Consider the following 144,179-nt stretch of genomic DNA (forward strand, 5'->3'; position numbering starts at 1 on the left):
TACGGACTCTGCCACCACCTTAGTCTTGGAGTTCTCAGCCTCCAGAACTGTGAGAAATATGTGTTTGTTTTTTAAGTCATCTTGTCTATGATATTTTGTTACAGCAGCCCAAGCAGACTAAGAGACGCACACAATATAAATGCAAGGAATTTTAATTTCAGAGCTGTCTGGAATTTTGATAGGCTAATTAAATACTCAGCCTATAACTCAATTTTTGGTCAGCAGTATTAGGACAGCAATATTGGTCTAACTTAGAGAGATGTTACACAGAGTAATCTATAAAACACTTGCATAAAGCAAGCATAAGCAAGAATGTTTTAAAATTGGGTTACTGATATTTTCCAAAAGATTTGGCACAAAACCTCAATTCCAGACCCAGGACTTCATACACAATTCTTAGTAATGCTGCATTTCTCTTTATTCCTCCACAAGAATGAGGAGAACATTCTATTTACAGAGAGGCCATGTTGCCATGTTGACTAAGTGCCAGGTAATCTATTATATTCGTGTCAGTGTCTAAGTTGAACAAAAATACCACAATTCTTATTCTCCCCCTCAGGAATTTTGGCCAAGTGATTGAGGTGGAAATCCTTAGCAAAAACACTTCATTTTTGTTTTCAGAAATGAAAGAAAGCATAGTATCTAGAAGGGAACATTCTACCTAGTTGTTATGAGAGATTCACAGGCCTACAGTTGGAAATGATAGCACCTGGATTTTGAAGCAGCTGTCTTTTTCACAGCCTCTTTCATTTTGCATTTGAGGTTTGAAATGTCCACTGGCCATGCCAAGTAGAGATTTGAGGCAACTGTCAAAATGATTTGGGGGGAAATGCATGCAACAACAATATATCACAGAAATGCAGCCAAACATTGCATTAAAAACAGTGAGCTATGGCTTTGCTTTTGCCTGAATTAGTTAGATAATTTCTTCATTTTTTCCTCTCTGATTTTCTAGTAGAGGCACGGCAAGAGAATATTCATTTCAACAATGACTCTTGTGTCACAAAGAAATATAACTGGTGTGAAAACAATTATCTCCAGTAAGGAGATAAAATCATTCATTTGGAAGAATTTCTTTTGACCGAGAGCATTGGTCAACTTATTTTATGTCACCTTAAAATTGTATTCCTAGTTATTTCAGAATTTAAATTCTAAAATTATGTAAAGGTAACCTGACTTCACCTATTTTCATGCTGACACAGTTGTCTTAACTGTCATTGTAACTAGAAATAATTGTCAGTAGTGGTGATCAGGATCTCTGTCTAGGCATACCCAAACATGTGCAATAACTGGTGGCTGTCAGAGATTAAATTTGCTTACATAACCTTAAAATTATTGACTAGAGAACCATATAGTTTAGAAATATATAAGTTTTCTTTGGATCATGAAAATTGAAACAATAGAATAAATGCAAAGAGCACAAGAAATGAAATAATAAACCTATGAATAACAATTAGCAAAATGGAAAAACTAAACAGAATCATCAAACTAAGCTATTTTTGGAAAGATTAAAGAAATAGATATATGTCTGCCTAGGTTGATGTGGGGGATAAAACAGAAAAAAAAAAAACAACCCAGTATCACAAAATGGGTCACTATGAAAGATATAAATACAAACTTGAACATTGAAAGAAAAGCGCAGATTTCCTAAATATAATAAAGTAATACAAAGCAGAAAAATCAACAAAAAGACTATAAGAAATATAACAAAATAAAGCAAAAGTCACAACATATATTAATAGAGTTGAAAGATGTTGGTCATATCAATATACAGACTAAAGTTACCTGTTAAAAGAAAATATTTTCAAGTTGACACATTAAAGCAAATCTAACTCTATTTTGTATATAAATATAAAAAATGCAGGAATTTTGTGGGCACCTGTGTTGGCTCAGTTGGTTAAGCAACTGATTCTTGATTTTGGCTCAGGTCATGATTTCAGAGTTGTGAGATGGAGCCCCATATCAGGCTCCATGCTCAGTGTGGAGCCTACTTAAGATTCTCTCTCTCCCTCCCCTTCTGCCCCTCCACCCCTGCTGGTCCTCTCTCTAAAATAAAGAGATGATAGATGATGGATAGATAGATAGATAGATAGATAGATAGATATCTGTTTCAAAAAATGCAAGAACTCCAAAAGTCTAAATATAAAAAGATGGAGAAAAATTGACCATAGAGATAAAAAAAAAATAAGAAAACCGAAAGTTAACAATCCTTTTACCAAATTAGAATTCAGGTGCCAAAGCAATAAATGAAACAAAGAAAGATTCACTATAATGCTAAAAGCCATAATGTAAGCTGAAAATACAAGTTATAGATATGTATCAAATAATATAATAATTACTCATATAACTATAGGAAGTGCAAGAAGAATAGAAATGCATAATTAGGAGGAGACTAAAACACCATTCTCAGTACAAAACAGGTAAAGTAGACCATGAATGAATGAATGATCTAGGAGATAAACAGAAAAAGCAATTAGATATACTGAGCATCATACCCCAATAATAGAAAATATAATTTCTTCTTAAGCAGACATGGCACTTTTTAAAAAATTGATGATATATTAGGACATCCTTTCAGAAGATCAGTTTGTTTCATAAAGAAAAAATATTATAAATAACACTGTATGATCATGGTATAATAAAACTAGAAATTAAAACACAAGCCACAAACAAGGCAAAACAAAAATGACCCTTTTGCCTGGAAACATATAGGATTTCTATGAAATCTTGGTAAAAAGTAAATACATACAAAACAACTACAGAATCTTTGAAAAACAATGGTAATTAATGCAGTACCTATTGGTATCTATGAGATACACTTAAAGCAATAATCAGAAGAAAATGTAGAATACTAACCATTCGCATCAACAAAAATTTAAAAATGAAAAATGCACGAATTATATTCTTGACTCAAAAAGGTAAGAGAAACAAAGTAAACCAAAAGAAAGCCGAATAAGGAAATACTAAAGATTAAACTAGAAATTAGTGAGGTGGATAATAGGAAGATAGTAGGTTAAATTACTAAATCAAGATCCCGTGTTTTTGAAAAAAATCCAAAAATTAGATAAATCACTAGCTAATTTAATCAAAAAGGGCGAAAAGCATATAAATACGAAGTAAGAGGGAAGTAGCTATTGATGCAGAGGAAATATAGTGTAAGAATCTATTTCATACTTATCTTTGCAAATAAATTTGAGAAACAGAGATTAAATGGATACTCTCGTAGGAAAATATAGTTTACAAAAATTGACCCAGTGGAGACAGAGAGCTTAAACAATCCAATTTCCATAATTGAAATAGAAAAAGTTATCAGGAAACTGCTTCTCATAAAAGCAACCTAGCTCAGATGATTTCATAGAGCAATTTTCCTGAACTTTCAGAGGCCAGATAGTCCTAATGAGACAGGCATTTAAAGTGAAGGAAAATTTCCAAATCATTTTTATGAAGCAAGTATAGCACTGGTCCCATAAAAAATTATGGGGCCAATATCACTTATGAATATTGATGCAAAAACTCTAAATAAAACATTAGCAAATAGACCGTAAAACCACAGTATATTAAAAAAAATGATATGCCATGGCCAACTAGTGTTTATACCACGAAAGCATTGTACTTTCATATTATTTATTCTGCATCCTGCAATGTGTTTGACAAGTGCTGTATCGTGGAAGAGGACTAGGGAGCTCAGCTTGCTCTCAGATGATTTGCCTGTAGTTATTCTTTTCTTGAATTTTAGTTACTGGGGCCTACTCAGAGGTCCAAATTTTCTTCCAAATCTCAGCATGACTCACAATTAAAATTAAATCATTTCCTGACTACTGCCCTGAGATGCAAATCTTTAAAATTTGGCAACAGTAGTATTTCTCAAAAGGCATCACTTTTAGTAACTATCAGAAAATTGAGTCCATCCATTTCAGGGCAATTTTCTAAAGATACCCAGGCGGAAGAAAGATTGGGAATAACTGGGTGGCTACGTGGTTTTGAGTTTTACCTTCTATCATAAATATTGGACTATTATGGAAAATCTTAGAAGAAAAATATACCTGTATTCAGTATAGTCCTTGGATTGCTTATTTGAAAAATCATCTAAGTCTTTGGAGCTAAAAGAATCAGTAAATGAAACTAACAAGATTCTGAATAAACATCAGCTTACTTACATACCTTAGTAATTGATGGTAACTTTGAGCCTTTAATTGTCCTTCCTTTAGGGGGTAGAATACAAATCTGTCCATTGGTTTTTGAGAGCTGTATGTATGATATGGCAAATCAGAGCAAATGTGCCCAAATCCCAGTTTGGGGCCATTCCTATTGCTGTTGGTTGAGCAATAACTTAGGAAATGGAGCTAGTAGGAGAGAAGACGATTCCTCCTGGTGACATTCAATAAGATAGAAGATTTGTACACGCAGTTAGTTACCCTACCTGTCAGCGAGCTTTCTACAAATCAAAGCACACTTCAGAGGACTTTTTCCATTTCTACATGAACCCATTAGGATGCTTGTTGGTGACCTAACTTCCCTTCGAGGTTGTTCTTGATCTTGATGTACTTTTATCTGTACAGTACAATCTCCCACTGGGGACGGAGGGAAATGGAATGACCACTGTAATTAGCCCAAAGGCCATCACCCCTGAAGAATGGTTCTGGAACCACCACTCACATAAAATTAGGTCTAAATGCTAACTTCTGCTGCAAGTTTCAACGGCCAACTTGGAAACAAGGATAACATGTGGATTAATCTGAATCACCCTTATTAGTGATCCATCAAATTGTGTATAAAATAATGCAAACTGATAGAAAGTGATGCCACACAATATTCATTTGTCTCGGTGAATAAATTTTTGGTTGCTACTTTAAAATAAAAACAACATATGGTTTTTGAGCAACCACAAACTGACAGCTATAATCCCTGATGGGATGCGGGGGCGGGGGGCAAGCTTTATTCCTTGGGTTGCAAAACGTTCACTTATGTTACGATGTCTCCTGCAGTAGGCATGTTGCTCCTCCCACATTCCCTCAATCCTTTTGATCATTCTGGGCAGCCCTCCCTCAGCTCTGAGATCCTTTTGCTTCCAATATTTGACACCTGAGACACCTTGGAGTACTGCCCTTGGGTTACGGAAATCGCTCCATTTCCACATTGTTCTATTACCTGGGAATTTACTTCCCTATCCATCTCCCCAGGGGTGGGTCCTTGGCCAATAACTGGCTTGTGAAAAAGTATGAAAGCCCAGACCCCTTATTCCTGTAGGGACAACCTCTGAGGTGTAGCACACTCCTCAGAGTCCCCCTTTGTGATATGGCTGCTCAGCTGCTCTTGATGGGACTTTGCCTGAAATCTGAAATTCTGCCCTTAAGAGCCCTCTTCACGCTCCCTGCCCTGCTTCCTCCAGTTCCTCACAGGGTTCTTCTGGCAGCACATCCTTAATTAATCACTTGCGCATAAATCCTTATCTCATAACCTGCTCCTGCTTATCTCATAACCTGTTTCAGGAGAAACTCAACCTGAAATACTACCCCCTGCCAAATTTAAGAACTTAAAAATGTACAAAGCCCCACTCATTTCCTAGAAACAGGCAACATTTCCTTAAAAACCCATTCGCAAAGCAGGCAATTACACTTTCCTTGAATAGCTAATTGTGGGAGATGAAATGAGGCTTTGGGTTGTGATGTCCATCAAGGAAGGATTTTCTCAATATGATATCATTCTTTCTGCACATAAGTATGTGTGGGCGTCAGACAATGGAAAAATATACCAGGTTTTATCAAGGGCAGAAGCAGGAGTGGAAAGAAGGTGAAAATGTACAGAAAGGCCTCTTTAATAGCTTTTTAAAAAAATCTAACAAGAAAAATATGAGAAGGAAGCTGAGAATAATAAAATCATTTTCATTCCCTCCAGACTTGCCATTATCTTTTTTCCCCCACTCCATTTTAGGAGAGGCATCTTTTTTATAGTGTTTATATGGTATAAATCTGGAGAGTGAAAAAGAGAAGTACATTGGCACTTTATAAGAACTTGCAAATATTGAAGAGAAGTCAAAAGAAGTAGATCCAATGATATACTTTAATTAATCTACTAAGTGGGGAGGTCAGCTTTCACCCCTGGAGATACTGGAAAGAGGTAACAAAGCCTAAGTGTATAAAAAGGAAGGAGCCACGGAAATACAAAAGTCAAACATGGACAGTCACTATTTAGAAGCATAGACGTCACTGGGATGCATGGGGTCTACAGCCCTGCTTGAATGAAAGCTTTATTAGGGCAAGGAATGGGTCTGTTTTGCTTACCACTGGAACACTGGAAACTAGCTATACCTAGTGTTCAGTGGATTATCTTATGAATTAAATATATTTAAAATATTCTGGTTTGTTGATTTACAAAGGTTATATATCCTGTGATATGGCACAGAGCAGGTACTCAAAAATATGTGTTGAATAAGTCTAAATACCAGAAACAGAACACATGGTCTGCCAAGTATTATTTCACTCCTTAGAATGATGGGAACAAATGTTTTGAGTCATGACTTTCCTGGAAAATTTGAGATGTATGGATCCAATTGGCCAAACTTGGCCAAAATGGAATACCTCATTTCTCTCAAAGCCTGCAGAAAGGAAGTACTCTGGGGGCGCCTGGCTGGCTCAGTCAGTAGAGTATGTGACTCTTGATCTCAGGGTGGTGAGTTCAAGCACCACTTTGGGGGTGGAGCTTGCTTTTAAAACTAAAAAGTACTATGGATTTAATCTTAGGCCTGAAAGAGGCCTAAGGTTGATTTTCCAGCTTCCCATTTAGCCTAGATGGCAGGGTGGTTACTATAGCCCAAGTTACATAGATACTGGGAAATTTTAAAGGATTTTTAAAAGATGATAAAGCTGATATAATTTCATAGATATCTTTGAGACTAAGTGGAATGGGGCTTATTAGAATATGGCAAAGGAATAGAACAATGCAAAAAAGAGCTTTTTTATGTATGATATCTAAGATTGTCTGTACATAACATCTAGCATGATGAAAAGGTGTATTAGGCATTAAATAACATTATAGAACAGCATTAAGAGTGAAGGTACATGCTTAAAACTTTTAAAGGAATCATATGCACTAAATTGGTCTATGAGATTTAAAATGTATTTCTTTCATTTCCTTCCATGTCCCTATATGCTGCCACCTACTTCCTAATTTCCCCTGGCAGGTTCCAGATCTAAGCTTTGGTTCATAATTTTGATGCTTTTTACTGGCTAGGTGAGCTCGCAATAACAGCGCACATGTCATCCCAATCAGAAGACAGTTTGACAGTCAATTAACTGACTCACTAACAGAACAGTAACATTTTATTTGTGTGATGTAGTATAAGTCTATTGAATAAAATTAAATCTCAGTGGATATCCATTCAAGCCCAGTAAGAAATATTATAAAGATTGAGTACTCTATCATCTATCTATCTATCTATCTATCTATCTATCTATCTATCTATCATCTATCTATCCATTATCTATTATCTATCTATCATCTATCATCTATCTATTCACTCATCCATCCATCCCCATTTTTAATAAGGAAATTGGACTATAATTATATTAAGTAATTTGGTCACACAGATTGTTTCAAATCAATCCTGGAAGAAAGCTCCCGTCTTCATAGTAAAGATGGGAAACCTGACTCTCAAAGAGGATGTGACTTTTTTTGTATTTTCCTAGGGTTTATGATTTTGTGCTTCAGCTTGAATACGTTGGCCATGTCAGATGGTATTTAAAAAAAAAAAGGCTGTAGTGTAAAAGCTTTATTGAAAAAAATATCTTATTAAATTTTTCTTCTCCATAAATAAGCAAATCGTCCCTTCTTGTTTAATGAAAATTGTTACTAGAACTAATGAATTCCTTCTTGGAGAGTTCAGTTAATATGCTTGACTTCTTTTAGAGAATTATCATTCTCAATGCTGGCTTTCTGCCAGCAAGTAGAAAACAGAAAAGAAAAAGAACTGGGTAAAAGGAAAGAAAACAAAAAGAAACAAATAATATATCCAGGGCACACCTAAAGGCGAGGTATACCATTAAACTCAATTGCCTGTAGGATCAGGTTGGACTTTTTCTCCACAGAGGCAGAAGCCATTTAGAAATCCTCTCTTGAGAGGTGTTTGCAAGGACCAAGGAAACAAGTTAGCTGTATCTCAGCATTTAGGTATTTTATTTCTTCTCTAATAGGACAAAAACACCCTTGCCCTTAAGAAATGCTTTATTATACATGCCAATTGGATGAACATTAGGTCTCAGACTAAAATAAGCGCAGTACTACTGAAATCTTGACTGTATTTCCCAAATCTAATTAATACTAAACACGTATGTCACTTACGGCAAAACATGGAAATCAATCATGCCAAATTTAATTTTTAAATGTATTTAGGAAAACCATTTAAAATTAAAATTAAAAATAAATAAAAATGTATTTAGAAAAAAAAATTCTAGCTTGTGAGGTCAGCCTTCTTCAGCTCAACCTAAATTACTACCTCTTGACTCTCAGATGTATTAATCTTGTGAGTGAGAAAGGAAGGGTGTGTGTTACTGCCTTGTTACTGTTGCAAAAGAAAAGTTTTCTTTAAAGAGGAAGAATGAGGGACGCTTGAGTGGCTCAGTGGTTGAGTGTCTGTCTTCAGCTCAGGTGGTGATCCCAGGGTTCTGGGATTGAGTCCTACATCGGGCTCCTGGTGGGGAGCCTGCTTCTCCCTCTGCCTCTCTCTGTGTCTCGCATGAATAAATAAATAAAAATCTTTTAAAAAATAAATAAAAGAGAAAGAATAGAAAGGAGGATCTTCCCTCTCCCTGCAAACAAACAAAACAAAAACCATACCAAACCAAACACCTATCAGCATAACCATAAAATACTCAAGTGGTTCACAAAGGTGATCCTTTAACAAGTATGTATATTGAGTCCTGGCACAGCAGCCTGTGACTGAGTCCTTTTATAGATTTCTCAGTAGAGGAAGGAGAGATTTAGTGTCATCTGAGAAGATTTACATGTGGTGCAATCATGTCGAGGAACACCAGACAAATCTCAAACTAGCAGATAAATGAATTTCTAACCGTGACATCACACTAGCCATTACAGAGAAGACTGCTCCTACTCCTGAACTGCGATTATACATTTGGTCCTTGGGATTCAAATGCCCACCTCTCATATTGCTTTACTCATCAATAAGATTCTAGAGAAAGCAGATGAAATAGTCATTAAAAGCATAAAGCCACTGGAAAATAGTTGATTCCATTGACATTTAACTTGTGGGTTTTTTTTTTTCCTGCCACTCCCCATACATAGGATTGATTTGGGTAATTCACTTTTGAAAATGTGGTTAATAACCCAAAGCCAGTACACTTGTGGCAATGACAGAACACTAACCGATGACCAGAAGGACAATTCAGTCTTGATAAACCAGAAGCCAATGCTATGATTTTTTTTTACGTTTAATGTGACTCTTAGATCCCTTAAAAGTTACCAGTACATTAGTTTCTGTCAGAGAACATGAAAGTCCAGCATATATCATTTACCTAATGAGCCAGTGATTTTTCATAACATTTTTATGTTCTTTCCCTCTTTTAACTGAAAGGCATTTGGGAGAAAAGTAAAGTCGATGATTTCACTGTGTTCATTAAAAGGAAAACTAAGGGTTTTTTTAGAGGATTTATCGTTGTTTTTCATATTCCCTTTGCTGCTTATTTTGGATTTGTAACAAAAGAGATACTGAGATTTGTTATTGATAATGCGAAGCGCCCACCCCTCAAAATGCTGATCTTTTACTTTCTAAATGATAAATTGCCCCAATTTTTTAAAGTCCATTATCTCCTTCACTTCATCCTATGCTCTTTTTCTTCCTCCTGCTCGTACCATTTCCTTACAAAAAAAGAAAAAAAATCAAAAGACCTCATTAGATAGATCCAGAGCTCAACCGTTTATTTGAGCGCTTTCATACACATAACCCTTGTTCACGGTCATAAGAGATTAGTTCGTTAATTATCATAAGAGATCTAGGTAGCAAGGCGAACCTCTTCTTCAACAGCTCCTTTGTATTCTTCGGGCTCCTGCTTTCTCCAGCTGTACAGAGCCCGCCATCAGTTTTTGCACACCTCGTTTTGTATTCCAGCCTAGTCTGCACTTGGAGGGCAGCAGAGAGTGGCTAGGTGCATGACCAAGCACTGCCGTGTGGAAATATTTCTATTTATGTGGGCCCCTTCTTTGAGTTGAGCTCATTATCATGCAATCTGAAGGACAAGAACCTGGCAGGACTGTGGCTCGACGGCTGTGGAAATTCTGTCATCCTTAACAGGCCACTTTCTGCTTCATTCTCCCCATCGACTCCAACATGTCATGGAAGTTGACCCCTTACTGAGTGACTTGAGGCAAGTGCCTACACTACTCCAAGACTTCTTTTTCTCATAGATACACAAGCACGGCAACAGAGCTCACTCCTCAGATTTATTTTTTTAATTTATTTTTAGTTTCGGGGTTTTAAAAAAATGTTGTATTTTCAAAAATTTTTAGAGATTTCAGTATAGTTGACACAAAATGTTAACACTCGTTTCAGGTGTACAACACAGCAATTGGACAGGTCTCTATGTTATGCTGTGCTCCCCACAAGGGTGGTTATCATCTGGCACCATACAGCACTATTATAATCACTGACTATATACCTTATGTTGTACCTTTCATTCCCATGATTTATTCATTCCATGACTGGAAGCCTGTATCTCCCACTCTTCTTTATACTTATTTTTTATTAATTAAAATTTTAGGGGTGCCTGGGTGGCTCAGTCGGTTAAGTGACTGCCTTCGGCTCAGGTCATGATCCTAGGGTCCTGGGATTCAGGCCCAAGTCGGGCTCCCCACTCAGTGGGGAGGCTGCTTATCCCTCCCCCAAATCGTGCTCTCTTGCTCTCTCTCAAATAAAATAAATAAAATCTTAAAAAAAAATTTAAATTTTTATTTAAATTTCACATACACTATAATATTAGTTCCAGGTGTACAATAGAGTGATTCAGCACTTCCATACAACACCTGGTGCTCATCACAAGTGCCCTCCTTAATGCCCATCATCTATTTAACCCAACCCCCTGCCCACCTGCCTTCTGATAATCATAAGTTTGTTATTTATAGTTAAGTCTGTTTCTTTTTTCCCTTCCCTTCCCTTCCCTTCCCTTCCCTTTTCTTTTCTTTTTTCTTTTCTTTTCTTTTTTTCTTTTCTTTTGTTTTCTTTTTTCTTTTCTTTTTTTTCTTTCCCTTCTTCTTCTTCTTCTTTCTTCTTTCTTCTTTCTTCTTTCTTCTTCCTGTAATCTGTACACCCAATGTGGGGTTTGAACTCACAGCCCTGAGATCAAGACTTACATGCTCTTCTGACTGAGCCAGCCAGGTGTCCCAAGAGTTTCTGTTTCTTGGTTTGTCTCTCTCTTTTTTCCCCTCCTTTGCTGGTTTTGTTTCTTAAATTCTACATGTGAGTGAAATCATATGGTATTTGTCTTTCTGTGCCTGACTTATTTCATTAAGCATAATACTCTCTAGTTCCATCCACATTGTTGGTAATGGCAAGATTTTATTATTTTGATGGCTGAGTAATATTCTACTCTGTGTGTATATATGTGCATGTATACCACTCTTCTTTATCCATTCATCAGTTGATGGACATGGGCTGTTTCCATAATTTGGCTATTGTACATAATGCTGCAATAACCATCAAGACACAGGTACCTCTCTGAATTATTTTTTAAATTTTGTCTTGAAATTAATTCAAAATTACAAAAAAGTCATCAGAACAGTGCAAAGAACTCCTGTATCCCCTTTACCTAGGTTTCTAATGGTTAACGTGTTACTCCATTTGCTTGCATGCTCTCTCTCTCTCTCTCTCTCTCTCATTATCATTAGTCTTTTCTAAACTCTTGGACAACCACCTGCCAATGCAATGCTTCATCACATTGTTCAATGTGTTCAATTGTATTTCCCCAAAACAATGACATTCTCCTACATTACCAGTCTAAATCCCTCAATATGGGGACTCAACATTGATATAACACTAACATCCAACCCAGGGACTCCAATTCAAATTAAAATTTGGGAGTAAATCACTAGTGACTCGATTCCCTGCCCATCCTACTTCTCCCCATTCCATATTCCCTGGGGGTAACAGAGTTAATTGATAAATTATTCAAGGCTAATCCCACACCTGAACAGGTAGATTATGAGAAGTTTGAGTACAGTAACTTGAGAATTTGTCTTGAGTCCAGCTTTCAGCTCAATGCCATTTAAAGTTCTCACGCTGTGACCAAGCCCTGCCATTCCCCGCCCCTACTTTTAGAACTTAGAGCTTTATGTCTTTTTCTTTTTGCTTAAGGACCTGTCCTTAGGGTTGAAGTCAGGGAGAGTTTTCAATAATTGTGTTTAGTAGTAAAACCTTTCAAATGAAATTCCATTGAACCAGTATGTACATAGAGACAGCTGGATTAGAAATCTGATTCTTCCATTTTTAGCCTTCTGGAATGATTTCACCTAGTTGGGTTGCCATTTCTTCATCTGTGAAATGGAATATTAGGTGAGGCTGAGCACTGAGGTCACATGGGAGGATATATGAAAGTAACTTTTTGTTAGTGCCCTGATAAACTATTTCAAGAAAACCAATTCTCAATATGCAGTAGAATAAAATCTGATATATAAATAAGAATGCAAATTTATTGCATATGACACAATAGCCAAGGAGACCACATCCAACTTTGTCAAGATATCCTATTCTTTATAAGAAACATACTCAGGAAGCCAAATTATAATAGCAGATTGCTTAGTTGGCAGGGGGCCAGTATTATCACACTAGCCATCTTGATCTCCTTACCATAACGATTAATATAATTTATCTTCTCTGTAAGACTAGCTTCCAAGTTGCCAGATACCTGTTGAGGTTGTTAAAAAAAATCCCTTCTCCTGGCTTGACAAATTTTTTAACTTATGGGCCTCAGTTTCAAGAATTTATTGTTTATTTTTTCCTTGACAGATTATCATACTGATTTCCTCAACATAAATTATATTATGATGTACTTCCCCCAGCAACCTTGTTGGTGTCCTGTTAGGTAGTTCAATATATTCAGGAAATCTTATTGGCAATAGAGAAATCAAGACATTTGGAAGGATCATCAGAAATTTGTTGTCATAGTCAAGGTCATGCAACATAAAGCAATATAATCAATTTCTCAGAGCTGAATAAAACCATGTATACCCAATTGTGGTAAACAGAGTCAAGAGTAATCCCCATGATCCCTGCCTATTGTATGCATGTCTTTGTGTCAACCCATTCTCTTAAGTGTGACCAGGACCTGTGATCTTTTTGTAACCAAGAAACACAGCAACTGTGATGAAATGTGTGATTATGTGCACATGATTTTGTTACATAGATTGTAACTCCCATTTGCTGAGACACTCTCCTGTGCTGACTTTGATGCTGCCAGCTGACTTGGTAGGAGCTGGCATAGGGAGAAGGCCATATGGTAAGCAATTGAGGGTACCCTATGGCCAAGAGCATCAAGAAATGCAAGCCCCTAGTCCAACAGCCTAACAAGAAACTGAGCGCTACCATCAGCCCTCAGAGCTTGGAATTTGAACCTTCCCCAGGTGAGCCTCAGATGAGACTACAACCCTACATTACATCTTTATTGTAGCCTTATGAGACTTTGGAGCAGAAAATCTAGCTAAATCATTCCTGGACTTCTCAGCAATAGAAAATGTGAGAAAATCAATGTGTGTTGTTTCAAGCCACTGAGTTTATGGTTATTTGTTTCACAGGCATAGAAAACTAATACCCCAATAGACCTTTTCCTTTTTAATGTTGCATGAGTCAAGTATTTCCTCAAGTCATGACACTCTCACTAGATCTTATAGTAGATATTTCCACAGGAAAACCCTCTTCTATGCACGATCAACTGTCCCATATTTCAATTTATATGGAGGTCCCAAGGAGTGCAAGAGAGTGTATTCATGTATTTAAAATTCTAAGAACTAATTCCATGACATACTTCTCTCCTGCCCCAATATGAGCCCTATCATTATATTAACAATATCATCTCTTGTCATCTTTACTTCTTCCTTTGGTTGGCCATCTTCTCATCATGCCAGGAATTTACAACTTTGCCTCAACCAGAAGACAAAAGAAAAGAAAAGGAGAATTATACCCATAGCTGATTAACTGTCCCTTCTGAGATGAGTCTTGATCATTTCTCTTCCAGATAGCAATCATTTTCAAAGGTCTGCCCTCAAAGTGAATGCATAAGAATTCAACCAAGTGAAGAAAGGGAAGGAGAATGTTCAAAGAACAGGTTCAGAGTGCACAAATCCCCATGGTGGGAGAGCACACAATGTGAAAGAAGGCAGAAGATGTACACGAAAAGCCTGGGTAGCTGAGATGGAGTCAGATCATGCAAAATCTTCATAAAGTATGTTAAAGATTTAGCTTTTTAACCTAAGAACAAAGCGAAGCTGCCAAAAGGTTTCAGGAGTGTGGGAGAGGTCGCATGATCAAAGTATCTTTTGGAAAGGGTGCTTGGTGCTGGGGATTTACGCCAAAGATACAGATGCAGTGAAATGCCAGGACACCTGCACCCCAATGTTTATAGCAGCAATGTCTACAATAGCCAAACTGTGGAAGGAGCCTCGGTGTCTGTCAAAAGATGAATGGATAAAGAAGATGTGGTCTATGTATAAAATGGAATATTACTCAGCCATTAGAAATGACAAATATCCACTATTCGCTTCGACATGGAGGGACCTGGAGGGTATTATGCTGAGTGAAATAGGTCAATTGGAAAAGGACAAAAATTATATGGTCTCATTCATTTGGGGAATATAAAAACTAGTGAAAGGGAATAAAGGGAAAGGAGAGAAAATGAGTGAAAATATCAGAGAGGATGACAAAACATGAGAGACACCTAACTCTGGGAAATGAACAAGGGGTAGTGGAAGGGGAAGTGCGCGGGGGGTTGGAGTGACTGGGTGATGGGCACTGAGGGGGGCACTTGGCGGGATGAGCACTGGGGTTACGCTATATGTTGGCAAATTGAACTCCAATAAAAAAATTTTTTTTAAAAAAAGGGGGAAAGAGTGCTTAGTCAGCTTAGTTGGTAGAAAATGAAGACTCTTGATCTTGGGGTCATGGAGCCCATGGTAGGCATAGAGTTTACATTAAAAAACAATTAAGTAATACCAAAGTACTCTCTGGAAAAGATTTAGTCTGGCCAAAATGAAGGCGAATATAGTGAAAACATGGAGAATGGAAGGTGACTGAAGAAGCAACCTAGTGAAAGATTATAATAGCCTAGATTAGTGAGATAGCAATGAAAATGGAGATGAACTGGAGATAATTGGACAGAGGGACCTAAAGTTTTTACTCACTATTGTTTCTTAGACATTTCATTTCTCTAATCTTGAAAAGTTTTCTGGCTTAATTTTAATTTGCCCAGAGAATTTCCTGTCTTTCTAGAAAGGATGCATAGTTAACATACATTTGGGCCCTTGCATGTGTGAAGCTGTGCCAACATTGCCTTCATAAGTAAATGAGGGCATCAGCTGCTATCTTTTTCTCTCAAAATTTTATAAATGAGCTACTGTATCCTCTAGTTTTATATAGCAGAAAAGAAATCTGTTTCCCTTTGATTATCTTCTTTTTTGTTCATACTTTTTTTCTGTCTGAAAGTTTCTGAGATACTTTATCCTAGAATTTCACCAGATGTGTCTAGGACTGTATCTTTAATCCTGTTGGGTGCCCAATGAACACTTTGGATCTGAAAACTTGATTATGTTTGAAGCTCAGATAGGATAAGCTCAGATAAGCTCTAAAATTTCTTCAATCATGATTTTTTTTCCTTCATTTATCTTCTTTCCTGGAAATTCTATTCTTGGCATAAATCTCGAGGCTTGTTCTATTACATGTTTTCTTCTTTTACTCATGATTTTTATTTCCTCTTGTTTTGTTTTGTTTTTTTTTTAGAACGTTTCTGTATTTGAACTTTCAAGTCACTTATTCAGTTTTCAGCAGCATTGATTCCATTGTAAAACTTCTTTGGAATCTTTAAATTCATAAATTCCACTTTTTAATTTTTAATTTTTTTAAGATTTTAAAATTATTTTTAATTTCTACGCCCGGCATGGGGCTCAAACTCACAGCTTCAAGATCAAGGTTTCATGCTCCACCAACTGAACCAGCCGGGCACCCCCACAAATTCCCCTCTTCAAAATTTCCAAAATCTTTTTGCTATCTCATAATTTCTGTTTTGCATTTCCCTTTATTTTTGATAGGAATTGTCATCATAGATTTTTTGTTTTCCTCTAATACTGTAACTCTTCTCCTTGGAACTAAGTCGTCAACTGATCTGTCCACTTACTGCAGAAAGAGTAGAAATCTCTCCAAAATCCTTTGCAGATAAGGTTGGGGAAGCCTGTTAGGCCATGCTGGCTTTGCAGAAGGATGAGGTCAGAAGTTTTTCATGTTAAACCACTGGTGAAATAACGGCACTCTTGGTGTTGAGGATTCCATTATTTTAGTCTTCTCCGTGTGTGAGCTTTGAGTGGCTGTTGTTTTCGGCCCATTGGAAGGGAAACTGTTCAAAGCAGCAGTCCCACTCAGCAATGGCAATGTCCATAGAATCAGCAGAGTCTCAGGCATTCAGTGGTGAGCAGGAAGGAAGGGTTGATCTCCATAGGTTCAGGCAATTTCTACACTCTGCTGTCTGCCCTCTCAGAAAGCCTTGGAATCAGAGCTCCCAACTCCATGCTAGATCACAAAGAATAGTTTCCTCCTTCCTGGTAATTGAAATCATGCTGCAGAGAGGGCAATTTCTCCCAGTCTGGTTTCTGCAAGGTCATCTGGGAAGCCCAAAGATCCTAGATGTGTGCGATCCCCTCCAGGTTCCTACAGTGAAACGTGGTCATCTCTATACCACCTCCCCCACCCCTCCTACCCAAAGACACACATATACAGAAGCTTTAACTTACACATTGATTCACCCCAGCAGAAAATTGAGGGAAATCAGGAGCAAAAGTCATGTGCTCAGGTTGCCATCTTCCCAGAATCCTTCCTCTGGGTGGGTATATATATAATTTTTATATATTTATATATTATTGATGTATTTTTATTTCCTTTCATCTATACTAAACTCTCATTGAAGGCAGGAATGTCAGGTAGCTTATGGTTTGTTTGTTTTAAGACAAATTGTGTAATGAAGATAGTGTGACCCAATTTCAATAGATATTCCTTAATAATACCAATGGCATTCTAGGCATGCTTCATAATTGGTAAGAGGGTGAGCCAAGCAAAAACACATGCCTTGGACTAACAACTAAGAAATAGGGTCACGGCAGCCCAGGTGGGTCAACAGTTTAGCGCCACCTTCAGTCCAAGGCATGATCCTGGAGGCCCCGTATTGAGTCCTGCGTGGGGCTCCCTGCAGGGAGCCTGCTTCTCCCTCTGCCTGTGTCTCTGCCTCTCTCTCTATGTCTCAAATAAATAAATAAATAGATAGATAGATGATAGATAGATAGATAGATAACCTTTAAAAAAAAAAGAAATATGGTCGCATTAGCCATCAGAAATTGATCTTTTTCTCATGCTGGTTGCCAATTTTTTATCGATTAGTTGTTGCCCTTGAAAATCAAGATGCTATTGATCTGCATCAAGTACTTAAAGGGTTCTCAAGAAATATTTGTGGATATTGATGCATTACAAAAGAAAATAAGACTATGGTAGACTAGTCCATGCAACTTTCATTGTTTGTATTTCTTTTTTTTAAGATTTAATTTATTTATTCATGAGAGACACACACACAGAGAGAGAGAGAGAGAGAGAGAGGCAGAGACCCAGGCAGAGGGAGAAGCAGGCTCCATGCAGGAAGCCCAACGTGGGATTTGATCCTGGGTCTCCAGAATCAGACCCTGGGCTGAAGGCAGCCCTAAACCGCTGATCCACCTGGGCTGCCCCTCACTGTTTACGTTTCTTAAATAACTCTGTGTATCTTTCTTTACTTAGTAATTAATACAACTAGTTAGAGAAACTTTTCTGGTTCCCCGGTCACTTCGAAGGCTTTGTGAAGTGGTTTTGTAATAGTTTCATGATAAGGCACCTTAGGAGATGCTTGACCTGCCTTAAACTCTTGAATGTCCTAATTCTCAGTTGATCAATAGAAATACTCTCAAAGATGTATTGTTGAAAATATAAAGTATGTAAGCCCATAATTTTCTTCTGCTGTGAATGTAATTGGTTCCCATTTTAAGCAAAAGCACTTTGAGAATGTCAGAAAACTGAACCCTGCCTCTATCTGGCTATAGAAATAAGGAGTGAGGATACTCTAAATGAAGTCAGAATGACAGGGTGGTTGAAATAATGATGAAATTAGGACAAGAGGTATTTTCAAGATAAACTGGTTCACTACTCCTGTTGCTAAAAGCATATAGAATATCATGAAATGTTAAGCAAAGAAGATTACCAAACCACCCTTCAAAGAAGCAGCCTGTGGAAGAGTCAAAGGTCTATGAAAATGAACAGAAAGAATCTACTTTCCCCTCTTCTAGTTCAAATAAAATGGAGGTTTTCTTTTTCTAAGTTTGAATGAGACCAAAGAGGCTCAGGTGGCCCTGAGAGCCTTGGAATAGAGATTATTATGTAGAGATGACAACTAGAGAAGTCTCAACCTGGGGTTCAATTTAATTGGTTTCTGTCTACAGGACCCCATATTATTTATCCCAATATGGTTCCAAAATTCTCTGCTTCCCTGCAAAGTAGATGTTCCCGAAGATTACCTCCTGCCTACCAGACTGAACTTCTATTAGTTGAAGTGTTTTGTAATAGTTGTTGCTTCCATTTTAGCTCAGCTGGACTCAGGAAATGAAAGGGGGGTAGCTAGGGTGTATTTAGGGAACACAGGGCTGCAGCTCATTGGCGTGAGGTTTAGGAAATGTTATTTCATGGCTTCCACTTCTGATTATAGATTTCTGCCACCACACTGGACACTAGTGCCCTACTCGCAACACGGCAGGAGAGACCCCGACCTGGAACTCTAATCTTAGAGTCCCATTCTGGCCCTCCTCAAATGGCACCCTCCTCCAAAAGATGAGGAGTCCATAGGGCCAAGGGGTCTGAGAATTCTGATTTGAACCAGGATTTCCATATTTTTATGGAAGTCTATTTGTCAAGCTAGGAGGATAAAACATATTTTATTTGATTTATAACAAATGGCTAGCTTGATTTCTAACATATTTTTAAATAAATAATGTGTGGGCCTTCATTTGTACTCTCAAGCTGGTCTCCACAAATGGTAGAAATGGGCCTTGGCACTACTCCCTCTGGGCCGCAGAAGACACTACCTAATCAATTCGTGGGCCACCTCCAGTGCTGACTCTTTCTCCTCTCACAACAAGACTGTAACTAGTGTGGGGTCCTGGCCGTCCTGTTAATTAACATGTTATTTCCTCTGAATTTTCCTGTCTGTAGAACAACCAGGTTAGACAAGATGAGCTGAAGATTCCTTCCAGTTCTTTGACCTGTAAGTGTGGCAAAGAGCCGATAGCTGTTTTTGGCTTCTCAGCATTTATTGGGGTCTTTAAGTCACTTTGAGCCAAGGTTTCTGTGGGTAAAGCAGAGTGGGACCTCAGCCATATTTCTGTCCTACGTACGCAGTGGAGTTTCACTGGGTCTTACCAGCTTGTGCATATGAAAATGACCTTGATAACAGTGATAACTTCAGTTCCACGAGTTTCTACCCACATGTTCTGGGTGAGAGCCTCTGTCCTCCTCAAAATTTCACTCAACTATTGATGGGCATCTCCAGGATTTTTTAACAGTTCTTAGGTTTCTCCAGCTTAAAGCACCATGTTAGTGTCTCCTGAAGAAAGCCTTGCTTCTTAACCCTCCACACTGCACATGTGGCCCATGTTGGGTGACAGAGAGCATTACCAGAGGTCCTAGGGCACCAGTTCCTCATGCCTCCAAGGCTACAGTCCCACAAAACAAGCTGCAGCCATGGTCTGTGCCACAGATGGAGAAGCAAGGCCCCTCTGCCCTTCTCTCCATTTTATTCCCTACTTTGTCCATGGCATGGATACAAAGCAGAAGTGAGCCTGCTCCCCTCTCTCACACTGTCATGTGAAAGCAGAGTTTCTCTTGAAAGGATGCAGACACAGATCCAAGGCCCCCAGGACAAACCCTGACACTGGTTTTGACATCTCTGAATCTCCCCGGGGTCGAATGCTCTCTGGTCCCTTCCCCATGTGAATATTAATCAGGCAGGTGTCCATGGATTACTGGCCCACTAACCTTTTGGATATACCAGATATGTGAACACAACTGGAACACAATAAATCAGTGAACGGATGACTCACTGAGATAACTAAAGCCAAAGAAAACGATGGAGTACAGTGATACGAGCCTCACTCTCTAAACATTTCAGAAATTTATTCAGATTCACAGTGTTTATGATTATTAACTGAATATTTTAGGCCTTGGTGAATGATTCTTGCATTTTTGGCAATAGAGAAAGCTAATCATTAATATTCGCTGGGTAACAAAGTGAGGGTTGCTGGAGATGAGGCGGGTGAGGGGACAGGGTTACTGGGTGATGGGCATTAAGGAGGGCATGTGATGTGATGGGCACTGGGTGTTATATGCAACTGATGAATTATTGAACACTACATCTGAAACTAATGAGGTACTATATGTTGGCTAATTGAATTTAAATTTTAAAAAAATTCACTGGATACCTATGATATGCTGGGAACCAGGTTATACATTTATATGCATTATCTTATGGACTCTTTTAAGTCAGGTGATGGGAAACTTTTTCTGTGAATAGCCTGATAGTAAATTATTTTCAATGTCGTGAGCCATAATCATAACATCTCTGTTGTACTATTAGCTCTGAAAGCCAAAGTGTCAACCAATGAATGTGGCTGTGTTCCAATAAAGCTTAATATAAAAAATAAAAATAAAATAGGTTGCAGGCCGCATTTGGCCCACAAGCAAATTAGATTGGCTGACCCCTGCTTTATAGAATTCATGGATATGGTATTGTTTGCATCCTCATCAAAGTAACAAGGAGACTGAAGCATCAAGAGTCTACACAACTGGCCCAAGATCTCAGATATGAAGGAATAGAACTGGGATTTGAACCTAAGCAGCCTAACTCCAGAGCACACACTTCAGCACAGGGCCATTTAGGACACATGATAGTAAGTTACAGATTACCGTTGGTGGGAAACTTAGGGGCTGGGACCTGCCTTTGAACCTGCATTGTATGTGTGCTTCATGTTTTCTTCCTCAGTCATCATCGCCAACAGAGAGCTTGATATACAGGTTTCCCCTACAAACACTTTCATAAGTCGAAATGGCTTAAAGTAAAGAAGCAATTACTATTCATTTATGTGAAAAAAAATGAGTATTTCCAAACCCCCCAAATCACCTCTCTTCGGCTTTTCTGATACCTTAGGACACATCTTGTGAACACATGCACAAAATAAATCAAGATAAAGCACAGATGCTCACAGACACGGTTCAGAGCTCTGGCAGCTTGATGCTGAGATGTTGAGTGTAGTTTCTGGGGAAGGAGCTTGGCAGGGCCACTCTCACTGTTTGGGGGGCCCGCTGCCTCTATAATGACTGGCTGCAAAACAAACACTGAATGCTCTTTTTGCTTTTTGCAAAATCCTCTTTGGATTTCTTTTGGTTAGCGGAAACAGGTGCTAACGTAGGTCCTTCCTAAAAGCAAAGTGGCCCAATGCGAACTTTTGAAACACAGAGTATACCTGCATACTCATGATCCATTAAAGGGAAAAAAGCCAGTAATAAATGAAAGGTCACTTTCTTGCTTTGAAGTATCAGGAAAGGGTGGTGTATGCCCCATCTAACAACCCTTAATTAGAGAATTGCAGTATTCATGACTTCTTAATTGCTCTAATGATATGATCTCACTTACTACTCATTAATTTCCTCTCCAACATGGCCCCTCAAGCCAGCTCCACCTTTCATAAAAAGGAAGCATGAGTCAGTAATAATGATAATAATAGTGATAATGATGATAATTCCATTAACAACAATGCATTTGTATAGTACTACTCGAAGCCACTCTTTCTTTTTTTTTTAGGGCCCCTCAATGCAATGCCCCCAGACGACTTCCAAACATGTGGCCTCAACCCTCCCCAACACTCAGGCCTCGACCCTAGATTCTGTCCCAGCCCAGAATCATCTGGGTCTTCTGCTCTTTCTCTGTACTGGGGACCCCTGCCTCCAGTCTCTTGATCACACAGCACTGGGGTAAGTGGATGGCCTAGATTCAGATCCCAGCCCTGCCCCTTTGCCCATGGTCACACTACCTGAGCTTGCCTTGGCACCTTCCTCATCTACAATGTGGGCATGAAAATAACTGTAAAGGGCTTTGGGGAGGATTTCAATGAGCTTATATTTAAAGTGCTGAGAACAGTCCTGGGCGCACACTAAACTGTCTGTGTGGCAGCTGGTATCATTTGCCGCATACCAATTACTGTAAAATGTTGTGTGTCATTTACTTGGTGCCATTGTTCTCACTCCTGCTAGAGTATAAGGTTTGTGAAGCCACAGGCTTTGTTTAGGTCACTGCTATATCCTCTGTACCTAGAACAGTGCTTGATGAAGTGGGGGTGGAGGGGAATGGTAGGCTGCCTAAAGAGGAAAAACAGGGGCATTTATAATTTAAGTTTTTATTTTAATTCCAGTTAGTAAATGTACAGTGTTACATTGCCACTCATTCTTCTAAGCACTTTGTATATATCAATTCATTTAATCTTCACAGCGAAAACCATTTTACAGATGAGGAAACTAAGACCTAGGTGTTAAGTGGCTTGGCCAAGGGTGAAATTCCAGGTAAGTGGCTCAGCCGGACTTTGAATTCAGGCACACTGGATCCAGATCCCATCACTTTAAGTATTAAGCCTGACAACCTCTCAAGGAGGATTTGTAAATATAGCAAAAACTAAAATTTGTCATTTTGGTAAGTCACCTCAGTGTAGGTAGAATATGGATTGTGTTTTGTGGTTTATTATGGAATAGTATACTATATTCTTCTTTTTTGTATATTTTTTATTGGAGTTCAATTTGCCAACATATAGCATAACACCCAGTGCTCATCCCATCAAGTGCCACCCTCAGTGCCTGACACCCAGTCACCCCATCACTATATTCTTCCTTATTAAGGAGGTTGTAACTTCCTTTGCATGTGAAGGCATGGGGAAGCCCCCATCAATGGTCTCTTCCTACTCTTGACATTGATAATCTCTGCCGATGCCAATGCCCATCCCCCTGAGACAATTTCAAGACGCTATCATTTGAGTGTGTGGGGGGCACCTCAGGAATGCCCAGGAAAATGGATAGAGGCAGATGGACACTTTGAAATAGATGCATTTCCTTTCCCATCTTTCTACTTTTCTATCTGGGATTTTCTCTCTTGAAACTTGTACTTCCTTCGGAGATGCAGCAGATAGTGTTACTGGGCCACCCACATCTCCTTGGAATTGACCATTATTTTCCCTACATGTAGTTCATTTCCTTACTGCCAGCACCTGAGCCTCTTTGCCTGCAAGCTCTACTTGGCCTCTAAATCCTGCTGCATGATCATTTGAGTGTGGGGGCACCCACACACTCAAATGTGTGACACGGTGAAAGTGCCAGAGAACTAATCAATGATTGACAAGAATTGGTGTATAAATACCCCAGCACCATCACTCCTCAGCACGTGTGCTGCACTGGCCCTTAGTGTTCCCCAGATGGTTAAGCTCAGTTGTCTACAGTGGAAATTGGCTTGGAATTGTATCAGTCAGGATTCCACTGGGGTGAGGGGGGAGACAGTATGAGATATGTATGATAAATAGATTGATCGATTGCAAGGAATTGGCCTGTGCAATTGTGGGGTCCTGCAAGTCCAAAATTCATAGGGTGGGCCTTCAGGAAAGGCAAGCTGGAACTCTAGGGCAGAGGCTCATGCTATTTGTACTTTAAGAATCCAGGTGTTGCAGGACGCCTGGGTGGCTCAGTGGTTGAGCATCTGCCTTTGGCTCAAGTTGTGATCCTGGGGTCCTGGGATCGAGTCCTGCATTAGGCTCCCCAGAGGGAGCCTGATTCCAACTCTGCCTCTCTCTCTCTGTGTCTCTCATGAATAAATAAATAAAACTTAAATTAAAAAAAAAGAATCCAGGTGTCACGCCATTTGGGAAGGAAGCCTTTCCTCACCATCTTTCAATATCTGTCTCATAGATGTGTGACAGCACCTGTATTACCATTGTCTGTCTCCTGCTTAAAGATAACCACTATTATTTATTGGTGCCTACTTCCCTCCTGGTTCAGTTCCTAATACAAGGTGGTCAACAAATGTTTGAAATGAATTAAATGAAACCTCTCAGTCCCTGGAATCACAATATGTGCTTACTTTGAACTAAAGGGACCTAGAATATATTTGTATTTTAAGTGCCATAATTTTCATGGTGTGTCTATTATTCCCCTATTCTAGGTCAACTTTTTCTTCTGGGTATCTACATTGTTTGGAGCAATTTGATAAGTGGAAGGCATTTTTTTCTACATGTTGCCATCTTCCGTATCACCCTCCTGGCTGCACTCCCAAGAATACCCAACAAGTTAATTATATTTGTAGACTTGCAAAGTAGCTTTCATGAGTAAGAGTGTCATTCATCTATGAGAGAACCCAGCAGAGTTTGCCGGCGGCAACTTGCCAGAGATGCTAAGTGCTTGCTAGCTCATTGAACCATCCACTGGAGCTCTCCATTTTGAATAGTAATAATTGCTTTAAAAAATTGTTTTTTAATTTATCGACTTTCAAATGAAACCAGAAACCTTTCAAGGCACTGCCTGTGCACATGTGACCCACCTGTCTTTTTCTGGCTCCCACAGGTATCCCCTTCCTAGGAGAGAGATTCACTTTCGCCCTCCCTTGTAAGCTCACCTTATCCCAGGCTTCCAGCCCTACCCCTGTGTGTGCTGTGTCAATGTAAGGAAGAGAGGCAGGATGAAGCTCCACCTGCCACAAAGTCCACAACCTTCATATTCAACTAATGAGAGGGGGAAATGTGGCCTGGTCTTCACATAAATGATAGTTCAGTGTTGACTGCTCCAGCAGAGCTAGTAACAGTAATAGTGGCCGTTACTCTGCGTCAAGCACAATTTGCCAGACCAAATTGGCTACATTTGCCCAACGGAGATGTTTACATACATGACAGCATCAGATCTTCACAATAAGCTTATGTGGTTGATTTGATGAACCCCATTTTACAGCTGAAGAAACTGTGGTCACATAGGTCAATTTTTACTGTAGAAAAGTGAAAATTTGAGTTAGTTCTTAGAAACTACAATTTAAATCAGACTTACTGTGAGTCCAGTTCTGGTCTTTTACTTTACCTCTGACCCTGAGTCTCTGTCTTGATAAACATGTCAGTAAAAAACAAAAACAAAAACAAAACACATCAATGAAGATGATGTCTCCAATTGGAGTTTATGGAAGCCCTACTACATGCTTAGTGCTGTGTGTTTAACCAAGTGATGGGGCCAGGTTTCAACCCCAAGGCAATCTGCATCAGAGCCTGGGGTCTTCCCACTGTCCCTTCAAGGATGAGGCTTGGTCTTGCTTTCCTCAGTTGTGCTGGTAATCTCGGTCTTGCCTTGGGACTCCATCCACGTGACTGAGGGCTGTCTCTTATTCCAATCCACTACATGGTAAGCCAGAGAGATGGGATCAGGACTTGCTGGTGCTTCCCATCTAGAAGTGGTTAACTAACTAACTAACAGGAAACCAATGAAAACATAATCACAAACTTGGAGAAACACAATGGAAGATACAGCTTATGAGCTGTGTGCATACTAGGGAGCCTGACCCAGTTTGAGGAAAGTGATCAGAAAAGGGTTTTTTTTATTTTTTTTATTTTTTATTTATTTTTTATTTATTTTATTTTATTTTTTTTTAAGAAAAGGGTTTTCTGAGGAACTGATTTTTTAAAAAATCAACCTTGAGGTATAATTTGCATACACTAACATCAATCCATATTAAGTATACATGTGATGACTTTTGGCAGATGTATATGCCCATGAAACCACTACCACAATCAAAGTGGAACATTCACATCACCCCAAAAGCTCCCTTGCGCCCCTCTGTAACCAGTAAGACACCTCACTTGCAGCCCCAGGCAACAACTGGCCAGCCATCTGTCATGATAGGTCACATCTGTTTTTTTGTTTTGTTTTGTTTTGTTTTTTGAGTTTGATATAATTCCATACTATATGTGTACATTTCTGTCTGGTTTTGCTCCAAATAAAGTTTTTGAGATGCATTAAAAATGAATCTCAGGCCACCTTTTGTCCCAGATCTGCTGTCACAGATCTTCTGACACCCTTGACTGCCTGTCTACTGAGTATCCCATTGCCATCTCCCTGCCCCAACCAACCAGCTTCACTACCTCCTACCATCCAACCTCAGGCTCCCCTGACTGCTTGGCCTCCACTCTCATATATGTCTGGACTTACCAATAAGCACCTGACCCACTTTCCGTGGGGGACGTCTCATCTCTCAAGGCAAAGCCTTAGCTTTCCTGGCCCGGCCCTAGCTTTTGAAGCCTGAGAATCCATGGTAAAGAACTAGGAGCAGCCTTAATCTCTAAGACCCATACATTAATGAATGACAAATCAAGAAATGAAGACTTTCTTCAAGATCTGACTCAAATATCACTTTGGAAATGATTGGACTCTCAAGGTACTTTATGTTTACCTCTCTTGAGCACACAACAATTTCTGCCATATTTAAGCGTGTGTGTGTGTGTGTGTGTGTGTATACATGTTTATCTCTCCATTTAGACCATATGCTCCATTAGAGCAAGAATGAGGTTAATTCACATTTGTGATGCTCAAGGAAATAGCAAAGTGGGGGAAAATTAGGTGCCTCGAAATGTAGTCTCCTCAATGACTCAAATAATTTTCCTTCCAGTTACTGAATTCACAAATTTAGAATTTGTCAAGGCAAAGCACTTTTCTCATACATAAAATATTGTTAATAATGAAAATTTTAAGTACACTAAAATTTTAAATACACTAAAATTAACTCATAGAGAGGAACAGAGCATATGCTAAAGAGTGACATGAAGGAGTAGATATGTTTTTCTAAGATTTATAAAACCTTTGACATTATAAACTGAAACACAGTCAAACTGTGAGGTCTAGTCTATTAAAAGCATGTACTCTATATTGAAAATGCTCACAATTCAGTACCAACAGTGAATGAATATTAAAACTCAGGGTGAAATCTGAGTCAACTCTAGTCAGTTTAACGGAGTACACAATGGTCAAGGAGACATTTCACTGTTATGTATTGATCTGTTTTACCTGAGTCATTTATTTGGGATAAAAAGAAATTCTGCCCTTTTATCCATAAGGTTAATCAAACACAGTCACCCACCACACTGTCCATCTCCATTTGATTATTTAAAAAAAAATGGCCCTCCCTTCTACCATCCCCATAAGTGGGCTTATGCTCTAAGCATAACCACCTGAAGTCTTTATAATTTAAAGGCATAATTTTCTGCCCTCATTTCCATAAAGACTTTTATAGCAGGCACAATCCACTCCAGTGGGTAAGCAATGTATCAAACTCTTGGTACATGCAAAGATTACTTCATTAATTACAAAGAAAAACTATAAAAGAGGCCATCTATTTTCACAGAAAATGCCATAGGTGGGCATTTCAAAGTATTTGGGTGTACATAAAATTATCTTAAGGATTTGTATCCAGTTTTACATGTACAATGTTTTAAAAGACAAACATTACTATAAGGCTTATAAGGAAGAGAACAGGTCCTTTTCTCACAAGCTGACTGGTACTCTGAGGAAACCACTTCTACTTTGGTGCTTTCGATTTCAATATATAACCCCCTACTGCTATTTCTTGATTTTTTTCTTTTGTTTTCAATATTATCTATTGGCTTCCTACTGTGGAAGTGTTCAGCCCTCGCAGGTACTCCTCGGCTACATCTTTCAAACACGCGTCTCCCAATGAAAACTTTCCCCTTCCCCTTATTTACTGGAAAGATCAACATTCTGTTTTGCCTTATTATTACAAGCTCAGCATAATCCCAGATTCAGCTACATAGTCTCCATGCTTGTATTTAATTTCTTTTAAAACTTTAAAAAAATATTTCCTGCAAAGTATATTCTCTCCTCTCTCCTCAATTAGTTTTTCTGTGCCTGTGTTCTCAAAGTTTAGTTGGAAAAGAAAATGAAAGGGGAGTTTCTCATGGTTCAGAGGTTCAGATTTTTCCTTTGCCCTCTCTCTGAGCTTGTGACCAATCCTCCACAATGGCTGGGGTACCTGAGGTCAGACTCTCTCCGGTTTGAATTCTCTGCAGGGTAAAATCTCTGCTCTTCCACACACACCAGGGAGCAGATGCAATTCATTTAAGTGCTGCTTATACACAGCCTATCAACCAAATATCTTTCCATCAGAGGCAATTCTTGCTTTCTGCACCTTTCTGGGGTTCTCTTGTGAACTCATCCGCCTCTCTGCTTCTTCCCCTAGGACATCAGCTTTCTCTGGCCTGTTAGAGCAGCTTCCACTTGCCCAATTTGCTCTCCAGCTTGCTTTTTTTTTTTTAACTTCAATTTCCTCTCTTAGTGTCTTAGTCTTTTTACAAAATAACTCATGTTCCCTCTGTGGTCAGCTTAGTGGCTTTGGAGAAAAAAAAATGGCAGTAATGGCATTTGTTGGATTTACCAGGTATCACCAGAATTCCTCATACAAATAAGGTTTAATTTTCCCAAACTTACATATATAAATCTGAAATCTGTCACAGAGCTCAGTAGGCTGAGCATCTAACTCTTGGTTTCAGCTCAGGTCATGATCTCAGGGTCCTGGGATGGAGCCCTCCATTCAGTGGGAAGTCTGCTTGAGATTCTCTCTCTGCCTTTTTCTCTGCCACTCCCCACTCCTGTGCACATGCGTTCTCTCTCTCTCTCTCTCTCTCTCTCTCTCTCTCTCTCTCTCTTTCTCAAATAAATAAGGAGTGCCTGGTTGGCTCAGTAGGTTAAGTGTCCGCCTTCAGCTCAGGTCATGAGCCCAGGGTCCTGCAATCAAGCCCCACCATGGGCTTCCTGCTCAGTGGAGAGTCCACTTGTCCCTCACCTTCTGTCCTTCTCCCACCCCGCCACTCATGTCCCCTCGCATGCTATCGCTCTCTCTCTCTCAAATAAATAAATAAATAAATATTAAAAAAATAAAAATCTGTCACCTAAGTTCTCTCAGATTCAGATTCAGGAGTTTTAAAGAAAAAGGATAATGGTCCTTCATTTTCGCCTACGTAGTTTTGGGGTCTCAACTCTAAAAAGCAAAAATAGTAATTATAATAACAGGCAAGCAAACCAACCCACTCATATTACAGTGAGAAATAAACTAGGTGAATGGTTCAATAACACAACTAAATGGAGAGACAAAATGATTCATCAAGACATGGTATTTAAAGTGGCTTATTATACCCTATTGCTAAGAGGTTTATAGCCAAAATAATACATATTCTTGTCATGTAAGAAAACAGAAAAGCAAAAGTCTCTGCAGAGTGGCTTCTCCTCTACATCGAAGAGCCATCTTTAATTTGTTGATTTCATGTCTTCTATGCAACTGCCATTATCCTGCTGGCAATGCCCTCCAAGGGCCCAAGGTGACTTCCTACCTGCTAATAGCAATAGCCTGTTTTGGGGGGCTCTCCAAAGCATCTGACTCTGAGAACCCTCCTACTTTTCTGGAGCCCTACTCATTTTGGTTCTCTGCTCTCCACTCCCTCATAATTGATTTCTAAAATCCCCCTGCTCACTTTTCTTCCCTTGCTGCTGAGCTTGGATTCCTCATTTCTTTCTTTCTTTCTTTCTTTCTTTCTTTCTTTCTTTCTTTCTTTCTTTCTTTCTTTCTTTCTTCTTTCTTTCTCTTTCTTTCTTTCTTTCTTTCTTTCTTTCTTTCTTTCTTTCTTTTCTTCTTTCCTTCTTTCCATTAAAGATTTATTTATTTGTCTTAAGGGAGAGAGAAAGAGTGTGTGTGTGTGAGCCTGGGGTGGGGAGTGGTGAGAAGCAGAGGGAGACGGAGAGAGAAACTTAAGCAGACTCCATGCTGAGCTTGGAGCCTGTCTCAGGGCTTGATCTCATGACCCTGAGATCATGACCAGAGCCTAAACCGAGAGTCACATGCTTGACTGAGTGAACCACCCAGGTGCTCCTTGGGTTCCTAATTTCTGAAAATACTGCAGAAAGGCTGGTTAAGGCCAATTTCAATTCTCCCTGACCTCTCAAAATGCTTTGATCACATTAAGCAGTTATATCAGGTGCTTCATAAAAAGGTTGGGGAGGGGGGCAATGCTATGGTGGATATTACGGGGCACTATCTGAATTCACCAACATTCCCCCTCTCAGAGCTGAGGTACTCATTCTCCCAGCTGTTGGGGGCATTGGCAGCTGAAGGCTCTCTGGTAAGACGACCCTGCCCAGGGTCAGGCCCCATCTCCTGGACCCATCAATGACTTCCTTCATACCCCACAAGTACAGATCCCAAAGACCCTCCCCTGTGAACGCTCTACAGGCTAATCTCCATCTTAGAGTTTATTTTCAGGAATTGAACCAAACAGATGCACACTAATTTGAGTAGCTGGGGCAAAAGTAAAGTAGTGCCATCACAAATCTCATTGTCTCAGGGTAGAGCATTTTAAGGACTGGGTATTATGGAGTCAGTTTAAAACACTGCTAAAACAATGCTCTCTGGGATCAGACTGTGCAGGTTTGCAACTTGGATTTATGGCTTACCAGCTCTGGGGACCTGCCCAATTTCTGTTCAGTGTAACCATGTCTTCTTTCCTCACCTATGCAAGGGCAATGACAGTATTGCCCATGCCAACATAGCGCAGGGCTTCTCAAACCTTAGCCTGTAACAAAATCATAGAGGGCTTATTAAAACACAGATAAGAGGTGGCTCAGCAGTTGAGCATCTGCCTTCAGCTCAGGTCATGATCCAGGGGTCCTGGGACCAAGGCCCACATAGGCAGATTCTCCCTCTGCCTATGTCTCTGCCTCTCTCTCTCTCTCTCTTTCTCTCTCTCTCTCTAGTGAATAAATAAATAAAGTCTTAAAAAAAAACACAGATGGCTGGTCCCCAATTCCAAAGTGTCTGAGTCAGTAGGTCTGGGGTGGGACCTGAGAATTAACATTTCTTTTTTTAAAAGATATATTTATTATTTGAGAGAGAGAGAATGAGTGCAGTGAGGAAGGGAAAAGGGAGAGAGAGAATCCCAAGTAGACTCCCCACTGAGTGTGGAGCCCAACACGAGGTTCAACACGGGGCTTGATCGTACGACCCTGAGATCATGATGTGAGCCAAAATCAAGAATCAGATGCTGAACCAACTGAGCAACTCCAGCACTCCAAGAATTAGCATTTCTAGCAGGTTCCCAGGTAATGCTGCTGCTGCTGCTGCTGGTCTAAGGACCATACTTTGAGATCCACTGCCACAGGGTCTTGTGAAGATTAAATGAGAGAATACAGTAGTCCTTACTTTATCTGTGGGAGATATTTTCCAAGACCCCCAGTGAATGCCTGAAACTGCAGATAGTACTGAACCCTATTTTACTGTTTTTTTGTATACATATATACCTATGATAAAGTTTAATTTATAAATTAGGCAGAGATTAACAATACCTAATAATAAAATAGAACAATTGTAACAAGATACTAAAAGTTATGTGAATGTGATCTATCTCTCAGAATACCTTAATGTACTATATTCACCCTCCTTCTTGTGATAATGTGAAATGATAGATGAAGTGAAGTGAAAGATGTAGGCATTTTAACATAGTGGTAGGCGCCTAAGGACCTGATAATAGGTAAGGTTAAGGATCATCTGCTCTTAGACCACAGCTGACCCTGGGTAACTGAAACTGTGGAAAGCAGAACCACAGATAAGGGGGGACTACTATATTTGCAATGTACTGAGCTTGGGACATGCTCAAAAATCTTAGTTGTCTGACTAGGTGCCTGGGCTTGTGCAGTGTACCATCAACATTTCTACCTAATTCATACTTTTTGCTTCTTTAATTTTGAACCTATCAAAGCAGAGCTTTGGAGAGCAGGTGGAGCATAGTCTAAATATGAATAGCTCAAGTGCTTTAGCCCATTGAGAAAAACCAACTTAATAAATAACAGTATTCTATCAGGTAAACTTTTTTCCAGTCATTACAAATACTACTTCCTATTCATGACAAGTGGGATAATTCCATTCAGGCAATTAACTACATGCCAATTTAGAGATTCTGTTTCCTCAACTCTACCTAAAAGGTGATTCCATGAAGCCTACGACCAAGATCATAGATAATGTCTGTGCATTGAGACCACATCAGGAAAGAGTAACTTGGAAAAGCAGGAATTCGTTAGCAAGGATTTTAGATTCTTTTCTACATGTCTCTGTAACTCAGATCAAACAAGACTTAGATTCAAATCTAACCAACATTTTTGAAAAGGTTTAATTTATTTATTTTAGAGAGAGAGAGAGTGTGCATGAATGGGGGGCAGGGCAGAGGGAAAGGGAGAGAATCTCAGGAAGGCTCCATGCTGAGCGCTGAGCCTGATGTAGGGCTTGATCTCATCACCCTGACACCATGACCTAAGCCGAAATCAAGCATCAGACATATAACTGACTGAGCCATGTAGGTGTCCCTAGCCAACATTTTCTGAGCACCTACAAATGTGTCAGGCCTTGTATTGGATGCTTATCCAAATGTATTTTGTTTAATCCCCACAACAATGAGCAAATCTAATCTGTATTAAGGTGATAGAGGCTTAGTATTATTGTATAATGGAGTAAAGTCTGCAGGAACTGTGAAAGTACCAGAAATATCCACCCACCTCTTATTCATAGTGAGCGATTTGATGTTTATTTTAAAGAAAGGTTGGTTTGAATGTCAGAATGTGCACACTGACTTTCATTTTGCTCCTTTAGTATAGCTCAGCAGCTTGCAAACTCTTGTGTGCCTAACAATTAATATGAAAGATTGTACATTCAAAACCAGATGTACCATACCTTCTAGTTGATTTAAGGGTCTTTCAAGGATATTTTAGACTGTAGGGGATTTTTATCTTAAAGGCTGACTTTCAAAACTCATTCTTACATAAAATAAGACTTTTATGAACATTTTAAGCCAAAATTTTTTGGCTATCTAAATCCTCAACATATCAATATAATGTTTAATTCTCTTTCATCTAGTATAAGAATGAACCTCAATGAGGAATAAAGCCTAGGGGGATGGTTCTGAACCTCAGGGGATGGTCCTAAAGAAGTGGCACATGCTTTACTCAGACTTAAAGATAACCTTCAGGATTATATTGGAGTTACTTTCATCAATATTTTTCAACAAATATTTATTTGGCTTTGAATGCATGGCAGGTACTATTCTACGTACAACAGTAATAATGCACAAATTGCTGCTCTCAGAGAGTTTACATTTTAGAATCAGAAGAGACAGATGAGTAACATAAATATGGATGTAATATGTACATTATTATGTCAATATTTCATGATGTGAAGTAGTTTAAAGGGATAGAAAGCTACAGTGGGTGGTGGTGGTGGTGGTGTTAGTTTATCTAACACCATCAGAGAAGGACAAGAACCCAGAGAATGGTGTCCCAGCAATAAAGTGAAGTACAGTATTTTTGGAAGAAGAGGGTAATCAGCTGTGTTGCATGCAGAAGTAAATCCAATAAGATGAAAACTGAGAAATGATCATTGGTTTTGGCAACATAGAAGTCACTGACCTGGACAAGGAAACTGTGGTAGACTAATGGGCATGGAAGCCTGATCAGAGTGGGCTCAAGACAAAATAAGAGAGGGGAAGATAGTAAGCAAGAAACAGCTACTGGGGAGCTTTGTTCAAATAGCAACAGAGAAATGGTAGAGTTGTCAGAGAGGAGTGTGCAATGATGAGAGAGAAACATTATTGTATGTTTGCACACTAAGAGGACTGATCCAGTACAGAGGGGGAAAGTTAATGATATAAAGGAGAGAGGTGGACAGGTCCTTGAAGGATGTCCTTGAGTGAGAATTCAAGAATGGGATCACATGTCCAAGGAGAGGATTTGACCTTCTATAAGTAGTCCAAAAGCTCACTTGTCAAGATTCAAGGGAAGATGTACAATAAAGGAAAGATACAGAAGATGGAAGATGACTTTGGTGGGAAGCTATTAGTGTTCCTTTTTTAATGCTTCAATCTTCTCAGTGAAATCAGAAACAAGACCACCCATTGAGAATGAGCAAGGGCAAGAGGTATTGGTGGTTTGCAGAAAGAGGAAAAAAGCATGAAAAGAATCCTCTAAAAGAATGGGAGAATGGATAGGCCTGGAATAAACAGTGGGATTTCCCAGCAGCTCTAAGGGCTCACATGTAGGCAGTGTACATGTGGATTGCATCTGGTGAGCTGGCTGGCCCGGAGGCCATCTCTAGAGTGGCAGGCAGGATGGAAGGCCTAGGATGTCATATCTTTATCTGAGGACATGCTGCATTATTTCCTGCCTCATGTAACCATCCTCATAAATTTCTATGACCTTTGCCATTAAAGAAAGTTGACATCCTCTAGCAGGGACCGTTTGCATCTTTGCATCAATCACGATGCTGTCCATTGTGACAAGCAAGCAAGGAGAGAACAGCATAGCATTATTCTTCAGGCACCTTGCCAATACAATGAAGTCAAAGACCCTCCTTATTCATTCTTCAGGAATACAACAAACAGCTCTGCCTGCTAGAAACAGAAAGCATTTTTACTAGGGCCTCAAAGCCAGTATCTCTAAACCCATACTGGTTTTTCCCCTACCCCAGTCAGGTTTCCCCCCTAATTCATGGCCTGATTATCCACTTAATACCCTGAATACTATTAGACTCATCTACATATGAAAAAATATAATTACTTTGCTTCTAAACCTTTGATGACTCCTCATTTCCTAAATTAAGTTTAAAACTCATGAGCCCAACGTGGGATGCCCTTCTAGTACGTCCTTCTCACAAGATCTTCACCCATCCATCTTTGGCCCAGACCTACCTTACCATGTTCCATACCTACCTCAGGAGGTAATTTAGGCTCCCAAGAGAAAAAAAAAATAACTGAGATACTTTTGATAGGGAAAGCTTTAGTCAATTTCTATTAAGATCGTGACCTTGGATTAACTAAGAGAAGAACTTTCCATCATATGTCCCAGGAGAGCCTCTCAAACTCATTTCCCACATAGTAATATGGCTTTTAAGGTCTCTTTATTTTAGAATATAGCCTAAATTAAGAGAATGCCTAAAGTTGAATCTCCATTGCCAACATCTCAACTGTGGATCTGGGGAATTATGGTTCAGTTTATTTCAACTATGATAACATTTTCTTTAAAAAAATTTTTTTTATTAGAGTTCAATTTGCCAACATACCACATAACACCCAGTGTTCATCCTGCTAAGTGCCCCCCTCAGTGCCCATCACCCAGTCACCCCAAACCCCTGCCCACCTCCCCTTCTACTACCCCTTGTTCGTTTCCCAGAGTTAGTTGTCTCTCATGTTTTGTCACCCTCTCTGATATTTTCACTCATTTCCCTTTATTCCCTTTCACTAATTTTTATATTCCCCAAATGAATGAGAACATATACTGTTTGTCCTTTTCCGATTGACTTATTTCACTCAGCATAATACCCTCCAGGTCCATCCACGTGGAAGCAAATGGTGGGGATTTGTCATTTCTAACGGCTGAGTAATATTCCATTAAATATAAACCACATCTTCTTTATCCATTCATCTTTTGATGGACACTGAGGCTCCTTCCACAGTTTGGTTATTGTGGCCATTGCTGCTATAAACATTGGGGTGCAGGTGTCCCGGCGTTTCGCTGCATCTGTATCTTTGGGGTAAATCCCCAACAGTGCAATTGCTGGGTCGTAGGGCAGGTCTATTTTTAACTCTTTGAGGAACCTCCACACAGTTTTCCAGAGTGGCTATACCAGTTCACATTCCCTTCAACAGTGCAAGAGGGTTCCCCTTTCTCCTCCACATTTTCTCCAACATTTGTGATTTCCTGTCTTGTTAATTTTCCCCATTCTCACTGGTGTGAGGTGGTATCTCATTGTGGTTTTGATTTGTATTTCCCTGATGGCAAGTGATGCGGAGCATTTTCTCATGTGCTTGTTGGCCATGTCTATGTCTTCCTCTGTGAGATTTCTGTTCATGTCTTTTGCCCATTTCATAATTGTATTGTTTGTTTCTTGGGTGTTGAGTTTAATAAGTTCTTTATAGATCTTGGAAACTAGCCCTTTCTCTGATACGTCATTTGCAAATATCTTCTCCCATTCTGTAGGTTGTCTTTTAGCTTTGTTGACTGTTTCTTTTGCTGTGCAGAAGCTTCTTATCTTGATGAAGTCCCAATAATTAATTTTTGCTTTTGTTTCTCTTGCCTTCATAGATATTTTCTTTAATTTAGTTTCAGCATTGTATTAGTTCAGCATTAGATCCTCCAGAAAACAAGCATCAAGATGGATGTAGAAGCACAAGAGCTTTACTGGGGGAAAATGCCTGCAGTAGATAATGGGGGAGGTAGCAGGAGAAGGGAGAGGCAAGGAGAGTCTTCAGACTGCAGTGTAGGTCTGACAACTGTGAAAGAAAGGACAAAGGAAGGAAGATCAGGCAGGAAGAATCTCAGGCTGTGGCTGAGGTCTGTGGCCCCAGAGCAAAGACTGCCCACCAGAGAAATCCATACCAGGCCCAAATCTCAGCTCTGTTATTATGAGTCACTGGATAGGAACAGCCTAAAGGGAGTGTGGCTTAGGAGGAATGATGCGGCCAATCCCAAAGGCACAGCAGCTTGGGACTGTCAGCTAATGGTACTCTTTCTAGAACATTCTCTCTTATGGGGCAATCTGTGCATTCACCTCCATGGCTGCCATCATCTTCATTATCTTTATTCCCAATCCTAATTCTCTGTTTTTACAATCATTACCAACAGGTAAAGTTACCATCTTCTGAATTTCTACAAACATTTATACATCAGGATATTTACTGACACTGTTCCCTCCCTCTGCCTTTCCTTTTCTTCTCTGCCTGGTTACCTGCTACTCAATCTTGAAGAACCAGTCAAATTAATTCTTCCTTTATGATGTTGTCCATACCTCAACTCCTTTTATGTCCCCCAAAGATGTTGGCAATACTTCAGTAAAGCATTTATAATACTTTAGTAAGTTATTTGTTTGCATTTATAATGCTAAACTTGAAAACTCCTTTAGTGAACAAACCATCTTTTATTTATTTTTGATCCACTAACTCCATAATTCCCAAAGTGCATCCCCTAGTGCCCCAGAGGGGTGCAGGGAAGTCACAAGGGCTGTCATGGGAGTAATTAAAATTTGTGAAGAAAGCAGAATGACACAGCATGAACTATAACCAGTTAGCTGCTTGGCTCCAACTCTTCATAAGTGGAACTGTTAGGGTATTTTTTTCTTTTGGCCTAGGACTGCTGTGAAAAATTGACCAAGGCACTAAAGGCTCTGTGAACTGAGAAAGTTTCAGAAACTCAGCTCTAACTCCCAATAAGCACAGTATTTGGCATATAACATCTGTTTGGTAAATAACTCAACTATTGATTTTAGAGAATTTATCTTACTTGGAAACATTTCCTCAGCACATCCTTTCTCTGTGCCAACCATGTACTATATACTTTAAATGGGTTATGCCATTTATCCTCCCAACAGCCCTGTGAAGTCATTATCATTGTGATCTCCATTCTAAAGATTGGGAAACTCTGACATGGAGTCACAGAGTCACTTTCAGGAGGCCACACAACTAAAAAGTCATGGAGCTGAGATGCCCAAGCCCATTCTATTAACCACTATAATCTACATACCAATTCCCAAAAGATTTTCAAAATAACAAGCAGTGAACTTGATGGAAAATAAAAGAATCACGTTAATTCCTTGCGTTATATATAGAAAGTGACCTTTTGAGAGTTAAGGAGATGTGTTCTTAATAAATAGGAAACACTTCTTCAACAACTATTATTGAGTGTCAGGTGCCTGGGTGGCTCAGTCCGTTAAGGGCCTGCCTTCATCTCAGGTCACAATAATCTCAGGGTCCTGGGATCAAGCCCTGCTTTGGGCTCTCTGCTCAGCAGGGAGTTGGTTCTCCCTCTGCCCCCCCCCCCCCACTGTGCTTGCTCATTCTCTCTCTCTCTGCTGTGTCAAATAAATAAATAAAGTCTTAACAGAAACTATTATTGAGTGTCTGCTGTGTGCAAACTGCTACAAGGATACAAAGACAAATAAGAAATTGCTCTGAAACTGACAATTTTGAAACAGACAAAGTCGTTTTCACAACAGTTTCCTATCTTCAAGATACTTTGCTATTCTGATAGTCTGCCAGTGAACTTTTTCTCTTCTATCTATATTTTGCAGAGACACTCCTAGAGATTTCATTTTGTTCATTCAATTAACTTCTTCCTACTAGAGTTGAAATCTTTACTGTCTACACAAGCCACTGCACTTGCCCTACCTAAGTTTCAGCGGCTTCCGGAAACTGAAAGAATCTCCCATTCCCTCTTTCCTCTCCTTTCCAATTTAAGAGGGGTTCCTAGTTGATAAATGAACGGCAGCAAAGGACCGATGCACTTTAGAAGTTGGCAGAGCACACCAGGTAGCTTACAAAAGTGCTGAATCACTATACTGTACACCTGAAACTAATATGACACCGTATGCTAACTAACTGGAATTTAAACAACAACAAAAAAAAACTGGTTGGGCAGCCCGAGTGGCTCAGTGGTTTAGCGCCGCCTTCAGCCCAGGGTGTGATCCTGGAGACTGGGGTCGAGTCCCACATCGGGCTCCCTGCATGGAGCCTGCGTCTCCTTCTGCCTGTGTCTCTGCCTCTGTGTGTGTGTGTGTGTGTGTGTGTGTGTGTGTGTGTGTCTCATGAATAAATAAATAAAATCTTTAAAAAACATAACTGATAAAGCAGCAGGTAGGGGCAAGGGTTCTGCTGCCCTCGGTTGGCCAGGGAGTACCAGAAGGACAAGAGTCACCATACACAGGTGATTCCTCAGGTCACCAGCGTTGGAATCACCAGAGGTTTTTTTTGTTTTTTGTTTTTTTTTTTTCACCAGAGGTTTTTTGAAATGAAGTCTGAGACTCCACTATTGACTCCTGAAATCTGCTTCTTATGGAAATGTCCCTCCCGCCCCCGCACACCCTCTGTGAGTTGCACACTCCCTAAAATTAAACTAGGCCAGATTCAGTATATTTGTAGAAAACATTCAGATTGAGCTATGTTTATAGTCAGCAATTCGTTAAGGTACAACTGTGGGCTACAAGTCTTACATTGTTCTGACAGATGGGAGATCTGGTATCTAGTTAGGATTCTGATGCTGACTCTATAGAACCTTTAGTAAGTCACTTAAACAGTCTGAGTCAGAGATTTTATTTGATCTCTGGTTTTACAATCTTGAAGCTCTATGATTGTATTCTACTGAGCACAGTCACAAAATAATTTAAGAGGCTATTACTGGACTCTTAAAAAGCAGAAAAAAGCGTTACAGATAATGAATATAAAATAAGATAAACATAAAACCCTAAAAATATAAAAGAAAACTTTAGAAGGCACTATTTCAGCCATGCACAAGCACATATCCACAGCTTTCCAGAAATCTGTATGAATAAATGTAAAATAAGGGATTTGGTTTTACCTGGATGATTATAATACCAGCAACAGTGGACTAGACTGAGTTAGTATCTGGAGAAATTGATGAGTTTTACATTGTCCAATGTGACAGATGTAAGGTTATTAATGTCAGTGAAGACATAAGTTAAATTGAGGAATACAGAAAATAATTTTATCATTGTGTTATCATATTATATTGTTTGATTAAATTGCAAATATACTTAATTTTTTAGATGTAACCATGCAAGTTTAACTTGTTACCACAAACAGCAATGCAGTATTGGTAATGAGTTGAGAAGTTCCAAAACTCTGGCTTTTCATATCTGACATTCCTTTCCTTAGAATATTCAAACCACCAGGAAACAAAGAACTAGCTTAGAATGGTAATATATATCCCTGGTTGAGATTTCCAAGTGGAAACTAAGTTGTATAATTTTCTTTCTACATTTATGTGTTAAAAGAGGTTGAGATAGAAGCCAAGAGGTTGATCAAAGTAAGCTTTTTCAGAATCTACATTCTTAAAACAGAAGGTTTTTTTTTTTTTTAGATATGGTTGTGGAAACACATCTCTGAGAGTTTTTTTTTTATATTCTGAAAGTAGAAAAATACAGACAAAAATCTCTCATGAATTTAGAAGCACAAAGTCACAAATTTCTAACAAATTTAGAGGCAAAAATACTTAACAATATACTAACAAACTGAACCCACCAATATATATAAAAAGAATTATACTTCACAGACAAGTGAGACTTATTCCAGGAATGCAATGCTATTTGAAACTTAATAAATAGAATCTACCAAATCAACAGAGTAAGAAAAAAATCACATGATCTTATCAATCAAAACACAGAAAAATATCTGATTCAAAACCCATTCATAATTAAAAACTCTTAGTAAATTAAAAATAGAGGCAGACTTCCTCAGGTTGATAAAGAAAATCTATCAAAAAAGAAATCTATAGCTAACATTATACTTAAAGGTAAAAGATAATGTTTTCCCCCAAGATAGGTAACAAAGCAAAGATGTCCACTCTCATCGCTTATATTCAATCCAGTGCAGAAAGGCAATGGCTAGCCATTGCAATAGGGCAAAAAAAGGAAACAAAGGAATGCAGATTGGAAAAAAAGAAATAGAACTCTTCTATTTTCAGATGACACTACTGTCTATGTAGAAAACACCAAGGAGCCTATCAATAAGCTGCTAGAAGTAACAAATTTAGCCATTAGGGAGATGGACACTAAAACCACAATGAAATATCACTACATACCTTTTAAAAAGCTAAAATAAAAATCAGTGATAATGCCAAATGTTGGCAAAGATATGATGAAACCAGCTCTCATACACTACTGGTGGGAATGTCAAATGGTACAACCACTCTAAAAAACAGTTTAGCAGTTTCCTACAAAACTAAACATGCACTTACATGATCCAGCAATCACATTATGGGGCATGATCTCAGAGGAATGAAAATATATGTTCACCAAGACACTTGTAAATGAATATTCATACTGGCTTTGGTCACAATAGAAAAATACCAGAACAACCCAAATGCCCTTCAACAGGTGAATGGTTGAAAAAACTCTGGTACATATATACAATGCAATATTGCTCAGTAATAAAAATGAACTAATGATATATTCAACAACCTGGTTGGACCTCAAGGGCAGTGTACTTAATAAAAAATGTCTCAGAGCACCTGGGGGGCTCAGTCAGTTAAGCAACAGACTCTTGATTTTGGCTCAGGTCATGATTTAAGAGTTCCAGTATCAAGCCCCACATGAGGTTCCTCACTCAGTGGGAAGTCTGCTGGAGATTCTTTTCCTCTCCTTCTCCCTCTGCCCCTCCGTCCCTGCTCATGTATTATAAATAAATACATAAATAAAGAAAATCTTTGAAAAATGTATCAAAGGTTACAAATATATGATTCCACTTATATAGCATCCTTGAAATGACAAAGCTATAGAAATTACAAATAGATTAGTGGTTTCCAGAGGACAAGAGTAGGGTAGTGAGTGGGTATGAATTTAGAAGTAATATGAGAGAGTTCTTTTGTGGTAATTGAATAGTTCTGTATCTTGATTGTAGTGATGGTTATTACAATCTATCCGTAGGATAAAATTATATGGAAATATACATGTACACACATATATATAAATTTAGGTTAAAAATGATGAAAAATGAAAAAGGTCTGTATTCTCATTAATAGTAATATACCGATGTCAATTTCTGAGTTTGCTATTGCATAATCTAGAAGCTCTACAAGGTGCCAATATTGGGGAAAGCCAGCTGAAGAATACATGAGAACTTTTATAACTATTTTGCAATTTCCTAGGAGCCTATAATTATTTCAAAAGAAAAAATTTTTATATAGATGTAATGAAATGGACTGTATTCACACAAATATGCATAACTGGTATGTTTCTGAGGCCCCAGGGTTATTCACTCCCTAGAAAAATTGAAGAACAGGCTCAGATCCCAGCTGGTATTGGATGATCAAAAGATTCTCCATTATAATAAGCACTTCTGGCTTCTGTGCAAAATCAGCAAGTCCATGTGGCAAAATAAGATGATGATTTAATATCAGGGCCTTCATAACCATTTCTTAGTCTACCTTTCCAACCTCATCTCCATCCATCCACACAAAGAACATGACATGCATGACATGTAGATGTAGTGGACTACTTTTTTTTATTTCCCTTGGGCAGAATGCATCACAGATCTGAGTCTTTTTCCTGCTTCCTATTTCCACTTCCTATTTCCTTCCCTCATTCTCCACTGATGAAACTCATCTATACCCCTCTCAAATACCTTTCCTTGTTATAAGATTCCACCCTACCCAGGCAAAATTATTTGCTTCCTCTTTACTGAAGAACTTATCACATTGTAATACAGAGTTTTTGATCAGTTTAAACCTGCCCCTGAGATAATAAGTTACTAGTGGAAAGAAACCATGTCTTACTTATCCCTTGGAGAGTGTCTGGCATTCATGCTCAACAGATTTTTTGATGACATTAATTTAATGTAATTAAAATGAATATTGAGAAATTGTTGACTTTACCAGCCAGAACATGAGTATTCTATGTGAATAAAAAGATTTAGAGATAATAAGGTTGGAAAAATGGATCCTTTCCCTCCGTACAGATAAGCCAAAAGTTAATAGAAATCAGAGACCCATTAATGGCCTGGATTAGACAAGACTCGGCACAAAAACAAGAAAAGAAGAAGACCTTTGTAAAGAGAAAAATGGAGGTTAGTCTCATTCAATTTAAAGGGTTCATAATGTGTAGGTAGAAGGAAAATGGCATCTCCAAGACAATAGGACACATGGTATTATTTTCTCACTTGAAAAAATTGTCAATTCACCATTGATTATTGTTCTGTGATAAAAAGACCAGTTATGTGCTACACTTAGATTCTGAAACTACCAATCGGACCAGCTGATTACCAAAATCCTCAGGAGTGAGTTGTATTGTAAAGAATTAGAATACTTGTTAAGGAAGAATAACAGAAGAGAAGATGGCTATAATGTTTTCAACTTATGCATCCCTAACTTTGACATATACCCAGAATAAAGCCAGTTCTCATTACAACCAGTTACTTTCCTGATTCAACCTGTCATTATACCTCACCTGGACCATGGAAGCAGTTTTATGTTTACTCTGTTTTCAGCTCAGGGGCCTGAGCTACTAAAATATAGTCAATTCCTATCACTACTGCACTCAAACCTTTCAAATGCTTCTCATGTCCCTTAGAGAAAAAGTAAAGAATCTTCTATGATTCACAAGACTTGGAAGACCTGTTTCATTCTGTTATTACCTGCTAACCTTATCTCCTAGGGCTCCCCCTCTTACTCTGCTCCAGCCACACTCCTCCCTTGCTACGCCTCAAACAGTCTAAGTGCACTCCTTTTTGGGGGCCTTTGTCCTTTCTTTCCCCCTTCCTGAAAAGTTATTTCCCCACACAGCTCTTCCACTAACCTCTAGTTTCTTGTGTTAACTCAACAATCATCTGCACTCTAAAATTCCAACTCACTACCCTGCCACTTGACACTAATTTATGTTTTCCCCTAGCATATATCCCTGTCTAATATATCACATATATTATTCACTTGTTTTCTACTCTCACTGAGATACACATCATTATGTTCATCAAAATAAGAACTGCTACTTCACTTGGTGCCAGACACTGGGATGAGGCCTTTGCATGTGTTACCTCAATGCATTTCCACAATTTCCCTGTGAGTAGAGCAATACTACTCCTATTTTTCAAATCAGGAAATAGGCTTACATCAGTGGCCTTCCTAGCATATTTGAAATCTGCAGTGGATCCTTTTTTTTTCTTTTTACTCCCTTCTTCCATATGGCCAAATTGATCTCAGTGAAAGTCATAGAATAATCAATAATCATTTTCTCGATTCATTCTCTAGTTGTAAAACAAAAAACAATTTAAAAAGAAGAAATTTCAATTCAAAAAAACCAAGTGAAATAACTCAAACTCTGATGTGTGTGTGTGTGTGTGTGTGTGTGCTTTTACAATCACTTTACCATCATTGTTTATTTCAAATCTACTGATTAAATACAGGAATGTGGAGTATCTCAGGGACTGGAGATGTGAACAGCACATAAAGTGGGCTCGAGTAATTCTGACCCTCTACTTAGTCTCTCTATAGTCTGTACAAATGCATATAGCTGAGTCTGTGTGTGTTAGAACAACTAAGGGTTTTCAAATTTATCATGTTGATGTTTCACGCTCAATGTTTCTTAAAGGATCAATAAGAAAAATGTGCTTACGTAACACAAATATAGACATAAAGAGTCATGGAAGCTGGAAACAAAAAGCTCTCAGACTTCAAAGAGAGGGAAAAAAATGTCCTCATGAATGAAAGTCATCACAGATAAGGAGTTTGAGATCAGTCTTCAAATATAAATAAGTCTGAGAGTTGGTGAAGCAGGGAGGGCTTTTCCAGCATAAGGTACCATAGCGACAGAGGCAAAGAGGCAGAGAAGCTCAGCAAACTTTAAGCCTAATGGGGAGGACTCTGGTTTTACTGATACCTTGGGTGGGGAGTAGAGTTGTGGAATAAGAGAAGTCATGCAATACATGAGTTAGAAGAACCTTTGCAGATTAAACCCAACCCTCTCATCTTATACCTGGGACAAGCTATTCTGCAAGCTGTTCACAAGTCTTCAACCTACTCCCTTCCTCATACAGGACAATCTCTGTTATCCCTCAACAGAGCCAATCAAAGGCTTTTAATATAGGACTAGGAGAGGCTCTGAGAGAGGTACCAGCAAATGACTATCCTAACTCAATTTACAACACTGCCCAAGGACTGTGCCTTCCCCACCACTTTCTGGTGGAGCAGAAATAGCAGGAGCAAGGCAATAATTAGCTAGCCATACTGATTTGTGTATGTGATCAGGGACTGGGTCAAAAGAGAAGAAAAATAGGCTTCCATTTTTATTATCCCAGAATTTTCCAAACGCTCAGTTTTACATATTTACAGAATAGCACCCCTTCTTATTTCTTTGCTTCCCCCTTTGGATTCCATCCATTTTTCCATTCATTATCTACTAGTCCCACTAGGGATATATCTTGAGCCACCTCCTGGAAAGTCCCACAGTGCTTCCACCTCCAGGGCTCAAACCAGGCTTGACCACACTGGCTACCTGCTTTATTACCTGTACTCTCCTTCCTTATGCTTCATAACACAGGTCTGTTTTTTTCCACATATGCCCAAGCTTTATCATGCTTCTGTGATGCATATTGTGTAAAAAAAGTAGACATCTGCTTTCCATACCACCCTGTAGCTGGTGTGAAACTGACCTAATATCTTCTCTGTCATTATACTTTGCCATTTGAGGGACGACTACTCTGTAACAAACCCAAAGCAAACACAACTTGTGTCTGAAATACTATTTGATTTTGAAGACATGAATATATTTTGTGGTCAGTTTTCTCCCCTGTCATTTACTCCCCCACACGGTAACAAATAATTTTGTCATTCAGATACAGGCTTACGATATATATCATAAGATATAACATTTTTAAAGTAGAGACCGTTGCTATTTGGGTTCTGAAATAGGCTGCACAATGTGGCATTATCTTCAATTCTACAAGAAATCAAAAACAATGCTCCTTCTCAGGGCAGCTCTGCCATATTAGTACATCCCAGCAGCCAGAGGAGGATGAGAGCTCAACAAATGAGAAGGAAAAAAAAAAAAAAAAGCTTGGATTTTTTATGATTCGAGTGGAAATAATGTCCCTTACAAATGTATGCTTGACTCAAATACTTTATGTCAAAATGTGAACAAATTAAGGGCATGAAAACATCAGGGTATTTTGAGACTTCAATATTAAGTGATTTGAAAAAATAGAAAATGTTAATTATGGAATTTAGATACCTGGTCTCATATCCACGGGACCAATCACCAGTAAACGTTAACATTGTTTCTGCTGTTTTCCTGGATGTTTGGGGGGCTATTTCATTATGTATTATAAAATTTTTTTTTTGGCAATTTTTATTTTATTTTTTATTTTTTTTTAACTTTTTTTTTAATTTATTTTTTTTATTGGTGTTCAATTTACTAACATACAGAATAACCCCCAGTGCCCGTCACCCATTCACTCCCACCCCCCGCCCTCCTCCCCTTCTACCACCCCTAGTTCGTTTCCCAGAGTTAGCAGTCTTTACGTTCTGTCTCCCTTTCTGATATTTATATTAGTTTGAAATGCTACAACACATTTCACGGCAAATATGACTAATAATTAGATTATTTAAAATGGCGAAAGACTGGCAAAAAATAAATATCTAACTGGATAAGGTCAGCAAATTATGACATATCTACCTAATAATTCAGCTAAACTCTACTCAGGTAATAAAAATAAATAAGTTAGGTGAACTTGCCCTAACCATGTTCTACTCTTCATTTATTCAAGAAAGACTTACTAACAATCCATTTTGCACCAAAAATCTGTGCTAGGAATCACTAGTAAGCAAAACATACCTAGTTCCTGTTCTTTTTTTTTTAAGATTTTATTTATTCATGAGACACAGAGAGAGAGGCAGAGACACAGGCAGAGGGAGAAGCAGGCTCCATGCAGGGAGCCTGGTGTGGGACTCGATCCCGGGGCTCCAGGATCACACCCTGGGCTGAAGGCAGCGCTAAACCGCTGAATCACCCAGGCCGCCCACCCAGTTCCTGTTCTTATGCAAATTTTCTCTTAATTGACCAATAAATCATATAATCCAAATATATGACAAATCAGTACCATGAAAGGACAATATAGAATGATCTAAGAAAAGATACCAGGAGTACCTGATATCAACAGAGATAGAAAAGGGTTTTCAAAACTAAACTGTAGGTTATAATAATATTTTTACATTTGTACATTTCAAAGTATTTTTATATTTTATGTTTTAGTCATTTTTGCTTTGTTTTGTTTTCACTGTGTTATCTAAAAGGCTCTATGGAAACAAATAACAATACAGAAACCAGAAAACTAGAGAAGATGTGTTGTTATCGTCTATGTGTTATCTGTGTGTTTAGCTTAAATATTGCAAAACTGAGCCTTAAACTTTATGAAATTGATTTTAGGATCTATCTGAAATATAGCTAAATAATTACAGAACTTCCTGTGAACATTACAGCCCAATAAAAGTTAGAAGGTTTGAAGTATACCTTTAATGTTCAAAACGAGCACTTTAATATGAGACATCAAATCTCACAGCCAAGAGTGCTCGATCGAGATTAATCTGGACAATTTCTTCAGGAGATCATGTTATTTATCAGTAGTATGTATAATTCAGTGTATTACACAATCTGCACAACAGTAGCAATTTCATATAGAAGGGCATCAACACCAGCTGAGAGCATTTAGAAGACATACTAATTTGCAACCATTGCACTTAACAGCAACTTGCTAAACATGAAAACTACAAAACAACCTTTCTTTTTAATTAAAAGGAAACCTAGAGAAGTTAATTGACCATTCATTCACTCAGTGAGTATTTATGGAGTGGGTATAGAAGACACTGTACTAAATCATCAATCATCAACCCACATTGCAGCTTTTTTGAAGAACACCACTGTCTACATTAGGAGGATATTACTGGGAAGCTGCTATGACATAGCCTGCCCTTCATATGCAGTGGCCCATTATAAAGTTCTGTACTGTTATAGACGCCAGTAAATACAAGCATCTGGGATTTTCAGGGGCGGGGATGGGGACTCTCAGGTGAAGTGCAAAGTCATTACTCTGAAATATTGTGAATTTAGAAGGAGCCATTGACAAACTATTTTGCTACTGTGTGTGCTCGTAAGACGAGGTATCATTAGGAAAAGCCACATAAAGCCATTGCAGCTGTGTTATATAAAAAGTGGGGACAATTTAATAGAAAATGTCATCCTTTGCAGAATGCTGATTGCCTATTTTTTTCCATAAAGCCTTCTCATCAGAGGGACTCCAGCAGCTGCGAGAAGGCATCCTGTCACTGATGTTCCCAGACGTCCCAGCGTACAAAACTCTCCTGTGCTGTTTGGCATCTAAAACATTCTGCTTTCTTTTTCTCGCCACCCCCCCTCCTTCGTACTCCATTATGGAATTTGGAATATTGTCTTCTGGGGAGGATGAAGCAAGGATTGGCTTTTTGACACTGGAATTCCAGTGTAAACAAACAAACAAACAAACAAACAAACAGAAAAACCATCTGCTGAAGCCATGAGGTGCTATTTTTCTGTGTTCTGGATTAAGAAACCCTAAAGCTATAACATTTGATAATTCTATAATGTTAAGGATTTCTTCTTAACAGATGGCAGTCATTACAAGTTACTGTAGAGCATAACTCTTCAGAGGCTAAAATAAAAATTTGTGCCCACACAAAAGAGAAAAGAGATTTGATGGAGAAGAGGCAGGGTCAAGTGCTTTTTTAATCACGTTACAATCCTCTGACTTGAAAGTTCTATTTTCTCACAATTAGTTTTAGAAAGGTGACTTGGTCGTAAAATTTACATCATAAAAATCACTGGGCTTCAGAAATTTAATAGCTACATGTCTTCACTGAGTTCAAAATAATCCCATAATTCTTGTCAACTGCTTTACATTCAATAATTCAGCATTTATTGTCACTAAGAGGATAAAGGTTTATGCTATTTGAGAATACGAAATGATGCAAAGTAAATATGTCATGCACTACCACAGCTGAAAACAATCATCAGTGCCATGCACACAGTGGGGATTCACTTGCTCATCAACTCATTCTTCCCACAAATAGGTAATGAGCATCTCCTTTCTGGGATATTGGTCTAGGTGCCAGAGCTGCAACTGTGAACAAGAGAGACAAAAATCTCTTTTCTTATGGAGCTTATCACTACTGGACACACACACACACACACACACACACACACAAACACACACATCTATGTTAAGTTAAAGAGTGACATACCTTAGTTACCAATTGTATAATTTGGTAGTCAAACTTTACTATGCCTTCTAGGATTCCTGCCTCCTGGTATTGACACCAGAGAATGGTGGAATGTGACATCCTAAAATAGCCTTCTTTGCCATAAGGATTATTTTGAGTGGATTATTTTGAGAAACAGGAAACACAGGAGAAGCTCTGAAGAGTAGAAGTATTCTTTTGTATGGGACAGTTACATGTATAAAGAAATCTCCATTTCTTTTTTTAAAAATATTTTATTTCTTTATTTGAAAGAGAGGGAGAGAGCCTGAGCGAGGGGAGGGGCAGAGGGAGAAGGAGAGGGAAACCCAACTGGACTCTGTGCTGAGCACCATGCCCAACTTGGGGCTTTATCCTATGACCCTGAGATCATGACCTGAGCTGAAATCAAGAGTCAGATACCCATCATTTGCTTCAACGTGGATGGAACTGGAGGGTATTATGCTGAGTGAAGTAAGCCAGTCGGAGAAGGACAAACATTATATGTTCTCATTCATTTGGGGAACATAAATAATAGTGAAAGGGAATATAAGGGAAGGGAGAAGAAATGTGGGGGAAATATCAGAAAGGGAGACAGAACGTAAAGACTGCTAACTCTGGGAAACGAACTAGGGGTGGTAGAAGGGGAGGAGGGTGGGGGGTGGGAGTGAATGGGTGACGGGCACTGGGGGTTATTCTGTATGTTAGTAAATTGAACACCAATAAAAAATAAATTAAAAAAAAAAAGAGTCAGACACTTAACGAACTGAGCCACCCAGGCACCCCTGGAAATCTCCATTTCTAAAGGTGTTTTCTTCACTCTATCAGGAAGGGAAGGATGACTATAAATCACAAGAGATTCTTATCAATGGAGAAGGCACTGAATTAAATCTGTATAACAAACCTTATTTGGTTGACCTTACTTTTCCAGGTCACCCGCTCATAAATGGACTCCTCCTTCCCGCCCCCCTTTTTTTGTTGTTGTTGTTTTTACCTAAAGATAGTATTTAAGCTGAAATTCTAAACCACCTCTGAGAGTTACTCATTTTCCCCTGGTTATTGAGACAGGGAAACTTGAAGGGACCCCATAAAAAAAAACAGTTTTTCACTTTATTCCTTTTCCTGCTTCTGTTCTTGCTAGGACCTGTACCTCTGTCTTACACATGTCTTAATGTATGTCTTCCTTGTAAAGGTCAAGGATTTAATGATTTCTTTGGAGCCTTCCAACACCATAGATAACATCTAAGGAGTGACCAGACAGGGTCATCATGTGTGTTTTCTAAGACCATGGAGTCCAGGCACCTTGTTGCCGAGACCCTTGGGCATAAGTGACTTATGGAGGACACCTGAGCACTCACTCATTTGACCAGTTTCAGAATGCCTGAGAGTACATATACACCAGATCACCATCCTAAATAAAAACTCCAGAATCCAAGCAAAGATAAGACTCATTCCACTTTTCCATTCTGAGTCTCCCAGACACTCCATCTGTATCTGCGCTCTCTGTATCTTCAATAAATTCTGCTCTCACTTCCTGCTGACTTGCATTTGATGTCCATCCTGTGCAAAACCAAGCACCCTCTTGGCTGGTCTTGCAGGACTCCTCTGGATCCTCAGACCCAGCCTGCCTACATTAGTATCTTCCATGTATATAAAAGATATACATGTTAAGTTATTTTTGTTTGTTTTTCTCTTGTTAAGCTGTCTTCCTGCTACAGGAACTTCAGCCAAGACAAGTGTTATACACTTATGTGATCATGTGTGCAGGATGACCTACATCCCATCATGTCTGCCACCCTGGATTGGTTAAAAGCAAGCCACAGACCCTTTGTGTAATCCTTTCCCATTGAGTATATGGGCAGGATCCATGGTTTACTTTTAACCAATCCAATGTGGCAGGTGTGATGGAATGTAGGTCATGTTGTGTATATGATTACATAAGTGTATAACACCTGTCTTGTTAGAGTTCTGTGCCCTCTCTCTTTCCCTCTCTCTGACTACTACTGGTTTTGAAGAATCAAGCTGTTAATGGGGTTCAAGACAAGCTATGCCAAAATATGGCACCTTGGCATACTGAGTAGTTTAAACTGAAGGAGTTTGGAAAAACAGCAGGTATAGGAAAGTTACTCTGACCTTCCTCCTGTCCTTCTCCCCTAAAGCAGGTCCCACATCCCTTGTGTGAGAGGCATCCTGCCTATACTCAGAGGAAAGAAGCATCCTTATTTCCAAAGATTAGGGAACCCTAAGAAGAATGTGAACCAACAGGCCTTGTTGAGCTTCCCCCAGCTCACAACACTTACCTCATATTCCTTGATCTATCATATTCCTCCATGCTCACCTACTCTTCATCAAACCTAGAGTAAAAATACTCAGGCCTAACTGTTTTCCTTGGGTCTTCATTTCGTTATGAAGGCTCCTTATCATGTAAAACTTATATCAAATAAATGTATATGCTTTTCTCCTGTTCATCTGCTTTTGTCAGTTTAATTTTCAGATTCAGCCAGGGATCCTAAAAGTCAAGAAAACTTTTCCTCCCCTACACTGCCTTGAATCCCATAGCTTCAAGGAAAATAATTGTTTCAAAAACCTGAGGGAGTTTGGAAGGAAATCCCTCCCCAGCTAAACCTCTGATGGGAATCCAGTCCTGATCAGCACCTCCACTGCAGTTTTGTGAGACACAAAGCAGAGGACCCATCTAAACTCTGCCTGGACTTGCAACTCACAGAAACTTTGGTATAAGAAACATTGTAATTTTTTTTAACAAGGCAGAGAAGATTAACACAAAAATGGAATTGTGATCTTGCTTTTAGATCACAGAGATATCTTGATTAAGTCCCAATAGTTCATTTTTGCTTTTGTTTCCCTTGCCTTCATAGATGTATCTTGCAAGAAGTTGCTATGGCCAGGTTCAAAAGGGGTGTTGCCTGTGTTCTCCTCTAGGATTTTGATGGATTCTTGTCTCACATTTAGATCTTTCATCCATTTTTAGTTTATCTTTGTGTATGGTGTAAGAGAATGGTCTAGTTTCACTCTTCTGCATGTGGCTGTCCAATTTTCCCAGCACCATTTATTGAAAGACTGTCCTTTTTCCGGTGGATAGTCTCTCCTGCTTTGTCGAATATTAGTTGACCTTAGAGTTGAGAGCCCATTTCTGGGTTCTCTATTCTTTTCCATTGATCTATGTGTCTGTTTTTGTGTCAGTACCATACTGTCTTGATGGTTGCCAGCTTTATAGTACAACCTGAAATCTGGCATTGTGATGCTCCCAGCTCTGGTTTTCTTTTTCAATATTCCCCCTGGTTATTTGGGGTCTTTTCTGATTCCACACAAATCTTAAGATTATTTGTTCCAACTCTCTGAAGAAAGTCTATGGTATTTTGATAGGGATTGCATTGAACATGTATATTGCCCTGGGTAGCACTGACATTTTCACAATATTAATTCTTCCAATCCATGAGCATGGAGTATTTTTTCATCCCTTTGTGTCTTCCTCAATTTCTTTCAGAAGTTTTCTGTAGGTTTTAGGATATAGATCCTTTACCTCTTTGGTTAGGTTTATTACTAGGTATCTTATGCTTTTAGGTGCAACTGTAAATGGGTTTGACTCCTTAATTTCTCTTTCTTCAGTTTCATTGTTAGTGTATAGAAATGCCACTGACTTCTGGGCATTGATTTTATATCCGACCACATTGTCGAATTGCTGTATGAGTTCTAGTAATCTTGGGGTGGAGTCTTCTGCACAGCAAAAGAAACAGTCAACAAACCTAAAGGATGGGATGCCTGGCTGGCTCAGTGGTTGAGCTTCTGCCTTCAGCTGAGGGCATGATCCTGGGGTCTGGGATCAAGTCCCACATCGGGCTTCCTGCATGGAGCCTGCTTCTCCCTCTGCCTATGTCTCTGCTCAGTCTCTCTCTCTCTCTCTCTCGAATAAATAAAATCTTTAAAAAAAAACACTAAAAGACAACCTACAGAATGCGAGAGGATATTTGCAAATGACATATCAGATAAAGGGCTAGTATCCAAGATCTATAAAGAACTTATTAAACTCAACACCCAAGAAACAAACAATACAATTATGAAATGGGCAAAAGACATGAACAGAAATCTCACAGAGGAAGACATAGACATGGCCAACAAGCACATGAGAAAATGCTCTGCATCACTTGCCATCAGGAAAATACAAATCAAAACCCACAATGAGATACCACCTCACACCAGTGAGAATGGTGAAAAATTAACAAGACAGGAAACCACAAATGTTGGAGAGATGTGGAGAAAGGGGAACCCTCTTGCACTGTTGGTGGAAATGTGAACTGGTATAGCCACTCTGGAAAACTGTGTGGAGGTTCCTCAAAGAATTAAAAATAGATCTACCCTATGACCCAGCAATTGTACTACTGGGTATTTACTCCAAAGATACAGATGCAGATGCAGTGAAATGCCGGGACACCTGCACCCCAATGTTTATAGCAGCAATGTCTACAATAGCCAACCTGTGGTAGGAGCCTTGGTATCCATCGAAAGATGAATGAATAAAGAGGTGTCTATATATACAATGGAATATTATTCAGCCTTTAGAAAGGAAAAATACCCACCATTTACTTCAACATGGGTAGAACTGAAGGCTAGTATGCTGAGTGAATTAAGTCAATTGGAGAAGGACAAACATTATAATGTTTATATATATGGTTCCACTCATATAGGGAATATAAGAAACAGTGAAAGGAATCATAGGGAAAGGAGAGAAAATGAGTGGGAAAAATTAGCGTGACAAAACATGAGAGACTCCTAACTCTGGGAAATGAACAAGGGGTAGTGGGAAGGGAGGTGGGCATGGGGGGATGGGATACTGGGTGACAGGCACTGAGGAGGGCACTTGACGGGATGAGCACTGGGTGTTCTATATGTTAGCAAATCAAACTCCAATAAAAAAATAGATCACAGAGATAACCATCACTCATCACAATAAAATACTTCAAAGTCATTTTTGGATAATTCGGTTATATCTTCTGTGAAGGAACATTTTCAAAAGTATGGCATCGTTGGGTCAAATAATTGTTTTGTGTCAATGTTTGTCAGACAAGTCCTAATGGCCTATGCTAATCTGATGGAACGAGTCAACCACATAGGATCGGCTTTGTCTTTACTGAATGAACTAATTTATAAACAAACTCATGAAGGTCCCATTTCTCAATGAGCCAAGACAGTGGGTCCATCTAAATAGCTTATGTATAACTGTGCTTAATGATATAGACCAATTTATCAAGAGCTTTTACTAACTGCATCTCTCCTAGTCCTAAGTCTGCAAGAGAAGAATGTCCCCCAGGTTTACAACAAGGGACCTGAGGCTGAGGGAAATGACAAACTAAAATCATATCATTAGTAAGTGGCAGAGGGGGGACTCAAGCCACCCAATGTCATTAGAAAGATAATGCCTTTGCTTATTTCCCTCTCCCACAGCAAACTGCATAGGAAATTGACTGCTCTGTCCCTGTAGTCTGCCCTGAGACAACAGAACCTTTCAAAACAGACTCTGAGCTGAGGCAGCTCCCCACCTCACCACCCTCCTTCACAGGAAGCTTAAGCCAGAATCAATGCTCTCCTTTCAATTAGAGATAGCTACAAGCTACATATGAACCAGTGGGAAAGAACAAAAGGGAATATCTCTTCCTTTGAGTAACTGATTTAGTCACAACCAGTCACTCACTACTACTACCACCACCGGGAGCTTTTAGTCTGGGAGATACTTACATTATTTCAATTTGATGTGTTGAGTCTTAAGAGTGGGCACTAATTGCAAGGGTACTATGAGACCACAGTGGACCAATGAATTTACCCATGGCTTTTAGGGAAGTCTTCTGACAGAAGAAGGAACCTTAGTCAAGTTCTACAAAGGCAGGTAAAATTCCAATGAGATGTTCCAGGCAAAGAAAGTCATAGGCAAATTACAGAAGCAGAAAGCAACTTGAAGTGTACAGAAACACTCAGAAGTTGAGTGTTAATAATAAATGAAGCATAAGACATGAAGTTGTCAGAGAGTTGGCTATAAAAATCATAGCCTAAATTGCTTATGTGCCTACCATATGTGAGGCTCTGTGGCAAGAAGCATACTTACAGACAGCAACTGAATTCTAACAACAGCTGAGGTAAGCACCACTACTATGTCCATTTTTCAGATGAAAAAACTGAGGCCCAGCTAGGTCGAATAACTCACCCAAGTTCCCACAGCTAATAACTGGCAGAGTAAACATTACATTTCAGAGTAAACCTACCTGATTCCAAAATCTTAGCCAAATCCCACACTGCTTTTCTAAGTAGGAGACAGGTCTAAAGAACACTAGACTTCATCTTAGCCCATAGCAAAGGTCATAAAACTGTTTTTATTTTTTTAAGATTTATTTATTTTAAAGAAAGAGCTGGGAGAGGGGCAGAGGGAGGGAGAGAATCCTGAAGCAGACTCCCCACTGAGCACAGAGCCTGATGTAGGGCTCAATCCCAGGACCCATGAGATCATGACCTGTACTGAAATCAAGAGTCGACCACTTAACTGACTGAGCCACCCTGGCACCCCATAAAACTTTTTTTAATAGAGGATTGTATTATAAATATTTTAGGCCTTGTGGGCCATATGCCTCTGTGTTAACTTCTCAACTCTGCTGTTGGAGCAGGAAAGCAGCCATAGACAATAAATGAATGAGCATGGCTCTGTTCCAATAAAAATTTATTTACAAAAACAAGCATTGCAATGGATTTGGCCCATGGGCTGTAGTTTGCCAACTCCTGATGAGTAGGAAACCATTTAAGGGTTATAAGCAAGAAATGGACATGATCAGTTTTGGACAGCATGACTCTAATTGTCTGATTCGTGCCAGAAACATCCTCAAGCCATTCCAGTCTAGATGAAATGGCTGTTCATAAAAGTATCAGTAACTGAGACTCAGTCCTCTTATACTTTCACTTCTCATTCATTTTATCCCTTTATTTCAAAAATATTTATTGAGGAACCACTATGATCCAGGTACTGTTTAGGCATTAGGGATATAAGAACACATAAAAATACAGTTGCTTCTCTCATGATGCTTACTTTCTAGCAGGAGAATGACATACATGCACACACACACACAAATAAGTATAATATGTTAGGTTATGATAAAGCACTCTGGAGGAAAGTAAACCAGGGCCAGCCAGCACTGGGCAGGTGAATTTTGTATGAAGTAGTTAGGAAAATCACTCTGATAATGGAACTTTTGAACAAAGTCTTGAAGGACTGTGTCAGATGGGTGTATGTAGGAGAGAACAAATTTAAAACCCAATAGTGGGAATATACCTTGAGAAACAGCAAGGGTGTTGATGGTGGATGGCACTGAGTGAAGATGAGTGGGATAGAATATATGAAGAGGTCAGAGAGGGATCAAGGGTCAGATCAGAATAAGGAGGGAAAAAGAGGGATATTTCAGGAGTTTGGGGTGTAGTTTGTTTTTTAGAAAGTATGAGTTGAGGGAGGAGCAGAGGGAGAGGAGAGAAAGAATCTCAAGCAGACTCCTCATTCAACACAGATCCTGATGTGGGGCTCAATCTCACAACCCCAATATCACTATGTGAGCCAAAATCAAGAGTTGGATGCTTAGCCAGCTAAGCCAACCAGGCACCCCAGGGTCTAGTTTAAAGTGTGACTTTCGTGGGCAGCCCAGGTGGCTCAGAGGTTTAGCGCTGCCTTCAGTCCAGGGCCTGATCCTGGAGACCCGGGATCGAGTCCCACATCGGGCTCCCTGCATGGAGACTGCTTCTCCCTCTGCCTGTGTCTCTGCCTCTCTCTCTCTCTGTGTGTGTGTCTCTCATGAATAAATAAGTAAAATCTTTTTAAAAAGTGTGACTTTCGTAGTGGCCTAATTGGGCAAAGTTTTTAACATAATATCTTAGTATTTATTAGTAGACATATGGTCTCGGAACAAGCCTTGGCAAGTACCCTGTTGTTTGGTAAGTGAATGGTTTCCCAGGAGAGTAAAATAAACCATTATCTCAGGTAAACTAACTTATAGGAATTCCCTGAAGCAAATAGGGAAGCTATATATTGTTTTATAGTCTTATCTTTATTGGGTGAGATTTTTCTGGAACAAATAACTAAGTCATGTTGAAACAGGTAATCTCAATTCTTAGTCCCATTTGCTCTGTGATTTTTTTTTAAAGATTTTATTTATTCAGGAGAGATACAAAGAGAGGCAGAGACACAGGCTGAGGGACAAGCGGTTCCTCACAGGGAGCCTGATGCAGGACTCAATCTTCAGATGGGGATCATGCTCTGAGCAAAAGGCAGACGCTCAACCACTGAGCCACCCAGGCATCCCTGATGTGTGATGTTGATGTAAATGGACATATGTCTCACATGCTTAAAAAAATTATACCAGGCCACCTGGGTGGCTTAGTCAGTTAAGTGTCCGACTTGTGATTTCAGCTCAGGTCATGATCTCATGGCCCATGAGATCAATTCCCAGGTCAAGCTCTTCCCTCAGTGTGGAGTCTGCTTCAGATTCTCTCCCTCCCTCTCCCTCTGCCCCTCCTCCCCACTTGTGTGCACTCTCTCTCATTCTTTATCCTTCTAAAATAAATAAATCTTTAAAAATATATCTCATGTAACCCTCACTTTCACCCAGTGAGGGGGAAAATTATTGTTGTCCCCACTTCCCAGGTGAAGAAGTGGAGGCATTGAGCTTTTAGGTACCTCATCTTGGTCACCTAGCTACCAAAAACCTCAAAAGGAGGTCTGCCCAGGCTCTGTGCTGTGCCTCTCAACCATTAGGCCGGGTATGCCTTGACTCTAGACATGAGATCTGGAAAAAAAAATCACCAGAAATGGAGGCTTTTCTCATAGACAGTCAACAAGTTCAAATACACAGCTGCACTGCTGCATTTTAGCCTCCAAAAGCATGTTACCACAGGAGCCACACCAGCAGTCTGCACCCTACATTTCAAGTACAGTTGGAAGGTTCTTCCACCAAGAGATTTTTTTAAGGTTTTATTTATTTATTTGAGAGAGAGAGGGTGTGTGAGAGAGCACAAGTGGGAGGCAGAGGCAGAGGGAGACGGAAAAGCAGACTCCCCACTGAGCAGGGAGCCCAACATGTGGCTCAATCCCAGGATCCCAGGATCAGGACCGAAGCCAAAGGCAGATGCTTAACCAACTGAGCCACCCAGGCACCCCTCACCAGGTTTTTAAATATAAATCAAGGAAGAAAAAGAAGCTGGGATGAGCCACAAAATTTAATTTAGTAAAAGGGCCCCAAAAGGAGGCCTTTGCAACCTTGTGGAGTTTCCTTGCAGGTATCTGCAAATAAGGAAGGAGATCTGGAAAAGATGTGTGCAATGGAAATGACCCCAGCTCAAGGCTTAGGAAGACATTCTAATGGGATACATTTCCTCCTACAGTGCCAGAGGGACTAAGAAAAATAGCAAACATTCACTGAGCATTTATGGCATGTCAGGCACCTTTGGGGTTCTCATTGCTTTACATACATTATCTGATTTGGTCCACAGAACACCTCACTGAGGCACAGTGGAGAAATCAGGCCTACTTTACACAGTCAATGGAGAAACATAATATAATTTAAAGGGAAGTTCATGGAGAGCACTACTGCTCTATTTACATAAAATAAAATTAAGAAAATAAAGATAAATATCTATTGCCTATAGATTTCTGTAACTTTGTGTAATTGCTGGAGAAAGGGATTTTGACATTTACCCAAATTGAATTGTACCTGTTATTTTCCAGCTATTTATTTAAAGGCAATCGTATTACATCCTCCACCCATCAAATTGGATAGCATGTCTATCAGATAAAATGGTTAAGGATTTTTAAGGTAACAAAACACAAGTGTAAACAACAACAATTCATCTTTCAATGGACACTGAGGCTCCTTCCACAGTTTGGCTATTGTGGACATTGCTGCTATAAACATTGGGGTGCAGGTGTCCCGGCGTTTCACTGCATCTGTACCTTTGGGGTAAATCCCCAACAGTGCAATTGCTGGGTCGTAGGGCAGATCTATTTTTAACTCTTTGAGGAACCTCCACACAGTTTTCCAGAGTGGCTGCACCAGTTCACATTCCCACCAACAGTGCAAGAGGGTTCCCCTTTCTCCACATCCTCTCCAACATTTGTGGTTTCCTGCCTTGTTAATTTTCCCCATTCTCACTGGTGTGAGGTGGTATCTCATTGTGGGTTTTGATTTGTATTTCCCTGATGGCAAGTGATGCAGAGCATTTTCTCATGTGCTTGTTGGCCATGTCTATGTCTTCCTCTGTGAGATTTCTCTTCATGTCTTTTGCCCATTTCATGATTGGATTGTTTGTTTCTTTGGTGTTGAGTTTAATAAGTTCTTTATAGATCTTGGAAACTAGCCCTTTCTCTGATACGTCATTTGCAAATATCTTCTCCCATCCTGTAGGTTGTCTTTGAGTTTTGTTGACTGTATCCTTTGCTGTGCAAAAGCTTCTTATCTTGATCAAGTCCCAATAGTTCATTTTTGCTTTTGTTTCTTTTGCCTTCGTGGATGTATCTTGCAAGAAGTTACTGTGGCTGAGTTCAAAAAGGGTGTTGCCTGTGTTCTCCTCTAGGATTTTGATGGAATCTTGTCTTACATTTAGATATGGTTTATGTATACAATGGAATATTACTCAGCCATTAGAAATGACAAATACCCACCATTTGCTTCAACGTGGATGGAACTGGAGGGTATTATGCTGAGTGAAGTAAGTCAATCGGAGAAGGACAAACATTATATGTTCTCATTCATTTGGGGAATATAAATAATAGTGAAGGGGAATATAAGAGAAAGGAGAAGAAATGTGTGGGAGGTGTCAGAAGGGGAGACAGGACATGAAGACTCCTAACTCTGGGAAGCGAACTAGGGGTGGCGGACTCCTAACTCTGGGAAGCGAACTAGGGGTAGTGGAAGGGGAGGAGGGTGGGCGGTGGGGGTGAATGGGTGACTGGCACTGAGGGGGGTACTTGACGGGATGAGCACTGGATGTTGTTCTGTATGTTGGCAAACTGACCACCAATAAAAAATAAATTTATTATAAAAAAAAACAAAAAAAACCAACAACGACAAAACAAATGTATCGGAATTTTTTCTGGGTAGATAAATGTTCTTTACAATATCTAAATGAATATCAAATACAATTGAAACCCGAGAAAGAATATTTTAACTATAGAAATGATCAAGGATACATTACATATGTATAGAATAACCTCCTTATTTTATATTTAAAAACCACAAAGTGGTATTTCTTCCCATATGAAAGAAACCCCCAGGGCACCTGGGTGGCTCAGTGGTTGAGCATCTGCCTTTGGCTGAGTCATGATCCCAGGGTCCTAGAATCAAGTCTCACATCAGGCTCCTCACAGGGAGCTTGCTTCTCCCTCTGCCTGTGTCTCTGCTTCTCTCTCTGTGTCTCATGAATAAATAAAAAATAAAAATCTAAAAAAAAGAAAGAAAGCAATCCTCACCATCACCCAAAGAAAACATAAAATGTAAGGAAATTCCATTTCAAACAAAATCAAGAAAAGCCATGGCAAATTATAACCTAAAAAACCATCTACCAAATGCAGTGTAATTCGAACCTAAACAGAGGTAAAGGCCAAGACAAATCTAAAATTTTGCAGTAGCTGGGGAGTAATTGGTCATAACCACTGAGGACATGCTACATTCCAAGAAGTGTTCGAAGCATTAATTAATTTAATCTTACCAGCCCTGTCAAGTACTTTTATTATCCCCATTTACAAACAATGAAATAGAGAGGCACAGATAAAGTAACTCACTCAAGATCACTGTTGGCAAGCAAGAATTCCTGTCCCCTTCAAGGTCCTTCTAGCTAGACTAAGAATCAAATTGATATGAGACACATTAACAGGAAGAAATCCAATTTAACAGTGTACACATGGGAATCCACACAGACATGGAAACTCCAAAGACAGGCAAAATGCAGTGTATAAGTCATCCTGAAGTAAGAAGAGGATGGGAGACTGGGACTTCAAAAGGAAAAAGCACATTTCTGAAGAAAAATGAAAAAGAGTCTATATTTAGTAAACAAATATTTACTGGATCACTCAAAGAGTGGGACACAGAGAGAACTTCGGTCAAACAGGCCTTGCCAGATTCCTTCCAGTCCACCCTGAATAGCTTATATCATAAAGTAGTGATCTATAGTGATAGCTCTTTTCCCAGGGCAGATCCTCTACTTAAATTCTTTTTTTTAATATTTTATTTATTTATTTACGAGAGACACAGAGACAGAGGCAGAGACATAGAGAAGGATAAGCAGACACCCCACAGGGAGCCCAATGCAGGGCCTGATCCTAGAACCCCAGGATCATGCCCTGAGCAGAAGGCAGATGCTCAACCACTGAGCCACCCAGGTATCCCATCTCTACCTAAAATTTTTTACACAGTTGTGGGGGAAATAAAGAGGTGAAGGGGAGAAGAAAAATTCTTGTCTACCTTCAAGGTCTCCCAGCTGGTCTAAGAAGTCAATTTACATAAAACAGATTAACAGAGGGAACAGTTTTATTACATGTGCATGGATGCCCAATTATAGAATGGATACCTAAAAAATTACCCAGGTAAGCAGTTTTTATATTTTTTAGATAAAGAGATAACCAATCTATGGAAAATTGGCAGGACAAAAATACCTGAAGTTTGGGAGCTTCAATTAGTGATGAATTCTAAACAGAATTTAGACTAGGGTAATAAATTAGTAAAGTTACAAGGGTTGTTCACATAGCCTTCTGGGCTCTACATTTCCTATCTCTGGTGATAAGGATTTTTCTTTACATTTTGATACAAGGAAGGTACCTTTCACATGGGAGATTTATTTCTTGCTTTCAAAGGGACAGAGGAGGGTCTGAGTGCCCTTGCTACATATGCTGTCTCTTAAGTGACTTTTATTTAAAATAATCAATATGCCAAAGTAGCACATTTTGAGGTAGCTTGCCCTTGGCCCCTACAGAGCTCTTCCTGGATCTGCTGGGTTGTGATTGCTTTTTGACCCTAAATAATATTTGTGCCAAAGTGGTGCATCTTGGGGCAGCCTGCTCTTGGCCCCTAATTATCACACAGCTACTAATTATCAGAATTAGAGTGTGAACTCTGGAGTTTGAGTAGAGCACAAAGCTTTTCAAAAATAAGTAGCACACGAATCTCTTGCTTAACAGAGCAAGTTCTAGTGCAGGGCTGGGATGAGGTAGGGGATAATGAAGGATAATCAAAAGAAAGATAGGCAAGGGCAAGGCACCCCCATCCTAAGAGAAAACTACACTTAAAAGGGAAAAGACCAGGCACCTGGGTGGCTTAATCCGTTAAGTGTCTGTCTTTGGCTTGAGTCATGATCCGAGTCCAGAGATTGAGTGCCACATCTGGCTTCCTGCTCAGCGGGGAGTCTGCTTCTCCCTCTGCCTCTCCTCCACTCGTACTCTCTAGCTTGCTCACTCTCTTGCACTCTCTCTCTCTCTCAAATAAATAAATAAAATCTTAAAAAAAAACAATGGAAAAAAGACCCCATCCTCTTATTCTACACCACTCCAGAAGAACCCCTCCACCCAATCCTTCCCCATGCAAACAACTACCTGATAGGTAGATGAACATGTGGATGAAAAGCTGATTGGGTAACGCACAGGGAGGGCTAATCAGATTAAAACAGCCTGCCAACAATCTCATAAAAACCTCTGGATTTAAACCCCAAAATAGCAACCTTCTTCGGTCCCCTTCTTCTTCGGGAGCTTTGTACTATCACTCAATAAATGTTGCTTTGCTGCCTACCACTCTTCATCTGGTCTACCTCTTCATTCTTCAACATGGTGTGACCAAGAACTGAGGGCACCAAAGGAAAAGAAATCCTGAAACAGAAAGACTCCTTAAACTACTCTCTGACACAGTCACAGAATGGCAGCGTAGGTCACAAAGTGGCAGCGTAGGCAACCCCAATTAAACCATCTTTTAGAAACACATGGTCAGTGTGGCAGCGAGGCAAGGCGAAGGGAGAAGAGGAAATGTAGCAGTGGAAAAGTTTTTCCTTCTTCCCTTCAAGGTTCTTTGGCTGGTCTAATAATTAAATTGACATAAGACAGACATATAGGAGAAAAATAAACAGACATTTAAGAAACCTGTATGCCTCCTGTATGCATGGAAGAAACCCAGGAAACTGGAGTAACTCCCTGACATGGCCCTAAATACCATTTTCAGCAAAAGACAAAGAAGAAGCTGGGGGTGGGGTATCCCTTATGAGAGATTACCAGGCAAAGCACAGTAAATAAGAGTACGGTTGTCATACAGATTTAGGTCTTTGCCTTCTCCATTGGTAAGAGTTCCTAAAGACCTAGTACAGCAAGAGAGATGGACTTACAAAGGGAGATTTCTCTTATACATTACAAATGTTTCTTACAAAAGGGTAATTTCTCGCTTTTCAGAATTTCACCTATGTCTGCGGTTTCTTAAAAATAATGAGCTTCAAAAATCAATATGCCAAAGAGGCATATTTCAGGATGGTATATTTTAACTCTCCTTCAGGAGGCAACCAACTTGTAGCTAATCTTTAGCAGGACAAGACCAAATGCCAAGTTGTCACTCTCAAGAAGCCTGTGGTACAGGGGGTTTTACTCTAAGACTGCCAGGTCAATCTTATCAGCCTGAGCTTCACAATCCACTTAAACCCATTCTGACATTCTGGATTTGAACCCAAGCAGGCTGTGTGTCACACACAGTTCTTCAGCCAACAGTCTATAACACATGTCCCGCAGCATATTTTGAAGATAGTTTTATATCACTGGGCTCAAGATGGATTATTCACAGCACAGGTTGGTCACTGGAAAATAAACTGGGGGAGGAAATGGAGGGAGCCCTCCTTTACTCCATTAGCCCAAATAAACTCTAAAGACTTGAAATGTTTAAACATAACAAAATGAAACATTTAAAACCCAAGAAGAGGGAATCCTGGTTGGCTCAGTCAGAAGAGCATGTGACTCTTGATCTCATGGTAGTGAGTTTGAGCCCCATGCCTACTATCAGAGACAGTGGTTCATCATACCACAAAATGTATTTCTAGGGGTACCTGGGTGGCTCAGTCAGTTGTGCATCTGACTCTTGATTTCAGCTCAGATAGTAATCTCGGAGTCTTGAGATCAAGCCCTGAGATGGGCTCTGGGCTTCTGGCTCAGTGAGGAGTCTGCTTGAGATTCCCTCTCTCCCTCTCCCTCTGTTCACCCCCTCCCGGTTTGTGCTCTCTAAAATAAATAAATCTTTAAAAAAATAAAATGTATTTCTATATACATCTATATAGAACATAAATTTAATCCTTACAACAACCTCATGAGGCACATGTTCAGAAATCAGCCCTACCTTTAGAAAGTCAATGTGTAATAATAATGATAAACTATAAACAATGGTTCAAGTCATATTATATGTTATGTACATGAACTCTGTTAATGTTTAAGAGATTCTGGCAAAGAGTCTGTTCTTGACCAAACTCTAATAGAGCTCCTCTAAATTGTCTTTTCAACTAGGGCTTGACTTTTGGGCTTCTTAGCAAGAATCCCGCTAAGCCAGTTTAGCCAGAATCACCAGTCCTTGATATCTAATCAGTTTCAAGCTTTAATTGCATTCTTTGTCCTCCACCATCCCCTCAGTGATGTCCAATCGACCTCGCCTGTCTTCAGGAAGAATTCTGTTAGGTCACTGTAGCCAAAATCCCTCATACCTCTGATGTTTCCTTTCACTAATTTTTCCATCAACTGACTCCCACTCTGCTCCTTGGCTAAAAATTCCCATTTTTCATTTATGTATTTGGAGTTGAGTCCTCTGTCCCTCACTGCAAAACCCTATCATGGTGGTTCTGAATAAAGTCTACCTTCCTTTTCTTTCACAAGTGTTGTGAATAACTTTTTCTTTAACAAATCCTAGGTTGAGGTAAACCTCTCTTTACAATTCTAGGCATAAATCCATGTTTTAAGCCAGTGGCTGCCATTGATGATAGACACCTGCCATTATGGTCTCAGTAATGGAGAGGATACCCTAACTTTCTCTGTGTTGCTGAGTTACTTTCTCTGGTCTTAAAGTCTTGAGTGTGGGTGCACAACCTCATGATGGAATCTGGTTATGGTTCTCTGCCTGGCTCCCCTGGGGCAGAGACAAAAAGAATAATTTCATGTTCCCGGATGGAAGGCAGGGCTCTGTGTGAAATGTGGGATTCCCAACGTTCTCTGCTTTCACAAGGAGAAGCAGAATATAACATCCCCAAATACGCCTCTTTGGCATTAGGATTATCTTGAACTGGTTATTTTTTTTTAAGAAACAACAAATACAAGAGAGGCTCTAAAAACTGGCTAGAAGGTACCCTTTTGTAAAAGGAACTCCCTTTGTGAGGGTGTCTTCTTCTCGTAGTCTAAATCCCTAAAACTCGAATCAATGGAAAAGGCAATAATTTAAATCTGCATAACTATCTTACCCTTGTTTAGGGTGCCTTGCTTTATAACCTTTCATAACTGACTCCCAACACACACACACACACACACACACACACACACACACACATCCTCTTTCTCTTTAGCTGGAGATAGTATAGAAGGTGGTGGTTTGAGCCATTTTAGAGAGCTAAGCAGCTCCTGGGTGTCTCCCATGTATACAGGAGGCATACATATTAGTAAATTTTTGTTTTTCTCCTTTTAATCTTTTATTATTGGGGGGGTCTCAGCCAAGAACTCAGAAGGACAGAAGAAAAATTAGTTCTCTTCTTATACCAGCAATAGGAAGAGGCTTAATACTTGACAGCTGTGACAAGGAAAATTGTCCATGAGAGGGTAACTTAGCAATCCATAGTGGCTGAAAATATGGGCACTACAGTCATCAGACTGGGATCCAATACTGGATCCAACATTTGCCAACCCTGTGACCTGACTTCTCTCTCATTTTCTTTTTGGTTGAGGTATAATTGATTTACAACATTATATTAGTTCCAGGTGTGCAACATAATGATGGATATTCGTGTATATTGCAACATGATTATCACAATAGGACTTCTCTTTTTAATGGTTTCCTACCAGAGAATTAAGCTCTAATGCCCCAAAGCAATCACCGGATGCAACACACAAATTTCTCTCCTATGGACCTAGAATGGTGCTAGCTATTTGCTCTCTTCATAAGAAACGAGAAAACACTCACTCAAATCTTTTTTTCTAGGGCTTAATTCTCACACTGAACCCCTAATGAGAGTAGTTGCAGGCTAAATAAATCACTTCTCTTTTCCATGCCTATTTTTTTCATTCTAACTTCTAAAGTGTGGGTACAAATTGTACCTTGTTCATATTTTTTAATGAGAATTTAATGAGCTAAGACATGTAAAGCACTTAAAACAGTGCCAAGAACAAAAATATATGTCACTGTTATCAATATCACATTCATATTTGTATTTTCCGCTTCTTCTTGAAATATGGGTGCTCAGTAAATAGTTGAGAAATGAACAGGTGTGTGCGTGCATAAAGATAAACAGTAGTACTGTGCAGAATAAATTAGGACAGATGGGAGGCAGAAAGACTCCTTGAAACCCGCTGGAATAATAACAACTATATATATATATATATATATATATATATATATATATATATATATATTTGAAGAGGTTTTGAAACAGGGGAACAGTAGTGAAAATGGTGAGGATGCAGGTTTCTGAAATGTTGCAGAGATGACTCCACAGAACTTAGGATCTGACAGGATATGGGCAGTGGAGATAACTCATAGCTGTTAGCTTGGGTAACTGAATGAATGAATGTCATCCAGAGAAAGGAAAAAAAATTCCAAGGAGGAATTGATGAGCTGAGTTTGAGACATTTGGGTAATTAATCTTATAAGAAATCTTTTTCAAAGATTTAATTATTTATGAGAGAGAGAGAGAGAGATTGAGAGAGAGAGAGAGAGAGAGAGAGAGAAAGCATGAGCGGGAAGGGCAGAGACAGAGAGAGAATCCCAAGCAGACTCCATGCTGAGTGGGAGTCCGACATGGGACTGGATCCCAGGACGCTGAGATCATGACCTGAGTCCAAACCAAGAGTCAGAAGCTCAACCGACTGCACTACCCACATACCCCTAATCTTACATCTTTTTTTTCTGTAAAGATTTATTTATTTATTTATTTATTTATTTATTTATTTATTTATTTATGAGAGACAGAGAGAGAGAGAGAGAGAGTGAGGCAGAGACACAGGCAGAGGGAGAAGCAGGCTCCATGTGGGGAGCCCGACGTGGGACTTGATCCTGGGTCTCCAGGATCACACCCGGGGCTGAAGACCACGCTAAACCGCTGAGCCACCCGGGCTGCCCTGATCAATCTTATAAGACTGGGTATATATTCCAAAAGTTCTCCTGTTAAACCCAAAGAATCCTCCAATCATGATTGCATTCAAAACATTTCTAGAAGAGAACCATATTTGGTGGCTTGGTTGTATGCTTACAAGTCACAAAAACAACTATAACGATCTTAGGAAGAAGCAGCAGAAGGGTGCAGGAATTTATTGCTGTAATACAGGAGAATATGGTGGAATTAATTGGGAAGAATATAGCAAAGCCTCAGAAAGAGTTATAGTTGGGAAGGAGAGCCAGCACGTATCAGGAAGGGCTCTGTCTCAGAGTCTTCTTTCTTGGGTTGGCTTCCTTATTCTCTCCCTGAAGACCAGCCTTTTACTCAGGTCATCTGCTTGGAAGTGGCCATGCCACCTGTAGCCAATGTCAGTATTCCCCCCAGACCTCCACCAATCCTTTTTTGTGGATCCCTTAGCTTTGGTATACTTTCCCTTCTGACGGTTAGCATCTGCGACCTGTTTAGAGGAGAGAACTGAGGGGGATCCTGGAGTCATTTGCTGGATGTGGCAGAAATGGAAGTACCTGAGAATTTACATTCCTCTACCTCTAGGGTAGGCCCTAGACAATGATAATGTCTGAAGGCTTCTGAATGCCTGTTTCCTTGCCTCTTGGGGAAAACCTATATTCACAGGTTTTACCATGGAATAAGACTGAGTTGGGGATCCCTGGGTGGCTCAGCGGTTCAGCACCTGCCTTTGGCCCAGGGCGTGATCCTAGAATCCCCGGATCGAGTCCCGTGTCAGGCTCCCAGCATTGAGCCTGCTTCTCCCTCTGCCTGTGTCTCTGACTCTCTTTCTCTCTCTCTCTCTCTCTCTCTATCATGAATAAATAAAATCTTAAAAAAAAAGGACTGAGTTCCCCCACCCTCTGTGGGACTTTTGCTTTTCCCTTTTCCTACCCTGTTTCCATCAGTCCCTGACTGATTTTTCCTGTGAACATTTACTTAATGATTTATTTGCAGATATATCGTCATCTCAGGGTCTGCTTTGGGGGAACCCAACTAGATGCATTAAAAGGTGTCTCCCCACAAAGATATTGGACATAAGATCACTATAGATGTAATTAGTTAAGATGAGGTCATTAGAGTGATCAGTATCCACAGAAAAGGGGGACATGTGGACACAGATGGACATGCATAGAGGGAAGACCCAGGGAGAAGATGGCCACATGGCTTGATTGAGGTAGCTACCAGCCAAAAAACGCTAAAAGTTTCATCGAACGCAAGAAACTAGAAGAGGCAAAGAAGAATTGTTCCCTAGAGCTGCCAAGGAGAACATGATTTCAGACTTCTGGCTCCAGAATATGAAAGACTACATTTATGTTGTTTAAACTACTCAATTTGGGATATTTTATGATGGCAGCCCTAGGAAACCAATACACTCATCAAGAGTAAATCTGCTCCCAAGTTTTACATCTCTTCTGGCTAAGAGATCATCAGAGATGGACACCAGATTGTCTACGCTCCTATTCTAAGCACAGATCTTGATTGGAGAACACAGGTCCTTCAGTGCTATGTAGGGGGTAGACTAACAGAGTATAAACATCAATATTGTGATTAAGAGGAAACAGTTCCCATAGCAAAGGGGAGCGCTCTTGAGCCCATGGATGGAGAAACACTCCCAAAATAGCCACTGGCAAGAGATTTTCTCAGGATGGAACTTCCCTGTCCTTTGTACAGTCCTAAGTATCCAACAAAAACTGATGGAGGAGTTTGGTTACTTTTTCAAATTCAGAAGATGTTCCAAATTTATAGGGATCCCAAAACATGAGATTTGAAAAATCCTCCAAGTTGATTAGTGTTGCCATTTTGATTCCTTGATTTGGCTTCTCAATGGCAACAATGCACGCTCCAGAATAACATTAATTCGGAATGAACAACAAATCCTGCTGTGCATTGAAACATGAAGTCAATTTATGTCAAATGTTGTTTCACAGAGCTTGAAACATAATAAACAGAAATGATACCAGTAAAATCTACGAATTTATTTAGCAGCAGCATAGTACTTTGGATTTTAAGCCAACTCTAAAAGAGAGGAGAAAAGAAATAAAGTTAAGAAAAGGGTTTTTGTTTTTGTTTTTTTCCTTATGAATCAAACTAGAAGCAGAACATTTTGCACACTGGCTCAGACATTGAATCTCATTCCCACCATTTCAGCAGTAGCCAATTCGAATCTGATTCAAAGCTGATGGTTTTCAAGCAGTTACTAGTATACATGTGTCTATTAATGGACAGGCACTGAGTCCCATTTCTCTTCTACTTCCTCTACTAATCAAGTTATGAAATGTGATTTTCAGTAACTCTGAACATATGTGCGATGAAATGAAATATAATTTGTTTATTTCAACATCCATCCAACTTTTCTTTTTGAATAACATTTATTTTCTCTTTTAGAGCAGAGGAATTTCAAAAAAAGGAACCTGGCTCCTTGAAGTTTCTTCTTGAGTGGAAGTAGTAGCTTTCTAATAAACTGGCTATTTTTTAATAAATTTATTTTTTATTGGTGTTCAATTTACGAACATACAGAATAACACCCAGTGCTCATCCCGTCAAGTGCCCCCCTCAGTGCCTGACACCCATTCACCCCCTCCCTCCTCCCCTTCCACCACCCCTAGTTCGTTTCCCAGAGTTAGGAGTCTTTATGTTCTGTCTCCCTTTCTGATATTTCCCACACATTTCTTCTCCCTTCCCTTACATTCCCTTTCACTATTATTTATATTCCCCAAATGAATGAGAACATACAATGTTTGTCCTTCTCTGATTGACTTACTTCACTCAGCATAATACCCTCCATCCACGTTGAAGCAAATGGTGGGTATTTGTTTTTTCTAATGGCTGAGGAATATTCCATTAAATACATAAACCACATCTTCTTTATCCATTCATCTTTCGATGGACACCGAGGCTCCTTCCACAGGTTGGCTATTGTGGACATTGCTGCTATAAACATCGGGGTGCAGGTGTCCCAGCGTTTCATTGCATCCGTATCTTTGGGGTAAATCCCCAGCAGTGCAATTGCTGGGTCATAGGGCAGGTCTACATTTAACTCTGAGGAACTCCACACAGTTTTCCAGAGTGGCTGTACCAGTTCACATTCCCACCAACAGTGCAAGAGGGTTCCCCTTTCTCCGCATCCTCTCCAACACTTGTGGTTTCCTGACTTGTTAATGTTCCCCATTCTCACTGGTGTGAGGTGGTATCTCATTGTGGTTTTGATTTGTATTTCCCTGAAGGCAAGTGATGCAGAGCATTTTCTAATAAACTGGCTAACTGTTGGCTATCACCATGGATTACCCAAAACCACACCCTGCAGTAAAGATTCTGATACAAGTGTTTTAATGATGGATGGGTTTCTAGGGAAGCCTGGCCAAAGGGGAGGAAAAAGAAAGCAAGCAAACATGTCTTAGGCCAGATCTTCACCTCTACGCGATCCTGAGGAAGTTACACCTCAGATGTTGTGCTGTTTCTAGTGTAATAGCTGGGAGTTCTTACTTCTGCACCCATCGGTCATTGGATAATGGTCACCCAGTGCTCTGGTCTCAATGTTTGTGTCCCTCAGACTTTTACATGTCGAAAACCTAATCTCCAAGGTGGTGGTTTCAGGACGTTGTGTGTGTGTGTAGGGGGGAGTCTTTGAATGGTGACTAGATTATAAAGGTAGAGCCCTCATGAATGGGATTAGTGCCCCAACAAAAGCGACCCCACAGAGCTCCTTCGCCCCTTCTACCGTGTAAAAACACAAGAAGTCTACAAGGCCATCATTTGATCATGCTGGTCTCAGACTTCCAGCCTCCAGAACTGTGATAAATAAATTCCTGTTGTTTATTAGCCACCCAGTCTGTGGTGTTTTGGTATTTTGTTACAGCAGTCCAAACAGACAAAAATGGGTTGTGGGCTAGGAGAAGGCATGTGAACTCCCTGGCAATTCCAACTTTATGATGTTGTGACAGAGCAGACCCAGTAGCCCCAAAGGCAAGCCTCCAAAGACAGCACCAGGTGTGCGCTGCTGAAAGTAAAACACACAGGACTTGAAGAATAGTGCTTAGAAATTGCAAAAGGAAAACACATATAAAAAAAAGGAAAACACACACATACACACACGACAACAAAAAAAAAATTGAAGGTGATGGGTATGTTTAGAATCTTGATTGTGGTGATGGTCTCACAGGTGTATGCTTATATCCAAACTCACCAAAATGTATACATTAAATATATGTGCATGTATTATATATCAGTTATGCCTCAATAAAGCTAAAAAAGCAAAAGTTAAAAGAAAGAGATCATTAGTATACTTGATAATCTCATTTATAATGATCTCATTAGGATAGAAAGTACAATTTTTGGTTCAGCTTCTCCCCAAAATTAGAAGGCCCACTTTGGCCTTCTGTATTATAACCTCCATGCTAAACCTAGATTCCAGGGTCACAGTATGTCAGCTTGGATGTCAATGTCTTCAGTCCCCACTAATGTCACAATATCGATCTAACATAGACTCATACTTTTGCCTTCTCTTTTTTTTCCTTTCTCCAAATTTTTATTTAAATTCCAGTTGGGTCCATTCATGGACTAGCCTGACTTGTTTGAGTAATGCCACTGTCTTTCAATGACTATATGACATTAATGAATTTAGAATAAGATGGGGACACCTAGGTGGCTCAGTGGTTGAGCATCTGCCTTTGGTGCTCCATGAGTCCCCCATTGGGCTCCTGGCAGGGAGCCTGCTTCTCCCTCTGCCTATGTCTCTGTGTCTCTCATGAATAAATAAATAAAATCTTTAAAAAATAAAAATAAAAAGTAAAAAAAAAAATAAATTCCAGTTGGTTGGGACGCCTGAGTGGCTCAGTGGTTGAGCATCTGCCTTCGGCCCAAGGCGTGATCCCGGGGTCCAGGGATCGAGTCCTACATCGGACTCCCTGCATTGAGCCTGCTTCTCCCTCTGCCTGTGTCTTTGCCTCTCTCTCTGTGTCTCTTGTGAATAAATAAAAAAACCTTTAAAAAATAAAAATAAATTCCAGTTGGTTAACATACAGAGTAATATTAGTTTCAAGTGTAGAATTTAGTGGCTTGTCAATTACAAACAACAGCCAGTGCTCATCTCAAGTGCTCTCCTTGATCTCCATCACTTATCTAACTGAACCCCACTTCCTACTCATCTCCTGTCCAGTTTGTTCACCCTCAGTTTGTTCTCTATAGTTAAGAGCCTCTTTCCTCATTTGCCTCTCTTTTTTCCTCCATGTTCATCTGTTTTGTTTCTTAAGTTCACATATGACTGAAATCATATGGTATTTATCTTTCTCTGACTGACTTATTTTACTTAGCATAATATTCTCTGGGTCCATTTATGTTGCTGCAAATGGGAAGATTTCATTCTTTTTGATGGGGACCCATTGGGACATCTGGGTTCTTTCCATATTTTGGCTATTGTTAATAATGCTGCTATAAACATCAGGGTACATATATCCCTTCAGATCAGTATTTTTTTATCCTTTGGTTAAATATCTAAATAGTGTGATTCCTGGATCATAGGGCAGTCCTATTTTTAACTTTTGGGGGAACCTCCATACTGTTTTCCTAGAGTGATTGCACCAGTTTACATTCCCACCAACAGTATAAGAGAGTTCCCCTTTCTCTGCTCCTTGCCAACACTTCTTGTTGCCTTCTTCAATTTGAAATCTGATTGGCTTGTGACATAGGCTTCATTGAAGGCAAAACCATATCTTTCACAAGACTATAAAACTGCAGTTGCTGAAATCATTATTTTAGACAATATAATATTTTAAACATCAGGAGAAATTTTAAGTCTATTTATTAAGCTTTCACTATGTATTCAGGAAAGCCAATTAAAAATACCATAATTATACATGTCTTCCTGCCATGATCACTATATATTGACTCATTCCTGACAAAATCTGAAGAAGAAATAAGATTCCTTTTCCACAGCAATCTTCCCATGGCCTGCTATATTGGGAAGAATAAGCCAGAAGGGCTACAAATACTGTAACTAATCATTGCAGTGTCCAGGTAAAACTGCTATAACTTGGCAACGTGAGCCCAGACTTTGTCCTCAACTTCTTTCTTTGGAGAATTTCTACATGTTTGGGTCTCTCTGAAATCCTGAGGAGGCAGTTAGAGATATCTACTTATGTGAGAGGTTGATTTGCCTTTGGGAAGGACATTCCATACGCAAGAAGAATCATAAGGGCAGTTTGGTCAAAGACAGTAGCCAGTATCTGAGGGAGAAGAGAAATTTTGGAAAACAAAACAAAAAAAGAATGAGTCCCTTTAGTTGTCACTCATTTCTCCAGTCCATATCCAACAACTTCATGCCTAAGCCCCAACAGGAGGAGGCTCTAATAAATGAATGAATGAAAAGTTAATGTCTAAGGCCATTTGTATGATAAGACATCAGCCATGTCAGTTTCGGTACCTTTGCTGGTAATGGCAAATGGCATGGCATTACTGGCTCATTTCTTCCATGTATCCTAGATGCTCTTTTCTTCTGTTTTAATGTAGAATCTGATTATCTAAAGCTATCTCATTCATCTTGGGAGGTCAAATACATCATGTTCAGAAAATTTTCTCCAAATCTCAATCCAAGGCAGTGTGACCTCAGAAGGCACCATTAGAGCAGGGCTCAGTGATACTGGAAATGAGGGCTGGACATGGCCACCTCTGCACAAACTCTGTGGGCACAGCAGTAGCAGGAGAAACAGCAGGCCCATTGGTAGGCATTACCCCAAGATACCACCTTGGGAATAAGCAGTAAAGGAAGAAGTGATCACTTAATTTAACTCTTTGGAAGAAAAGTGATGGGAGATGGAATTAAGGGTATATAAAAGCCATGCACAGAGACTAGCCTTTCACTATGCGAGGATGCAAAATGAAAACAGTGAACCAGGAAGATGACCTCACTGGACACTGAATCAGCTGGTGCCTTGATCTTGGAATCGCTAACCTCTAGAATTGGAGGAAAATGAAAAGAAAAAGGAACAGATAAAATCTCTTCAAAAACAGCTACTCAATGTCAAAAAGGGGTGGGGGAGGGCAGGCACCTGGGTGGCTCAGTGGTTGAACATCTGTCTTTAGCTCAAGTCATGGTTCTGGGATCTTGGGATCAAGTCCCGCATCAGGTACCCAACAGGGAGCCTGCTTCTCCCTCTGCCTATGTCTCTGCCTCTTTCTGGGACTCTCATGATTAAATAAATAAGATCTTTAAAAAAAAAAGAGGCAAGTTGAAGTACAGAGTCAGAATGAATGTATTGCTCACCTGAAGGACCAGGTGCAAGAGATAAAGGCCAAAACCAGCACGGAAAAGTGCTACATGAAAAGAAATACTGAGTTGTAAATTTCCCAGACCCAGAAAAAAGGTAAGAACACAGAGGAACTCTTGCAGGAATGAGACTGAGAAAGTAAGGTTGAAAACCATGACAAGGGATGCCTGGGTGGCTCAGTCGGTTAAGCCATCTGCCTTCAGCTCAGGTCATGATCTCAGGGTCCTGGGATCAAGCCCCACATCAGGCTCCCTGCTCAGTGGGACGCCTGCTTCCTCCTCTTCCTCTGCCTGCCCTTCCCCCTCGCTTGTGCTGTCAAATAAATAAATAAAACCTAAAAAAAAGAGAAAAGAAAACCAGAGACGAGAACCGGATTCATATGGAGACCGAAATGTTCCTTAGACAGGAGCTGCAGAAACTGGCAGAGAAGCGAGGGTTTTGGAAGGAGAAATTCGATCCGGACACAGATATGAAACAGAATGAACCAGATGCTCTCAAAGCTGCAAAGGCCTTTGACTTAACATACCTTCAAGAGCTTGCAATGATGCTAGGAGAATATGAGTAGACCACGATTAAAGATCATATAGAATATGAGAAGACCAGAAAGAAGTCAAACGGGATAACTTGGAGTTACACAGCATTATAAAGTTCCAGGCCTGGCAGCGAAGTGCTGTGGTATGGGATGAAATTGATGGTTTCAAAATGCCTGAAAGGGGGGCACCTGGCTCAGGGATTGAGCATCTGCTTTTAGCTCAGGTCATGATCCTGGGATCCTGGGATCCTGGGATCAAGTCCCACATCAGGCTCCCTGCAGGGAGCCAGCTTCTCCCTCTGCCCATGTCTCTGCCTCTCTCTCTGTGTGTTTCTCATGAATAAATAAATAAAATCTAGAAAAAAAAAACCCCAAAACCAAAAAGCCTAAGAAGGATAAAGATGATATCAAGGATTCAAAAGGAAAAGGCAAAGACAAGTGGCAAGGCAAGAAAAAGTAATGGAGTCATCTGTGTTTTCCTCTGGTATTCTGGAGAGGAAAAGGAAAACTTGAAAGCATAAGAAATATCTTTTGCCATCACAGATAACTCATCTATGGTTGATTCTTATTTGGACATTCTCCCCCTCTTTTCAAATATTTATTTATTTATTTATTTATTTATTTATTTATTTATTTGAGAGAGAGAGAGTATGTGTGGTGGGGAGGGGCAGAAGGAGAGGAAAAATCTTAAGCAAACTCCGCACTGAGTGCAGAGCCCCATTTAGGGCTCAATCTCACAACCTGAGCCAAAATCGAGAATGGGACATTTAACTGACTGCACCACCCAGGCATCCCCTACTTCTTTTCAAGTAAGCTCTACACCCAGAGTGAGGCTTGAACTCACGACTCCAAGATCAAGAGTCACATGCTCTCCCAGGCGGAGCTTGGTTATTTCACTTTGCCCATTATAGTAGTTTACAAAACCTGAATCAGGATTATATCATTGATAGGGCTTCTCGATATTTTGAAACAATTTGGCTGAGTAGAAATATTTCTAGGAACCTTGTGAAGATCCTTCTTTGCTCTTTATCACATGAAAACAAAACACAGTTCATGGGTTTAGTTACAGTATTGCATTAAAGCTTTAAGGATTCCTATAATGTCTCTGATTCTGATTTCATTCAACTCATTTACAGTGAAAAAACTCTTAGGAGCAAAATGAAGTATTCAGAAGAATTATAAGATGATGTTTATAAAATATCTAGCATAATTTATACACAGTAAAATTTAAGTAAAGGATGATTCCTAAAAAACAAATCCAGAGATTAAAAAATTATTTATTAAGCACCTGTGTATAAATAACAGGACCCCTGAGATCTATCATTTTACCACTCTATCATTTTTTTAAAGATTTTATTTATTTATTCATAACACAGAGAGAGGCAGAGACACAGGCAGAGGAAGAAGCAGGCTCCATGCAGGAAGCCCAACGTGGGACTCGATCCCGTGACTCCAGGATCACGCTCTGGGCTGAAGACGTCTCTCAACCGCTGAGCCACCCGGGCTGCCCAACCACTCTCATTATACTGTTAAAAGTAATACAACTATGCCAGCACCTACCAAACCCACTGTGGCCCCTCTTCATATTCTTTTCCCTTTCCTCTAGCAGTAACTATAGTCCTGACATTTGTGATGATGATTTCCTTATTTTTCTTTATAGTTTTTTAACTTAAGTATAGATTCAGATGTAATATAGTTTCTTTTGTCTTGGTTTTGAAAGTGTTTCTGAATAAACCCATGTCATTAGAATTTTTGTGACTGTCTTTTTTTTTTTAAAGATTTTATTTATTTATTCATGAGAGACACAGAGAGAGAGGCAGAGACACAGGCAGAGGGAGGAGCAGGCTCCATGCAGAGAGCCCGACTCAGCACCTGATCCCCGGTCGCCAGGATCACACCCCGGGCTTAAGGTGGCGCTAAACCGCTGAGCCACCCAGACTGCCCCTTGTGACTGTCTTCTTTAGCTGAACATTATGTTTATGATAGTTGGATACAGCTGTTTTTCCTTCATTTTCATTTCTGAGTGTATTTTCTGGATACAACAGAATTTATGTAAATATATTTAAATGAGTGTGACTCTTTTAATCTATCTGTTCATGTGGTAGATTATATAAATTGATTTTCTTTTTTTTTAATGTTTTTTTTAATTATTTATGATAGTCACACACACAGAGAAAGAGAGAGAGAGAGAGAGGCAGAGACACAGGCAGAGGGAGAAGCAGGCTCCATGCACCGGGAGCCCGACGTGGGATTCGATCCCGGGTCTCCAGGATCGCGCCCTGGGCCAAAGACAGGCCCTAAACCGCTGCGCCACCCAGGGATCCCGATTTTCTTTTTTTTTTTTAGATTTTATTTATTTATTTGAGAGAGGGGTGAAAGCGAGAGAGACAGAGAGAGAGAAAGAGAACATACACCAGTGCGAGAGGGACAGAGGGAGAGAGAGAGAAGCAGGCTGTCCGCTAAGCAGGAAGCCCAATGTGGGGCTTGATCTTAGGGCCAAAGGCAGATGCTTAGCCAATTGAATCACCCAGGTGCCCCATAAATTGATTTTCTAATATTTTACCATCCTTGCACTACTGGGATACTGCTAATCATCCTTTTAAAACATTGCTGCATTGGGTCTAGTATCTTGTCTAGCAAATTTGCATCTATAATCATGAATGAGATTTACCTTTAATTATCTTTTCTCATACTGTTTTTGAATGGCTTTGAATATTGTAGGGGATGAAAAAATAATTTTCCCTCTACCATTCTAACTTCTCAACTGGAAACCTTGTAATGAAAGATAAGCAAGACAAAAACAAACAGAAGTTTATTAACATGTCTGCCTCACGTATACAAGGAAGAGACCCAGGAAAAAATGAGTAACTTTCAGAGATGCCTTAGAACTCAGACTTAAATATCATCTTCACTTAAGGACAAAAGAAATATCTGCTTCTTGTGATTTAGTCATCTTTCTCTTCCTGGTACAGAGGAAGATACCCTTACATGTGGAGATTTCCTTTGTACATTTAAGTGTCCTTTACAAAAGAGTAAATTCTACTCTGTTTTCAGAACTCCTGAGTCTGCTGTTTCCCAAAATAATCAGCTCAAAGTAATCCTTATGCCAAGAGGAATATTTTGGGGTGGCCTATTTTACCATCCCTCAATATCAAGGTTATATTAAGGTATGTTCCCTCATTTGATTGGGAAGAATTTGTCTAAGATGAAAATTATTGCTTTGTTAACTATTTGTTACAACTCCCCATTAAAGGCAGCTGGACCTGTATTTTTTTCAAGTTTTTAGTCATTTTGGTATTTTACAGATACACAATGTATTTCTTTTTATGTATTTTATTTGGAATTTGCTGGTCTTTTTTATTCTGTGGATTATTGAACTTAAATTATTCTGGAAATTAAGAGTAATATCTCTTCGAATATAAACTCTGCCTAACTCATTATCTCTCTACTCTTTGAATCCTTAATCCTTTAATGTCACTAATCTCTAATCACTAAAAGAGGGAGCTCTTTTAGTCTGTTTCTTTTGTCCTTGCACTTCGTTCTGAAATGTGTCCTTTGACTTCTCTACCATTTCACTAATTCTATGTTCACCTGTGTTAAATTAGTTAATGAATCATCCACTTAGATTTAACATTCAATTATTATATTTTCATTAAATACACTTGTCCATTTTGTATAGGTTTCCATACCTTGCAAATCATTTCAAGGTTGTCTTTTATTAAACATCTTCTATATAGTGTTTTTTAAATTTGTTTTTTGATGATTTCAATATCTGAAGTCATGCTTCACAGGAAGCATAAATTTCTGTGGTCTATTTTTTTTTTACTGATACTTAGTCATTATAATTTGTTTCTTTGTGTGCTTGGCTATTATCTATCTCTGTACTTACTACAAGCTGCCTACTTTTTGAAAAATTGTTTACATGAACTCTTTGATGTCTAACATGAATATGATTCATAAAAAAAGGATTTGCATCTACTTTGGCTTAATAGTTGATGACATTATCCATCCTCAATCATGTTTATCTAAATTCTTAGCTTGAAGCTTTTTTGACCAACCAGATGATGTAGGTTGTACACCATCAAAGGTCTGACTTGTGCTTACAACTTTTGAGAAATGTTTTATGTACTTCTTTACTTAGTGCCAGTACTCCAAAGTCAAGGGGCTGGGACAAATATACTTCTCATTTAGCCTTTATTACATGTGATGGTATAGCTTGTGAGGTTACTAATTTAAGGAACAGAGGTCTCTTACCATGCTTTTACACTTGGGCAGATCCTGGGATTTTCTTTCCTCAAGCCCTACAAAAATATATAATGACCTCAAAGCATCAGGAACTTCAGTGCTCTCCTATCCCTCTGATTTTTTTTTCACTTAGATTTGGCTTCACAATTTCCTACATGCCAGTTCTTTCTTACTTTTAAAGACTTTTGGGGGGATCCCTGGGTGGCGCAGCGGTTTGGCGCCTGCCTTTGGCCCAGGGCGCGATCCTGGAGACCCGGGATCGAGTCCCACGTCGGGCTCCCGGTGCATGGAGCCTGCTTCTCCCTCTGCCTGTGTCTCTGCCTCTCTCTCTCTCTCTGTGACTATCATAAATAAATAAATAAAATCTTAAAAAAAAAAAATAAAGACTTTTGGGGATCTCTGGGTGGCTCACCGGTTTAGCGCCTGCTTTTGGCCCAAGGCGTGGTCCTGGAGTCCCGGGATCGAGTCCCGCGTCAGACTCCCTGCATGGAGCCTGCTTCTCCCTCTGCCTGTGTCTCTGCCTCTCTCTCATTCCCTCTCTCTCTCTCTATCATGAATAAATAAAATCTTTAAAAAAGATTCCTTAAAGACTTTTAACTTTATTTAGATTTTTGTTTTTAATGACAGAGTGAATCTGAATTCCTGACCTGCTCTATTATTTGATCACCTATTTATACTAAGGATGGTTTGGCTTGGGAATGCTGAGTTTTATTACAATGATTACTTTTGACAACATTTCTAGATAAAGTATAATTTTGAGGCTTTTTCACCTCTTTCTAATATTTGGGAGGATGGAAAAGTGGTGAGGTATTTGGCTTAATGATGTGTTTATTAATGACAGTAATATATTTATACATTTGGCCCAAAGAAAGAGAATTCTCTTGACTATATTCATGCTGATAAAATGTGTTGAAATGAAATATTTCATATTAGTATTATATGTACTTTTCAATTTAAGATTGTGGAATTGGATGATGAGGTTCACAATATGCTACTTCAGAATACAGCACCTGGGCAGACTGAATATTTTAAGCTGAGTTCGAGAAAGCAGCAGAAGCAGGAAGCTCAATATGAACCTCCAGCATATTTCTTCCCTGAAACAGGTCAGAAAATCTTCACATGAGAGATGCCCTCCCCATACCCAGAGGAAAGAAACATCTTTATTACTGAAGACAAAGGGATGCCAAGAAAAATCCTAATAAACCAACCTTGCTAAATATCCTGCTAATTCTTGATATGATTACTGCATATGCTTTAATCTCTCACAGTACTCCATGACTGTCTACTTTTCATCAAACCAGCAAAAAAATACACAGGTCTGTTTCTTTGAGTCTTCATTACCTTATGGAAGGTTTGCCTGTCACGTAAAAGTTCTATTAAGTAAACATGTATGATATTCTCCTTTTAATCTTTGTCAGTTTAATTTTCAGACACAGCCAGGGACCCTAAGAGGCTTGAGGAAAACTTATTCCTCCCTACAGGTCATAAATCTTTCAAGGGCAGAGACTAGGTCTATTTTGTTACTTGATTCCACATAGCAGCTACCACAGAGTAGAAATCAACAGATATTTATTCAATGAGTAAATTAATAAAATTGGTAAAGAAATCCGTTGTGCATTTGCTGTTACCTCTACTGGATACCATTAAGATTTTTCTTTTTCTCTTTTTCTGTAGAAGTAACCCCCCCAAACAAAATAATCTGTGTAAAAAAAAACTCTACTGACTTCTGATATAATCTAAGTATTGGTGAGGGGATGGGTAGAGGAAGACTATAAGCAGTTAAAACACCTCAGGAGAACAGAGAAAAGAGTAGAAACTTTGTAGGTGTTCTTTGAAATTCTGATTAGCCAAGGAACTCCTGCAAGGAGATCTGGCCTCTGAAAGCAGAGTTCCAGGTCCCTACCTCCCACTGAATAGGTAAACATACGTGAAAAGCATATATTAAAAAGGAGAGCATAATCATAGGAAATGTTTTAATGTTCCTTCTGTGATGAGCCACACAGATATATACTATCTCCACTATTTATGCAAAATGCATTCATTCAGCAAATGAACAGCATTTTCCTTCCCTGCAGATATGTCCAAGAATTAATTTGTCTTCCAGGGGGCTCACATACGCATGGGAGGGATTTCTGTACATGAAAAAAATCAAAGTAGAGAGGTTTAGAGAAGAGAAAAAAATTTCTGCTTGGGAGTGAGTTCATGGGAGAAGTGGAGAGATGACAGATATATGGTCATGTTGATATATTAGGTTTTTCATTCTATTGCACATATTTTCTCTTCCTTGACTATCTTTTTCCCATATCTCCATTGTTTGGAAAAATATGTAGTTTATAAGCATGCATAAAAGTTCCACATGTTTCTTTCTGAAAGATTCTAAGAAAACAAATTCAAAGATTTATCTCTACTTAAGGATATTTGTAGGGGAGTAAGGAGGAACTAGGTAATCTCTAGAATTAAAGATCAATAGGATACAACAAAAGAATAAGCACATAAATAATACAGAACCTCCCTCTGGTTAATATCTTTACCATATTGACCAATGGACTGATTTGGAAGGGTAAGGAATGTTGAAGCAGGTATGAATTTCATTTAGGTCTATTGGAAAATTGCCCAAGCACTTTATTAGAGGTAGTAATGATGTTCCAGATTTTTGAAATATATTATGTAAAAATATTCATTCTTAGAGTAGGCTTAGTTCAATTTTTCTTTTTCAGATTCTGCTTTTCCCATGAACAATCTTTAAAGATCTGCTTTTGAGGGGTACCTGGATGGCTAAGTTGGTTAAGCTCTTGAATTTCAGCTCAAGTCATGATCTCAGGATGGTGAGGTCCAGCCTCGGCGGGCTCTGCACTCTGTGGATTCTCTCTCTCCCTCTTCCTTTATTTCTGCCCCTCCTCCTGCTCATGCCCAAGCTCTCTCTCTCAAATAAATAAACAAATCATTAAAAAAAGATCTGCTTTTAAAAAAAGTCTAAAAGTATTTTTGAGCTTAGTTTGATAATTGAATTGTTTAGCTTAGTCTAATGTATTTTACATTTAGTATAAATAGTAGGAATGAGAGCTAGGATCACTTAAAACAATGGGCAGAGAGCTAGGAAAATATATGTAGATGTACTAACCCATGCATACACACATATCTACCATTCTATTTATATGTTTATTAGAGTAAACAGAGTTCATAGCAATGACTCTTGACTCTAATCTAGCACCACAAGGTTTATTCTAGTCTTCCCCCTTTACTGATTTATATAACTTCTTTTTCCAACACTGAGAAACCTGGACCTCATTATCTACTACAAGGGTCAATAAATGTTTACTATAAGGGGCCAGATAGTAAATATGTTAGGATTTGTGGGCCACACTTCCTCTGTCATATCTCTTCAGCTTTGAATTTCTTTTTTTAAAAAAGATTTTATTTATTTATTCATGAGAGACACAGAGAGAGAGAGGCAGAGACACAGGCAGAGGGAGAAGCTGTCTCCATACAGGGAGCCCGATGTGGGACTCAATCCCAGGACTCCAGGTAGGATCACACCCTGGGCCTAAGGCAGGTGCTTAAACCACTGAGTCACCCAGGGATCCCCCAGCTTTGAATTTCATATAATTTTTAAAAGTAATCTCTAGGCCCAGCATGGGGCTAGAACTCACGACCCAAGATTAAGAGTTACATATTCTGGGACACCTGGGTGGCTCAGTGGTTGAATGTCTGCCTTCGACTCAGGTCGTGATCCCGGGGTCCTGGGATTGAGTCCCACATTGGGCTCCCCACGGAGAGACTGCTTCTCCCTCTGGCTATGTCTTTGCCTCTCTCTCTGTGTCTCTCATGAATAAATAAATAAAATATATTTTTAAAAAGAGTTACATATTCTATTGGCTGAGCCAGCCAGGTGCCCCCTCATGTATCATGAAGTACTATTTTTCCTTTGATTTTTTTTTAGCCCTTTCAAACTGAAAAAGAAGTACTTTGTGGGCCATTCAAAAATGAGCTAGATTTGGCCCATGGGCCCTAGTAAGCTGATCCCTATTCTATAACACAATTATGTGTTCAATCGTGGTATTCACAAAGTTTCAGAATTGCTAACCTATACCTCTGAGATAAAAAAAATTATCAGTTAGAGCAGGGTTTGTATAGAGTTCTTTTAGTCTTTGTCCTTACAGTCAACATGTTATTTCCAAAGCTTTTACATCACCTCCTTTCTTCTCCACTCCCATCAGTGTGATAATGTCATTCTTGGAAGTACGGTTATTTTCCTTTGTCATGGTCTGCATTTCAAACTGGGATTCCACGGCATCTTGTGTGTGTGTGTGTGTGTGTGTGTGTGTGTGTTTTAATTGCATACATGAAAAATCACACCTTGTGGTGTGGACTTCTACATGTTTTGGCAAATGCACAGAGATCTATCTGCCAGTATGGTACCATGGAGAACAGTGACATTACCTGAAAATATTTCTCTACCTTTCTGTTAATGATGAGCCCTTTCCTCAACAGCTATTCTATGGAAATTATTAATCAGTAACTTTATGGTCAACCCCCTCCTCTAAAACTCTCAAACCCTGGCAAATACTGATCTGTTTTGTTTTCCTATAGTTTTGTCTTTTCCAGAAGGTCATAAATGGAATCATGCATGTAGCCTTTGGCGTTAAATTCTTTTATTTAGCCTAATTATTTAGGATCATTATGCCTTTATGAAGAATTGACCTTTAGCGGTGCCTGGATAGCTCAGTTGGTTAAGTGTCTGCCTTTGGCTCAGGTCATGATCTCAGGGTCCTGAGATCAAATCCAGCATCGGGCTCTCTGCTCAGCAAGGAGTCTGCTTCTCTCTCTCTTCCTGTGCCCCTCCCTCACACTTGTGTGCTCTCTGTCACTCTCAATAAATAAAATCTTAAAAAAAATCAACTCCTTTGTCATTATAAAATGACATCTCTATTACTGCTAATATTATTTGCTGTGAAATCTGCTTTATCTGATATTAATAAAGGCTCATTGGCTTTCTTTTGATTGGTATTGCCATTAATTTTCTTTCTATCCTTTTACTTTAAACTTACTAATAGACAGCATATACTTGGGTCTTGTATTTTTATCCAATCTGGCAATCTCTTCCTTTTAATCAGGATATTTAAACTATTTACATTTAATGTCATTAATGATGTGTAGGTTTAAATCTATGATCTTGTTACTTCATTTCTATTTGCCCCAACTGGTGTCTTTCCCCTTTCCAACTATCTTTTGATTTAATTCATTCTGGGAGGAGTCATATTTTGTCATTCAATCTGCCAATGTCTTTTAATTGGTGTATTTAGACCTTAACATTTAATGTAATTATGGATATATTAAGGCTTAAATTTGACATTTAATTTTTTTTTAAATTTTTATTTATTTATGATAGTCAGAGAGAGAGAGAGAGAGAGAGAGAGAGAGAGGCAGAGACATAGGCAGAGGGAGGAGCAAGCTCCATGCACCGGGAGCCTGACGTGGGATTCGATCCCGGGCCAAAGGCAGGCGCCAAACCACTGCGCCACCCAGGGATCCCCAAATTTGACATTTAATTTTAATTTTTGTTTGTTCTCTCTCTCTCTTCTCTCTCTCTTTCTCTCTCTCTTTCCTTTTTCTGGGCTTTGTGTGGGTTACTTGACTATTTTTTTAATTTCATTTTGATTTATCTACAATACTTTTTAGTGTATCTCTTTGTATACCTTACTTAGTGGTTGCTGTAGATATCACAATATATGTATTCAAGTGGTGTGTTATTTACTCATATTTTTGCTCTTTCTGACTTCTTTTTTCCTTGATAATGTTCCAAGATTCTTTCTCTTATCATTTCCTTTCTGTTTAGAAAAATTTCTTTATCCATTCTTTTGGGGTAGGTCTGCTGACAACAAATTTTCTTAGTTTTACTTCATCTGAGAATGTCTTGATTTCCTTTTCATTTGGAAGGATATTTTCAATAGACTCAGGATTCTGGGTTAACAATTCTTTTCTTTCAACACTGGAAAAGCATCATGCCACTTCCTCCTGGCCTCCATGATATCATGAAAACCCTGCTTTCCTTTGAATTGGGAAGGTATTGTTTCTCTCTTACAGATTCCAAGATGTTTTTCTTTGTCTCCGTTTTCATAAGTTTGACTATTATGTGTCTTTATGCAGATTTCTCGGGGTTTCATTCAGCTTCTTGAATCCATATGTTTACATCTTTTGCATTAGGGAATCATCAGCCATTATTTCTTTGAATACCTTTGCAAACTCACTCTATTTCTCCTTTCATTTTAGGATTCCAGAGACATGAATGTTAGATCATTTACTATATATCTAGATGTTAGATCATATTCTATATCTTTCTGTCCCTTATGATCTCTTTATATTTTTTATTCAACTTTCTCTCTGTTCTTCAGATTCTATAATTTCTCTTGTTTTATCTTGAAGTTTGCTGATTCTTTCCTATGTCCTCTTCATTCTGCTGGTGAATGCATCCATTGAGTTTTCTATTTTGGTTACTGTATAGTTTAGTTCCAAAATTTCTCTTGGGTTCCTATTTATATCTTCTATTTCTTTGTGAAGACTTCTTGGGTTTTTTTGCTAAGGTCTTCTATTTTTTTCATTTAAGTCTGTGATTGCTCATTAAAATACTTTTATGATGGCCACTTAAATATTCTTGTCAGATAATTCTAACATCTATGTTATCTCAATGTCAGTATATGTTGATTATCTTTCTTGCTCAGTTTGGTATCTTGGTTCTTGGTATGGCAAGTGATTTTCAGTTGAAGCCTGGATATTTGCAGATTATAAGATCCTGGATCTTTTTAAAAATCTTGTGTGATTGTTTTAAAAGATTTATTTATTTATTTTAGAGAGTGAGAGAGCATGAGCAGGGGAAAGGGCAGAGGGAGAGAAAAAGAGAAAATCCTCAAGGAGATTTCCCACTAGGCATGGAGCCCGACATGGGAGCTCAATCCCAGGACCCTGAGACCATTACCTGAGGCAAAATCAAGAGTTGGCTGCTTAACCAACTGGACCACCCAGTGCCCCTAAAATCTTGTGTTTTATCATGCGTCTTGTTACACTACTGATGAGAGTGAGAAAAGTGCCATCTTGTTACTGCCAGGTTCTCTTCTCAACCTCTGGTCATACCTGGGGAGGAGGCTCTTTATACTGTTAGGCAGGAGTAGGAATTCAGGCTTCCCATTTTGCCTTCTCTGATATCACTATGGCTACTAACGGGACGTTCACAACATGGTCTTCACTGACACCACAAGAGGTGGTGGACTCATTACCAGTGAGTTGTTGTGAAAGTTCTGGTTCTCCACTAGGTCTCTTTTTTTTTTTTTTTTTTACAAGGCCCAGAGAAGTAAAAGATGAAGCCACCTGTTCAGCCGAGGTTAGAGTTGTTCATTGGGGCAAATTTACACAATAGCCAACCACCCAAGGAGGAGCTCCCGTTACAGGCCACGTTGAGCGCCCAGTCGGGCCCACTTAGCGTGCACTGTTCGGCATTTTATGGGTGGGGACAATAGGCTCGCTCAAGAAAAGGCTCAATCTGTAGGCTTCAAAGTTCGGGCTCCTAATTTCTGCACGATTGCTTCCCCGAATTAACTTTACCCAGGAAAGCCAGACTTTTAGTTTTACTTTGTCCCGAATCCCCCCAAGAGCTTTTACGAGAGATCCTAACGGGTCCAATACAGTAGCTGGCACAGGAAGGCCTGCCCGGGGCCGGGAGCACTAAGTGGTGGTAAAAGTCATGACTCTCCACTAGGCCTCCTCTGGCACCATGCCCTTGGGAGGGGTAGGAGATGTCTAGTTACTTCCAGGTGGAGATAGAGACACAGGCTTTTCACATGGCCTCCAATGACACCACAACATGTGGTGGACTCATTACCAGTGAATTGTTGTGAAAGTTCTGGTTCTCCACTAGGTCTCCTCTAACATTATCCCAAGAGCAAGGGGTTGGGATGCTTTGTTACCACTAGGTGGATGTAGAAATCTAGGTTTACTATGCAGTTTCCACTCATGTCATGTGTAGAGGAAGGAAGGACTGGGGAACCTCATTAGTACCCTGTGGAAATGAGAGTACTGGCTCCCAATTTAGCCTTTTCTGATCCCACTTGTGATGTTGGGATTATTTTTCATAGGCTGGTAACTATTGTTTCATTATATTTCGTCCATGTTTTGGTTATTTCTGACAAGAGGATGAATCTGGTCCCTGTTACTCCAATTTGGCTAAAAGAATAACTTCCTATTTTCCTATTTTTTTCAGGTTTTTCAGGTTTCAGTTTAAACAGTATGTCAATCACTATATGATTAAAAATATTTTCAGGCAGGTTCAGTAAGCATTTAATCATGAGTATTAAACTACAGACTAACCTACAGTTTGAACAATGAAAGCCTGTGAAATTAAAATTTAGAGATAGAGGGAAAAAAGGAAGAAAATAGTTTCATTACATACCTAAGAAAAGTAGATTATTAAAAACAATACCACAATGTTCCAAGAAAATAATCACTATCGGATTTTTGTCAAAGGTTTTACTATATTCTACATAATTAAATCTTGTTCCAATGATATTATTCAACAGTCTGGTTTCATAAAGTCATCTCCTTCTAGAAAAAAACTAATCTGGAAATTATGCTTCCTGAGTTCCCTATAGGTTGAGGAGACTTCACCTATAGGGTTGTGGACTAGTGTTGAACTAGTCCAGCTAGTCTAACAAGTCCAGTGTTGGACAACAGTAGTAACATAAGCATATATCCATGAGCTCATTCCCTCAAACCCAGTTACATTAAAGCAGCCCAGAGTCTTGCTAAAGGCTGGAGGGTTCTGTTTGTTTTGGTTTTGTTTTGTTTTGTTTTTTTGTTTTGTTTTGTTTTGTTTTGTTTTGTTTTAGAGGCTCCATACCCTATGTGGGGCTTGAACTCACATTCCTGAGATCAAGAGTTGGATGCTCTACTGACCGAACCAGCCAGCCACCCCTCTGCTAAAGGTTGTTTTTACCAAATCTCTTATGTTATTTTTGACATTTCCTTCCAAACTATTTGCCAATCTGTAACTTATGGCTCTGGCATTAAGTAAATGGGAAGTGAGAGCAGAAGTTTCTGATTGAGAAGATTATCACTTTATTCCAGGAACTCTGAGCGAAGAATGTAGTACCTTATTGAGATATAGTTCTGAAGCATGTAAACCTCCCTATAACATTTCATACCACTCTAATTGAGTATTACAAAGTACTGATGAGCAGAGGAATCGCTGAAGCTAAAGTACCTTAGAATCTCTCCTATGAAATGTATATCACAGTCACTAACACCTGATAAGAGGTTTTTATATCTGGGCATAAATGTTTTTGAGAAGTCAGTCTATTGATCATGTGTCACCCCTTGCATAGGAATATAAGTGGAAATCTACACATATTATAAAGAGTAACCAGTATTACAAATATCTTTGTATTATAGCACGTGTCCTGCACAAAATTAACCTAGGAAAGATTGAGTTTCTTCTTTGATTTGACAGTTTTCTTCAGATTTTTCACCCTAGTAAAGAACAACCTTACCATTCTGTTGAGCCAATTAAGAAGATAATGAGCATACCAAGCAAAGCTAATTATTTCTAACATTTCTTCTTGCTCAAGAGTGCCAATTTATCAGTTATAAGATGAGGAAAAATCCTTTGGTGCTATCTAGCAGCTGTCTTGGGAGCAGTGAATATGGTTGGGGCGCCAATAAAACCTTTTCATTTGTATTACTCTGCTTTTGAGGCCTGAGCTCAGAGGAAAGCACCATTATATGAGTTTTCAGATGCAAATGTAATTATTTGAGGACAAAAAAGGGCCAGAGAGTAGCAATACCATATAACAACTATAATAGAATCATTCTATAATAAACATTAGAAAAGCAGTTTTTTATGACAGTGTCTTACAGTTGTCTATAGTGATGGAATTCCCAAAAGCATAAACTAGCATAAAAATTAACAGACTTTTTTGAGAATGCACAGTCAGATTGTATGAGGCAAAAATCATCTGCCACCAAAGTAGATAGAATATACTGAAAACAGATAAGTATTTATTGCCTCATATTCAGAGCAAACAATACTCTTTTTTTTAAGAGCTTATTTATTTATTCATGAGAGACCCAGAGAGAGAGGCAGAGACACAAGCAGAGGGAGAAGCAGGCTGCCTGTGGGGAGCCCGACGTGGGACTCAATCCCAGGACCCTAGATCACGGCCTGACCTAAAGGCAGGTGCTCAACCAATGAGCCACCCAGGTGCCCCAGAGCAGACAATACTCTAATGACTAAAAATACTCATTTTATTTTGTCTTCTGAGCTACCAGTATTTCCTCTCACTTAAACATAAAATTTCTTAATAAAAAAGTAAACAAAATAAAAATTTATACAAGCATACCAAAAAATGAAAGATTATATTATTTGAAAATTTAAGATTTAGCTTTTACCCATTATAAAAATAAGTACTTTTTCTACATTGACAAGGATGTTTACATATAGTTGAGGATACATAAATTAAAGCTATTATAAGTGATCAATTACCTTTGCTTTAATTTACTTTGATTTCTTTAAAAAATTTCCAAGTAACCTAAGATTAGTAATTAATCACGTCAATAGTTTATAGAATATCTTAAATTATGATTGCAAGATTCTGAATAAGCTGTAAATTAATGAACAATGCATTCACAGTTGATATTAAAAAAATAACTTCTCGGGGAAGCCGGGTGGCTCAGCGTTTTAGCGCTGCCTTCAGCCCAGGGCTGATCCTGGGAACCCGAGATTGAGTCCCACGTCAGGCTCCCTGCATGGGGCCTGCTTCTCCCCCTTCCTGTGTCTCTGCCTTTCTCTCTGTGTGTGTCTCTTGTGAATAAATAGATAAAATCTGAAAAAAAAGTAACATCTCAGAAAATTATAACAATGAAATTTTACATAGTATAAGTGGACTAAGGTTTACATATGTTAAAATATTGGCTGGCATTCACAAGAATAAAAATAAATCAGAAGGATATCAGTTATTATAATTCAATTTAGTTGAGCATCTATGTTTAGATTTACTTGTTCCTAAAATTTTTGTGTCGGTAATGATCACTTTCGTCACCTATACGACAAGTATAAGAGAGTCCCAAGTACTTTGATTATTTTATATGAAAATAAAATCACATATTGCATATACTTTATACAGAAAGAACACATATATCTTTTACTAATTAATTTTTTAAATTAGGATTTGTTCCTTGTAGAGCACTTTAAGGTTCACAGCAACATGGAGAGGAAAATACTGATTCTTCCCGGCCCCCACAAATGTATAGAATGCCCCATCGTCAACACTCCTCACCAAAGTAGTACATTTATTACAACCAGTGAACCTAAATTGCTACATCATAATCCACAAGGTCAATAATTTACATATTAGTTCAATCTTGGTGTTGTACATTCTATGGGTTTGGACAAACATATGATATATATCCATCATTTTATGGCATCACAAAAAGTATTTCCACTGACCTAAAAGTCCTCCGTGTTTTGCCTATTTTTCCCCTCAGCAACCTCTGGCAAGCACTGATCCTTTTATTCTGTCCATAGTTTTGTCTATCCCAGAATGCCATAGAGTTGGAGTCATACAATATGTAGACTTTGATGATCACCTTCTTTGACTTAGTTATATGCATTTATGTAACCTCCATGTCTTAAATGGCTTGATAGCTCATTTCTTTCTAGTGCCGAATAAGATTCCATGTCTAGAAAAATTCCATTGCCTAGATGGATCCCAGCTTATCCCTTCACTTACTGAAGGGCATCTTGGTTGCTTCTAAGTTTTGACAATTATGAATAAAGCTGCTATAAACATCCATGTACAGGTTTTGTGTAGACATAAGTTTTTGATCCCTTTGAATAAATAGCAAGGAGCACAACCATAGGATCTATAGTTAGAGCATGTTTAGTTTTGTAAGATATCTCCAAGCTGTCTTCCAAAGTGTCTATACTGTTTTGCCTTCCCAATCAGCAATAAATGAGAATTCCTATTGCTTCACTGGCATTTGGTGTTCTCAGGGTTCTGGATTTGGCCTTTCTAATAGGTGTGTAGTGGTATCTCATTGTTGTTTTAACTTGCATTTCCCTGGTGGCATATGATGGGGAGCATATTTTCATATACTTATTTGTCATCTACGTATCTCTGATGAGGTGTCTGTGAAGATACTTGGCTCATGTTTCAATGACATGGTTTGTTTTTTTGCTGTTCAGTTTTAACAATTCTCTGTGTGTGTATAATTAAATTTTTATTCAATTTATTTAAATTTTAAAAATAAGTTTACCACCTTCTCTTATCCTCTACCCCTGCCTCTTGCAACCACCAATCTCTTCTGTGAGCATGTTTTGTCATTTTTATTGTTAAGATTCCACATATAACAGATCATACAGTTTTTGCCTTTCTCTGTCTGACTTAATTCACTTAGCATAATGCTCTCAAGGTCTATTCATGCTCTTGAAAATGGCAGGATCTCATTCATTTTCATGGCTGAACAGTACTCCTGTGTGTGTGTGTGTGTGTGTGTGTGTGTGTGTCCCATATCTTCTTTCTCCATTCATCCACTGATGAACACTTAGGCTATTTCCATGTCTTGGCTATTATACAATAATGTTGCAATGAACATGGGAGTGCATGTATCTTTTCAAATTAATGTCTGTATTTCCTTCAGGTAAATTTCCAGAGTGGAATTGCTGAATCACAAGGTAGTTCTATTTTTTATTTTTTTTTAAGAACACTCATACTATTTTCCATAGTGGTGGAACCAAATTACATTCCCATCAACAGTGAAAAGGGTTTCCTTTTCTCCACATCCTTGCCAACACTTGTTATTTCTTGCTTTTTTCTTTTCAATAAAGCCATTCTAATGGATCTGAGGTGATATATCATTGTGGTTTTGATCTGCATTTCCCCAGTGATTAATGTTGTTTTGGTTAACAGTCCTTTATCAGATGTGTCTTTTGCAAATATTTTCTCCCAGCCTCTGGCTTGTCTTCTCATTCTCTTGACATTGTCTTTAAAAGAGCAGAAGATTTTAATCTTAATAAAAGTATAGCATATCAGTTCTTTCTCTCATGGACTGTGCGTTGGTATTGTATCTAAAAAGTCACTGTCATACCCATGGTCACCTAGAATTTTTCCTATGTTATCGTCTATGAGCTTTATAGTTTTGTGTTTTACATTTGGGTCTGTAATCCATTTTGAGCTAATTTTGTGCAAGGTATGTGTCTAATTTCATTTTCTTGCATGTGGATTTCCAGTTGTTATAACACTAATTATAGAAAAACTATCTTTATTGTATTATCTTTGCTTCTTTGTCAAAGGTCAGTTGACCATATTTATGTAAGTCTATTTATGAGCTCTCTGTTCTGTTCCATTGATCTGTTTGTTGTTCACCAATACCACAATGTCTTGATTCCTGTAGCCCCATATAGGAAGTCTTGAAATGAGGTAGTGTCAGTTCTCCAATCTTGTTCTTCAATATTATATTGGCTATTTTGGGTCTTTTGCCTCTTTATATAAACTGTAGAATCAGTTTGTCAAGAACCACAAAATAACTTGCTGAGACTTTGATCTTAATTCCAGGAGAACCCAAATTGCAACAGTAAGTACATAAGTAAATAGGTTGCGTTTGATAATACTATTTGTATGTATAGAGACAGTTCTAGCTCTTAGTCTATTCCAACCAGTCCCTGAAGTCACTATGCCCAACATAATAAGTTATATTTTTCTTGAATATCACAGAATAAGACAGTGTATTCTTGGGCAGCCCCAGTGGCTCAGCGGTTTAGCGCCGCCTTCAGATCAGGGTGTGATCCTGGAGACCCGGAATCGAGTCCCACATCAGACTCCCTGCATGGAGCCTGCTTCTCCCTCTGCCTGTGTCTCTGCCTCTCTCTCTCTCTCTCTCTCTCTCTCTCTCTCTCTCTCTCCCTCTCATGAATAAATAAATAAAATCTTTAGAAAAAAAGGCAGTGTATTCTTGTGATATTAGCTGAAAAGAATTTCTGTTCCTTCTTCATCTCAAGATGGATCCCTCTATTTGGATGAGATGTTCTCATGGTGCATACAAATGACCAATTACCTATAATTTTTCAAATGTATTTTACACAAACAGGCAGCTCTATATCTAGGAACTGAATCTATACGTCAAATTGGGAAGAACTGACCTTGAAAATATTGAGTCTTCCTATCCATAAATATGGAATGCCTATTTATTTAGTTCTTTGATTTCATTCACCACAGTTTTATAGTCTTCCTCATATAGATCTTGTGCATATATTTTTAGATTTATACCTAAGTATTTCATTTGGGGGTACCAATGTAAATGATATTGTGTTTCTAATTTCATATTCCACTTTTTTTTTCTGTGGGTATATAGGAAAGTGATGGACTTTTGTCTCCTGCTAAAATCATTTATTAATTCCAGAGGTTTTGTTTGTGAATTCCTTTGGATTTTCTACAGAGACATTCATATCATATACAAAGACAGTTTTACTTCCTCCAATCTGTATACTTTGTATTTCCTTTTCTTGCCTTATTGCATTAGTTAGAACTTCTCTATGATTAGTAATGAGAAGGAATATTCTTGCCTTGTACATGATCTTAGTGGGAAAAATTTAAGTGTCTCATCATTAAGTATGATGTTAGTTGCAGTTATTTTTGTTTATGTTCTCTATAAAATTTAGGATGCTATAACTATCTTTTTAAACAAATATAACAAAATAGTTCAACTTGTATATGATTTATGATAATCAAGTCATAAACATTCATAATTATCTCATGTATTTGTTACATAATATTTAAACTATTCTAATTTTGCTTGAAAGTCTTCATTTAGAACATTTTCTTAAAATTGGCATTGATAACAACGTCCATTCCTGTTTATCTTAGTAATCTAAAGGTCAGCCATTCTGTAAAACTTAATTGTTCCCTTTTGAGCACATTTTCCCTTTTTTATTTTTCCTTTTTAGTGTATAAGTACTTGAGACCATTTATTCTAAATATACATAAGCTAAGTCCCTAGACTATTTAAATATGTGTTCCACTAAATATGATAACTTTAACAAGCTTGTTAATTTCCCTCTAGATTAGGCTATTTAGTTTCACAAAACTACATGACTGAGGAGGTGGACCCCTTTATGCTCCACCGGGATTCCCTCTCATTAAGAGACATGCCCCAGCTTCTGGGGGTGATGTAAACAGGAAGCCTTCATTTGTCAGTGATATCTCAGTCACGAAGTTAACCACTATCATGATCCATGTGGACACTGAATGTGTGGCCATCCTGACACAACTGGAAACAATTCTCAAGGACTATTTTAACTCCAAAGTGCCCTCGTAGGGTTGTCCAAGGCATCTATAGGGCCTGCATTACAGTTTGGACTTCTCCATGTGTGCATATGTGTTTTATCCCCCTCCCTTTCAGAGGTGTTGATCTCTTCATACCTGCCTGCTAAACCCTACCTCTGGATCTACTTCCAGGAGAACTTAACTTGCAACAGTAAGTAGGTAAGTAAATAGTTTGCATTTGATAATACTATTTATATCTATAAAGATAGTTCCAGCTAGTCCCTGAAGTCACTATGCCCCACACAAGAAACTATCGTTTTCTTTAACATCACAGTATGTTACTATACTTTTTATATTACTATATTTTTTATATTAGTTGAAAAGAATTTCTGTTCCTTCTTCTCAAGATGGATCTCTCTGTTTGGACTAGATGATCTCATGGTGCATACAAATGACCAAGTCCTACAACCAATTACCTATAACTTCAAAAGTATTTTACACAAATAGGCAGCTCTATATCTAAAATCTTTCTGTTTACAAACACAAAGAATTACAAATGACTATCTAAAGACATATACCATAATGCAAAAAATAGCCAGGCCAATTATACAATTTTAGGTAAAAGAAAAATGAAAATAAGTCACAAAGTCCTTGACTTCAGTGTTTCACTGGAAACAGAATAACTTCCTGCAACCAACTTAATAAATGAGTGCTTTCACACCCTGTCTTTGCTAGGGGCTTCAGTCATCCCTTAGTAGCATAATATCATACACTGACCAAAAGAGTAGAACATCAAACTCAACTCACCTTTTCTTCAGTCCTCTGACGTCCTTCTGACATCAAGTAACTTCCGGGAACTTATAGGAGGAGAGAAGATGGTCCCATTCACTGTAATTGCCCAAATCATGGGGACATCCAATACTTTGGCTCCAAACTCCCTCTCCAAGTTTTCAATGTCATTCTTAGTGTGCTATTCCTTGTTTCAGGGCTGTTTTCTTCTTCATTATCGTAGGTTCTCATGAGTTGAGCCGTCTTGGTAGGACCTCCAAATTCTTAAGAAAAACAAATATGGCAAATTTATTACATTAAAGTTTTATTTAAGTTTCATTGAAGAGACTAGGCCTCTAAACCTGCCATGTAAAATATATATTTTTTAAGATTTTTATTCATTCATGAGAGACACACAGAGAGAGGCAGAGACACAGGCAGAGGGAGAAGCCGGCTCCCAATAGGGAGCCCGATGTGGGATCCAGGACCCCAGGATCACGCCCTGAGCTGAAGGCAGACGCTCAACCACTGGGCCACCCAGGCATCCCCATGTAAAAGATTTTACTCTTGGTAGAGACACAGAAAAAAACTGATTAGGAAATCATTGTTAGACTAGATACACGATGAAAAAGAATATTTAAAGATATTTAGACTGCTACACGATATTTCAGAGGAAAGAGGAAAAGAGGTTTCTGTTCTTCTCAGGGCCCTGTTACTCAGCTGTCCTGTCCCCCACCTACACAGGTAATGGAAGAATGGCTTTTTTTTTTTTATCATAAAGCTCTTGTTTCTCAGTCATCTGCTACCATTCAGTTTTTTTAAAAGATTTTATTTATTTATTCATGAGAGACAGAGAAAGAGATGGGGCAGAGACACAGGCAGAGGGAGAAGCAGGCTCCATGCAGGGAGCCCAACGTGGGACTCGATCCCGGGGTTCCAGGATCAGGCCCTGGACTGAAGGCGGCACTAAACCGCTGAGCCACCTGGGCTGCCCATCTGCTATCATTCATAAGAAAAGTTCATTCAGTGATCCAAAACTCTGCTAATAACCGATAGTAAATAATTTCCCTAGCCAAAAAATAAAAATAAAAATAAAAATAAATAAAAAAAAAATTCCCGTTTTGTCAGTTTCTCTGATAAAAGATGGCCGTTTCACCTGTTTTTAGCCCCACATATCCCAGTACCCTTCCCCAGAGCAGGGCTAAATAAATAAGAATTTGGTTTCATGCCTGAGACACTCAGACACTTCAAAAGGTGGCATAACCTCTCACCTGGACTGCAGGGTCTGGCTCTAGTTCACAGTGCTCTTTTTCCTCACTGTATCCAGGTTCCCTACCAGAGGAGCCACCAGTTCTCTTGGGTGGCACTCAATTTCTTCTCTCCAGCTGACTAAACTTTTTTCCTGTACCAGTTAATTTTTCCAACTACTAATAGAATAAAGGCAGTTTTCTAAAAAAAAAAAAAAAAAAAGCAGTCCCCAAGTATATTATCATATTATTAGTAATAATCATAACTTTTCTAAAAGAGTCTTGGAATTACATCACACCAGGTTCAAGTCAGTTTTTCTTACTCCTCTCTAATTCAAATTCTCCCATCCATCAAGATCCAACTCAATAGTTCCTTAGGAGAAGAAAATGGCATTCCAGGCTGTAGGTTTGGGATGAGTGGAGAGATGAGATTTAGAGGGTGCATGTAAATATGTCAAAGAAGGAGGCAGTATGGTAATGCAGAAATCAAGATGAGACCTACCTGCGTCAGGTGGGTATTGCTGAATCCTAAGAACAGGATTCCAAAGATAAAAAAAAAAAGTTACATGGAGCTGCCACACTTTCTCAAATAGGAGAACCAATGCTCTTTTCTCCCCCATTCATATTAACGTGGTTATCGACTGTGCAGGAGCACTTTGTTCATGTACCTTCCAGGCCAGGGTAAGCTAGGAAACATTTATAGCCTCATGTTTTTGTACCAGAAAGGGGCAGCTATTTGGGTAAGTGTGGGTCTCTGGTATATTTGTGATGACTGACAGTAAAGATTTTCTGATGTACCAAAATTGATGTACTAAAACTCCACTGAAGTGGAGAGTAAGTGGAGTTCTTTTACTCTTTACAGTTCAGCAGAGTGCACCTTTTGCATGATCTCTTGTTCCAAAGGGAGAAGTAAATGACAGAGTATGTTTAAAGGTTCCAATTGATTATAGGAAAAAATATGAATGACAATGGGAAAAAACACAGACTAATGAACCCACTACTAAATTTTGTCTACCTTCTAGTTTCTTTAGAGAATATGGTAACCACTAGTCATAGGTGGCTACTTGAATTTACATTTTTTCTCATTTAAATTTTACTTAGTGAATATAAGTTGAATTTAAATTTTAACTAGTTAAAGTTGAAGAAACCTTTTTTATTGCTCAGTCACACTAGCCACATTTCAAGTTCAGGATAAATACACATGGCTAGTGTCTACTATACTGGGCAGCAAAAATTTATAGAACATTTTTATCATTGCAGTAAGTTCTATTGGAAAATGCTGCTCTAAATGATAAAGCATCTCAAAAAAAATCCAAACTAGTATTCTCACCACTAAATGTCTTATGTTTATATATAAATATATCCATATAGAAGATATACATATATGTACATACACATACAAATTCTATATATAACACTGTTTTAATGAAAAACAAATGACTGACTCCAAATTATGATAATTCAATGTTTTAATATTTTTCCTTCAACTTGCATATGTAATTATATGCTCTCATATTTTTATATGTCATTTTGTATTTTTCTGATTTTATATAACATTATGTCAAACATTTTTTATGTTTCTACATAATTTTAATGATCATTTTAATGCCTGCATAATATTCCATCATTTGATATGCTGTAATTAAACCATTTCTCTAATGTTAGACATTCTCTTACTGCTTATTCTTTTCTTTATCCTGATTAAGGTTACAAGGCATTTTCTGTGTGTAAATGTCTCCGCTGTTCTCTTGTATTTCATAACTCCTTTATTCACATAGGCTTTACAAGAGACAACCCATTTAGAGCCTCTATAGTGCCCACAATATAAAACTGTCTTTCACTAATATAATACAACATTCAAAACAAATAGTTTATGGAAAGCAGTGGATTTAATATTTAGAATGCCTTTGGCATGGGATCCCTGGGTGGCTCAGTGGTTTGGCGCCTGCCTTTGGTCCAGGGCGCGATCCTGGAGACCCGGGATCGAATCTCACGTCGGGCTCCCGGTGCATGGAGCCTGCTTCTCCCTCTGCCTATGTCTCTGTCTCTCTCTCTTTCTCTGTATGTGACTATCATAAATAAATAAATAAATAAATAAATAAATAAATAAATAAATAAATAATTTAAAAAAAAGAGTGCCTTTGGCAGATGACCTTGATTTCATTGTCTTATTTCCATTATGTTGTAGCTTTTACTCACTTATATTCTGTAATGCTTTTGGCCTTAGAGAGAGTCTCTAGAAGAAGTCATGTGAACCAGCAGAAAAAACTGTCAAGACCCATTTTAATTTCACCTGCAGTCTCAATTACCCCCACCCTTCAAACAGAGCTGTACTCTTGACAGGGGTAGGGAATCTGGGATCTGATGGCCCAGGAGTATCTATTCTATGCCTATGCTACTTCCCAATTTTCCTCTATTTACACTTAGAACCAAGATCCAGCATGCCACAGGCATCTTTATGGCCTCTTATCCAGGCGTTCAGTCTGCCTTAAAGCCCAACAAAGATTGGGGTCCCTACTGCTTTTCCATTTTCCTTTCAATTTATGGTTTCTAGAACTAGTGCTTGCTCTATGTTTTAAGGTGAATTTTAATTAGGGCTCAAGGTCTCAGCCTTGAATCTAGGGTTTGTCGGTATAATAATCACACAAGCTCAAAAGAACCTGAAAGGACTTACAGCACTTCACACAAAAAGCTTTAATAAAAGTAAATACAGTAGCAGAAGATTTGATATGTCCAGGAGTCCCTCTAAGAGTCCTTTTTAAGTTGCTGAGGATGTGCTGTACACTCAGATTATGTACCACTAGGATATGGTTCAAGGTTCCTTGGCTTCAAGGAGACCAAGACACAAGTTTACTGAGAAGTCTTTAATACTCCACTGGTCACAACTAAAACCAGATTGTGTAGACTGTGAAATCAGGTGCAAACCACCAACCTGTAGATCCCTAGCCAATGTAGATGTCAGTAAAGGGTACCTCTGAGGGAATTTTGAGCTTTAAAGAGCATATTATAAATCATTATTTAGCACGTTTCATCTTTCTCTCAGCCAAGGGACAGTACTGGACTTCCAGGCATCCCTAGAGATGAGCATAGAGCTATCTCAGTCCAGGTGCAAGTTAACTCTATCCTCACACAGAGAGATAAGCTAAATACAGATCCTAAGTACATAGGCTTCTTCTTTCTACTTCTATTCTTTAGGGCAACAAGTATTTCTGTGTGATGTAAAGTTTGTTGAGGGACACATATCACGTCTCACAAAAGTTGCTTAAGCTTACTGCCTTTCTTTGGGTTGAGGGTCTCCAGGTTGAGAAATCCTTTGAAATTGAACTAATTTATTGAATAGGTAGAAGAAGTCAGAATAAGAAAAAGATCTGGGAGCTATGTATCAAAAGGACTCTCAGTTGCCACTGGAAAAACCTGGAGGGCATACTACTACATAAGGGTAAGTAGTATTTCAGCTTACAGTCTCATCCAACTTTGAAAGGGAAAAATTATAGAGAAATCTTTCCAGCAGCTTCTATCTGTTTTTTTTTTTCTTCAAGTGACCACAAGAAAACAAAATGTGCTGAACTACGTTCCCATAATGGTATTTGGCTGGAAACCTTGTGCTGTGGCTTTTGTTCTTTCTGGCTCTGTATTAGTTTGCTAGGGATGCTGAAACAAAGTACCACAAGTCTGGTGGCTTATATAACAGAAATTTATTGTCTCAGAGATCTGAAAGCTAAAAGTCCAAAATCAAGGTGTTGGCAGGGTTGATTCATTCTAAGGGGTTGTGAGGGAGAATTTGTTCTAAGCCTCTCTCTTGGCTTGTAGATGGCTGTCCTCACATCTATGATGTGTCTTCACATCATCTTCCTTCTCTGTGGGTCTGTCTCTGTCCAAATTTCTTCTTTTCATAAGGACACCAGTCATACTGGATTGGCCCACATTAATGATATTGCTTTATTCAGTTAGCTCTGTAAAGATTCTATTTCCAAGTGAGGTCACATTCTGAAGTACTAGGGGTTAGGGCTTCAATATATGAATTTGGAGGAGACACAGTTGAAACTATAAGAAGCACATATTGAAAATCAGGCTGCTTCTCAAAGCCTCTACAGTATCCTTTTCTTTGTATTCCTCTTCCTCTTGACAGTAATTGTCTTCAGGAGAGGCTGTGGCTGATGCTGCCTTCTGTCATGAAAGAATTCGTTTCTCTTTTTTCTTGAGATTTTATTTATTTATTCGAGAGAGAGAGAGAGAGAGAAAGAGAGGCAGAGACATAGGCAGAGGGAGAAAAAGCTCTCTGTGGGGAACCCAATGCAGCACTCGATCCCAGGACCCCAGGATCACAACCTAAGCCAAAGGCAGACGCTCAGCCACTGAGCCACCCAGGCATCCCGAAAGAATTCATTTCTGATAGTCAAAATAACAAGACACATATATAGGGAGGTAGACATAACAGCCTTCTGGACAGGAATCAACTGTGACATAATTAGAAACCTACGTGTGTTTTCAAAACATAGAAACCAAGATAGCTTGGTTGCTGTGAGTGACCATTCAATGCCAAAATGGCAATGAAGTCCGTTAGCTCCTAAAATGATCAGGAAGCCTGCTTAACTGTACTTAGATGAAGGTCATTAAACAATGTTTTGCTGCAATTTGATAAAAATTGTTTACTAACAATTATTTACTAATTTCTTACTGTTTACTAAAAATTGTTTTATAGTTTTTTGGTGTAATTGTCAAAAATAACATAATAACAATAATTACTCTGACAAACATACAGTTTTGTGAAACATATTGGAGCCCAAAAAAAGTTTTAAGTATCCTCTTTAATAGTACAACAAAAATATATTACGTAAAATTAAGTTTCTTTCAGAAAAGGATATTTGAAGAGGATAAAATAGTGATGTTTACAATCACATTCAGTATCCACTTTATGGCTTTAAACAGTATTTGTACCCAGGTGATAGTCATATGCTATGGTCAGAGGTCCTGGTTGGAAGCATAGGCTGCTGGCATGTTCTATAGAAAAAACACATCTGGGGCTCATATCTTGCCTCTATCATTTAACTAGAAATGTTCTATTATTTGGTTTCTAAGCATAAGCTCTTTGAAGTAGCCAAATAAATATCATTACCACTGGAAAATGTTTTAAAATAAATTTTATTATTGTATGTCTAGAGAATGACTTGGTTACTTTCTCACATATTCTTAACTATCTCCTTTTCTTTAATAATTCATGTGGGAAAAAATACAGACGAATAACTCTCCAAGATAGACCAGATCCTGGGTCCTAAAACAAACCTTAACAAGCTTAAAAGAATTGACATCTTCAAAGAGTATAATGGAATTAGGGTAGAAATCAATAAGAAAAAGATAACAGTAAAATCTTTAAACACCTAAAAATTAAACAAAAAAACTTCTAAGTAATCCAGAGGTCAAAGAGGAAGTCTTAAACAATATTTTTAACTGCATAAAAATACAGCATATCAAAACTGGTGGAATGCAGTTAGAGCATATCTTATAAGTTTTATAGCAATATGTGCTTATGTTAGAAATTAAGTAAAACCTGAAATCAATAATCTAAGTTCTTATTTCAAGAAACTAGTGAAAAAAGCAAAATAAATGGAAAGCAAGAAGAAGGAAGGAAATAATAAAGAGAAGAAGTTGAAGAAATTGAAACAGAAAAAAAGAACAAAACAATGGACCACAGAGTTAGCTCTTGAAAATATTTTTTAAAATTGATAAACTTCTACTAAAACTTAAAAGAAAAAAGACAGAAAGCACAAATGGCCAATATTAAGAATGAAAGAGGGAACATAGCTAAAGATAACAGAGATCTTAAAAGGATAATAGGGGATACTTTAATCAACTATTCATATAAATTTGACAATTTAGATTAAATGGATCAATTTCTTGAAAACCACAGACTACTAAAACTCACACTCAAGATTAAATATATATCTGGAATTGTGTAACTATTAAAGAGATTTAATCCTTAGGTAAAATCTTCCAAAAATGAATATTCCAGGTCTATGTGGTTTCATTGCTGAATTCTACCAAACACTAAAATAAAAAAGTATGGGGCACCTGGGTGGCTTAGTCAATTAAGCATTTGCTTTCGGCTCAGATCATGATCCTGGGATCCTGGAATTCTGGAATCCTGGGATCCTGAGATCATGGGATCCTGGGATCCTGGGATTGAGCCCCAGGTCGGGCTCTCTACTCAGCATGGCATGGAATCTGCTTCTCCCTTTCCTTTTCTTTCTGTCCCTCCACTCCCCACACCCCTGTTCCTGTGTGATCTCTTTCTCTCAAATAAAGATATAATTTAAAAAAAAAAGTAACAAGAGGGATCCCTGGGTGGCTCAGTGGTTTAGCACCTGCCTTCGACCCAGGGCGTGATCCTGGAGTCCCAGAATTGGGTCCCACATCGGGCTCCCTGCGTGGGGCCTGCTTTTCCCTCTGCCTATGTCTCTACCTCTTTCTTTCTCTGTGTGTGTCTCTCATGAATAAATAAATAAAATCTTTTTTAAAAAAGTAACAAGAATTCTACAAAATCTATTCCAGAAAATAGAAGAGGAAACATTTCGTAAATTTTATGATACGTGCATTACTCTAAAGCAAAACCAGGTAAAGACAGTATAAAACAGAGAACTATAATCCAATGTTGCTCATGACTGCAGACGTAAAAACCCTCAGAAAATTAGCAAACTGAGTCAAGCAATACATAAAAAGAATAATATACCATGATCAAGTGGAATTCATCATGAAAATGCAGGGCTAGTTCCAATATTCAAAAAGAAATCAATGCAATCCACTATATGTACGGTTGAAAGTTGAAAGACACAATCATATCAACTGATACAGAAGGGGACTGAGGAAAAGTATAAACCCCATTCATGGCAAAAATCCTCAGCAAGCTAGTAACAGGGAAATTTTACAATGTGATTAAGGGTATATGAAAAAACATTTGGCTAATACTACACTTAATCATGAAAGTACTTCCACTTAAGATCAAGACAAGGCAATGACTGCCCTCTAACTGTTACTATTCAAAATCATACCTGAGTTCTTAGCCACTGTACAAAGGTAAGAAGATAACAAAAGCCCGCAAATTGGGAAGGGAGAAATAAGATTGTCCTTACTCACAAGGAACATTATTGTCTACCTATATAATCCTAAGAATCTATAAAAATATCCCACTAGAACTAGTAAATTGAGTTTATCAGATTGCAAGATACAAGGTTAACACACAAAAATCAATCACATTTACATATAGTGACAATGCACCATTGAAAACGAAAATTTTTCAACAGTACAATTTATAATAGTTGCAAAGCATGAAATAATTAGATATAAATCTAAAAAGTACACCATCTCTAAACTGAAAATTACAAAATGTCAATGAAAGAAATGCAAGGAGACCTAAATAAAAAGAATGAATCTTTCACTTGATGGGATCAGCACGGGGTGTTATACTATATGTTGGCAAATTGAATTTAAATAAAAAAATTTTTAAAAAGCAAAAAAGCAAATAAAAAACGAATAAAAGTCTATGTTCATGGGTTAGAAGATTCAACATAGTAAAGACCAATTGTCCCCAAATTGTCCTACTAATTCAATGCAATTTCAATCAAGATCCTAGAATATTTCTATAGATACAGACGCTAGTCCTAAAATCCATATGGAAGGGCAAAAAAACTAGAATGACAATTTAGAAAAAGAAGAAGAAACTGAGATGAATTACATCACCTGATTTTAAGGCTTATTACATAGTTCTAGTAATTAAGAAAGTGTAGTGTTGGCATACAGACACATAGAGCAATGTAATAGAACAGAGAGTTCAAAGCTAGACCTACATGTGGGAATATGGAGTACACATGCTTTTTTCTACCCACAAAGTACAACTAAGTCCCTGAATATTATGTCTATAACAAACATGAGATTCTGAAAGGTGGAGAGAAAAATGCAGATCAGTTAAAAACCTTAGGACCCAAAGAGAGACATAGTGATAAGTTCCCTGGATTTTCTTTGTGCCTCATATATCTCAGACTGGGTGCTAGAAAAGCCAGCAACTAGGAAATGCCAATGGGCACAGTTAAAAGAGAAAACAAAAAAGCATGCTCTCTAGCTTAGGAGTTAGGTAAGAGGCAACCTAGCAAGAGATAAAACTTTTAGAAAATTACCTTTCTAATACAGTCAAACATCACTGGGAAAAAATTGTGGCCTGATCTCTGCCCATGCCAGCAATGGCTAAGTAAGGAGCCTAGACTTCCAACTTCACCAGGTTCTGAGGCATTCCAAACTCCATGCAAGTGTGGTATCAGAGAAGGTCAAGAAAGAAGCTGGTACTTTTATCCACATCAAGCAAAACAAGTGCCACCCCACCCACACCCCAAGTCATGGAGTCGATAGAAACCATGTGGGGAGCCTGGACTTCCTCCCACCACCTGGTAGTAATAAAGAACCACTCATCATCACTGAAATGATACCGAAGGGCCTAAGTAGAGAATTGAGATTTATAGTACTGCCCAGTGGTAACAAAGTGGCCTACCCCATGGAGTCACTGGAGATCATGTTAGGAGTACTCATGAGGCACTCCTACCAATCACAGCCAGGGAAATATCAAAGGAGGCCTAATGGGAAGTTGAAACTCCCACCCTTGCTCAGCAATAATGAGTTCCCTCCACTTCAGTGTCAAGCAAGGCTGAGTAAAGAAACTAGTCTTCTGCCTGCAACCAGCAGTAATGAGACAGTACTCTCCCTTCCACACTGAAGTGTCAGAGGAATCTCGCTAAAACAAAAGGTTTATATACAACACAGAGTCTCATATGATATACAAAGTGTCCAGGTTACAATATAAAAAAAAAATCACATATACCAAGAGCTAGGAAGACCTCAAACTGAATGAAAAAATATATATAATTGATACCATTCCCTGCAAAAATGATAGATGTGTTAGAATTATCAAAGATTTTAAAACAGCCATCAGAAAATTGCTTGAGTAAGAAATTATAAACACACTCAAAACACATTCATGAACACACATAAAAAAAATATAAAGCCTCAGCAAAGGAATTGAAAACCACAGCAAAGAAATGGAAGCTATAAAAAAGAACCAGATATAAACTTCAGGAGTTATACATACAAAAACTCAATGGATGGGATCAAGAGCAGAATGGAAGGCAAGTAGAGAAGAACTACTGAATTTGAAGATAGAACAACAGAAGTTATACAATCTGAACAACAGAAAGAAAGCAGACTTAAAAGAAGGAAAAGACTCTCAGAGGGAAAAAAGGTATGACATTTATGTCATCGAAGTCTCAGAAAGTGAGGAGACATAAGGTGGGGCTGAAAAAAATTCTTGATGAAATAATTGCTGAAGACTTCCCAAACTTGGCAAAAGGCATAAACCTAGAGATTCAAGACACTGAAAGAACCACAAAGAAAGCCACATAAAGGCACAAGTCAAACTTCTGAAAACCAAAGACAAATAAGCAATCTTGAAATCAGTGATAGAGAAACAACTACCCAATAGTGGGATTCAAATGACAAAGGATGTCTCATCAAAGCACATGGAGGCCAGAAGAACATTGTACTACATTTCTCCAGTGCTAAAAGAAAAGTGTAAAGCTACAATCCTCTATCCAGTGAAAATATCCTTCAGGAATAAAAGGGAAATAACATCATTCACAGACAAAGGAAAACTAAGAGTATTTGTCACTAGCAGACCTACCCTGAAAAAAAATGGCTAAAGAGAAAAGAAATGATTAAAGAAGGAATTTTGGGTCACCAAAAAGAAGAAAGAACACAGGATCAGAAAATATAGGTAAATGCACTGACTTTAGTTCTCTTGAGGCTCAAGTAAAATTATAACAATGCCTGTTATGGCTCTAAATATCTATATAAGAAATGTTTAAGATAATCCTATTAAAGGGGGGCAAGTTTTCTACACTTCAAACACTTCACTTAAACCAGTAAAATGTCAACATCAGTAGACTGATAAGTTATGTGTTTATAATGATACTTAGACCAACAATTACAAATGCTGTGCAAAAAGATACATTCAAAATCACTGTAAAAAATCAAAATGGATTATAAAATAAGTTCAAGTAGGGGCACCTGGGTGGCTCAGTTGCTTAAAAGTCTAACTCTTGATTTCCGCTCAGGTCATGACCTCAGGGTCATGAGATGGAACCCCACATTGGACTCCATTCTGGATGTGGAGCCCGCTTGAGATTCTCAATCTCTCCCTGTCCCTCTGCCCCTTCCCCCAGCTCCTACTTACTCTTTCTCTTTCTCTTTCTCTCTATCTCTAAAAAAAAACCAACCCAAAAATAGGTTCAAGTAATCCACAAGAAGATAAGAAAAAGAAAGTAGAATTAAAACAGAGAGAATAAGCAGGAAAAAAATAAAACAGCTGACTTGAACCTTAATATCTCAATAATTGCATTAGATGTAAATAATCTAAAAATAATAAAGACAAAGATTATCAGAATAGATTAAAACTGTGGCCCACCTATATATGCTCTCCATAAAAAACTCTTCAAATATGATATAAACAGATCAATATATCATGAACATAAATCAAAAGAAAGCAGAGTGGCTACATTAATTTCAGATAAAATAAACTTCAGAGCAAAGATAACTACCAGAAACAGTAAGTGTCATTATGTAATCATAAGAATTCAATTCACTAAGAAGATAAAATAAAATATGTACGCATCAAACAACACAGTAGCAAAGTATATAAGGAAAAAACTTAATGGAACTGAAAGGAATAATAGGCACAAGCAAAATTAAAGTTGGAGTTATCAACATCCTTCTCTCAACAACTGTTAGAACAATTAGAAAATCAGCAAGCATATAGAAAAACTCAAAAGCACCATCATCTAAGAGATCTAATTAACACTGAACATTCCACCCAACAATAGCAGAATCTACATTCTTTTCAAGAGCCAGTGGCACATAAAACAAGATAGACCAACTGAACAAATTTAAAAATATTGAAATCATATGGTATATTCTCTGACCACAAAATCAAACTATAAATCAATAAAAAAGATAACAGAAAAATTCCAAATACTTAAAAACTAAAAACTACATCCCAAAATAACTCCTTGCTCAAAGGTAAGTCTCAAAGAAATTTTTTGAAAAATACTTTGCACTGAATAAAAACGAAAATGCAACATATCAAAATTTGTGGGACATAGCAAAAGCAGTGATAGGACATAAATTTACAACACTAAATATGTACATTAGAAAAGAGGATAAGTCTCCAATCAATAATCCAAGTCCTTACCTAAAAAATGTAGAGAAAAATAAACCCACAAATGTGATGGAAGGAAATAAGAAAGATTAAAGCAAAAATCAATGAAATTGGAAACAGAATAATAATAAAGAAAAATTAAGGAAACACAGAGCTGGTACTTTGAAAAGATCAATATAATTGACAAACCTCTAGAAAGACCTGGCAAAGGAAAAATAGAAAAGACATAAATAACCAAATTAGGAACGAAAGAATGATTATCATTACAGACCCTGCAGACATCAAAATGATAAAAATGACATACTTGAAATAGCTCTACACATATATATTTGACAATTTAAATGAAATGAATCAATTCTTTTAAAAAATGCAAACTACATGAGCTCATTGAATATTAAACACTTAATTTGAATTGTCCTATAACTTGAGGCACCTCAGGTGGCTAAGCATCTGATTCTTTTTAAAAAATGTATTTATTTATTTATTAATGAGAGAGAGAGAAAGAGAGAGAGGCAGAGACACAGGCAGAGGGGGAAGCAGGCTTCATGCAGGGAGCCTGAAGTGGGACTCGATCCCAGGTCCCCAGGATCAGGCCCTGGGCTAAAGGTGGTGCTAAACCTTTGAGCCACCCGGGCTGCCCTAAGCATCTGATTCTTGATTTCACTCAGGTCATGATCTCAGGGTCCTGAGATCAAGCTCTGTGTCGGGCTCAGCACTTAGCATAGAGTCTGCTTGGGATTCTCTCCCTCTCCCTCTGCTCTTACCCCTGTTCATGTGTGTTCTCTCTCTCTCTCTCTCTAAATAAACAAATAAATAAATAATACATAAGTAAAATATTGAATTGCCCTATAACTATTAAAGGAAATTGAATTTTTAATTTTGAAACTCTCAAAATATCTACATCTATATGGTTTCACTGCAAAATTCTCCCTAATGTTTAAAAGATTTACCACCAATTTTACACAATCTCTTGCAGAAAACATAAGAGATGGGAACACTTTCCAATTCATTTTATGAAACTATTAGGACTTTGATACCAGAGCTAGACAAAGAATGTACCAAAAAAATAAAACTATAGATCAATATCTCTCATGAGCTTTGATTCAAAAATCCTCAACAAAATATTACAAATTAAAATGTAACAATATACAGAAAGAATGATGCACCATGACTAACTGGAGATAATTCCACTGATGCAAGTTTGGTTCAATATTTTTTAATAAAACAGCATTGTACTCAACCATATTAACAGGCTAAAGAAGAGAAAGCACATGATCTTACTTATCAACTAATGCAGAAAAAAGCATTTGATGAATTTCAACATCTATTCATTATAAAATTCACAGTAAAACAGAAACAGAACAACTTCCTTAAGGAAACTTGATAAACAGCATCTGCAAAAATTCTATGGCTAACATTATACTTAATGATGAAAAAATGAATGTTTTCCTCATGTGATCAGAAACAAAATAAGGATGTCTGCCTTACTGATATTATTCAACATAATGATGGAAGTTTTAGTCAATTCAATAAGGCAAGATAAAAAAATAAAAAGCATGCAGATCAGAAAAGAAGAAAAAAAGAAATCTTTAAAAATCCTACAACTCATCAGTGAGTTCTTTAGAGTCAAAGGATATAAGATGAACACACAAAAACAAATTACATATCTATATACTAAGAAGAACATGCAGAAACCAAACTTTAAAACACCATAATACTAGAATTGTTAAAAAGCAATGAAAAGAAGGACACCTGGGTGGCTCAGTGGTTGAGTGTCTGCCTTTGGCTCAGGTCATGATCCCAGGGTCCTGGGATCAAGTCCCAAAACAGGGTCCCTGCAGGGAGCCTGCTTCTCCCTCTGCCTATGTTCCTGCCTCTCTCTCTGTGACTCTCATGAATAAATAAAGAAAATAGGATGTATATGTTGAAAATTTTTAAATACCAATGAAAGTAATCAAAGAAGACTTAATGCATGGAGACATATACCATGTTCATGAATTTGAATACTCAAAAGAGTAAAAATGTTAATTCTCTATTAATTGATATACTGGGTTAAGAAAATTCCTATCAAAATTCATGCAAGGTTTTTTTTTTTTAGACAGAGACAATCTTATTCTAAGTTTATTCTAAAATTCATAGGGAAAAGCACACTCCCTAGAATAGTTGAAATAATCCTGATAAAAAAGAATAAACTGGGAAGATTCACTCTAGCTAATATTAAGGCTTACTATATGGCCCCAGTAAGCAAGATAGTCTGTGGTGTTGGAGAGATAGCTACCTACATTAATGGATCATAATAGAGAACGCAGATAAAAGCTCCTACACAAGTATAATCAAGAAATTTTTGACAAAGGTACAGATGCAGTTCAACAAAGGAAGAGCAGCCTTTTCAAGAAATGTGGGACTGGGGCACCTGGCTGGATAAGTCAGAAGAGTATGCAACTCTTAATTTGGGGGCATGAGTTGTAGCCCCACATTGGGCCTAGAGTTTACTTTAAAAAATTAAAAGTAAGTAAATAAGGGTGCTTGGCTGGCTCAGTTGGTTAAGCATCTGACTCTTGGTTTCAGCTCAGGTCATAATCTCATGGGTCATGGGATCAGGCCCCTAGTCAGGCCCTCTCCCCACTCACACACACACTTGTACTATGCACAAGTGTATTCTCTCTCTCTTTCATAAATAAATAAATAAATAAATAAATAAATAGGAAAAAAAGAAATGAAATGAAATGGGAGCAATTTGCCTTCCACATATTATGCTGAGTGAAATAAGGCAATTGGAGAAGGACAAACATTATATGGTCTCATTCATTTGGGGAATATAAAAAATAGTGTCAGGGAATAAAGGAGAAAGGAGAAAAAATGAGTGGGAAATATCAGAAAGGGAGACAGAACATGAGAGACTCCTAACTCTGGGAAACGAACTAGGGGTGGGGGAAGGGGAGGTGGGCAGGGGGTGGGGGTGACTGGGTGACGGGCACTTTAGGGGGCACTTGATGGGATGAGCACTGGGTGTTATTCTATATGTTGGCAAATTGAACACCATAAAAAATAAATTTACAAAAAAAATTTGCCCTCCACAAACAAAAAATGAACCTTTCCCTTTTAAGTAAATCATTGCATCAAATGGACAATGGACTTAAATGTTAAACTATAAAAAATTTTAGAGGAACACAAAAGGAGAAAAGTATCTTTCCACATTATTTGTTACAACTGCATGTGAATTTACAATTATTTCAATAAAAATTCCAAAAAATTTTTGCCAACTACTGGAACATACACTTCACCAAAGAAGGAATAAGGATGGCAAATGCATGTAAAGATACTTAACATCTTTAACCATTAGGGAAATGTCAACTAAATCCATGAGGAGATACCATTACATACCTATTACAATGGCTTAAAAACTACGGGTATCAGTTGCTGGCAATAGTATCGGTGCTGGCGAAGGTGTGGAGCAACTAGAACCCTCGTACGTTGCTACTAGGAATACATAATTGTACAGTCACTCTGGAAAATGGTTTAGCAGTTTCTTATAAAGTTAAACACATACTTATTATGCAACTCACCTCTCTTACTCCTTCATATTTACCCTAGAGAAATGAAAACTTACCTTTATGCCAAAACCAGTATATGAATGTATGTGACAGCTCTATTTGTAATTGCTCCAAACTGTAAACAGCCCATGTGTTCTTCGAATGGTGAATGGTTTAAACAAACGCGTACACCATTCGATGGAATACTATTCACCAATGCAAAGAAACAAAGTCTTGATAAATGGAACAACATTAATGAATCTCAAAGGCATTATGTTAAGCGAACGAAGCAAGTCTGTAAAGCTTACTACTGCATGATTTCAATTGTAAGACATTCTGGAAAGACAAAAAAAAAATCAGTGGATGCCAGAATTTGGGAAGGACAGAAGGGTATGACTATAAAAAGGCAACATGAGGTCATTTTTTGGGGGGGATAATAGAACTGTTCTATACCCTACCCTGATGGGGTGGTGGATACATGAATCCATGACCAATGTATGCCAAAAGGATAGTGGGGAGCAAAAAGGAATCTATAGGAAACTTTTGATAATCCATAGACTTCTCCAGCAATCTTAATTCTTTAGATGGCTCAAGGTAGTTATTAAAAGATTTAAGATTCAGTGACTTGTTAGGTATATACTGTGTCTTGATCTCAAGTCTCTTCTGTCTGCCCAGACTGTTTGAGAACAGGGAAATTAGAGATGAGGTTTCCATTTCCTTTTCAAACTTCTGGTACCTTTCTTTACACAAGATATGCAAACAAAATCATATGATTCTCTTTTCACACAGCACAAGTCCCATTTCTCATGACTTTTTCTTCTTATCTGAAAATTGTACACTTCCATTCACTGCTCCTTAGTTTTCCTCTCACATAAGCAGTTTGCCTTCCTTAAATGAAATTTTATGCCCGTTGAATTTCACAGAAGGTTTGTAACTAGAGAAGCTTTACTATTAGAAAAATCTTATTGTCACAAGTAGTGACTTAAAGTCGTATTTTAAGGCAGCTGAAAAAAAAAACAGCTTTTTCCTAAAGAGTTTGAATCCATAAACAAAATGAGATCTTTTTTTTTTTTTACCTACAATTTAGGTTAATTTAATTAAAACACTAGTGTCATTGTTTCCTCCTTATTTCCAAGCCATTTGCTTGTTATAGGAGGTTTGATGTTATATATTCATTTTGAAATAAATCTGCACAGCAGGAATAGTCAAGGATTTAGGAGTATTACCAAGAGCAGAACATTTGTTGAAAACCACATCAGAATTAAAGATTCTCTTTCTTCTCAGTCTTCTCCAATTGCCTTATTTCACTCACCATTTCAACCTTGAAATAAGAGAATCTCTGGAATAGTTTGCCTTATTCTGTGTTTACCTGCCACACATTGGACCCTAAGGAACGCTTTATTGAGCTCAGGAAGTCGCGGGGGTTCACGGTCACTTGCAGTGCCATTTTATCTCATCATACCAGTTCCGCCTGTCATCACTATTTTTAAAACCCCCAATACTCAATAAAGCCCTCAAGGATTAATTGCTTGAGTAAACAAGTTTCCCATTATCGTGCTCAACATAAAATATACCTCGACTCTCCACTCACTAGTTCCCATATAAATTCAGTAACTCTTTACTTCTACATAATGCAAACACCTGAACATTATGCTTATTCATTCACACGTTTATTATTCAATTACCTGTGTGTCATAAATATATTCCATCTATCATGGTGGTGCATTGAAGGAAATTAACCATATTCCGGAGAAAGTTATGATCTGCCTGTGCCTGCCAAGCATGGCTCCTTTCATAAATCAATACTTAATAAATGCTTTTGATGGCTGATAAGGATGACTTTATATAACTGAAGAGGGAAATACATTTTATCCCCCTTTTATGGCTGTGACAAGAGATACAGAGCAAATAAGAAATTATATCTCTAATAAGACAGTGAACCATTATCAGATCCAAATCTAATACCAATATCCAAATTTCCAGTCTTTAACGCATTGAAGATTCTGATAGAAGAAAGCATTTTTATATGCTTTGATTACCCCAAGATCATAGTAGCTTCAGGATACTGGTTGGTTTTAGGGGAGGGCCAGCACCAGGAAATGATAAGGGTCTTTGAAATATGGTTTGCATGATTTCTGAATGCAATCTTAACTTCCCAGAAAGAACTAGAAAATGGCTATGAGAAACCAATTGCAATAGATCTTGATCAAACTTGGCATTTACTTCAAAACAGATACTCTGGTCCATAAACAGCAACACCTAACTTGTGCATTGAATAGGGCATATTGGAAAGCATTCGATATGAAAGACATTGTCAAAATGTAAAGCAATTTAAGAGATGAAAACAAATCAGTCATCATTTAAATCCTTATAGCCCTATGTGAAATGAAGTGTTTCTGACCGTTGGAGATAAGTTCCTCATTTAGAAGTATCAGGGGCATCTGGATGGCTCAGTCAGTTAAGGATCTGACTCTTGGTTTGGGCTCAGGTCATGATCTCAGGGTTGTGACATGGAGCCCCACATTGAGCCCTGCATCACGCTCCATGCTCAGCAAGGAGTCTGTTTGTCCCTCTCCCTTTGCTCCTCCTCCCAGTTTGTGCGTGCGCTCTCTCTCTCTCTCCCCCTCTCCCTCCCTCCCTCTCTCTCTCTCTCTCATAAATAAATAAATAAATAAATAAATAAATAAATAAATAAATAAAATCAATCTTAAAAAAAAAAAAACCCACCCAATATCAGCTCTGTATATTGGAGATTCACAGAAGAAGGGGCAGATAGCTTTCATAATTTTATCACATTTACTACAAAACATGTGCAAATATTGGACATTAGTTTTCATTTGATTTGCTTCTCTGAACTTCCCTTACCTCAGTAAGCACAGATTTTATAATAACAGAAAATATTTTTCTCAGAAGTTTCTCAAATTTAGAAGAGTGGCCTTGTACGCACATAGTACTCAAGATCTCATAACCCGGGAAAGCAAATTTCTCTTTATTCTCCAGAACTGATTTCAGGCTTAGAGCACAGAAAACCCTCTGAGCTGCTACCATGTCTGAAAAGACAACTAAGGCAGTGATCACCTGGTAGGCATGTTTAAATAAATCACTCTGCTTTGCTTTTTGCTTTTTTAAGATTATCACATCTTCCAGAAGAAAGATTGATTGAAGGAAATGATGGAGACAGACTCTTTATTCATTCAATAAAAAGATCTCCAAAGGATTCAATCTTTAACTTGGATTTGAGAAATGTTAACAGGGAAAACTAATCTTTCATGGTCAGGCTCTAACAGTGGTTCCTAGGAATGTGATTTTTGTGTATTCTTTACAGCACCGAATATTGATTTATAAGCTTTTAAAGAAATCTTTTTAAAGAAATCTCTCAACTCTTAGAGGGCTCCTGGTTTCTGCCTACGAACTTGGCATAAGTTCTTTTATCTTATTTTATTTCAAATAAGAAGGCGGAAACCAGCCTATGTCCTAAATATGCTTTGTCTAACTTTGACCCCCTCTAAAGGCAGACTCCGAGATGAGGATGTGAGTACACATACTTTATCTGAGTACTGAGGAAGTAACAAAAGAAGAGAGGAAAGCCAAGAAAGTGTGTGATCTTAAGCAGGTTACCACCTCGGGCAACTGCACCTTAATCTTGCTGGGAATCTCTGAAAACCCATGGGGAACAGACCTCCCAAGGATGGGGTTGGGGAGTGGGAAGAGGATGGAGCATTTTTTTTCACAGGTCCTATCCTTCATTGGCTGAGTTTGTCTCAGGGGCATGAACTCCATCTGGAGAGGGCTTTGTAAAAGCAATGAGAGGAGGTATGATTTTAATCATTAAACCTGACCATAAAGAAGCTGGTGGTTGCTAAATGAGCCCTGGTCTTAGTAATAAAGCATCAATGTTGTAAGAAGTTGCTGGAGATGATCTGACCAGTGTTTTATCCTTACCAATGAAGTTCCATTTATGTCAGTACCTGTGGTGAGAACTCGATCCAAGTTGACAGTATGCCTGTGACTGTCCTTCCTCTGTTTCTCCTTTCCCGGATAGCCACTGATGCTATTTAGCAAGAGGAAGGTACTAAGTGGAGGAACTGTGATGCTTGCATCATTGCTCTCTCAAGCTGGACCTTTTCCTCTACTGCATCTAAGACAGAAGTGATCTGCAGAAAATTGTCATGTACATTGCTCAATACTCCTACTTAGAAACATGTATGAAAAACTTGTCCATAATTAAAAGTTTGTTTCCTCTTGACATCAAATACGTGGTGTCTTTTCCACTACCATTTCTCTGATTCTCCAAAACTAACTGGATATTCGACAATTCAACCCAGTTGCGACAGCAACTCTCCAGAGTTAGCACAGACCCCATATAGGTAAAGGGCTCAGTCCCTACTTTGGTCACCAATGTCTAGTCCCAAATGGTCACCCATACTTCTGACTGGCTGGCTATAAATTTGATAGCCAAATTCAGATTCAGTAATATGCTAGAATGACTCAAAACTCAGGAATGTACTTTACTTACCAATACCAGCTTATTATAAAGGATACAATACAGAATGGCCAGAGGATAGGACAAGATACTGTGGTAGAAGGGGTGCAGAGCTTCCATGCTCTCCCTGGAGGGATGAACTACCTTCAGGGCACATCAATGTGTTCACCAACCTGGGAATGCCCCAGACCCTGTCATTTAGGGTTTTTATGAGAGTTTTATTAGGTAGGCATGATTGATTAAATCATTGGCCATTGGTGATTGAACCCAATCTCCTGGAGGAGGGAAGAGAGGCTGAAAGTTCTAACCCTCTAACCATGGCTTGGTCTTTCTGGTGACCAGGCCCCTGAAGCAGTCTAGGGGCCCTAAACCACTTCATTAGCATAAACAAGACACTCTGATCACTCAGAAGATCTCAAAGGTTTTAGAAGCCCTGTGCCAGGAAAGAGGGACAAAGACCAAATATTTATCTCATATTATACCACAATACTTTCATACCAGGTAAAATGTTGATGTGCCAGGGTAGCTGAAATTTCTCCTCCTCTGTGAACAAGGGAACTGCTGTAACTGAGCACACTGCCATTTTTACTTTGGCCATTAAGAACCTTGGAGTCGGGATCCCTGGGTGGCGCAGCGGTTTGGCGCCTGCCTTTGGCCCAGGGCGCGATCCTGGAGACCCGGGATCGAATCCCACGTCGGGCTCCCGGTGCATGGAGCCTGCTTCTGTCTCTGCCTCTCTCTCTCTCTCTCTCTCTCTCTCTCTGTGACTATCATTAAAAAAAAAAAAAAATTAAAAAAAAAAAAAAGAACCTTGGAGTCTGAGCACCTGGGTGGCTCAGTCAGTTAAGTGTCTACCTATGGCTCAGGCTATGATCTCCAGGTCCTGGGATCAAGCCCCACACTGGGCTCCCTGCTCAGCATGGAGTCTGCTTCTCCCTCTCCCTCTGCTGCTCCCCGACCCCCAGCTTGTATTCTCACACGGGCTCTCTCTCACTCTCTCTCTCTCTCACATAAATGAATAAAATCTTTAAAAAAAAAGGAACCTTGGAGTCAAATTTGTAAATCATATGGGCTACTTATTTATATTCTAAATCTTTTTCCTCCCCACGAATTGAACGTTTTACAAATTCACTAGCCAAACACAAATATAGTCTTATGATAATAAATGTGTACACTGAGAGTCAAGGGAATTAAAATGATATTCCATTTATTGTGCCTCTAACACTCAACAGTCTCTCCCACCTAAAAGTAATTAAACTTAACAGCTGGATATATATCTGTTTAGTCCTTTTTCTATGTGTTTATATAGAATCATATGCATATATTTGTATATGTTTATGAACATGAATAGAAGTATGCTATTAAGGTTCACAAACATATAGGTGCATATATTTCTGTATCTAGAACTTGTTAACATAAAGTCTTACTAGATACCATTCCTTAACGACACACACAGAACTTTCTCAATCTTTTTATTTTTACATAGCATACCAAAGTAAGAATTTTTCATAATTTAATTAAACATCTCTCCAATGATGGGTATTTAGATCGTTTCTAATTATTTATGAATACAAATGATTTTGTAATTCCTCATGAGGCAGGCATGAAGTACAACATTTAAAGTTAATATTTTACATGGTTGCACAGAACTTTTTAGACACCTTTGAAATGTCTGGAGAATTCGAATCTTATCTCTCCAAGACAGAACCCAGGCAACTCACCTTCACAAGTTCTTTCAGCTCGAGCACAGCCATGCAACTTAGATATACTAGTTCTAAACTTTGATTTGGTAGTGAGCAGCTTCCATGCTTAATCCACTTCCCAGGGTAGAGTCCTAGCAGAAGCACCTAGATGTCAAGCGACACAGTAGCAGGAGAGTTGAGCTCCAGGTGAGAAGTGACTTGGGCGCTGAGAGCAGTAGCTACTTTAGTCAAGTCTCATACATAGTAGCTGTTCAAGGTGAAGCATCTAGGCTTTGGCAGCAGCAGAGAAAGCAGCCTCATGGTTAAAAAAAATCCTTCTACCTCAATGTTTACTTCCTCTGTCAATTTTTATTTTGCATATTTGTGAATTTTCCCCTTTGTTCTTAATTAGGTTAGTGGTTTGTCTATTTTGTTGACTTTTGCAGGGCCGCATTTGGATTTATTATTCCTGCTGTTTTTCTGGTTTTTGTTTCATTCATACCTCTTGTTACCTCTATTGATTCGTTCAGTCTGATTTCTTCTGAATTATGATGCTGTTACTATTACAGATTTGAGTTCATTTATATGCATTCTTTTATTTTTATTGCTCAGATTTAAGGCAATGTATTCTTTGAACTGATCACTACTTTGTTTCCCACATATTCTAATATATGTTTTCATTATTATTACATTTAAGAAATTCTACAGGTTTGATTTATATTTCTTATTTTACAATAGGGTGATTCATAGAGTTTTAAAACTCTCAAGTGAAAGGGCCTATTTGTTATCTGATTTTCTTATTGCACTGTGGAAATTTTGTGATATTCTTTCTACCATATGAAACATATTGAGGGATTTTTGTGACATAACTTATATTTATTTTTATGAATTTTCATGTGTGGTGGAAAAAGACATATTCTCTAACATTTGAGTGAAAAATCTGAAGTAAGTCCACATGACCTAACTTGATGATGTTTTCAGGATCTTCCACATCTTTATCGATTTTTTTTGGCCCCTGTGATTCATCTTGGGGTGTGATTGGTATGTTAAATTTATCTATTATTATTGTATTTCTATTTCCCCTTGCATACTTTGGTATGAGGATTGAAACACCTCTTTTACTGGTTTGTTTGTATATTTTTGCTATACTTGTTCCTGTTTCAATCTTTGTGAATCACTTTGTTTTATTACATGTGTGTATGTAGCACAAGCAAAATAATTTTTGAAAATCAAGTGGAAAATTCTTTTCTTTTAAAAGGTGGTTTAAATGGAATATTCCTCAGCCATTAGAAACGACAAATACCTACCATTTGCGTCGACGTGGATGGACCTGGAGGGTATTATGCTGAGTAAAGTAAGTCAATCGGAAAAGGATAAAATGATATGGTCTCGTTCATTTGGGGAATATAAAAAATTAGTTAAAGGGAAAGGAGAGAAAATGAGTGAAAATATCAGGGTGACAAAACAAGAGAGATACCTAATTCTGGGAAATGAACAAGGGGTAGTGGAAGAGGAGGTGGGCAGGGGGGTGGGGAGACCGGGTGATGGGCACTGAGGGGGGCACTTGGCGGGATGAGCACTGGGTGTTATGCTATATGTTGGCAAATTGAACTCCAATTAAAAAAAATTTTTTAGGGCAGCCCCGGTGGCGTAGCGGTTTAGCGCCGCCTGCAGCCCAGGGTGTGATCCTGGAGACCTGGGATCGAGTCCCACGTCAGGCTCCTTGCATGGAGCCTGCTTCTCCCTCTGCCTGTGTCTCTGCCTCTGCCTCCGTGTGTGTGTGTGTGTGTGTGTGTGTGTGTGTGTGTGATGAATAAGTAAATAAAATCTTAAAAAAATTGTTTTTAAATAAAAATAAATTTAAAAAAATAAAAGGTGGTTTAAGCTCATTTACGTATATTGATATGACTAATAGATATGATCTCAACTCTAATTTTATTTTTCCTGTGGTATGATCCTATATTTACCATGTTTCTTTATGTGGTCTGTTTTTATTATGTTTAAAATTCTTTTAATATTTAATGAATTTGTATTTTTTTCGTTCCACTGGTTTTCATTACACTATTTCCTTTGATATTGCTGTTAGCCCCATTTTGCTTTACATAGGCTTCTACTATTTATTTTATCAGGTTTGAATGATATCCATTGACCACCACTTATTACACTTATTACCACTTATTATTTCTTTCTTGCTTGCTTCTTTACTAATTTATTATATTTGTTTTGTCGTTGTTGTTTAAGTTTTTATTTAAATTCCAGTTAGTTAACATACAGTGTAATATTAGTTTCAGGTATACAACATAGCAATTCAACACTTCCATATAACACCCATGCTTATCATGATAAGGATGCTCCTTAGTCTCCATCATCTATTTCACCCATCCCCCCCACTGACCTCCCCTCTGGTAACCATTGGTTTGTTCTGTATAATTAAAAAATGGGATGAGTAAATTTGAACTTGCAAAGGGAGGTAGAAGTCTAGATCATAAAATACTGCCCAGATGCCCCCACTAAAATGTTCAGACTTAAAAGGACTGGCAATACTGAGTTTTGTGAGAATGGAGACGAGAAATCTCATACATAATGGGAGTGCAAAATCATACAACCAGTTTGAAACTGTTTGGTAGTTTCTAGTAAAGCTAAAAACATCCTATAACTTTTACGTGAACAATTCTATAACTGAGTATATACCTAAGAGAAATGAGTGCTTATGTTCACCAAACACATGTTCAGGAATGTTCAATGCAGGGTTATTTGTAACAGGTAAACATAAACATGAGAAAACCCAAATATCAATCAAATAGAACTGAGCAATAAATTGATATATACACACATACAGGGATCCCTGGGTGGCGCAGCGGTTTGGCGCCTGCCTTTGACCCAGGGCGCGATCCTGGAGACCCGGGATCGAATCCCACATCGGGCTCCCGGTGCATGGAGCCTGCTTCTCCCTCTGCCTGTGTCTCTGCCTCTCTCTCTCTCACTGTGTGCCTATCATAAATAAATTAAAAAAATAAAAAAAAAAAAATGTTTATACACACATACAATAACTATTCACAACAATGGAAAAGCTCGGCCACAAGTCATACACAGATCTCACAGTCAAATTATTAAACAAAAGAAGTTAGTCATAAAAGAGCACATGCTATATAATTCCACTTACAAAAACTTCAAAAACAGACAAGATAATCAACAATAATTGAAGTCAAAATGGTGGTCACCTTTGCAGGATAGTAGCTGGGAAAGGACACAAGAGAGCTCTCTGGGAAGCTGTTAATGTTCTCTAAATATGAGGAGGTGTATACACATGTAAAATTTCATTAAGCTGTACATTTAAGATTAATGCATTTTATGTAGTTATATATTATTGAAGATTTTATTTTTAAGTAATCTCTCCACCCAATATGGGGTTCGAACTTAGAACCCTGAGATCAATAGTCGCATGCTCCACCAAATGTGACAGCCAGGCTCCCCACTATGTAATTACATTTGAATACACATAAACACACATGTATGTGAACACACACACACACACATATACACGCCACTTCCAGAGCAGGAAATCACAATAGAGAGTAGAAGTACTTGAAAGCAATTCCTGAGGGGCAGGAAATGTGGAAGGGCTGGGAAGGCCCCCAGGGTGAGTGAATAGAGAACTAGTCATCAGTTTTTTTTTTTTAAGTTTTACTAAGGGTCACCCCCATCCAACTAGTCTTCAGTTGTGTGGAATCTCACTCCAGGAAATATGTATAATCCCAGGTATTATCTGGCTTGGTCCACTGTGACTGTCACAGTTAATGATAGTAATGATAGCATGTTGTTTTCTTAGGTCACCCAGAGCTGGCACAAGAGTGTGGTGAGCAGCCTGGTGCTACCCTTTGAGCTGTCACTAGTGACAGTATCTGTGAGAGAGCACCCCCCCACACATTCCACTTTTAGCCAAAGCATGGGGACCAGAGCACTTTCATGTCTGTCTGACTCATCTGTCTCACCAGATAAGCCTGTAAGTTGACTGACCACCTTGGTGAATGGATATTGCTTTTGTGGTCACTTGGCGTCCCCTCTCTAGCACTTGACACACACTAGGAAGAACTCTGCATTACCATGTGCTCCTCAAGCTTGTTGAAATTCACTACCACTTCTCTGGTGGCCAACTTACTTACATATCTCAGGATTTGGGGTTTGTTAGACTGAGGAGGAAAAGATCACATAACCAATAAAATAACCACATTCTGCCTGTTGGCTTAGGGTAAGGCAGTTGAAAGAGCCCGCAAAAGTAAATGAGATTTTGGTGGTCACGCAAGTTAGTATTCATCCATCAAAGCTCTCTGCTGCACTGGTAGCTCAACTAAATGCTAACATCCTGTGTTGAACTTCTCAGAAAGGAGCCTTGAAGGTTTGTTCCCTCTTTTGGGTTTGTGCCTCCTTTTTATTTTTTTAATCTTTCTTAAAGATTTTATTTATTTATTTTAGAGAGAAAGAGCACGGAGGGATAGTGAGAAGGAGAAGCAGTCTCCTCATTAAGCAGGAACCCCCATGAGAGGCTCAATCCCAGGACCTCGAGATCACAATCTGAGCCGAAGGCAGACACTCAACCGACTGAGCCACCCAGGAGACCCTGGGCTTCCTTTCTGTGACTTTCCATTATCTCCTTCTTTGCATCACTCAGCCCACCTCCAACCCACCCTGATATTCACTGCTACCCTTTGCCATTGTGCATCTATTAACATAACAAATATTTGTTGATGCTCTGGGATTTGTGCACAGCACTGAATGTAAGAAGATGTGTAAGACATGGTATTGAAAGTGGGGGTTTCAAAAAAGGTGGCTCTGAGATGAAGATAAGCATCCATAACTTTATTAGACTAATCTTGGGATTCACCACCTGTAAAAGATAAGAAGGAAGCAAGATTGGACAACAGGCAACGTTAGGCTGTGATAAAGCGACAAGAAGGGCCTGAGACAAATTAATGGGGAACTTTGAAGCTGAAATGGCCCTATCAAGTTGTCCCCAATTGGGGCAAGAGGCTGGGCTTTTTATACCCTGAAACCAACCAGCCAATGGATGCTGGCTTTCCCCAGAAGGAAGGTATAATATTGGATGAGGCATCTAGCTTATACCAATGACAAGTCTGGGGAAGAGGGCTGACAGCTGAGAATTCTCTGCTAGTTGTACTCCCAACTGCTGGGAGAATACGTACTTCAGTCCTGAAGAGGGCATTTAGGCAGTACATCCCAGCATCCACAACAGGCCCTTTCCAAAAGGGACAGGGGATTGGTGGTGATATAGTCACAAAAATGAATAATAAATCTTTATTGCTGCCCAGTCTGATCTGGTCAATGCTTACTGAGCTGTTTTTCCTCACACTTCTGACACCAAATGTGTGGAGGTTTTCCACATCAACAACCAGTTCTCCAATTGTGGAGATTGGACACACAAACTGTGTATCCTTCACTTCAATTCAATTCTGATGCTAACTACCTAGAATTAGTGTCACACTCCATAGTTTTAAGGGCACAGCTCCACAAGCCAACCCTCACTTTTGTGGCCAGTCACCAGTATTGTGTTCCCAGGATAAACACAGTTCTATCTGACTTGGCTCTAAAGACAGGGTTGCTACAATCCCCTGCAGGTTTGATCATTTGCTAGAATGACTCACAGGACTCAGGAAGATGCTTTGTTTAATATCACCAGCTTGGGATCCCTGGGTGGCGCAGCGGTTTAGTGCCTGCCTTTGGCCCAGGGCGAGATCCTGGAGACCCAGGATCAAATCCCACGTCGGGCTCCCGGTGCATGGAGGCTGCTTCTCCCTCTGCCTATGTCTCTGCCTCTCTCTCTCTCTCTCTGTATCATAAATAAATAAATAAATAAAAAAGACAAAAAAAAAGAAATTCTTAAAAAAAATATATCACCAGCTTATTGGGGTGCCTGAGGTTGCAGTCAGTTAAGTATCCAACTCTCGGTTTTGGCTCAGATCGTGATCTCAGGGTCATGAGATTGAGCCTTGTGTCGGGCTCTGCACTCAGTGTGGAGTCTGCCTAAGAGTCTCTCTCCCTCTGTCCCTCCCCGCTGTGCTCTCTCTCTCTTCCTAAAACAAATCATTAAATCTTTAAAAAACATCACCAGTTTATTTTAAAGGACACAAGTGAATTATTATCAAGGATATGCTTCAACATCTAGAGGAAGAAGTACATAGGGTGAGATCCAGAAGTGTTCTGAGCACAGGAACATCTGTTCCCATGGAGTTGGGATGCACTATCCTCCCAGCACATGGATGTGTTCACCAACTCTGAAGCTCTCCAAACTCTATCACTTAGGGGTTTTATGGAGCCTTCATTTCATAGGCATGATTGATTAAATCATTGCACTTTGGTAACTAACTCCATCCCCAGTCCCTCTCCCCTCCTCAGAGGTCCAGGGGTGTGCCTGAAAGTTGAGACACGCTAATCACATGGCAACCAGGCCCATTCTGAAGCTCTCTAGAGGCCCACCAAGGGTAACCTCATTAGTGTAAACTCAAGTATGGCTGAAAGGATATTTGGGGACTAACAAAAGATGTGTGAATTACACCTCAGGAAATTCTAAGGTTGTTGAACTCTGTTCAGAAACTGAGGACAAAAGCCAAATACAGATATCTTATTATGTCACACCTACCTTTCAGCCTTCAAACGTCCCTCTCTCACACACTCTGAACACACTGGTCTTATTTCTGTTTCTGTAACAAGCAAACATCTTTCCCCTCTCAGGGCCTCTTACTTACTTTTCTATTTGTCTGTTATCATGACTTTCTGTGACATTGTCAGAGTGGTCTCTATCTCATCATTCAGTTTGAATAATGAGGTGATTGATGTCACCTTCTCAACAAGGTCTTCCCTGACCACCCTGCTTTCTGCCCTATAACAATAATCCTAACTGCTAACGCTTTCTTAGAACTATGTGCCAAGCACTCTCAAATCACCAAAAACAAACAAACAAAAAAACAACCCAAGTTACCTAATTTACTCTTTATAACAACTTCGTAAATTAGTTACTGTGATTATGATTTTATAGATGAGGAAACTATAAGATGAGTCACAAAGGCTTTGTCTCTGGTTTTAGCAAGCAAAGGTGGTGCCAGGACTGGACTTAAACCAGTCTGCAGAGTCCATGTTCTTGACCATGACATCATGCTGCCTCTCTCAGTCACAACCATCCTTTAAATTTTTTTCATTAATAGCACTGGTCCTTCTCATTAGTTATATTGTTCTATATTTATACACTTATTTCTGACTTCCCCAAATATGGAGTAATATCCAGGATGGCACAGACCTTGTCTGTCTTGTTCATTGCCCAACATCATGCCCCATTTTCAGAGGAATAACCAAATCCGATGACTAGTTATTGCAAAACAAGTGAAGTGCAGCCCTGTTGCTCCATTCAGGACAACTCTAAAGGGCTGTCCCAGCTCTGGAGCTTCCTGTGGCATCAGTTGAGGCCTTTGTTGTGACTGTATCATGGTTCAACCTCTTCCCCTGTCAAATATGATTCTTTAAGTAAGTAATTAATTCATTGGCTAATTAATTAACTTCCAGTATAACTGACATACAGTACTATGGTAGTTTCAGGTATATAATATAGTAATTCAATAATTCTATAGGAATATTGCTCAGCCATAAAAAAAATGATATCTTGCCATTGGCAAATCTGCTTCTTAATTGTCTAACTAATGCTGAGCTCCAGAGTATTCCCCAACAAACTGTCAGCATGCACATCTCCATTGGTCTGTCTCTGGGGAAACCCACACAATCTTCTCGAAGCCATCTATACATAAAATCTCTAAAGGGATTTAACAAAATTTTCAGGTCCCTCACACACATCAGACCAATTAAACCAGACAATCTGAGGGTGGGGCCTATGCATCTATAGTTTTAAAACTTACAAGGTGATTCCAATGTACAATGAGGGTTGAAAACCACTATAATATATGATACTCACAGAAGCAATAAGGATCTCCACTCACTTCCCTGACCAACTCAAAATAAATAGAATAAAATTATTCAGAATACAATTAAGGGATGGGGAACTGAGGTTCTGCTGGAGAAAACATAGAATCCTCTGTCTATATGTGTATAACCTCTCACTGTAAATGTGAATGAGCAGCACTGTGTGCAGATGAGTGTGATGTGGATGCAGTGACCATATGACTTCAATCTCAGCATCATCAAGGCCAGAACATCTACCTCTAGTTTAACTCTAGCAAGTTATACAGAGCCTGGCTTTTCCAAGATCAGTTTCTAAGTGGAAGAAGAGGCTGTTCTTCAGCACACTATCTTTGCATTTTCCTCTCTCCTGAGCTTTGGGAGCACCAAGGGAGCTATCCATATACAAAGAATACATTTGTTAGTAGTTAATATATTGGGAATTATTCCAAGACGATCGTCACTTGCAAGTAAATTCTGTGCTTGAAGAATTAGAGCTGCCTGTAATGTTGTTATGCAAGGGGAATAGAAACGTGAAGGAAGGATGTGCCACATAGATAATGCTATTTCATTTGGAGTATATAGCATTTCAGGTGAAAGTCAACTTCCTTCTGGTGTGTGTGTGTGTGTGTGTGTGTGTGTGTGTGTGTGTGTCACAGGGGAGAGGGCATATATGCAGCTATAAACAACCACATATATATCAAAGAGGAGTAGCTATGCTATGCCCCAGTAACAAACAGCTCTCAAATCTCAATGGCTTAAAACAACAAAGGCTCTTATTCACATTGAGTGTTCATTGTAGGTCAGCAGAGGACTCTGATCGGTGTTCTCAGTAATCCAGGCTGAGAGAGACTCCAGCTCTATGCCTGCACACTTGCTGAGGCAAAACCAGAGTATAGTCATGCACTGGCTCTTAAAGCTTCTACACAGAAGCGACACACATTCCTTCTGCTCACATTTCATTGGTCAGAGCAAATCTTATGTCTCCACCTAACTTGAAAGGGTCAGGGAAATTTGCTTCAACAGTATGCCCAGGACAACTAGAAGTCTTTGGTAACTGAACTAATGATGATCACAACTTGTACTGCATTGGTAATACAGAGAGTTAATACCAACAGCACTGGCCTGGTAACTAGGAAGTATGGTTTCTATTTTTGGTTTTACTACTCATAAGGAGCTTGACAATCTCTCTGTGTTTTCCCCTTTGAAATATAATATTTAATGAGTGGGAAATATCAGTGAGGGTGACAGAACATGAGACTCCTAACTCTGGGAAACAAACAAGGGGTAGTGGAAAGGGAGGTAGGCGGGGAGATGGGGTGACTGGGTGACGGGCACTGAGGGGGGCACTTGATGGGATGAGCACTGGGTATTATGCTATATGTTGGCAAATAGAACTCCAATAAAAATATACAAAAATTTAAAAAAGAAATATAATATTTAGACTTTTTATTTTTCCATTATTTTTACACTTCATTATTTTTACAGGTCAATGTCTCTCAAGTGCCTGAATGCTGGTCCATGATAAGGCATTCATCAGGACCCAGAGAATTGAAAAATTAAGTTAAAAGGGAAGTGTAATGATCCCATCTTTATTGTTAGATCTCATTTTATGTGTGTTAAACCTCCTTTTATCTGTAACAGAATGTGGGTGATAACCACCGTGTACTATTATTTAAAAGTTTTAATAATAGTTATAGTCAAATGTATACAGTGCTTTCTAGGTGTCAATCAGTGGTCTAAATACATTATATAATTAGCTCATTTAATCTTTACACCAATCTTATGAAGTAGGTTTTATTATCATCCCTAATTTATAGATGAGGCAGAGGTAAACTAAATCATTTCTAAAGGTCATACTGCTAGTAAAGAGTGGAGTCTGAATTCAAATCCAGATAATATACCTCCAGAATCTTCTCTTATCATGATATCACACTACCCTAGCTTGCAAAAATAAAATCTGGAAACCAACTGTTGTTACCTTAATTTTGGGTTTTAATTTTTTTATTCAAAGTTCTTTTACAGTCCTACTCTAAGACATTAAGAAAAATATTGAGAAGTCAGTATGTCTCAGAGAATCACTAGGTTACAGTATTTATTAAGATAAAATTGGAGATCCTGAGAAGTCACACACTCATATTTTGAAGCTTCTTACACATTATGAAAATCAATTTTACCCCACATTTCCATAATATTCTGTTTATTGCAACAGAGAAACAAGCAGAACTAAATATAATTTTACATTTATTTGGGAGTATAAAATTCCAATGAAATAAGGAAATATTTGGACCAATTCTCCTTAAAATTATACTGGAATTATCTGCACTTTTCTTTTTCCTATATTATAGCATTTCATTTTGCTTCCTGATGTGATTGTGTGTATTTTTCCCAATAGACAGCTTCTTAGAGAGAAAAATTGTTTCATCTTTTCGGCTGGGGCTCTAAATAAACCTTACACAGTGCTCTACCCACCCTGGGCACCTAATTCAAATTTGCTTGACTAATTGAACAAATACATTTCTGTGTCTTTTGATGTGACTCCAGCACGTGTCACAGAGAATAGAATGGGGGTAAAGGCAGTCTTTTGGTGAGTAAAATAGTTTAACTCTTTTTTTTTTTATTTTTTTTTATTTTTATTTTTTTAGTTTAACTCTTAACTATGGTGAATAGCCCAATGGGGCACCTACATTGCCTAGACTTCAAGGAACTAGACCAGGTTCCTACCTATTGAGTACCAGCTCTGGGGCATGTGTATCAGGCAAGGAACTCTACTGTGTTGGCAGAAGATAGCACAGGGCCAGCATGGTGCATGAAATAGAGATTAGGATGTATAGATGGAGCCAGGGCTTAGAACCTGAACACACCAGCAGTGATCCAGCCAGTAGAGAGAGGATCTGCAGAAGAGGATTGGAAAAATAACACTTCTTAGTACATAAACTGCTGTCAACTGGAGGTAAGACTTCTATCCTGCTTTCTGAGACCAGAAATACAGCTGACCCTTGAACAATGGGATGGGTTAGGAGGGATGATCCCACATACACTTGAAAATCCCTATATACACTGGGTGTTATACTATGTATTGGCAAATCAAACTCCAATAAAAAAATATACAAAAAAAGAAGAAAATTCCTATATAGGGGGCACCTGTCTGGCTCAGTCGGGAAAGCATTTGATTCTTGATCTTGGGGTTATGAGTTCGAGCCCCAATGTTAGGTGTAGAGATTACTAAAAATATATATATAAACCTAAAAAAAATTATTTATTTATTTGAGAGACAGAGCATGCATGTGAGCACATGAGGTGGCAGGGGAGAAGCAAACTCTCTGTAGGGGGAGAGCCCTATGTGGGGCTGCATCCCAGGATCCTGAGATCATGACCTGAGCTGAAGTCAGACACTTAACCAACTGAGCCACCCAGGCACCCCTTAAAAAATATTTTTAAAAAAAGAAAATCCCTGTATAATATTTGACACGCCCAAAACTTAACTAGTAATACTAGTAATACTAGCCTACTGTTGACAGGAAGTCTTCCCAATAACATAGTTAATTAATATATTTTGTACATTATATGTATTACATACTGTATTCTTACAATAAAGTAAGCAAGAGAAAAGCAAATATTATTAAGAAAATCATAACAAAGAGAAAATACATGCACAGTACCGTTAAAAAATTCTGCATATAAGTGGACCTGTCCAGTTCAAACCCATGTTGTTCAAGAGTCAAGTGTACCCTCAAGTTAATGACCTTCAGACAAACACACAACAGGAACACATCTATAGTTGAACAAGTTGGATCCTTGTTGTGAAAGAGAACACAGATCTTGGGGAACCATAAGATATCTCAGTAAGATGATGATAAAAAGAACTTATACAATTTGGGTTGAGTTATTGGAGGGAGGGACTGAAGAACCAAGGTTCACTTTTCTTTTTTTAAGTAGGTGCCACACCTTGTGTGAAGCCCAACATGGGGCTTGAACTCATGACCCTGAGATCAAGACCTGAGCCAAGATCAAGAGCCAGATGAATAACCGACTGAGCTACCCAGGTGCCCCAGCAAGGGTTCACTTTAAATTGGATTCTGAAAGAAAGTGGGGACAATACTATGATTAGGTGTTTTGTGGGAGGCACAGTAACTCTGATTCTCTCTGTGTTTAGATAAAATTATAAAATGACCTCGTTTTCTTTCATCTTATCATGCTATCAGAGTAATCTTGTCCATGGTTGGTATTCTGTAAGATTGTGTCCAAGAAAAGAACAAAACAGCTCAGCGTCAGACCAGTTTCTAAATAATATTAAGGTCTAACTGTGAATGTCAAATCAGTTCTGGATGTAGCAGGTCACTTTTTTCCTTCTGACTCATTAGGATAATAGAGCCTGAAAATAAGGTTGGGAACAAGTTGGTAACTGTAACTGAGTTCAGATGTGAGAGAATGAAAACTAAGGTGGTTCCTGACACTAAGCCCTAAGCATAAGTAGCTTCTAGAAATCTCCATTTTTTTAAAATAAAGACCAAGGCAAGGGTTTCTGGCTGGCTCAGTTAGTGGAGCATGCAATTCTTGATTTCTGGTTGTGAGTTTGAGCCCCATGCTGAGGTAGAGATCACTTAAAAGTACAAGTTAAAAGAAAAAAAAAGACCAAGACAACAGCCACAAAGTCCCACACCCCTGTCAATTTATCTGCAGGTAAAGTTGACAAGAATCAAGTAATCCTACTATGAAATGAATTGTGCCCCCCTCGATTCATATGTTGAAGCCCTATGCTCCCCCACCAAAGTCATGGTATTTGAAGCTGGGATCTTTGGAAGGTAATTTGGGTTAGATGGAGCCATAAGAGCAGGGCCCTCAAAATAGAACTAGTATCCTTATAAGAAGAGACACCAGAAAAAAAAAAAAAGAAGAAGAGACATCAGAGAGCTTGCAAATTCTCCCTTGTGAGTGGACAAAGAGGTCAACACACAGAGACATCATGCCTGTCCACCAGCCAGAAAGTGCACTTTCACTAGAAATTGACCGTGTTGGCACCCTGACCTTGAACTACCAGCCTTCAAAACTTTAAGAAAAACTTCTGTTGTTTAAACCACCCAGTATATGGTGTTCTGTTACGACAGCCTGAGCAGACTAAGTCGCAGCTATAGGTACTGGGTCATTTAATTAAAAGAAGAGGCCTGTTTTGTCCATGTGAGCGAGCCTCCAGGCTCACCAAGTGGTGAGCTGGACCAGTAACCTATGAACAAGTTAGAAATGCAAATGTTCAGGTCCCACCCCACCCCATACCTACGCAGTTTTGTAGCTTTCCCTCATGAGAACTGAGGTTAAGTTGATGATAAATAATAATCAGTGTGACACTGGAAACCTAAATTTAAAATATCAGATACTCTTGAAAGTATCTGAATGGACACTATCATCTCTTCATGGTTGCAGAAATGGGGCTGATCTTGAGCTAGGAGAGGCCCAGTGTTTTACTAGGCTTCACAGCAATTCCCCATATCAGCTGGATGCCTACAGAACATTGTTTTCCTATAAGATTTCTCTGGGACCGGGAGAGTCATTTTCTCCTCCCACATTCATCTCTCATTCCCTTTAAACACAAAATGACTTCAAACGACTGAGTTTAAACCATTTTATTTTGCTCTAAAACACAAAACAAAATCTGTTTATTTCTTAGCTCCTCAGGCAAAGTGAGTCTTTTGTGTTTCCTGACTTTATATTAACTGGCAGTGCAACTCACAGATAATCTACGACTTTAAGGATGGACAAAAGCAACGGAGTCCTGACAACCTGAAGGAAGGATATCTGTGGAGAACTTTAACTCCCAATCTTGGCAAACTCGGGAGTCTTTGAGAACTGGGTGGTGCAATTGTTATTGGAGGACCATTTCTCCTTCTCAGCTGGACTTCGGCTTCTGGATGCCTTCCCTGGTTCATTCTGTCTCAATTGCCTTCCATCTGATCATTTTCTTGATTGAGTTCACCATGTGGCAATCTACCAAAATGGTGCCTGGGTACCCACAATTTACCCTTCCTGCCTCAACACACATGCGGCACAGAGTCATAGTCACACATCAGGAATAAAATACCTTCACCTTTTCTCTCTTCTAAATCTAGCAAATATGGCCTTGACTCACTTCAAGAATCAGTTTTGAAGCTTTTCCCAATCTTTACCTTCAAGCGTCCTTCCTACAGTTAGGGACGGCTCATGCATTCTGACAAAAACTTTCACAGGATAGCTTGTCTTTTAATTACATAGGTGACATGAATGAATATAAGAAGAAGATCACAGTATATTAGGAAGGTTATCTTTTGGGGCACATGGGTGGTTCAGTGGCTGAGCATCTGCCTTCGGATCAGGTCGTGATCCTGGGGTCCTGGGATCAAGTCCCGCATCGGGGTCCCCGCAGGGAGCCTGCTTCTTCTCCTTCTGCCTATGTCTCTGCCTCTATCTCTGTATATCTCATGAATAAATTAAAAAAATCTTTTTAAAAAAAGAAAACGTATCTTTTATAATAACTATAATGTGCCTCTATTGCTTAGAAGAATGATAGGCATAAAGAAGGTACTCAATAAATATTGATTGAATGAATGAACAAAACCATGAGTTTTATAGTTGAAGAATCTATGATCCATTGATATAGCAAATGTCTTCATCTGGCAAGTTAGCATATGACCAGTGTTTTAAACTCACACAAATATTTGTAATGTTTAGTGAAGGGTCTAAAATCCCTTAGAGAAACATAAAACAGTTTATTTTTTTTGCAATTTCATTTTTTTTAATTTATTGAACTATAACTCACAAAGTTGTAATATTTAAAATGTACAATGTGTTGAAAAAATAATATGTATAATGCGAAGATCTGATACGTGTATACATTGTGAAAGGACCCCCACCATCAAATTACTTAAGACATCTATCACCTTATAAATTCCCCCACTTTTTGGGGTGAGAATCCTCAAGTTCTACTACCTTGGCAAATTTCAATTATAAAGTACAATATTATTAACTATAGCCACCATGGTATATACCAGATCTTCAGACTATATTCATCTTATAATTGAAAGTTTATACCTTTTTATCAACCTCAACATATTTTACTCACTCTCCCTTGGCAATTTTACCTGACAAACACCATTCTATTCTGTTCTATGAATTTTACTTTGTTTTTTTTTTTTTTTTAAGATTCCACATATAACTGTTATCATGCAATGTTTATCTTTTTCTATCTGGCTTATTTCACTTAGCATAATGCCCTCCAGGTTCAACAATGTCATTGCAAATGACAGGATTTCCTTTTTTTTTAAGGCTAAATAATACTCCATTGTGTATATAGCACATTGTCTTTGTCCATTCATCCATCACTGAGTTGCTTCCACACAATGGCTATTGTGAATAAGGCTACTATTGGCTATTGTGAATTTGGCTGCTTTGCCTATTGTGAATATTGACTACTTTGGCTATTGTGAATAATGCTATTATGAACACATGAATACAGGTATTTCTTTATGATAATGATTTATTTCTTTGGGATATATACCCAGAAGTGGGATTGCTGGATCCTTTGGTAGTGCTATTTTTAATTTCTTGAGGATCCTCCACACTGTTTTCCAGAGTGGCTGCACCAATTTATATTCCCACCAACAGTGTACAAGGGTCCCTTTTTTCCACATCCTTGCAAACACTTGTTATCTCTTATTTTTTTGATAATAGACATTCTAACAAGTGTGAAGTGATAACTTACCGTGATTTTGATTTGCATTTCCCTGATGATTAGTGATGTTGAGCTCCTTTACCTGATGGCCATTTGTATGTCTTCTTTGGAAAAATATCTATTTATATCCTTTGCCTATTTTTTCATTGGGTTATTTGTGGGGTTCTTTTGCTATTGAGTTGTAGGGGTTCCGTGTGTATTTTGGATATTAACACTTTTTCAGATATGTGGTTTACATATATTTTGTCCCATTCCATTCATTGCCTTTTCATTTTGTTGATTGTTGGTTTCCTTTGCTGTGCAGAAGCTTTTAACCTTGATATAGTCCCGTTTATTTATTTTTTGCTCTTGTTATCTTTGCTTTTAGTGCAACATCAAAGAAAAAAGTCATCGACAAGACCAGTATCAAGGAGCTTATTCCCTCCATTTTCCTCTAGAAGGTTTATGGTTTTGAGTCTTACATTCAGGTCTTTAATTCACTTTAAGTTGATTTCTGTGTATAGTGTAAGATAGAGGCCCAGTTTTGTTCTTTTGTATATAGCTGTTCAGTTTTCCTAATATCATTTGTTAAAGAGACTATACTTTCTCCACTGTATATTCTTAGCTCCTTTGTCAAAAATTAATAAACAATATATGCATGGCACTATTCTGCTCTATTTATCTCTGTGCCTGTTTCTATTCCAATGACATATTATTTTGATTACTCAAGCTATGTAGTATATATTGAAATCAGGAAGTGTGATCCCTCCTCTAGCTTCATTCTTTCTCAAGATTGTTCTGGTTCCTTGGAGGCTTTACTGATTCCATATGAATTTTAGGACTTTTTTTTCTATTTCTGTGAAAAAAGCCATTGGAATTTGATAGGAATTTCACTGAATCTGTAGATTGCTTTGGGTAGTATAGACATTTTAACAATATTAATTATTTAAACCTGAGTACGGAACGTCTTTCCATTTATTTGTGTCATCTTTAATTTCTTTCATCATTATTTTGTAGTTTTCAGTGTACAGATCTTTCAACTCCTTGGTTAAATTTACTTCTAAGTATTTTATGCTTTATTGTGCTATTTTAAATAGAATTTTCTTAATTTCTCTTTCTAACAGTTTCTTATTAGTGTATAGAAATGCAACCGATTTTTGTGGATTGACTGTATCCCGCAACTTTACTGAATTTGTTTATTAGTTCTAACAGGTTTTTGGTATAATCCTCAGGGTTTTCTACATAAAATATCGTGTGATCTGCAAACAGAGACAATTTCACTTCTTTCCTTTCTAATTAGGATGCCTTTAATTTCTTTTTCTTGCATATCACTCTGGCTAGGACTTCCAGTACTGGGTTGAATAAAAGTGTCAAAAGTAGGCATCCTTGTCTTCCTGATCTTGCTTTTTCATATATTGCCTTTATTTTGTTGAAGGACATTCTTTCTATATCCACTTTATTGGGAGTTTTTATTATGAAAGGATGTTGAATTTTGTCAAATGCTTTTTCTACACCAAGTGAAATAATTAGATGATTTTCATCCTTCCTTTTGCTAATGATATGCCTCACATTTACAGATTTGTTTATGTTGAGCCAACCTTGTATCCCTGGAATAAATCCCACTTGATCATGGTGTAATATCCTTTAAATATAATGTTGAATTTGGGTTGCTAATATTTTGTTGAGGATTTGTGCATCTATGTTCATCAGGGTTATTGGCCTGTAATTTCCTTTTCTGGTAGTATCCTTGTCAGTCTCTGGCATCAGAGTAATGCTGGCCTTATAAAATGAGTTTGTATTGTTCCCTTCTCTTACATTTTTTTAAAAAGTTTGAGAAGAATTGGTAATTTTTTTGTATATTTTTATTGGAATTCAATTTGCCAACATATAGCATAATACCCGGTGCTCATCCCGTCAAGTGCCCCCCTTAGTGCCCATCACCCAGTCACCCCGTCCCCCCGCCCACCTCCCCTTCCACTACCCCTTGTTCATTTCCCAGAGTTAGGAGTCTCTCATGCTCTCTCACACTCACTGATATTTCCCACTCATTTTCTCTCCTTTCCCTTATATTCCCTTTCACTAATTTTTATATTCCCCAAATGAATGAGACCATATAATGTTTGTCCTTCTCCGATTGACTTACTTCACTCAGCATAGTACCCTCCAGTTCTATCCACGTTGAAGCAAATGGTGGGTATTTGTTATTTCTAATGGTTGAGTAATACTCCATTGTATACATAGACCACATCTTCTTTATCCATTCATCTTTCGATGGACACGAGGCTCCTTCCACAGTTTGGCTATTGTGGACATCGCTGCTATAAACCCTGGGGTGCAGGTGTCCTGCCGTTTCACTGCATCTGTATCTTTGGGTAAATTCCCAGCAGTGCAATTGCTGGGTCATAGGGCAGTTCTATTTTTAACACTTTGAGGAACCTCCACACAGTTTTCCAGAGTGGCTGTACCAGTTCACATTCCCAACAGTACAAGAGGGTTCCCCTTTCTCCACATCCTCTCCAACATTTGTTGTTTCCTGTCTTGTTAATTTTCCCCATTCTCACTGGTGTGAGGTGGTATCTCATTGTGGGTTTTGATTTGTATTTCCCTGATGGCAAGTGATGCAGAGCATTTTCTCATGTGCTTGTTGGCCATGTGTATGTCTTCTTTGGTGAAATTTCTATTCATGTCTTTTGCCCATTTCATGATTGGATTATTTGTATCTTTGGTGTTGAGTTTAATAAGTTCTTATTAGATCTTGGATACTAGCCCTTTATCTGATATGTCATTTGTGAAAATGTCAATGCTAACCAGGACAATTTACACATTTAATGCAATACTTATCAAAATACCATGGACCTTCTTTTTTTTTTTAAAGATTTTATTCATTTATTCATAGACACAGAAAGAGAGAGGCAGAGGGAGAAGCAGGCTTCACACAGGGAGCCCGATGCGGGACTCGATCCCGGGTCTCCAGGATCACACCCCAGGCGGCGCCAAACCGCTGCGCCACCGGGGCTGCCCTACCATGGACTTTCTTCAGACAGTTGGAACAAATCATCTTAAGATTTGTGTGGAATCAGAAAAGACTCCGAATAACCAGGGGAATATTGAAAAAGAAAACCAGAGCTGGGAGCATCACAGGTTGTACTACAGGTTGTACTACAAAGCTGGTGATCATCAAGACAGTGTGGTACTGGCACAAAAACAGACACATAGATCAATGGAACAGAATAGAGAATCCAGAAATGGGCCTTCAACTCTATGGTCAACTAATATTCGACAAAGCAGAAGAGACTATCCACCGGAAAAAGGACAGTCTTTCAATAAATGGTGCTGGGAAAATTGGACAGCCACATGCAGAAGAGTGAAACTAGACCATTCTCTTACACCATACACAAAGATAAACTCAAAATGGATGAAAGATCTAAATGTGAGACAAGAATCCATCAAAACCCTAGGGGAGAACACAGGCAACACCCTTTTTGAACTTGGCCATAGCAACTTCTTGCAAGATACATCTATGAAGGCAAGGGAAACAAAAGCAAAAATGAATTATTGGGACTTCATCAAGATAAAAAGCTTCTGCACAGCAAAAGAAAGACAACAAAACTAAAAGACAACCTACAGAATGGGAGGAGAAGAATTGGTATTAAATTCTTTAAGAAGTTGGTAGAATTCATCAGTGAGGCTGTATCATCCTGAACTTTACTTTCTTGTGATTTTTGATTACTGATACAATCTCCTTACAAGTAATTGGTCTGTTTTGATTTTCTATTTCTTCATGGTTCAGTATTAGTAGGTTGTAGGTTTCTGGGAATTAACCCATTTATTCTAGGTTGTCCAACATGCCAACATGGTTAGCATATAAATTTCATTGTGTTGGATACCTTGAATCAACCAACCAATCTATCTATCTCACATATATATGTAGCATACATAAGCATAATACACAAATACATAAGGAATATATGTTTATCAATGTTTTAGTATTGTATGTATAGCATATGCAAGTATAAAGACACATATGCATATATTCACCCAATCATATATAGACATGTTTCATACACATATATACACACGTGTGTGTATATTTATATATGTATATATTCAATGAGTTCTGTATGAGAATGGGAGAAACATGGAATTTTGCTGATTTATGTGTATTATGTGGTTCCCTTTTCTCCAGTTTCCTCTATTTATTTAATGTGATCTTAATTTTCTTTAAGTAAGAGAGTTCTGAGATTAATGTTAATCAAAAGAAAATGTCAGACAAAATCTTGTTTTTAATAATGAAAGAATTAGAGAGTATTAAGAGACAGACAAAGCAAAGAACCCTTGATGTGGAAGTAAAAAAAATGATGAATGGTAACAATGAAGGAAAAAAAAAAAAAACACCACAGAAAGACCTGAGTGAGATGAATGGTAAAAGTGAGATAAGAGAGAGGGGCTAGCTATTTTAGGAAAAAAAATTTTTTAGAGAGATAAAGAGAGAAAGAGAGAGATAGCTCACATGCATGCAGTGGGGGGGATGGCAGAGGGAGAGGTATAGCATCTTAAGTAGGCTCTATGCTCAGTGCACAGCCTGTCATGGGGCTCTATCTCACAACCCTGGGATCATGACCTGAGCTGAAATCAAGAGTCAGACACTTAACTGACTCAGCCACCCAGATACCCCACTGGGACAAATGTTTATAAAGCTCCTGTACCAGATTCTGGAAAGTATGAGGGACAGATGAAAACTGTTATATAATTCCAAAATTATCTTATCTTTTGCAATAAGGGTAAAATGGCAAAAATTAAGAGTGTAACAAATGAATGAAGGAGGGAAGGTAGATCAAAGAGAACTCTTAAACGTTGCTACCATGCAATAAATTATACAACTTCTTGGAAAATAATTGGGCATAATCTTACAAAGTTGAACACACGTACATCTTGCATTTTAACAATCCTACCTGTAAGTACTTAGGACTCTCAAAATTATGCTCCAGAATACACGTAAGATTCTTCATGGCAGCAATATTTGTAAAAACAAAGACACCAAAGCTCAGGACAACCCAATTTTCCATTTATAGGAAAATGAATAAAATAGATTGTGGTATATTTATAAAAGGATTATCATATATCAATAAAAATGACTGAGCTAAATTATAGCAGATACTGATTAACTGATCACTGTACCTGTTTCCTCTTCTTTCGGGGCATACATCTAGACTACATTTTCTAGCCTCCCTTATAGTTATGTGTGATCATGTGTGTCACTTGGAATCCTCTGGGAAGACAAAACAATGATGGAATTAGGCATACAAAATAGTGAGCTGTGTGAACAAGAAATGGCAGACAGCAAAAGTAGGTAAGGAGAGACTTCAAATCATGATGCAGATCAGATCAAAGAGAGAGGAAGAAGGGATTGTGAATAATAAGATTGCAGTAAGGCCTAGAGAAAGTTCTGGGCAGCCCAATGTGAAGTTCCAGCACCAAGACTGCCCACAGATAAATTCTGTACTGGGCAACAACGTCCAGGTCCTTGTACACTTGCTGTGCTGAGTCACTGGCTGGGAACTGCCTGGGAAGGCTGGCTTAGCTCAAATGATGTGATAGATAATAAAGGCACTGAGGCTAGAGGACATCAGCTCACTGAATCCTTCCAGCAGTTTCTGTGTTGGAGGGAGATATGAGAAGCCCATCTCCATGGCTGCCACACCACATGACTGTGTTTTCACGAATGGAACATGAGAGGAAGTGATATGCGTCATTTCCAGACATAATCTATAGTAATGTCCTACATGTTTTTCCTCCCTTAATAGCTTGGGAGAGGATAAGTATGGCAACCCAGGAAACTGTATGTTGAGGATAGCACAGGATAAGATGGAGGAATTCTAAGCTCCTGATTCACCACTTGGATGAGAGCCATCCACTATTAAAGCATGTGCTTTTCAGACTCTACGCAGGCAAGAACTTCTATTGTGTTACAATATTGAGATTTCAGGGTTTGTCTATTATGACAGCTAATTATACCTTAAATCATGCCTTTAGTGACTCATTAAATCATGGATGAATCTTGGAAACCTAATTTTGAGAGAAAAAAGCAGATCCCCAAAGACAAAATACAGTAAGCTACCATTTTATGGACTCAAAACAAGTAAATCTAATAATATATTGCTTATGAATCACATATCAAAACCATAAAATGATGAAAAAATAGTGCTAGTGGTTAATTATGAAGGGAGATGGGGAAAGTGAGCAGTGAGATTAATCATAACTTCTTAGGTAATAATTATATCGTCCTCTGTAATCCTTTGCATGGAAAGGCTTGTTAAAAGCAGAGGATTCCTGCTAAATGGAAAACCGCTATGGTTTCCTAGAGACTGACAAGTGATCCTATCAAAGACCTCCTGTTCTTTGTAAGAACAACTGATCTTTCAAAATAAAGATTTTTCTCTAAAAGGTATTGTGAAATCATCCAACTGGAGAGATAACAAACTGAAAATTCAAAATATTTTTGCATGCTGAAATATCAGCAACAGATTATCAAATTAAATTTGAAAGTGTGTTCAGTTAGAAATTGTGTTTCACTGCAAGAACCCCGATTGCAAGGTAGTGCTTTCAAGTACATCAAGCTTTATTCTCTTACACTAAAGAAGTCTGCAGTTTGGAAATCCAGAGTTGGTATGGAAATCCTTGGTGTCCTCAGATGCATTCTTGCATCTGGAAACTTTGCAGCCTTCCAAAAAGTCCCAACCAACATTTATGCTTTCATGTTAGCCAGGGGGCTGAGAATAAGTCCTCTATTCTTTGTGGTAATATACTCAGCTAAAAATGAAGGTTCTCCTAAAAGAAAGGGGGAATGTCAATTGGGAAACAACTGGAAGCCTCTGTCATTGAGTGAAAAAAAATTAAAATAGGCCTAGAAAGAAAAGACACCTTAAATAAAACTGGACACAAAATCTCCTAAGCCAGACCTTCTACTCTTGTATAAAAGCTTAGGAAAATTCTTGCAAACACACCAGAAAGCATATCCAAGAAGATTCATAACAGCAATGTTCATAATATAAAAAAAACCCACTAGAAACAACCAAATACCATTAATAGTAAATAAATGAATTGGAGGTATATTCATGCAATAAAATCCAAAGCTGCTGTGGAAATCAATCATGTATTTCAAAGGAATAATAAAAGCAAGTTCTAGTGGAATACTGTAATGATTCCATTGACAGAAAGTTCAAATACTGGCAAAACTAAGTACTATTTATGTATATATACATAGGCGGTCCTCTAGACTGAATGTGTCCCCCCAAATTCACACATTGATATCTTATTCCTCAATGTGATGGTCTTAAAAGTGGAGCCTTTGAGAGATAAATAGGATTAGATGAGGTTATAAGGGTGGAGCCCTCGCCCTCGTGACTGGGAATAATGCCTTCACCAGAGTCACAAGAGAGCTCCCTTCCTTTGCTCAGCTCTCCACCATGCAAGGATACAATAAGAAATGGCAGTGTACAAGCCAGAAGAGAACTCTTAGCAGAACCCAACCATGTTGGAACCCTTGATCTCAGACTTCCAGCCTCCAGTACTGTGAGAAATTTCTGCTGTTTGTAAACCACCCAGTTCATGGCATTTTGTTATAGTAGCCTACATTAAGACAAGTGAGATTTATGTGTGTGTGTGTGTGTGTGTGTATATATATATATATATATATATATATATATATATATATATCATACTATATATACTTTATATATATAATATACTATATATTTAGTATATATATAAATAGTATATAGTATAAATATAGTATAGTATAGTATAGAAAAGTAAAACAAGGCCATTGTATTAGTCTGGGTTCTCTAGAGAAACAGAACCAATAGGATATATATAGCTATATGAGAGGAAATTTATTACAAGAATTGGCTCACAGGATTGTGTAAGTTGAGAAGTCCCACAATCTGCCATCTATAAGCTGAAGAGTGAAGAAGGCTGGTAGCACAATTCAGTCCAAGACCAAAGGCTTCATGGTCCAATCACAGCCCCATCCAAGTCCAAAAGCCTGAGAACCAATTGTGCCAATGTCCAAGGACAAGTGAAGATGGAAGTGGCAGTTCCAGCAAAGAGTGAATTCACCTTTTCTCTACCTTTTTCTTCTACTCAGGCCCTTAACAAATTAGATGATGCCCATTCACTTTAGGGAGGGTCACCTGCTTTGCTCAGACAGTTCACCAATTAAAACAGTAATTTCCTCAAGAAATGCCCTTAAAAACACACCTAAAAATATGTTTTACCAGCTATGAGTACATCCCATAGCCCAGTAAAATTGACACATAAATTAACCATCACAATTCCATCCCTTGTCAATTTAACATCTATACACATCTCCTTAAACCATGCTTACATTTCCAAATAAAGACAATAACCAGGTCATAATTCTTCCCAACACAATACAACTACCCTGGGTGCAACCAAAAATACTCTTAACCCCTTCCTCCTAAGAGGAGGTAAACTTTCTGAACGATGATTTTTCTTTCAATATCCTGCAATTTGAATACTATGACGTATAATTAATAATAGTTAAATACTGATACAAAGTCGATACATCTTATGCTACATGATAAGGGAATAAGAGTAAATAAAACAAAGGTATTTGCTTCATGTATGTGTATATATACATAATGTATCCATAACAAGATAAGGAAATATTTGTGACAATTATAATCCCTGTTTCTGTATCTGATCACATGGTCACAGCTGGCATTTATAACTATCTTCTTCCACTACCCATTATATATTACCTTTGCCTTCAGCAAGCACCTCAGTTGACCATGCTGCTTTTCCCTGCTGGCATGACCTAAACCTTCATTCCTGAAGGGTCTAGGCCATTGGCAGTCCTCCCTGGATTGGGTTATTATAGCTTTCCATTGACCTAATCACAAGGCTTGGTAATGCTAAGAGATTGTCTGTAATTTTTAAAATTTTATTGAGAGAGAGAGAGAGAGAGAGAGAGAGAGAGAGAGAGAGAGAGAGAATGAGCAGGAGAGGCAGAGGGGCAGAGGGACAGAGAATCTTGAGCCCAACTGAGGTCTAGATCTCATGACCTAAGCTGAAACCAAGAATCTAACACTTAACCAACTGCACCACTTAGGCACCCCAGGATTGCCTGTATTTTAGACATACTCTTCCTTGCCCCTGCTATGGAGCAGTAGTCCAATTTTCTCCCTTGATAATCCTGATCAATCTTGGCCCATTGACTCAAAGGCAATGAGGACCATCTGTCTGAGCTGCTGTAACAAAATACCAAAGATGGTGGGGAGGGGAGGGCTTTTAAAAAATAGAACTCTATTTCTCAGTTTTAGAGGATGGAGGTTGCAATCGTGGCACTAGCAAACTAAGTGTCTGCTGAAAGCCTGCCTGTACTTTTCAATGTGTCCTCACATGGCCACCTTTATAAAGGCACCAATCCACTTCCCAAAGGTCCGACTCACTAATCACCTCTCAGTGGTCCTGCCTTCTCCTTTTACCATCACCTTAGAGATTAAGTTTCAACATATGAATCTGGGGAGGGACACATACTTTCACACCCTAACAAGTACAATCAACACAAAAGTCAGTGTTGTGGATGGGTTCAATTATGTCCACTCAAAATTCTTATGTTGAAAGTTAACCCCCAGTACCTCAGAATGTGACTGTATTTGGAGAGAGGGCCATTAAAGCAGTAATTACGTTAAAATGGGATCATTAAGGAGGGACTTAATCCAATCTGACTGGTGTCTTTATAAGATTAGGACACAAAGACACCAGACATGTTTGTACAGAAAAATGACTATGTGAATGCACTCTGAGAAAGTGACTGTCTGCTAGCCAAGAAGAAAAGTCTATGAAGAAACCAAACCTGGTGCTACCTTGATCTTGTACTTCTAGGCCTCAAGAACTATGAGAGCATAAATTTCTCTTGTTTGAGTCACCCAGTCTTTGGCATTTTGTTTTGTCAGCCTAAGCTAACTAATACAGTCGAGACTATGGATCTATCCGAGGGTGAGGCAGAAGGATGAAATCAGGAAGGACCATAGATTATCTTCTAAGGTAGTGATAATATTCTATAATTTTAATGTGGATGACAGTTATGTGGATATGTTAGTATTATTACTTTAACTACATATATATTTTATATGCTGTCTTATTTGTATAGTATGTCTTATCATTTAAATATGGAGAAAAAGAAAGATGTAAAGACCAGCATTTAAGTAGAGGAAAAAGATAATGATGAGAGATATCTGAACAAAGAACTGTATTATGTAAGTAAGAGAAAGATATACTTTATATTTAGGACCACAGCATTAAAGCTTTAGGAGTCCAGTTTCTCCAAAGCTTAAAATGTATTTTATTCAAGGAGAAAGTTGAGTGTTAAAAGTGTCAATTTAATTTGTTAGTGTGAAAACTAATTATCATTTGTTAGCAGTTTATTATACCTACTGCTGTGACTACTTTATTGAATAAGAATTATCATCATTGATAAATTTAGAATAGAAGTAAAGATAGAGATAGAGAGAAAGATAAAATTAGAGTAAGAAGAGATTATCCACGTATGTGCATAATACAGAAAGACAACTTTAAAAGCAACTTATTATTTTAGTCAAACT

General features: G+C 38.5%; 1 pseudogene; it reads left to right on the plus strand.

Annotated features, from left to right (window-relative positions):
- Positions 1–13,520: 13,520 nt before the first annotated feature.
- On the plus strand, positions 13,521–75,857 carry LOC112673222 (dynein regulatory complex protein 9-like; annotated as a pseudogene).
- The last annotated feature ends 68,322 nt before the right edge of the window (positions 75,858–144,179 follow it).

This window comes from Canis lupus, chromosome X, assembly GCF_003254725.2.
Source record: "Canis lupus dingo isolate Sandy chromosome X, ASM325472v2, whole genome shotgun sequence".
Lineage (NCBI taxonomy): Eukaryota > Metazoa > Chordata > Mammalia > Carnivora > Canidae > Canis > Canis lupus.